The 139,279-nt window shown below is 53.6% G+C and overlaps 2 protein-coding genes across 25 annotated transcripts; both read left to right on the plus strand.

Moving 5' to 3' along the window:
• The first annotated feature begins 654 nt into the window (after positions 1–654).
• Positions 655–94,835, plus strand: OSBP2 (oxysterol binding protein 2). 6 transcript variants are annotated; one of them, XM_063416442.1, is made up of 15 exons: positions 655–1,009; positions 8,462–8,539; positions 26,468–26,676; positions 64,905–65,155; positions 79,004–79,202; positions 81,166–81,286; positions 82,158–82,224; positions 82,539–82,706; positions 85,792–86,037; positions 88,579–88,699; positions 89,423–89,526; positions 89,804–89,899; positions 90,218–90,402; positions 91,280–91,500; positions 91,915–94,835. In XM_063416442.1, exons 1-15 carry the CDS (start codon positions 744–746, stop codon positions 92,055–92,057), a joined length of 2,475 nt encoding a protein of 824 aa, XP_063272512.1. In that variant the 5' UTR covers positions 655–743; the 3' UTR covers positions 92,058–94,835. The 6 variants fall into 6 exon arrangements, with proteins under 6 accessions (XP_063272512.1, XP_063272513.1, XP_063272514.1 ...); XM_063416443.1 differs by having other exon boundaries at positions 81,169–81,286; XM_063416444.1 differs by lacking the exon at positions 8,462–8,539 and having other exon boundaries at positions 656–1,009.
• Positions 94,836–95,346: 511 nt separating this feature from the next.
• LOC134560112 (collagen alpha-2(I) chain-like) lies at positions 95,347–101,839 on the plus strand. Of its 19 annotated transcripts, none has more exons than XM_063415718.1 (13): positions 95,347–95,560; positions 95,988–96,049; positions 96,192–96,264; positions 96,945–97,664; positions 97,843–97,922; positions 98,200–98,300; positions 98,429–98,498; positions 98,689–98,787; positions 99,314–99,445; positions 99,825–100,000; positions 100,081–100,207; positions 100,376–100,472; positions 100,573–101,839. In XM_063415718.1, exons 1-13 carry the CDS (start codon positions 95,362–95,364, stop codon positions 101,001–101,003), a joined length of 2,367 nt encoding a protein of 788 aa, XP_063271788.1. In that variant the 5' UTR covers positions 95,347–95,361; the 3' UTR covers positions 101,004–101,839. The 19 variants fall into 19 exon arrangements, with proteins under 19 accessions (XP_063271788.1, XP_063271790.1, XP_063271789.1 ...); XM_063415720.1 differs by having other exon boundaries at positions 100,102–100,207; XM_063415719.1 differs by having other exon boundaries at positions 96,195–96,264.
• Positions 101,840–139,279: the final 37,440 nt, after the last annotated feature.

Genomic DNA, 139,279 nt, shown 5'->3' on the forward strand with positions numbered 1-139,279 from the left:
GTGATGGGTGAGGATAATGGGATCAGAAGGATCAGAGCGGATCAAGCAGATGAGTGAGACGTAATCTGTGATGAGGGGGGTGGGAATGAAGGAGAGAAGATAAAGGGGAAAGAAAAGGAAAGGGAAGAGAAAAAGGGAAGAGAAAATGAGGAAGGGGGAAAAAAAAAGGCTGGGAAGGGGAAAGGGAAGAACCCTCGGCAGACATGGGGACACCTGGCCGGGAAGCACCTGCCACAGGCCTCTACACTGCCCTGTGGACAGATACCTCCTCAGGCACAAAATCCAGGCCCGTGTGCTGCTGGAAGGAGCAGGTAAGCGGGACAGTCGGGTGGGGCTTCTCCTCCCAGCAGGGCAGGCAGCACTCAGGAGGATTTTTTGCGGGCAAATTTTCATAGAAGGATTTTCAACCTCCCCCGACCCCAGCCCCCCGGCACGAAATGGCGGCAGGGGGTCAAAATGGCGGGGGCGGGGTGAGGGCGGGGGCGGTGCGCGCTGTTCCCGCCCCGCCGCTGGGGGGCGCCTCCCCTCCCCTCCCCTCCCCTCCCCTCCCCTCCCCTCCCCTCCCCTCCCCTCCCCTCCCCTCCCCTCCCCTCCCCTCCCCTCCCCTCCCCTCCCCTCCCCTCCCCTCCCCTCCCCTCCCCTCCCCTCGGCGGTCACGTGGCGGCGGCGCCGCCCCCGGTCGGTGCGGACGGGCCGGGGCCGCCCCGGGAGCGGCGGAGCCTCGGCCGGGCCCCGCGGGGTCTATGGGGAAGGCGGCCGCGCTCTGCGGCGGCGGCACCCGCGGGCTGGTCTCGCTCCTCAGCGCCGTCCCCTGCCTGGCCTGCCACGAGCTGCCGGCCATGAGCGCCGAGCCGGGCGGCCGCGGCGGCGGGGGCCCGGCGGGGGGCCCGCCCGCCGCCCCCCCGGGCTCCGACACCTACAAGGGGTGGCTCTTCAAGTGGACCAACTACCTGAAGGGCTACCAGCGCCGCTGGTTCGTGCTCAGCAATGGGCTGCTCAGCTACTACAGGTACCGGGGCCGGGCAGCCGGGCAGGGGCCGGCGGGAGCGGGGGACGGACCGCGGGGGCTGCGCTGTTGCACAGCGAAAATCGCCTCGTGTTGCTTAGTTTGGGCTTTTTGTCCTCTTTTAAAGCCGGACTCGGGTTTTGATCCTGCAGAACCGTGGCGGGGTCCGGTGCGGGGCAGCGGGGCCCCGGGATGATGGAACGCCCTGGATCTCCCATCCTTGTCTCTCTCCATCCTCCGCTCCTGCCGCAGCAGCTCCGGCTGCCCAAATCAGAACCTTCCAGCCGAACACCCCAAACCCTCCTCCCTCAGCTGCGTAACCTGCTCCTGCTGTACCCTGCGGAGCCTTGGGAGTCCTTCCTCCGGTAGTGCCAGTGGCGGTGGAAGGACGGCCTGGGATGTTGTGCGGGGAATGTTGGGCTTGGGAAGTCAACCCAGGCTGGGGACGGAAGGGAGCTCCGGCAGTGATCCCGAGCCGTGCCTGGCTCTCTGCGCTGTCTGACGCGGTGGGTTTGTGCAGATGGGCTGTGGGCTCAGCGAGGAGCGTGTCAGACACCCCGAGGCTGAATCCAAAGCGGTGTCGTCTTTGTAGCTTCTCTTGTGCTGCTTGTCTCACTTGAGTGGTGAAAATACAAACCTGAACGTTGGTGTTTTTATTCTGCAGGAAGGTGACCCTGTCTGTGGCGGGGGGGGGGAGTGTGGAACGAGAGGAGCTTTAAATCTCTTCCCACCCAGACCATTCAGGGATTCCGTGATTGGTATCATGTTTATTCTTTTCACTTGGAACACAAGCGTTCTATCACCCTCAGTGTTGTGCAGCAGATGTTGGTTGTACTCCAGGACACGGAAGCAATCCTGAATATTAGACATGGTTGAACTTTATATAATAATAAGTGTTTAAAGTGCCAAACCCCCTGAGACAGGAATTCTTTGTAAAGGTTATGCCAAAGCTGTTTTTCCTCCCGACATAAAGTTCATCAGCTGATTTCCTCTCAGCTCCAGCTGTTGACACGTAGCCTGAAGCAGATCGCAGAGCTCTAACTCCCTGTCAGATGTGAATATAAACTCCTCCAACTCTAAAAGAGACCTGGGTCCTGGGATTGGACCACAGCAGGTAACAGTGCAGAAGGTAAACGATATGTTTATCTGATTGGAGTTGTTGAAAACCGTCAAAGAACTTAAGCCAAACAACCTCCCCCCCCCCCCAAAAAATGTAATTACCTCTCAGCAATTCAGCTAATTTACTGTAATCCTTTCTGGAATGCCTTAACTCTGCTCAAAAAGGCTGTTGGGTTTTAACACCCCACTTGTAACCATGTCAGAATATTATTTTTACGTGTTGATACCAAGTCTGTCATGAGCGAACAAGTGATTTTCTTCAGCAATTATTTTAGATGGGAACAACCAGGTTTATTTTAAGACCATTTGATCTGTTTTAGGCTGAAACAACAAACAGAAACACCCAAGAAAATTATTCTGAGCATCATGTGAAGGAGTTGAAACTTTGTGAAGCTTTCAGGCAGGGCAGACCTTCAGCAGCTGCTTGGGAAAAGGGATGCTGGAGGTTTTTGTGCTTCTTGTCATCACTGGGCTTGATGACGACTGAGTTAATTTGGTTGTGAGTCAGGAGTACAAAAATACAGTGCAGGACACGTGGTGAAATCTTTCTTAAGTGGAGAAAAGCCTCCATGATACTCTTCAAAACCAGCACTCTGAAACAGTGGCTGTGTCAGCTTGAATTGCTCATCTGGGAGCGCTCCTGGGAGACAGTCTGGGGTAAAACCTGGCAGTTCTGTTTTGATATGAATTCTAGCTCTATGACAGGAGCCAGGCAGGTGTCAGGCTGCTGCCTATTCACTGATAAAGAGCATATATCTATAGTTGTCTGTCTATATATATTCTATAGCGGTCTCTGGCATTCTGAGAGTCACGGGTCTTGCTTTCTGCTGGCTCTTTGTGCTCGTCCCAGCTCAGCAGGTCCACACCAGAAGTCTCCTTTCCTGCCCTTGGGGGTGAACTGCTGCGCTCTCCTTATGTTGTCACCTTTGTAGCTGCACAGCCTACCGGATGGAGCTGTGGCTGTTCAGGAGTAGTTTTGTAGAAACTTCATTTTGCTTGTCTGCTAAAATCATCTAAACTGGGAAAGCTGCCCCGTGGTGCCCAAGCCGCCTCCTTGCGTGGATTGATTTTGTTCCAGGTTGAAGCTTTTTGTTCCATTTGGATTTCCTGCCACTTGCTCTTTAGCTTTAAACCCCAGCCTGTCACGTTGCCTGGGAGGATTTTGGTTTGCAGAGTTGAGCTGCTGAAATCCCGGGTGTCCCCTTGGTGTCCCTGGTGTGCTGGTGCGTGGGTGGCTGCTGTGCCATCCTTTGGAGCTGTTCTGAGGGGTTTGCTCCAGCAGCCAAGTGCGACGCTTATTTGCTGCCCAGTTGGTTTCACAGGGACAGTTTGCTGAATTAAAGCTTCTAATTACAGCATTTTTTCCCAAATGGAGCATTTAAAGCCTCCTGTAGCTTTGCTACATCAATGAAGACATCAGGTCTTGCTGCCAGGGAAACTTCATGTGCCTTTGCTTTGTATTCCCTGCTCCGAACCTGTGAAAAATAACAACTGCTGAGGAATTCTTGAGGATTTCCTGTGCAGTACTGTCCCCTGGAGTGAGGTGTGTGGGTTTAGGAAGTTCCTAAATCCACAGAAATGTGGTTGAACCATTTTACTTGCCCTTGATTGTTTCTCTTAGGTTGTTTTTGACCAAGATTTTGGCTGATTCAGTGATGCTGGCGTGGGAAGGTGGTTTAGGGATGCAGGACTAGTCTGCTTGACTTGCTAATGATCCAAACTCTCTCTCTGAACTCCTCTTGCAGGCTGCCACTCAGATTTATCATAATCTATAATTAGCGGCTCTGTATGGAAGAATCTAATCACCTTGAACAGATAAGTGTTTTCAAGGAGATTAGAGAGGATCTTCAGGTGAGTATTAATTCATCGAAGATTGGCGTTGGCTCATGTGACCATGGATGCTCCAAGAGTGTTGTGTTCTCCCAGCAGCTCCTTGACCTTTCTAAGAGCTCTGGGATGTGTTGGCTCCTCCGTGGGATGGGCTGGAGCTGGGTACCTGTGGGTTGAGTGTCTGGAGAGCCTTCAGCAGTGCTTCGTGTGGGCACAGGGTGTAATGATGAAAGCAATGACAAATAGAGAGAGGAAAACCATGTCATTGTTGGGCAGGGAAGGGCTTCTCCATCAAGCAGCATTAACTCCCCTCCTAGAGCAGTGATGGGTGCCTGGGGCTCTTTAGCTATCTTGTCTGGGTCATCCTGCAGCTCATTACCCTGGAAAAGCCTTGTTTCACAGAGCAGCATTCTTTCCCAGCTCTGTTATCCAGCAGTTAACTCTTGGTTGCCACCATAAGGGCTTGAGCACAATCCAAAGTTTTTTTTCCTGTTTCTTGTGCTGAGACTCCACTGAAAGCTGAGGAGGGGAGTTCAGGAAGGAGCTTGAAAACCACTGCTGGTATTAGAGATGTGGGGGGATTGAGGGAGTCTGGGAGAGACCTCTGGGAGCCTCTGATCCAAGTGTTCCCTCAGCACTGCCAAGGCCACAACTGCCCCATGTCTCCAAGTGCCACATCCACATGACTGTTGAATCCCTGCAGGGATGGGCAGTTGTGCCACATGAGCACCCTTTCCATGGAGAAATGTTGCCAATATCCAACCTAAGCCTCCCCTGGCACAACTTGAGGCCATTCCCTCTCCTCCTGTCCCTGTTCCCTGGGAGCACAGCTGGACTCCCCGACTGTCCCCTCCTGTCAGGAGTTGTGCAGAGCCACAAGGTCCCTATTGAGCCCTTCCAGCTCCCTCAGCTGCTGCTCATCACACTTGTGCTCCAGCCTCTGAAATCTCCAAGGTGTGAGCTTGCAGAGCCCCTCTAGGCCCCCCTTCCAGTGTTAGACCACCCTTGGAGGGGAAAACTTTTCATTCCATATAGCTTGTACTTGATAGAATGAGGCAACATGCTCTCCTGAAATGATTTTTGTGACCATTGCTTTTTAGACAAGTCCTGGAGTGTTTGTCTCTTTTTGTGCTCTTGCTGGAGTGCACAGGTTTCCAGGCCAGCTCTGCAGCTCCTGGTGACTTTGAGCTACTTGTTTTTAAACAGTGATGAATAATTGGTGTTCCCAGTCAGCTTGTTTTCCCATGGCACTCTCTGGATCCATATGGTGCTTTGCTGTTCCTCCTTGTTATCTGCCTGTTCTGGAGGCAGCTCCTCGCTGTGCCTTGTCCCTGGATGCACAGTGCTGCCACAGCTCCGTGAATGTCTACATGACATTTGAGGAGTGCTGTGAGGGGTGAGCGATGGTCTTTGGGCTGCTGGTTCCTGGCTGCATTGCTCTGCTCCCAGTTTAGTGTTGTGGAGGAGGTCAGGCTCGCTTGAGTCCAAACAGCAACTGCTGCTGACTCTGCAGGAGGGCATGAGACACGGATCTTATCCTTAAGGATGATTCTATAATGGCTTGGTTATTAGTGCTGGGTAAGGGGATTTACAGCTGTTGCCTTGTTCTGTTTGCTGGTTGCAAACTGTAACAAGAGCCATGAACCATCTTTCTGCTTTATTTCTGTCCATATCATCTTTATTGTCATCCCTCATCCCATCCCTGCAAGTGTTCCAGGCCAAGTTGGACAGGGCTTGGAGCTGCCTGGTCTTGTGGAAGGTGTCCTTGTCCATGGAAGATGTCCTTGTCCATGGCAGGGGAGTGGAACCTTTAAGATCCCTTCCCACCCAAACCATTCCATGATTCTATACTGGTCAAATACTTAATTTGATGTAATGGTGAAAGAAAGAACTGGTTTGTTTTGTGCAGAACTAAACGTGGAGGGGCAGAGCACTCTGGATTTGTGTGGAAGCACAGCTGCCTGTGCTGCCATCTCGATGTTGGTCACGTGGGGGTCCCTCAGGTAGCTTTGCTCACATGGCAGTTTTCACTCCTGGAGCTGTTTGCAGGTATGGAAGGTGTTTATGGGCTCAGCTGCCCGGGTCCTTACCTGAGTGAGGTGCCTGTCACCCCTTTCTGGTGTCCCCTGGTCCAGCTTCCATTGCTGGAACACACACTGATGTAGTTCTGCTTTGCTGTCCCAGCCAAGGGCAGGGGGTCACTGCCCAGCCCTGCATCTCTCCACACGGTGCTGGAGCTCCCTCAGCTCTGCTGGAGTGGGGCAGCAGGAGCTGGGCTGATCTTTAGGGGCAGAGGTTGCTGTGGACTGGCTCCTGCTCCGGGACATCCACGGCTGTGCTCAGCCCCAGAAAACCCTTGCCAGCCCTTGGTCCGTTTGCTGTCACGTTGCTCCAGGAGCAGGATGGCCGTCCTTTGCCTGCAGAGGTGACTGGCATCACCTGCCTCTTCCTGCAGCTCTTTTGCCTGTCTTTTTCCAAGTAAATCTGTGTTCAGCTCTGACTTGGCTTGCTCCAATTACAGGTTTAAGTTGGTGCTTGTATGGCCTGTCATCCTCTGTACCCACAGTGAGTCACTGGGGAAGGAGCTGATCCTTCTTGGCAGGAGTATTGTGAGGAACCTGCTGTGCTTTTTCATGCAGTATCCCTTGTATCCTGCCTCTTTTTCCCCTGAAAAGGAGTTTCCAATCCATGCAATGTGCTCTGAAATCACCTCTAAACGACAAAGACATTCATTATCTGTAGGTTGAGTTATGCTGCAGCAGGTCAGACTACTGAGCCTCTCTGTATTTTGTGCTTGTGTATCTATTGTTGTAGCTGGGTAACTCAGGTAATTTTAGGTGCCTGAAGTGTTATCAGCGATATCAGAGCCCTCTGCTCCCTGTAGGTCTGTTCAGCTGATGGCCAACAGCTCAGGTTGTCACCCTGAAATGTGAGTTGTCCCAGCCTGCTGTCAGGAGCGCAGGCAGCATCCTGGAGATTTATCCCTAAATGAGATAGTGCTTCCAAACCTGAGCTAACTGGAGGTGTTAAATATCCCTTCGGGTCTTCATTGTACTGTTCAATTATTGTAGCAGTTCCTACAGCACCGTGTCAGGCATCTTTCTACACTTTGCATCAGCCTTTGTTTGGTTTCGATCAAAAAGCTTGTTTAATAATTAATGACATAATATTCTCTGCGGGCTGGGCAGGCAGAGCTGAAGCTGGAGGAAAACAGAGCTGGATGTGTGTGTGGTGCTGGGGCAGTGGCTGCTGACTCACAGCCGTGTGTGCAGAGCCTTGGGCTGCAAACGGATCAACGCTGCAATTAAACATGCAGATGGGAAGCGTGGGACCGCGTGTTAGTAGAGCTCTGCGATGAAAGCAGAACAAATGGGAGCAAATCTCCTCTTTGGTCCCCTTCCAGGCACTTGGGATTCACTTCCCCCTCTGCGAGCCAGGGCTCCTGGCAAGGCTGTTTTGTACCTGGCCTATGCTGTCCCCAGGTGATGCTGCTCCCCACTGTGAGCATTGCTGTGGGGCTGGAGCTGCTCACAGGTCACACGTTGTGACACTGATGGAGCTGGTGCTGTGTCAGCGCTGTTGACAGTGCCCAAACCCGTTGTCACCTCTGTTTTCCCTGCCCTTGCTTTCACACCAAGCTATGTTGGTACCCAGTTTCCTGGCTTTTTTTTTTTTTTTTTTTTTTTTTTTTTTTTTTTTTTTTTAATCTAACTCTTCAAGGCTATTTCTGCTTTAAATCACGACCGGATAGATGTATGTCCCTGCAGTGACTCAGGGGGAGGTGCTTCACTCCCTAAAAATAGTCTTAATTCTCCAAATCTTTCTGGATGAGAGCACTGTCTGGGCACGCGTGGCTGTTTAAAGCAGCTTCTGCAATGCATGTGGGGGAAAATATGGTGAAGTGGGAGTCAGTGCCTCTTTTCCTTCTTTAACACAAAGCAGTGATTCTTAATTTGTTATTAATAGCTAGAACAGGTTTCTTCTAGGAACTTTATAAGAAACAGAGCAAGAAAATGTTGTCCTTGGGGCCTGCTGGTTGTGTATTGCTGTTGTGAATGAGATCTTCTCACGTCAGGCTGGTTGGTTGACAGAGACACCTAAACACTGTGGCTGGGTGGGCTCTCAAAGAACGGTGAATTCTCCTTCCCATGGCACAGCCATGGATGTCACAGAAGGGCTGGGTAGCCTGGATGGGAGCAAAGCTCCCTTGGGGAGTCACTTGGCCTCCTGGTGCTGGTGATGTTCAGGTCCATGGCTTAGTTTCCTCAAGGATGCTCCCAGAGATGTGGGGTTGTGTGTGCTGTGTTCCAGCCGCTCCATGTTGCTGTTCCCAGCTGACTTGGTGCTTTGTGCCTGTCACTCACCCCAGCACAGAATTAGAGTATTTGTCACAGCAGCACATATCCATGGCAACTAATTCCCCAGCTCTGGAAATCTTCACGATTTTTGAAGTTTCTCTTTTGCTGTGAAATGCACAGGGGTGGTTCCACAAACTTTTTTTTTCAGGTCTTCTGCAACTGTCAGGAGTGGTGGCTCTTCTTGGAAGCGCTTGAAAAATACACCGGTCCCAGTTCGGAAGATGGGGTGAGTTTGGGTAGATTTGGCTGGAGCATGGACATGGGTGCTTGGGACGTGCTCGTGGCAGTGGGATACAGACATGCCTCCTCTCCAGGACTATGCAGGAGTGGAGACCACAAGATTAGGAAAGGTTCTTCCCCCAGAGGTGCTGGCACTGCCCAGGCTCCCCAGGGAATGGGCACGGCCCCGAGGCTGCCACAGCTCCAGGAGCCTTTGGACAGCGCTGCCAGGGATGCCCAGGGTGGGGTTGTTGGGGTGTCTGTGCAGGGCCAGGGGCTGGGCTGGATGATCTCTATGGGTCCCTTCCAGCTCAGGAGATTCTATGATTCTGTGTTAAGTTTCAGCCTTTGGTTTGAAGCCCTTTTTGGAGCGCTTGGGTGATGCTTGATGTCAGGGCTATTCTCCAGCAGCCCCATCTTTTGTTCTTGGAAGACTGAGACCTTCCATCTTCTCTGTTTCCAAGCGTGCACGTTCCTGTGACTGATGCTGGATATTGTTTATCCACTGTTTATTATTCCCAAGTTGCTGCTGTGGTGTTTCCCAGCAGGGCTTGTGGAGCAGAAAGCACTGCAGGTTTATAGTGTGTGGTCAGGTGGAACTACTCCATGGCTTTATTTTACCCCAGCTGAGTTTTCCATTCCTTGTCAGCTGGATCTCTGTGATCTGTGCTGGGGAGAGTCTGCTTTTGGTTCCCTGACTTTGCATCTCTGCTGGGGTGGAATTTTTATAAGCAGGAGGAAGAGAGTGCTCAAACTAAACAAAGGTGACAATCATCTTAATACTGCATAATTTACATTTGGCACACATGGCACGCTATCAGCTCCCACTTGGAATTGTACACAACATGCAGGACTCCCTTTGGGAGCTGGAGTGGTGCTCTGGTTAGCTGTATCCTCTCGGGCATTGATTAGGAGTACATTTAATTTGATTGGGTTTTGGTAGCTGTGATCACAGTTCATTAGTTGCAGTATTTGCTGTGTAATGTGCTTATTAACGGGTGAGTGCCCTCGCAGCCGGGCTGTGGATGATGCCAAGTGGAGCAGAGAGGTCACAAGTCTGGATTTCAGAGGGACCATGACAGGCTGGAGCAACAGGGTGGTGGGAGAGCCCTGTGATGTTCAGCAGAGGCAAAAAACCAGCCCTGCCCTGGTGTTGCTGCTTGAAGCAGCTTTGTAGAGGAGCCCCTGGGGACAAGAAGGTGACCAGGAGTGACCAGAGGTCAGTGGTGGCTTTGGCTGTGTTAGCAGAAGTGGTGAGGGAAGGGACTGTCCCCTGTGCTCAGCAGAGGAGTGCCCCGGGGTGAACTGTCTGGGCCATCAGTCTGCTTTGGGGCCCACCAGGATGAGGCTGGAGCAGAGGAGACCCACAGCTCCATGGTGGAGGGTGTGAGAGAGAGGACAGAGCCTGCCTCTGCTCACTGCAGGGTGAGGCACAGGGCTGGGAGAGCACGTGGGAAATCCTGCATGGACACATGGAAGCATGTGGACTTGGGAGTGAGGACTGAATACTGGGATAGGGGTCTGGAGGGGTGCAGGGAATTCCTGGCTATTCCAGCTGCAGACAGGCAGGGTCCTGAGCAGCCTTGTCTGGATGCAGATGCTCAGAGCAGGAGAATAGACCTGAGTCCTCCTGGGGTGCCTTCCAGACACATTTCATGGACCATTCTATGACTATTTCTAACACTTTCGGTGAGTTTGCCTTCAGCTCTCTGGATGCTAATGGGGAATGAGGAAAAGCCATGGCTTGTCCTGTCAGTGCCAGAGGAGACCTGGTGATTTCTGTGTCTGAACCCTTCAGGTTGTTTTACAGACCGTCCTCCACTTCCATGGCAGTCTGAATTGAGGGAAGAGCTGCCTGACACTGGGACAGCCTGAGGATTGGCAAGGCAAATTTATGGGATTAAGCTGTGCTTTATTCCTCTATCAGGCTTTTATCTGTTAAAGCTTATTATAAGAAAAGTGTTTTGCTGGAACACTTGGAGAGGCAAAGACCCAGTGGTGTTTCTGATCCTTTTACGAGTGGGATTGGCTTAGGATCTGACGGACGAGAGATTTTGTATTTTTTTGCCTGTGCAGTCTCTGGGATGTCCCAGCTGGGTGCTGCCTTGCAACTGTTTTCCCAGGAACCTGCATTTTTTTGTGAGTAAACAGTGAATATGCACTGGGTGAGGCATCTGCCTCTCCCTCTCTGTCCCCTTCCTTTTTACCACAAGGAAAGAAGTAAAAATTTCTGCTTCAAAGTGGAAAAACCGATGAATGCAAGCTTCTTGGAAATTTAGTTTTAAATTTGAAAGTTGACTTGTAGAGGTCTGGAAATTTGTGCTTTGTTGCTCTGTAAAAAGCCCATTTTCCCCTCTTTACAGCTGCAGACATCCAGCCCGCAGTTGTCACTTGTAAATGCCTTGGGAGGCTGCAGCTCTGTATCCCAGCACAGATAAGGTCTGCAGTTACTGGATTGGGTTGAGTTGTGCTGCAAAACTGCAGCCCTAAGGTGCCTTTGCAGTGCAGGAATGAAGCCTCTGGCTGCACATAGCTGATATTCCCCATTTTTGGAATGCTATAGGTTAATTTTAAGCACAAAGCACACGCCAGTGAGAACAGGATTGATCCTATCAGGATTTGTACAATTGATTTCCAATAGCTGAACAGGCTTAATGGTTGTGAGAGTCACGTTCTGCAGGCAGTGGAGACTGAGAGCCTTTCGGAGGAATCCCTGTGGATGCTGCAGGGAGGCAGTGACGCATTTGTAGGAAGCAGTGGGATCATGGCAAGGAGCTGCTCTCTGTCACGAGGCTGCGGTGCCAGGCCTGGGGTGTCACAGAGTCAGACTGGGGGGAACAAAATCACAGAATTATGGAATGACCTGGGGGGGAAGGGACCTTAAAACCCATCCAGCCCCACTCCCTGCTCTGGGCAGGGACATCTTCCCAGGCTGCTCCAAGCCCTGTCCAGCCTGGCCTTGGACACTGCCAGGGATCCAGGGGCAGCCACAGCTGCTTTGGGCACCCTGTGCCACCCTCCCAGGGAGCAATTCCTTCCCAGTATCCTATCTAACCCTGCCCTCTGGCAGTGGGAAGCCTTTCCCTATGTTCTGTTCCTCAAGGCCTGTATCCCAATTTCCTCTGCAGCTCTCTTGAAGTCCCTTTAAGCACTGGTAAGGGCTCTGAGGTGTTCTTGGAACCTTCTCTCCTCCAGGTGAACAATCCTAATTCTTTCAGCTTTAATGTAGTGAGGTTAATGTTGGCAGTTTGGTCCAAGTGTTTCCATGAAGATTTACGTTTTCTGTAGTTTTAGGAAGGACAAATTTGTAAAGTAGCTCAAACACCAATATTAAGTCAGGCATTATGCTGAAGTGAGGCATCCTCATGGGTACAGAGGGAATTAGAGTTTTGTTTGACATCCTTCAAATATTTCTGCAGTTTCCCATTTGCTTTGTAAAGGAAATAAGTAGTGAGCCTTCTGTCTCATGGGGCAGGTACATTATCTCCACTCTTAGCATTAGATGTCGCTTTAATTTCCAAGTTCAAAATATATCATTGCCATTCTACCATATAATAGACCATTATACCATTAGGTATAGTCTTAATTTACAAATTGGTTTATTTATAGAGCTGCTGGTTTGATGTAAACCCAGCAGAGGTGCTTGAAATCCCTGTGTGGGATTCAAGTGCAGTCCTGTGATGGGAGTTTATGGGGACACATCCTGCTGCTGCACCTTGATCCCTTAACACAACCTCATGAGAAGTGTTTGTGCCGTGCCAGATCTCTATAAAAAGAATCTGCTCCCTTGTGCAAGTGTTGGAGTCGGAACAGCTTAGCTTAAGTGAGCCTGGATGCGACGTGATCCTGCTCCCTCACTTGGGAAAAGGGCATTGTGCTGCTTTTCACTGCTCTGTGCTCCTTAATATCATAGAGCCATGGAATATCCTGAGTTGGAAGGGAGCCACAGGCATCATTGAAGTCCAGCTCCTGGAATATGTTTCTGTGGGAGAATTCCCTACAGTGGCCTGGCTTCTGTCCCCATTTTTTGAAATCTCTGATAACGTAAAAATAGATAAAAAAATGAAGGTTTAAACCTGTTTTTCTTCCTGCAGAAGACTGAAGAAATAAAAATTAGTAGAGAAGGTAAAAAAAAAGTTTTCAAGCAGTTTGGTGGATCCTGGGAGGAAAGGAGGAGGATGGTCACAGCTTTATTTGTCCCCTGCATGAAGTCCTGCTCGGGAAACCAGCTGAGCATGGGGCTCTGTTCCTCTGCTGCTCAGCTGGCCTCTTCCTTCTCTTTTGGGACACTTCCCGTGTCCTCCCTTGAGTGCTTTGGGCTGGCTCCTTTGCTGGAATCCTTCCAGCTGCTGAACCTGCAAGGGTGAGACCCCCAGGGCTGAGGGTCCTGCTGGAGAGACAGGCCATGAGCCACTTCCTGGAGCCATTCAAGGAGCACATGGATGTAGAGAGTGGCTTCGAGGCCAAGCCTGGCCTTCTGTCTGTTTAAAAATTTGTATGAATAGGTGTTCTTCACCACATGGGAGTTTAAAACTGGAGAGCAACATTCATCTCCTTGCTGTTGTCTGGAGAAGATGAAAAGCTCTGGAAGAGCTCCGGAGAGCTGGATTGCTTGTGGTGCTGGCTGCACTTCTGGTGTTTGTTTGTTGTCTCACACCTCACTGGGAGTGTGGATCACTGCACGGATCCTGCTGGGACACGTGGCAAATGTCTCTCTGCTTCTCCGGTTTTCCCTGTTTTCCTGCACTGGCAAAGCACCCAGCCTGTGTGTGGTATCTCTTTGCTTCCTTCCTCGGGTGGGATTTGTCCTGGAGAGCAGCCAGATCCCTGCATTCTGTCCCAGCAGTCTGCCTTTGCAGTTGTTGGAGAGGCAGGGGAGGCTCAGGTGTTCTGTGCAGGGGAGAATTGGATGCAGCTCCTACAGAAATGGAAGATGCTGAGGGCTAAAACTGAACAATTCCCAGCGCTTGTCCCTGTGATGGGAACTGCTGGACACAAGCTGTTGGGGATGGAGTCTTTTAATGTCCTCTATGAAGCACCAGGGCCTGGGCTGCAGTGGGTTTTGGGACCTCCTGGAACAATCCTGCTCCGTGTAAAACTGGGGTTTTTCTCATGAAAGAACAACAGCTGAAGGGGCTCCAAAAGAGCTGGAGAGGGAGTTCAGACAAGGACCTGCAGTGACAGGACAAGGGGGAATGGCTTAAAGCTGAAAGAGGGTAGATCTAGATTGGATAGTAAAAGGAAATTGTTCCCTGGGAGGGTGGGCAGGCCCTGGCACAGGGTGCCCAGAGCAGCTGTGGCTGCCCCTGGATCCCTGGCAGTGTCCAAGGCCAGGCTGGACAGGGCTTGGAGCAGCCTGGGACAGTGGGAGGTGTCCCTGCCCATGGCAGGGGGTGGGACTGGAAGAGCTTTAAGGTCCCTTCCCATCCAACCCATTCCACGGGGATTCTGTGGATTACTTGTTTGCCTTTGTGTGTAAAGCAGGCTGCTTTGGAAGCCCCTTGGCTTCCTAGAATGGCTGCTGGAATGGGAAGGAGTGACTTTGGATGAAGTGCTGGTGCTGCTTTTGTGGATGTGAACCTTTCCTGCGTGGAACAGAGGGGTGGGATGGCAGCTGGCTGTTGTGGGAGGTGTGAAGTGTCCTGTGCAGGGAGGAGATGGCCAGGCTTGGCTGCAGCCAGGGGAGCACAAAGGGGTGAGAGTGAAGGGCAGGACTCAGATTGTACTGAGACAACTAAAATGTTCCTGTATTAAAACCTCTGAGCAATTATTGCACCACACAAGTTGTCTTGCAGCACAATGCACTGAAATAACACAGAGAGTCTGGTCTGAGCAGTTGAGAAATTGGCTGAAAGCTGCAACTCATCTTTGTCTGCATGAGAGCTGTCCCTTGTGAAGGTCAATGACTTTCCCTTCCCTCTTGGCTGTTCCTGGTAACCCACAGTCAATATCTGTAGAGTTTTTGCAGGAAATGTGCAGCCCTGAACGCTGAAGCCAGAGCATGTGTTGGATTACAAATTTATGGAATGGTTTGGACTGGAAGGGAATTGAAGTAGCATTTTGTCGAACCCTGCTGTGGGGAGGAACACCTTCCACTATCCCAGCTTGCTCCAAGCCTTGTCCAGCCTGGCCTTGGACACTTCCAGGGATCCAGGGGCAGCCAGAGGTTCTCTGGGCATCCTGTGCCAGGGCCTGTCCACCCTCCCAGGGAACAATTCCTTTCCAGTATCCCATCTGTCTGTCTATCTATCTATCTGTCTATCTATCTGTCGATCCCTGTCCTCTGGCAGTGAGAAGCCCCCCTTGTGCTGGCACGGAGATTCAATACAGAAGGATGTTGTGCCTCACAGTGAAGCAGCTGGGAGGTGCCAGGCCTGTCCCCAAGTTGTTGGCCAAGGTCGCTTAGGCAGCTGCAGGATTTGATCCAAAAGCACCCTTAGTCGCAGTCATGGCCCAGTAAGTGGTTAATTCTTGATTTCTGTTTTAAACAAAACTCTTTGTATCTCCAGCATCTGGAATGGCAGCTGCCAACTTATTTTTTTTTTTTTTTAGGGGTGGTGTTGTAAGGGATGGGAAAGGTCTTGCACTGTGCCACACTGCCCCTTGCACTCACACTGCTGAAATGGTTTGCTGCTCTGCTTGCGTTTCCCTCTGTTTCCCCAGTTGTTACGGGAAACCTGCTCTTCCCAGGCTTGCTGACCTCCACACTCCGCAGGAGTGTGTCCTGCCAGGATCAGCTGATTGTTTCCTGGGCGGTGGAGGTCAGGGAGGCACCTCGTATGCAACACTCAAGGTCATGATCTCTCCTTCTGCTCTCGAGTAGTGATTTCCTGCCCACTGGAATCTGTTCTGGAAGCAGGCAGCTGCCTCCACTGACCACTGCCCCACGGGTGACTGCTCCAGAAGTAGGAGATGCTGATTGTAGAGCTGAGCATGCATTTGTCACAGAATAAAGTTCTGGGTGGTCACAGGAGGCTGCAGAAGTTGCTGCTGTTGGCTGATGTTGGGTGTTTTCCTTGAGCAGAGGCAGCTGTGTCCAGTTCAGGGAAAAGGTGGAACTGAGGGAACCTCTCTCCGTGTCTGCACACACCTGAAACCTGCCTGCACATAAACGTGTGGGAAAGCGGTTGTTGAACTGAGGATTTCATAGTCAAGGGCTGAGAAGCAACAATTCACCTTTTAAAGATGAAGTTTTATCTGTTTTCTCAAGCCTTAAAATATAGGAAAAAATATATTTATGTAACCATGTGGGCTTTGCATCCGGATATCTATCCTTAAGGAATATTTTATCTAGAATCTAGATATCTGTCCCTAAGAAATATCTCATCCACACAGAGATCCTGGGCTATAATTGAGCGTTGTTTGAAAGCTGGCAAGAAGTCAGGAGGGTGATGATTTTAGAGTGATATTTGAGGTCATGGACTGTAATTCCTCTGCTGTCTCTGAGGGAAATTTATTGGGTACTGAAAACATTAACATTGACGGTAACTTGCAGAAAGGAGAGAGGCTTGCAGCGTGAAAAAATTCTTGGAAGTGAGCTCTTCTACCCACCCTCAATCTCGGAAAGATGGGATCAGTCTTGTGCTTGAAGAAAATACATCCCTAAAGTCTGTAGTCTGGAAAATCAGGATTTTTAAACCAGTCTGAATATTGTAGATGAGATAGAAATTGATGAGATAGGAATAAAAATTGTGTTTAAATGTTGACTCTGTGTGCCCTGTGTGCTATTATGTCCTTGGCTGTGGTGGTGAGGAAAGATAAACACGAGTTGACTGTGGCTGATCTTTATGCTGATCATTTAACACAATTCACAAGAGCTGAAGCACCAGTAAAAACTTGAAAGCAGAGGCTGTAATGAGAAAAATGCCTGCTTGAGGCTCTCATCTGCTGCAGTGCAATTATTTCTTGCGCAGTAAAGAGCGTTTATCAAATGAACCTTGCGTGTGGTCACTCCTTGTTTGTACTTGTTTAGAAATGAGCCAACGAGCTCATGAGTCAGGCCTGGCCCAGGTCTCGGATTATCCTGCGAGCTGTGGAAGTGATGGGATCTGGACCAGACCTTCCATGTCTGTTGTGATGAACTCAGCAGTGGCTAAAAGACTTTGGTGTCTTTTGCCCTAAAGTCTTAGTGGGATTTTCCATCTCTGGATCTTTGGAATTTTAGTTTGGAAACTAAAGAAAACAACAAACTGGGGCGACTGAGGGGCTTTCTCTGGCATTTTTAGAACCGGCATGTGCACAGCCTGGCTCCTGCAGCCATTCCCAGCTCCCTGTGCACAGCCTGGCTCCCGCAGCCATTCCCAGCTCCCTGTGCACAGCCTGGCTCCTGCAGCCATTCCCAGCTCCCTGTGCACAGCCTGGCTCCCGCAGCCATTCCCAGCTCCCTGTGCACAGCCTGGCTCCTGCAGCCATTCCCAGCTCCATGTGCACACCCTGGCTCCCAGAGCCATTCCCAGCTCCCTGTGCACAGCCTGGCTCCTGCAGCCATTCCCAGCTCCCTGTGCACACCCTGGCTCCCAGAGCCATTCCCAGCTCCCTGTGCACAGCCTGGCTCCCAGAGCCATTCCCAGCTCCATGTGCACAGCCTGGCTCCCGCAGCCATTCCCAGCTCCCTGTGCACAGCCTGGCTCCTGCAGCCATTCCCAGCTCCATGTGCACACCCTGGCTCCCAGAGCCATTCCCAGCTCCCTGTGCACAGCCTGGCTCCTGCAGCCATTCCCAGCTCCCTGTGCACACCCTGGCTCCCAGAGCCATTCCCAGCTCCCTGTGCACAGCCTGGCTCCCAGAGCCATTCCCAGCTCCATGTGCACAGCCTGGCTCCTGCAGCCATTCCCAGCTCCATGTGCACAGCCTGGCTCCCGCAGCCATTCCCAGCTCCATGTGCACAGCCTGGCTCCTGCAGCCATTCCCAGCTCCCTGTGCACAGCCTGGCTCCCAGAGCCATTCCCAGCTCCATGTGCACAGCCTGGCTGCCAGAGCCATTCCCAGCTCCATGTGCACAGCCTGGCTCCCAGAGCCGTTCCCAGCTCCCTGTGCACAGCCTGGCTCCTGCAGCCATTCCCAGCTCCATGTGCACAGCCTGGCTCCCAGAGCCATTCCCAGCTCCCTGTGCACAGCCTGGCTCCCAGAGCCATTCCCAGCTCCCTGTGCACAGCCTGGCTGCCAGAGCCATTCCCAGCTCCCTGTGCACAGCCTGGCTCCCAGAGCCCTGCTCAGCGGATTTGCTGGGGCTGCTGAGCTGGTGGTTTGGTTTCTGGGCTGTGAGGGGCTCCTGTGTCCCTGTTCTGGGTCTGCTGCCGGCCAGCTGCCATCAGGGACATGCTCTTAGAGCGTTTCCTTCTGGTCACATACTGAGATACTTTCTTCATGACCAGTTCCCTTAATTCTGCTCTTGCAGGAAGGAAGGACTGAAAGCCATTTTTGGGGAGCTGCAGCAGTGCTGGGTGGGAGTGAGGCTGGGGTTGGTTTCACAGCAGCTCAGGGAGCTGCAGAGCTGGGGGATGGTGGAGCAGGTGAAACCAGTGCTTCCAGGAGCTTCTTGGGTGCTCATGTTTGCAGGGCTGATAGCCTTATCAGCCAGGGCCACACCGTCCTCTCCAGAGGTGCAGAGGAGATAGCACGACATGCTGGGAGGAGTGGGAGTGCTTGCTAGTAATTTTTTTAACATTTGGTGGTTTTTAAATTTTTTTTCTTTTTTCTTTTTTTCTTCTTTTTTCTTTTTTTCATAAAAACTCCAACACAAAGTCTCTTTGCCAACCATATCAGCTGATATCTGCGCTGTGGCTTAGTTTATCTCCTGGCCACTGCTGAGGTGTCGTGGCAGAAGACCTGCACCATGCACACAAGAGAGGCAGAAATGTGGTATAAAAGGCAATCCCAGGGGTGTGCAGCAGGATGGGCTCACTTCAGAGTATCTTTGTGCTTGGGGTGGGAGTCTGGTCAGTAGGAGCACTGCAGAAACAACATTGAGGAACTCGGGGAAGGGAAGTGTGCCTTTTGCTGTGATTCTGATTTTGACAGGGAAAGCATTTTGAGGTCTGAGTGCATTTTTGCAGGCTTTACACAGGTTTTCAGAGAACGAGCCCCTGTGCTTGGCACCCAGCTCAGATATGTTATATATTGGGAGGAGCTTGCTCTGTGCTCTTCAGCCACCCAGCAGCTCAACCTCGATTTTATTAAGGAAAAGAGGTGAGGGTAGCTTGGGTGTTGTTTTCAGAGCCTTTCAGCTTTGCAGTGTTGGTTTTCCTGTCCTGAGTACATCTTACAGCTATACACTTCCCCAGCAGGGAGTGTTCTGATGGAACTCTCACACCAGATATGCTTTCGAGCAGGAAACATTGGAAAAATGTCCCATCCTCTTGGGATGTTGCATGGAACCTTTCTGGCCAGGTCCTGCACTGTGACTCTGAGGGAATTTGTCTGACAAATTGCCTGTCCTGAGCTCCTCTGGAGGTTTTTTCCCTCTCTGAAGCACAGAGAGACAAGGGCTGTTTGGGAAGGATCTGGGGCAGAAGGCATCTTCCAGGTTTTTCCTTGTCCCTGGGCTGGCGTGGGTATTATAGCCAAATCAAAGCGAAAAGCACTGGAGAAAGGGGTGTGAATTCCAGACTGCTGTGCTTATTGCTTGCTTACAGAAAAGCTGTATGGCCAAATCTTTCTTAAATCCATGCTTGGGTGGTGTTGCTGAGGCTCTTTGGTGTTGGGTCACAGTGTGGGCAGGGATTTGTCTCGGAAAATGGCTTGGGAAGCTGCTGGATAGGTTGTGGGGGAATATTCCCGTGATCTGTGGAGGTGGTGAGTACTGAGCTGCAGACATGCCTCTGGCTGGTGAGGATTGCAGCCAGGATTGCAGCCTGGATTGCAGCCTGGATTGCATCCCTCAGGCTGACAGGGATTGCAGCCAGGATTGCATCCCTCAGGCTGGTGAGGATTGCAGCCAGGATTGCAGGCTTTCCCTGAACCCTGATCATTCCCAATCCGTGCCCATCCTGACTGCAGCTAGTTGCAGATTAGTTGGCCTTTAAATAGATCCAAATTGTGTGTTTTTACAGCAGTCTCAGCCCAACACTTGCCATGTGCTTGTTTGGGGTCGTTTTGTGCTTCCTTGGTTTTGGGGAAGGCAAAAAGAGGAAGCAAAGGGAGTATCCGAGCTGTTTGTCACATGGAGCTTGTGGTTTGTGAGAGCCCTGCTGAACCAGCTGTGGTGTGCTGAACTCACTGGGAAAATACCTCTGGAGCCACGCTCCTGCATCCCCTTGGGTATTTGAGTTCTGGGATTGAGCTGTCATAAACTCCCTTTTTCCTTGAACCCGGGGAGAGTAATAACCCCAAGAGGATTGGTTTCAATGTTCCATGCCCTCACTTCAGGCATGTGAGCTCAAATTCAAGAGCTTTTTGGCATTTCTCATGCCTAAAAGGGAAGCAGAGATTTCCCCTGGCTTTATACCCCCCAAAACTGAACAAAGGACATGGGAAATCTCAGTTTATTGGGAAATGTGCCTTGGAGCACTTGTGCAGGTGGGTTTGTTGTGTCTAATATTTCAGGTGTGGGGTGGGGGTGACAGGGAATTCAAACAGATATGGGCATGGATGTGGAGCTGAGCCATGAGGGAGCTGTTGTCTGACACGGGTGATGCTGGGAGGGGGTGGTGGCACAACAGCCTTTTGTTGGCAGTGAGCAATGGGGAGTGCAGCTCCTGTCCCTGCGTGCCGTGGGAATGCTGTGAGGAATGGGAGAGCTCAACCTAACCCAGTAGCTGTGGTAGACTCTGAATTCTGCATGGAAATCCTTGTGCTGCATCCTATGGGAGGAGAGAGCTGTGCTGCTTAGGCACGGCAGAGACTCAGGGCTGTGGCATCTCTTGTGCTGCCTCTCACTCTTGGAGCTAGTCCCCAGCTATTGAATTGTCCAATTCTGCCTGGTTTGTTCCCTGTCCTTCATTTCTCTCCTTCCCTCTGCCTGCAGCAGTCCTTGCGCATGACTCCAAAGGGCATTTCCCAGTTGGCCATAGGTATAAATATTCTTCTATGGCTGCAGAGCCCTTAATGTTACAATATTTTCCAGTATGATGAAGAAATGAATTTTGTAAACTGATTTCTACTTAATCCATATAAGAAACAGTAGAAAAAACAGGTCTTAATCTCTTGAGTCTGGAGAGTGGTGTAAGAAGCAGGAAGGGTGTCACAGAATTGTGGAATAGATTGGGTGGATGGGACTTTAAATATCATCCTGTTCCAACCCCTGCCATGGCAGGGACACCTTCCACTACCCCAGGCTGTTCCCAGCCCTGTCCAGCCTGGCCTTGGACACTGCCAGGGATCCAGGGGCAGCCACAGCTGCTCTGGGCACCCTGTGCCAGGGCCTTCACAGCCTCACAGGAGAGAATTTCTTTCCAATATCCCATCTAATCCAGTTCCCTGTCCATGGGAAACCATTCCCCTTTGTCCCTGTGAGCCCTTGTCTGAAGCTTCTCTCTGTTTTATGGAGCTGTTTGGTTTGTGCTTTAGGGGAGTGTGTTTGCTCCTGGCTGTGTTAGGTTGGGTTTTGGGTGTGATCTGCAGCAGTTTAGGAGCCTGGATTTGTAATTTTGTTGAGATCTGACAGCCAAAAAGTGTTTCTGAGCTCCTGATACAGTGTGGTGGTGGAGCTCACTGGGAAGGTCCCTCCGTGTGTCCCAGCTCCAGGGAGGAACCTGGCATTGGTGTCCAGCTCAATCCCACCTGTGTAGTGACAAACGTTGCTCTCTGTACCTCACAACCAGAGACTCAAAACCCTCCCCAAACCACAAACAATTTCACTCTCTTCCTGAAAAATTGTGCCTTTTCCTTTCCAAACTCTTCAGATGTTTCTTATTTTCTCCTTGAATCCTGCCTAAGGGAGGGGGAGCTGGGAGCATCCCTGCTGGCTCAGCCCCTGTGCTGTGTTGCCCATCCAGCTGGAGTGTGGGACCCGCAGGAACCTGTCTGATCGTGCAGGGGAGGCTGCTGCTGGATCTACACTCACCCCCCAAATTTGGACAGCAAAACTTCCTTGGGAAACAACTTTAATTATGTAAGGCAAGGAAAAATGCCCAAGATTGTGCAGCAACAGCAGATTTTTCTGTAAATGATGTTTAAATTAGGAAATACTTGCTGGATAAGCAGTGTCCAGGGAGCTGAATGGTGCTCTGTAAATGGTCTAGTGTGGCTGTGGTGTCTCCTGCTTGTTTCAGAGCTCCCAGCAGGTCTCTGTTGGAGCACTTGGTGCTGCTTTCCCAAGAGAAGACTGAGACAGAGGCTGCTCATGAGCTGTTCTGGCTCCTCCTGAGCTGTGCTGGCTCCTGGATAATGCTGGGGTGAAGTCCCTGGAGTGTGTGCTCTGAGCCTGGGGGTTCAGGTGCAGCCTCTGAACTCCTCAGTGTCCAGATTTCACTGGTTGTGGTGTGAAAGCCCAGGGTGAAGGAGACACTGGGGTAAGGAAGACAAGACCTCCTGAGTCTTTAGGAGTCTCTCCTGCTCATCCTGTGCTTCTCTGAGCCTGTCCTGGGGAGGTGGCTGAGTGTGAACCCTGCAGTGACCTGTGTTTACACCAGGAAACAGTGATGAGAATTCAGGGTTTGAGATCCTATGGACAGGCTGGGACAGCTGGGGGTGCTCACCTGGAGAGGAGAAGGCTCCAGGGACACCTCAGAGCCCTTCCAGTGCCTAAAGGGGCTCCAGGAGAGCTGGAGAGGGACTGGGGACAAGGGATGGAGGGACAGGACACAGGGAGTGGCTTCCCACTGCCAGAGGGCAGGGATGGATGGGAGATTGGGAAGGAATTGTTCCCTGGGAGGGCGGGAAGCCCTGGCACAGGGTGCCCAGAGCAGCTGTGGCTGCCCCTGGATCCCTGGCAGTGTCCAAGGCCAGGCTGGACAGGGCTTGGAGCAGCCTGGGACAGTGGGAGGTGTCCCTGCCCATGGCAGGGGTGGCACTGGATGATCTTTGAGGTTTCTTCCAACCCAAAGCATTCCATGATTCCGTGACGTAAAATCAGGTGTGCTGATTTCTGAGGTTGATAGCAAAGCAGTGGTTTTGAGGTAATCAGGGGAATCTGTCGGATGAGAGTGTGAATGTATTTCAGGATATAACTTAAACTGTGTTTGGATTTCCCTGTGGAGGTGCCTTACAGCACAGGTGGTACTGGAGACTGGCCTTGCCAGCTTTGGAGGGGACCCTCAGCTCCGTGTTTGTGCAGCTCCCTGCTGGGTTTCAGGTGGATAACCCTGTCCCTCACTACCCTAAGTGTTTCTGGCCCCCTCAGGGTGCCGGATGCTCTCAGCCAGGACTGAATGTCACAAGGTCCCTCCAGGTGTCACTCCTGCCCTGCTTGGCTGAGCTGGGGCAGCTGTTGAGCTGCCAGGATTGCAGGAATGCTCTGGTCCCTGGGTTGGGCTGCTGGGAGCTCCCTTGACCTCCTGTGGGTGCTCAGGCTGGAATTCTGCTGTGCCTGGGACATGGGGACAGTCTCAGTTCCCTGCTGGGTTCCTCTGCCTGTTGCTATTGGAGCTGTCAGACAAAAAGTGGAGTTTTAGGAGGGACAAGGCTACCCAGAAGGGTGGAGCCTTGCTGGTGGAAAGAAAATTCGTAGAGAAATTCATGGGCATCCCTTGTCCTTGTTAAGTGTTGGGAGCAGAGTGTGAGTTGGGCTTGTTCATTCCTTGCTGTGTCCTGTTAAATTCCAGCAGAGCCACACAGTTACAATTACAGATTCTGTGTAAGCAGCATCTTCCCAGCATCCAGAGCTCAATCTTTGGCTGTTGAGATATCACCAAAGCCACAGCTGTGGAGCTGGCAGGCAAAACCATTTTATTATCTCCTTTTTCACTTCTTCTCTTTGCTCTGTAGATAAACCTGTCCTGTGAGCCCTTACAGGGAGATGTGTTGTTTATATCCAGGGAGATTTGGTATAGTTGTTAAAAATGGGGAGCATCTTTCTCTGGCACAGCAGTGGCATGCTGAGCAGCCTCCTGGAGCTCAAGTGTCCCTTCAGAAATAGGAAGCAGGTCTTTAAATTATAATTTGCTGCTCTTTCATGGCACTGCAGTGTGTAGCTGCTCTGTCAGACTGTAGCATAGAAGTCACTGAAAATCAGACTCCAGGAGTTTTAGTCTGAAGCCCTTTTAAGGATCTGATGCTGTAAATTGTCTTGTCAAGCTCTCTGTGTTTAGATTTGTGGTGTTAAGGAGTTGAAGCAGCTTTATCAGTCAAAAAAAGGGGAGAAATGCTATAAATAATATTTTTGAAAGAAAACCTTTCAAGATTTTTGCAAAACCTGTCATTGTGAGTGGCTGGGATACAAGAGCTGTGCAGGGCTGGTGGGTAGGGTGGGTGATGGAGATGCCAAAATTTTCACCAGTCTGAAATTTCTATGATTCTGTTGAAATAAAAAAGGAAAATATATATTCAGAGCAGCAACATCTGCTGGCTTGGAAAAAATCCATGTGGGAATTGGGACCTGTGCATCCAGAAGAGGTTGGACAGCTGATATAGGGATCATGGCAAAAGACATCAATAGTTTTAGAACAAGGAATCTCCTCTCCGATGGTCTTAGCACATTCATAACTGCACTGGTCTTGCCACAAGCCTGATTTTGGGGATAAGCCATGGCATATGTCCGTGATTCCTGTCTTGCTGTCTGGAGCTTGGTGCCTGGGCTGGGCAGTGTTGCCTTGGGCCGATCACTCAATGCTTCCATGGAGCGTGTCCTGGTGTTTTGGGATCTTGCTGCTGGGAAAATTGATGTTGCTGTGATGATGTTTGTTGTCCCCTGGCTGGGTGGGTGGGTGCTTTAGGCCTTCCTGTGGTATTGTGGGGTATTTTTTCTCTCTGGTGTGTCCTGGCCGAGACTCTCTCCAAGGCTGTCATTCTCCCCCAGCCTCCCATGCACAGCTCTAATTCTGGCTCTCCAAGGGCGAATCCTGGCGGTTTTTGTTCCCTCGCAGAGCTGGAAAATCCCAGAGGCTCAGCTCCTCCACCTCTGTGTGCTCTGTGTCCATGTTTAACCTCCCTCAGGCAGGTGCTCTCCAGATGCTGCGCTCCCATTGCTGCGGGAAGGGGAGGGCCGGGAAATCTGCCGGGATCACGTTATGCAAGGGCTGAGTGCGGGCGGTGAATAAGCACATCCAGCTGACCACGAGGGCTCTGAAGGGCACCTCTGCTGCTCTCCCTGTGTGTGGACACTGGAGATTGCTGTTGGCTCCAGGCTGGGTCAGGTGCCTGCCTCGTGTGTGGGTGCTGATTGATAGGAATTGATTTCCCATGCAGATTGGCAGGGGAAAGGAGCCAGGAGAGCAACATCCCAGTTTCCTTGGGTGGGAGAGAGGGGCTGTTTGAACGGCTGCAGTTGATTTAGTGCAGTCACCTTGGAGACCTTTGCTTTGTGAAGAAGAGAAAATGATTTTAGCAGCTCTCTCAAGGTGGGAAGGGATCCCCTGGGAACACAGTATATACTGCAGTGTGAAGGGATGACTTGGGAATGAAAATTAGGGCTTGATTCCTTAGTGGCCAACTCACCCCCTGCAAAAAGTGCAACCACACTGTGCACTGGGTGTGAACTCACCCTATGGCGCTTAGAGACACGAACTGTAAATCTTTAGGAGGCACCAGGAGGATTTTGTGTCCTCATGTTGAGCTTGGATGTGGCTCTGGCATAAATCTGTCCCACAAAACAGTGTCAGGGCTGAGCAGGTGAGAGATGTCCTTGAGGTGTTTGGGGGGTTTGGGGATTTGAGTTCCTGGTCAGGCAGAGGGGCTTCCTTCTGTGTAACCAGCAGCCTCAGCAGTCAGGTTGGTAGTGGGTATCCCTGGGTTGCTGCCTGTTCTTCTCTGGGAGGGACCATATCTCCATCCTGTAGTGAGCTTGATCACCAGCACTTGCTGAGAGCAGCTCTAGGTTGTGCCTGTAAAACCTCCCTGCTCTGATGTTCTTGTGGAATTACAGAGTCATTGAGATTGGAAAAACCCTCTGAGACCATTGGGTCAACCATTAATTACCACTGGCAAGGCCACCACTGACCCATGTCCCCAAGTGCCACATCCACATGGCTGTTAAATCCCTCCAGGGATGGGGACTCCAGCACTGCCCTGGGCAGCTGTGCCAGAGCCTGACCACCCTTCCCATGGAGAAATGTTCCCAGTATCCACCCTGCCCCTCCCCTGGCCCAGCCTGAGCCCGTTCCCTCTCCTCCTGTCCCTGTTCCCTGGGAGCACAGCCCGACCCTCCCGGCTGTCCCCTCCTGTCAGGAGCTGTGCAGAGCCACAAGGTTCCCCCTGAGCCTCCTTTTCTCCAGGCTCAGCCCCTTTCCCAGCTCCCTCAGCCTCTCCTGGGGCTCCAGCCCCTTCCCAGCCCTGTTCCCTGCCCTGGACACGCTCCAGCCCCTGCAGGTGTCTCTTGCCAGGAGGGTCCCAGAGCTGTCCCAGCCCTAGAGCTGCCCCAGCAGTGCCAGCACAGGGGACAGGCACTGCCCTGCTCCTGCTGCCTCCCCAGGGCTGACACAGCCCAGGTCTAAGCCCACTTGGAGAAAAACAATGATGGAAGGGAGAGGGTATAAAGAGCCACAATATGGTGGATTCTGGAGGTGGGAGTGGGAGGGAGGAGAACAGCAGCAGTGGAAATGAGATAAGAAAGCCACTGTTGTGTAGCTGGTAACTTTGCAGCCAGAAGCAGTGGACACAGTGGGATGTAAATGGTAAGGAATTACTCCAGTGTGTAAGGAGTGATGGGGTGTTGCTCCTCCAAGGGAACAAGCTCCATCTAACCACCTCAGCCTGTCCTTGTTTTTCTGTTTGAGAACCTTTTCCAGCTTTAGTGGATTGTGTGTGAGTGCTGCCACCTCGGGATGTCTCCACAGATCTGTGCTGTGCAGGAGGGTGCAGAGGGGCACTGACACTTCCTTGTCCCTCTCTTCCCATGCAGGACGCAGGCGGAGATGGCCCACACGTGCCGGGGCACCATCAACCTGTCCACGGCGCACATCGACACGGAGGACTCGTGCAACATCGTGCTGTCCAACGGGGGCAGGACCTACCACCTGAAGGCCAACTCGGAGGTGGAGAGACAGCGCTGGGTCACGGCCCTGGAGCTGGCCAAGGCCAAGGCCATCCGCATGCGGAACAACCAGTCAGGTACGGCGCAGCCGGGGCAGCCGCAGCCTGCCGGCCCCTCCTGGCCCACCCAGCTCTCCTGTGCTGGTTCAGTGGTGCAGAGCCCACCCAGGGACGGTGTCACGCAGAGCTGGAAGCTCTGATGGTCTCCCAGGGACACAAAGGGTTGGACACAGCCCTGCTGCACCCGTCATCGTCTCAGCTGCCTGCGCAGCTCTGAGCGGGGCTTTAAAGCCGTGGCCATGGCTGTAGATTGTGGAGAGCCAGTAACAATGAGCTAATGATGCTGCTTCTGGAAGGCAGAATGAGGTGTCTTTCTCCTGGAGACTTTGTGCTGGGAATGCTGTAAATGCCATGGTCAGAGGCCTGGGTGGTGTTCCACAGCTTGGGGAGGTTTGGTAGATGACACAGATATTCAGTTGAGCTGTTTCTGTGTGCATCTCTCCTTCTGCCCCTGTGTTGTGGTGTTTGTTGGAGTAGGTTTGGGACAGCTACACTTTGTAAAGCTGTCAGAGCCCTGTGCTTGGTCCCCAGCTCCTCCCAAGGGTGTCATTGTTCTGCTCTGTAATGGGTCAGTCAGGCTTGACAAACAGAATATTTTAGAAATATTTAAATGATTCTGTGAGTCAGTATTTCAATGTTTATAACTCTTTTGTGATTAACACTGGGTTTTCTTCTACAAGCAAGCACAGCTTCAAGCTGCAGCAAACTAACTTCAGAAATGGAAAAGAGAAGGCTCCAGGGAGACCTTAGAGCACCTTCCAGTGCCCAAAGGAGCTCCAAGAGTGATGGAGAGGGACTTGGGGCAGGAGTGCCAGGACGCAGCGAGTGGCTTCGCACTGCCAGAGGGCAGGGATGGATGGGATATTGGGAAGGAATTGTTCCCTGGCAGGGTGGGCAGGCCCTGGCACAGGGTGCCCAGAGCAGCTGTGGCTGTCCCTGGATCCCTGGCAGTGCCCAAGGCCAGGCTGGACAGGGCTTGGAACAGCCTGGGGTAGTGGAAGGTGTCCCTGCCCATGGCATGGGGGTTGGACTACTTGATATTTGAAGTCCCAACCCAAACCATTCTGTGATTTTAAGTGCTGTGAACTTTCTGTCTGTTAAAATTCCAGCTGTGGAATATGCAAATACTGACAGAGAGCCCAGCTGATCCAGGAGAAGGGGGAGGTTTCTGGGCACACTTGTTTAGCCAGGCAGAGTGGAACACTGTGCTGGTCCTGGCTGCACTGAGGTGGCTGTGGGGGCTTTCAAGTCCTTCAGCTGGGTGGGTGTGTGGGAAGGATGTCCTGGAGAAGCCATGTGTGGGGAAGGACCTTGTAGACAATGGTGTATGGGGAAGAATGTCCTGGAGATGTGCTGTGTGCCTTTACCTTTGGGACCGTGGGGCTGTGGCAGTGCTGGGCCGGGCTGGAGCGGTCACAGGGGCTGTCAGCCACACTGCCTTCCCGAGTCAGGCACAGCTATTTTGGTTTGTGTCTGCCCATAAAAATAGAAAATGCAGAGCCTGGCTGTGCTGAGGCTGTGGCCCTGCCGAGCTCTGCTCTGGTCTCTCCAGGCTGAGGGCGGTGCTGTGGATGGGACTCTGCTGACTCAGCTCTGATCCAGGCCACAGAGCTGATGAGAGAGAAAATCCACACCAGAGCCCTGCTTTTCCAAGCTCTCCTGATCGGATCTGAGGGGATAAGACACTCTGTAAATGGTGCTGAGTGCTTGTGCTGTGGAGGTAGAGCTGAGCACATCAGTGAATTACTTTATGCCTTAATGTTCACCTGGCTGATGGTTCTGATGGTTTGTCCCAATTAGAGATCTTTTAATTATAGTGGAGAGTGACTGTGTGTTTGGCTTGAATCAAACTAGAATTTCTGATGTTGTGCCCCTATGAGCATTGGGGTGGATGTTTACAAGTAAAGGGGAGGGGTTCTGGATTTGCTGTAGAAGTCTGCTCACGTGCAGAATTGTCTGAGTTGCCTTCTCTTATCCTGAGGGATCCCCAAAACCTGGGTGTTCCCAAGGGCTGCTCTGCAGAGCCCAGGTCGGCTTCAGTGAGTGCAAAGGGTGCTGAGCAGCTGAAGGGATTTGTGCCCTCAAGGAGGAGCATCCATGGCTCTGGGTGGCCAGAAGGTGGGGAGAGGGTGGCAGAGGGGGCAGGTAAGGTAGGCAGAGGAGCAGGTTTGTGTTTGATGCTGTCTGTCCTTCTGGGAAAGGGCACAAAGAGAATTCTTGTGGCCATCTGTGCTCATGGGCGCTGTCTGCTGCCCGGGCTGCTTCAGAGGCCATGGCCTCCCCACCCTCACTGGAAGAATTTCTTTCCAAAAATCCCATCTCTCCCTGCCTCTGGGAGTGGAAGCCATTCCCTGTGTCCTGTCCCTCCTTCCCCTGTCCCAGTCCCTCTCCAGCTCTCCTGGAGCCCCTTTAGGCCCTGGAAGGGGCTCTGAGCTCTCCCTGGAGCCTTCTCCTCTCCAGGTGAGCTCTCCCAGCCTGGCTCCAGAGCAGAGGGGCCCCAGCCCTTGGAGCAGCTCTGTGGCCTCCTCTGGACTCTCTCCAGCAGCTTCAGGTCTCTCCTGTGCTGTGCCCAGGGCTGGGGCAGCTCTGCAGGTGGGGTCTCACCTGAGGGGGACAGAGGGGCAGAATCCCCCCCTGCCCTGCTGCCCAGGGCTGAGGGGGTTTCAGAGCCAGGGCATGGCCAGCCCTCCCCCACCAGCACCCCAAAGTCCTTGTCCCCAGGGCTGCTCTCAAGGAGTTCCTCTCCCAGTCTGTGCTCACGGCTGGGATTGCCCTGACCTGGTGCAGGACCTGGCACTTGGACTTGTTGAACCTTGAGAGGCTCCCCTGGGCCCTCTCCAGCTTTGCCCCCCCTGGATGTCCCCCTCCTTCTGTTTTGTTGATGGCACTGCTCAGCCTTGAATCACCCACAAACCTGCTGGAGCCTGAGCTGGGATTCCATTCACTGTTTCTGCAGGAATCAGTGACCCTCAGTGCTGTCAGGGTGTTTGAGATTTAATGGGAAGTTTGATGGGTAGAAGGACTGGCAAATTGCTGCCCTTGTCTTCACTTCTGGGCCACCATTTTGGGGTGGATGAAAAGGGTCTTCCCCCCAGGAAAGTTCTCCTGCACTGAACAGCTGTGGAAGTGTTTTTAACTTGGCTGCTGGCTGGAGCTGTGCACACACAGGGGCCATGTCACAGGACTGCTTTTCATGTCTGTTTTTAACAGCAAAACCTGTCCCCGAAGCAAGTATGGGATGGGAGACTTTGCTGTTCTGTGCATGGGGGAGCTCTGGTTTCCCCTCTGCCCACTGTGGACTCAGGAGGATTTTGGTAACGAGCTGTGACCTGGGACAGTGGTACTGGAGATGTGACCTGAGCTCCCTGGCCTCATCCTGCTCCCCAGGGAGAAACTGCCCAGGGATTCCGGGCGGATTAGCGGCAGAAAGTGAGAGCAGAGCTGAGCTGCTGGCTTAGCTCTCTCCTCAATTACCACAGCTGCTTAATTCCTCTAAAACACATGGGGAGTGTGACAGGAGGACAGGACAGTCCCAGGCCAAGCTCTGCTCAGCCAAACCTGGCATTCCTGTTTCTAGGTGGGATTGAAAAGTGTTGGTAAAACTGAAGTCAACTCAATTTGTCCTCATCCAGCTCCATCACCTGCTTTTATCAGTGATGGCTGTGGCCTTGTGCTGTTACCTGGCCTGAAAATCAGATTTCTATATTCACCCTCTGTTGTTGGTGACTGGGGGTGCTGGATTTTCTTTAAACAAATACAGAAACAGATATAAAACTATCCTTTCTTTTTAGACCAGTATTATGACATCCAGGAATTGTATGAGTGCTGAATATATGAGGATTGTTTTCTTGGTTCTGTAATGAGGGGGTCTTTCAAAAAATGTGCAAGGGAAAGGTGGAAATTTGTTCCTACTATTTTAAACACTAGGAAAAGTCCCCCAAATGGACTTGGGCTGCTTGGAGAGGGAGTTGGTGACTCCTTTTGGTTCCTTATTTGGGGATCCCTGGCAGGAGAGAGGGTGAGAGCTGTGTTGTGATTCCAGTGCTCACCTGATCCGGAGCAGATTCCAGGCTCACAGAAAGTGATTTTGGTGTTCATGGTGCTGAAATCCAGGAGTTCACTGGACAGGTCAGTGATGGTGTCTGTGCCAAGAGCAGCTCACCTGCCAACCACTCTCAAAGGCCTCTGGTTCCTTTGGCTGAGGCTGGAGTCAGTGCAGCAGGAAAATTGGGAATTGATAATCAGAGTGGAAAAGAAGAACTGCAGGATTCCTCTGTGTGCTGTGTTCTCTTCCCTGGAGAAGGCCTGTCTCTCCCCACAGTGGCTTGCAGGGCTTTCAGCAGAACTGGAAGAGAAAACCCAAACGACCAAACAGGCACATGGTTAACCAGAGAAATAAAATCTCCTCCAACAAGGGAAGGAGGATGATGGAGAGTAAATTTTTCATCTGGGAGAAGGACAGTTGAAGGTGCCACATGGATGATGGTCTGTGGTGCAGGAAATGTGCTGGAGCCCCAGGAGAGGCTGAGGGAGCTGGGAAAGGGGCTCAGCCTGGAGAAAAGGAGGCTCAGGGGGAACTTTGTGGCTCTGCACAGCTCCTGACAGGAGGGGACAGCCGGGAGGGTCGGGCTGTGCTCCCAGGGAACAGGGACAGGAGGAGAGGGAACGGCCTCAGGCTGGGCCAGGGGAGGGGCAGGCTGGATACTGGGAACATTTCTCCATGGGAAGGGTGGTCAGGCCCTGGCACAGCTGCCCAGGGCAGTGCTGGAGTCCCCATCCCTGGAGGGATTTAACAGCTGTGTGGATGTGGCACTTGGGGACATGGGTCAGCGGTGGCCTTGGCAGTGCTGGGTTAATGGTTAGACTTGATCTTAAAGGTCTTTTCCAACCTCAACAGTTCTGTGACTGAGTCTCAGAAAAGTTGGGGACAAGTGCTTATAAAGGAGGGAATTATCAGGTCATAAATGGAGCAGGAATAATTAATATTTTGTGCAACATCCAATTAAATGGTGGCACTTGCTGCCAGGAGCCAGAAAATCCAGGGAGACTCAACAGATTTGGGCACAATTTCATCCCTTGGGGTACAAGCTGTAAGTGGCTGTGTGTGGAATGTGACCTGGGGGCTCCTTGTGCAGCACAGCTCTGACAGTGAAGGATCAGTGCCCAGAGGAACCCTGGCCCAGGATCCTGTTTCCAAAATGCCAGTGGCAGTTTGCTTGCTGTGGAAGAGATGGAATTTCCTGGGGTTTTAAGTTGACCTTGTGTGACCGTTCTGGGGAGGATTCACTTGGAAACCAACACCCTGTGGTGTGGGTCAGTGATCTGGGATAATTGGGGGTTGATTACTTGGGGTACCTGGTTATTCCTCCTGCCTTAATCCATTGTTTTCTTCCTGAAAAACAGGGAGGGATCGCTTTTGGGGGCTTTCTGTGGACTGCAGGAGGGTGGGGGCTCCGAGCAGGGGGGAGGAAGAGGGTTGGTAGTGCTGGTGATGCCCTCTGCTCTGGTCCTGGGGTGAATTCCTGTTGCAGTAGAGTGGAAAGGGAAAATCCAGCTCTGGAGATGGACACTGGAGCCTTAGGGATCCCACTGCAGAGTTGGGGTGCATTTGGGTGGATGGAAGCCAAGGGGCAGCTCAAGCCAGCAAGGAGTTCCCCTTCACCATCCCAGATCCAGCCTTTATGGCAGCATTAAAAAATAGCCATAATTAATTATTCCTCAGCTTTCCCTGTAATCACTCCACTGATAATGTCACTTTTGTTGCTCTACTCATTTTGGCTGGTTTTTTGTCCTTTTTCCAAGGCAGGGGTTTGTCTGCAAAAGCCATTTTGAGTTGGGCCTGTGACACTGCGAAGCATCTGGCACCTTCCCTGTCCCATTCCATGAATTATCCCCTTGTTGCTCCCCTCACCCTCACAGAAGCTCCTGGCCAGGTGGCCTTGGCTTGTGGCTCTGCTGGGGTTGAGGCAGGACAGGACAATCCCTGTCATTGTTGTCCCAGCGCATCTCTGGCTGTAACAGTCCAGCTGTTCCCAGTTCTTCTGACAACAGCATTCCCTTTTCCCCTCCTCCTTGTGAGTTTCCCCATCACTGTGAGCTGCTTTCCAGTGCTGGAGGGCTCTTGCCTGGAGGCACTGCCTGCCACTGCTGTCACCTTGCTCTTCTAATTGTCTTTTTATCCTTGGAGTCTTGATTTTCCCAGGATAGGTGTTGTTAACCATGCCAGGAGCTGCTGCCGTGGGAAACAGAATTGACAGTGCTGCTGATGGAGTTGTTTGCCTGGATTTCCTGTTGCTGATGATTCCTGTCTCGGTACCTTCTCTCCCTTGTGTTCCTCCTGCAGCTGGCAGGATGCTCTGGCTCCCCAGTTTCCTGATGGATTGGGGTGGATTGGTGCACCTCAGGCACCCCCAGTGAGCTGCAGCCAACACTTCAGCTCCCCCTGCTGCAGCCACAGGGATGCTGGAGGGCAGGAAGGGTTTGCAGAGGGATCTGGACAGGCTGGATCCATGGGAACCTGTGCCACAGAGAGGGACTTTGGATAAAGGCCTGGAGTGACAGGTTAGATGGAATACTGGGAGGAAATTGTTCCCTGGGAGGGTGGGCAGGCCCTGGCACAGGGTGCCCAAAGAAGCTGTGGCTGCCCCTGGATCCCTGGCAGTGTCCAAGGCTGGGCTGGATGGGGCTTGGAGCATCCTGGGACAGTGGAAGGTGGTAGGAGTGGGACTGGATGAGCTTTAAGGTCCCTTGCCACCCCAAACCAATACAGGGTTCTCTTATCTACACAGCCTTCAACTGCTCCCTTCTCCTGGCTGCTGCCTGGTGGTGCAAACATGAGGAGGATGGGAGGAATCTTTGGATTTTTTCTATTTCCCAAGCCAGGAACCCTCCCCTCCCTCCCCCGCCTTGTTATTTTTCTAATCTGTTTTTAGTTCCCTTGCTGCTGTTTCCCACTCCACTTGCATGTGGGGATGGAGGAACCCCAGAAGTGAGCTTCCCTCCTCGCTGTGGTGCCTCTCTTCCTGTCACTCCCAGGTACCACCACGTTTGCTGTTGTTGTTTTGCAGATGTAATCCGTGATAATCATTCCCAGCCAAGGAACCCAGAAAACAGTACTTACATAACAGCACGAATTAAACATTCCAGCAGGAGCTCAGAGCAGCCAGCAGTATTTAGGCCATTCCTGCTGCTCCTGCCTCATTCTCCAGAGTGAGTGAAGGAGCTGTGGCTGCTCCTCAGCACTGGATGGTGTCTGTGGTCCAGTGGAATCTGTCCCTGCCCATGGCAGGGGTTGGAACAAGATGAGCTTTAAGGTCCTTTCCAACCTAAACTATTCCATGATTCTATGACAGGACACAGGGAATGGCTTCGCACTGCCAGAGGGCAGGGATGGATGGGATATGGGGCAGGAATTGTTCCCTGGGAGGGTGGGCAGGCCCTGGCACAGGGTGCCCAGAGCAGCTGTGGCTGTCCCTGGATCCCTGGCAGTGCCCAAGGCCAGGCTGGACAGGGTTTGGAGCAGCCTGGGACAGTGGAAGGTGTCCCTGGCCATGGCAGGAGTGGGACTGGAAGAGCTTTAAGGTTTCTTCCCACCCAGACCATTCTGGGATTCTGTGGTTCAGAAGTGGGATGGGAATTGATGTCAGGCTCTCGCTGCTGTCCAGTGCTGCTCTTACCCCTGCCCAAGGGCAGAGGCACATCCCCCCTGCCTCCCCTGCCCACTGCCACTTCCCTGAGAATTCTGGTGCTCCATTCTCTGGGCAGTCACCCTGTCCTTTCACCCTCTTGGCAACTTCCTGCAATGTTTCAGGGCCCCTGAAATCCCTCAGCAGGGCTGGCATTCAGCTGTGTGTAGCAAGCCAGGCCCTGTGGCAGTTTCTCCATGGAGCTTTTTGGGCTCCTGTGTTTTCAGCATTCCAGGTGAGGCTGCAGCAACAACCCCCTGGAAATAAACACAGGAACGTGACAGAGCAGAGGAGGGCTGGGGGTGAGGCTCTGGGAGGGGCTGGCACAGCAGGAGTGGAGCAGGGGTGGGCAGGAGGCTCCGTGCCCACGCTGGAGCTCGGGAAAACGCTCCTGCCAGAGGAGGGGGTGGGATGTGCAGCACGAGGATTCTGGGGGAGGTTCAGATTGGATATTGGGGAAAATTCCTTCATGGAGAGGGTGGTCAGGCTGTGGAACGGGCTGCCCACATGGTGGAGTCCCCATTCCTGGGGGGTTTAACAGCACTTGGGTGCGTGGGTGGCCTTGGCAGTGCTGGGGAACACTTGGGCTCCCTGATCTCAGTGGGCTTTTCCAACCCGAGTGATTCCATGATTCTCTGAACTCTGCTGGCACACCAGGCCCCTTCTTTCCTCAGCAGAGTGACCTGGGACAGATGTGGTGAAGGAAATGGCCCTCGTTTGGCTGAGCTGATGCAGAACGAGTTTGGTGCAGGGACACTGGGAAGAGAAATCCTTCTGGGTCCTTGCTCAGTCCTGCCTGCTGCTTGTGGGAGCTGGGAGGGTGGGCAAAACCCAGGGGCTAAAGTATCCTGCTGTACAAATAAGGCTCAGTTCACTCCGTGGCAAGCTGGAGAGCAGATTATTCTCCAGCAAAAACGGGAGGGAGGGGGATGAATTCCTATGGTGAGGATTGTGCTACTCCTGGAAATGATAAATAGCAGGGAAAAACTGTTTATAAATTGATAAAGTGATAAGTACCAGGGCAGAATGGTCTCTCTGCTGTGCCATGTTTGTGGGTACCACAAATCCATTTTTATTTCCAGAAATGCTGTGGATTGTGTTACTGGTTTGTGTTCCTCCTATGTCCATTTCCTGTGTTTCTTTAAATCTGTTTTTCCCCTCAGTTCATTATTTATGGCCCTTTCCCCCTGTGCCCTGGACAAACACTGTGAATGTGTGGCCTGAGTAAGGGGGTTTCCATCATTCCATGTTTTCCAGCTCTTCGTAGATCAGTGTTTGCTTTCTCTCATTCTCAGTACCTCTTTTTTTGTTGCTTCCACATGATCTCCTCCCTTCCACACATCTTTTTGACAAAAGAATTCCCCAAGGTCACTTGGCAAGGCTGCAAACCCCAAACCAGCAACCCCTGGGCAGCTGTGCCCACATTTCACCTTAACTCAGGGCTAATTATTTCCCTTGGGGAATTGCAAGTGGCACTTTGTGACTTCCAGCTGAAGGGGCTGGAACAGCCTTTGCAGGGTCATAGAATTGTGGAATGGTTTGGGTTGAAGGGACCTTAAAGCTCATCTTGTCGCACCCCCTGCCGTGGGCAGGGACACCTTTATCCCAGCAGGCAGAGCTTTCCCATTCCCAGTGCCCAGCTGCACCGAGTTCATCCCAGCTCAAGTGAAAAGTTCCCAAAATGACAAACCCAGTCAATATTAGTGAGTGCAGCAGGGAAGGAACAACAAGGATCATCCTTCCCACTTGTGCACCCACACAGGAAGGGAGAGTTTTAAGATCCCAGGGAATACACAGTGCTTGCCTGGCAGAGAACCAGGAGAGACTCACCCTTGGTGACAAGGTTTTGGTGTTTCAGCAAGAAAACACTTTCATATACTACAAACTTGTTATTTTTCACAACAGGCAAAAAAATGTGGTTTCCCTAAGTACCAGTGACATACCACGTTTAGCTCAGGAAGGCTTTCAAAAATATTTGTGCTAAAAATAATATCAAAACTTTCAAGCACTTCTAGTGCTGTCTAAAATGGGAGCATGAATTGTATTTATATGCTGGAAAATCTTATTCCCAAGCTAAGATTCACAGGTTTCTGGAAAAACAACACATGAAAGGGGACTGGACACACAGATGAAGCAAAACTTTATCCACTGGGAGAACCAAAGGGTGTGAGTACCTGAAGGTAGCCTACAAGAAAGATGGAAATAGACTTGGGACAAGGGATGGAGGGACAGGACACAGGGAATGGCTTCTGCTGCCAGAGGGCAGGGCTGGATGGGAGATTGGGAAGGAATTGTCCCCTGGGAGAGGGTGGGCAGGCCCTGGCACAGGGTGCCCAGAGCAGCTGTGGCTGTCCCTGGATCCCTGGCAGTGCCCAAGGCCAGGCTGGACAGGGCTGGGAGCAGCCTGGGACAGTGGGAGGTGTCCCTGCCCATGGGATGAACAATTCCAGCACAGGGGTTCCCGGCCTGGTGAGGGGTGTGGTGTCCTCATGGAGATGGGGCTGCAGGAAGGGGACAAAGCTGGGTCTCTGCTCAGCCTGGCTCTTGTGCCCTCAACTCTCTCTCAGTGCTGGGAACAGATTCTGATTATTGATTTTTAAGGCAAGTGTCACCTGTAAGTAGTTTTTATGCCACGTTCAGCAACACAACAGGGATTATCATACAATTGGGAGCACCAAGGGGGAGATTCCCAGCTCAGGAAATCAGTTCAGTATCTCACTGTTATTGTCAGTCATTTGGAATTCCCACAGGCTTTTTTCTTTACCTGGCACAGAAAAAGGCTGTTGGAGGTAAATCAAGTGTGAACTTTGGAAACAATAACAGTTCTTGCTAATTAGAAATGAGTCACTGAGTGAAAACTGATCCTTCAGTGGGTCTGAAGGCATCTCTGGAGGGTTGGGCTGGGGCAGAGGGGGAGGTGGCAGAGCTGTTGGACACTGAGGAATGAGGAACTGGCAGGAAACCTTGTGGTGTTTGTGTCTAATGAAGCCCAACAGCTCCTGCTCCTGGCCACAGAAGGGAAAATGGGATTTGGATTGGTGGTGGGATACAGCAGCTCTGTGCAACCCTGGCTGGGCACAGGGAGTCTCCCTGCACGTGAAGGAATTTGGTTGGATGTTCATTTGTTACTCAGGTGTCAGGGAAATGCTGGGACTCACAGCTTGAGGGAACAGAGCACCTGCAGAGCCATGTGTGGCTTCCATCCCCATGGGATCGCTGACATCGCTCTGGACATGGGATAGCTGAGCACACTGCAGTCACAGAATCCCAGAATTGTTTAGGCTGGGAAAGCCCTCAAAGATCACCCAAATCCCTCCATTCCCCAGCCCTGCCAAGGCCATCACTTGTCCATGGCCACCCATGTCCCCAAGTGCTACGTCCACACAGCTGTTAAATCCCTCCAGGGATGGGGACTCCAGCACTGCCCTGGGCAGCTGTGCCAGGGCTGGACAGCTCTTTCCATGGAGAAACATTCCCAATATCCACCCTGCCCCTCCCCTGGCCCAGCCTGAGGCCGTTCCCTCTCCTCCTGTCCCTGTTCCCTGGGAGCACAGCCCGACCCTCCCGGCTGTCCCCTCCTGTCAGGAGCTGTGCAGAGCCACAAGGTTCCCCCTGAGCCTCCTTTTCTCCAGGCTGAGCCCCTTTCCCAGCTCCCTCAGCCTCTCCTGGGGCTCCAGCCCCTTCCCAGCTCCCTGCCCTGCTCTGGACACGCTCCAGCCCCTGCAGGTGTCTCTTGCCAGGAGGGTCCCAGAGCTGTCCCAGCCCTGGAGGTGCCCCAGCAGTGGCAGCACAGGGGACAGGCACTGCCCTGCTCCTGCTGTCACCCCAGGGCTGGCACAGCCAAGGTGCCCTTGGTCTCTTGGCCCCCTGCGCACCCCTGGGCTCGTGTTCAGACACGGCCAGCAGCACCCCCAGGGCCTGTCCTGCTGGGCACTCTCCAGCCGTGTTGTTTGCTCCCTGCTCAGTCCCAGGATGAGCAGGAGCAGGTTGCCCTCTCCTGGCTCGCTGCCTCCGTGGGTTCCTGGCTGCCTGTGGAGCTCCGTGAGCTTTCGCAGCTCTTGCGTAAGCGCTGTCCCTGCGGAGAGCCCGGCCTTGGGGCGCCGGGATTAATTGCTGCCTGTGCTTCACTTTGCAACTGGCCTTTAATGGAGGTCTTGAGAAGAGGCATTTGCCAGGCAGGCCTGTTTGGACACTGCAGTAGGGCAGGAGAGTTGGCTTTTCCGTGGGGAAGAGCTGCTCCTCCTCTCCCGGCATTCCAGCCTCACTCCCAGCCCCAGACAGAGCCCTCAGGCTGCTCTCAGCATGTGGGGATCCCCAGATTCCCCCTGCACCCACACTCCGGGCTGGAAGAGGCTCATCCAGCTGGGCTGTGCTGGCACCTTGTGGTGCCAGTGCTCCTGCAGCGCCTCGGCTCCTCCCAGTGCTGCAATCCGATGCCAGCAGAGGCTCCTTTGGGGTATTTTCCCAGATCCACCTGGGAAATTTAGAGTTCTTGTGGAGTTTTAGGAGTCTTTAAGCTAAAATTGTCACTCTAGGGAGTGAAGATCAACTTGCAGAGGATATAATGGCACTTTTATTCTGCTCAGCTTTTTATTTTATTTGAGGAAAATCTCTCTTGTGTAATAACTTGGAGCCTTCTCCATTGGTGAGGGCTGGGATGGGATTCATGGAATGCTTCTGCTGGGAGGTCTGCTGGAGGTCTTGGCTCTGCTGAACTGAGGATATTTGTTGCCCTGGGTGGGCTCAGCAGCCTCTTGTGCAGGAGCCCTGTCCTGGGACAGGTGTGAGCAGGGATCTAGCTCCAGCTTCCTGCAGGAGGTCCTGCTGGTGGTGAAACATCAGCGTGGAGTGCAGAGCCACTTGTCCAAGGATGAGTGCAGCACCAGAGCCTGCCTTTTCCCCTGGAAAATGACTTCTTGTGGTGCTCTAATAACATCATGTTGGCAGGGATGCTGCTCCTGGAGACGGATAACCAGGGAGTTTTGACCTCAGTTATTAGATTTGTAGCTTCTACTAAAAATTTAGCTCTAAGGAGTGTTTCCAATTTAAAATTAGTTTCCTCTGGGAGCAGCACTCCCTCTGGCAGTAACTCATTCACCAGGAACTCAAATATTCATTTACAGTTAAAGCTGGGCAAGGGAAGGGAAAACAAAGAGGACTGGAAGACAATCCCAATTTGGGATTCTCCCTGAAATGTACTGGTAGGAGCTTAGACTACTGCCAGAGCCTCACTGAGGGGTGTGGTAGGTGTTGGATTTAGGAGCACAGTGGTGACAGTGGCACACTGGGTTATCCCTCAGCTCCTGACAGCATGGAGGGAGGAAGGGCTGAACCCTTGGATGCAGACAGCAGCAGCAAGAAGGATCTGATGTTGTAAGGTGCTGACAATGACTTGGGAGAGGATGGAGGGGTACAAAAGCTGTTAATCCTTTTTAAACAGGATTCTTGGTGCTGCAGGTGGACGTTTTCCAGCCATGGAGGTTGGTTTGTGAAGAGGAAGTTCAGGCTGGACATCATGAAAAATTTCCTTCATTGAAAGTGTTGTTAAACACCAGAAAGGGCTGCCCAGGGAGGTTTGGAGTCCCTGTCCCTGGAGTGTCTGAGGAGTGACTGGACGTGGCACTCAGTGCTCTAGGCTGGTGACAAGGTGGGCATTGGGCACATCGATGGCCTGGGAGGGCTTTTCCAGCCTCAGTGACCCTGGGATTGTGTGGTGGTGAGGATGTTGGTGCTCCCAGTGCTGCCAGGTTCAGAGTGTGAGCTGCAGCCAGCGTCACTGTTCCTTTCCCAGAAATGGTGCAGGGTGTGCTTGTTCCTGGCAGGGTTCCCTGCTCAGGAGTGCAGCTCATTCCCATGGGGAGCGAGGCAGGGCAGGCAGTGCTGCCATCCCAGGGCACTCGGTCACCTGGGTGCTGCGAGGGGAGCGTTGGAAGAGGGCTCCTGCCTGAATGTAATTCCTGCAGGCTGCAGGGAAGGATGCACTCTGTGGATCTCTGTCTCTGTCTGTGTGACTGGCTCTGGAATTCCCAGCTAAGCCACTTCTCTTCCTCCTTTTGTAGCTCTGTCGTTTTAAGGCAGCTCAAGTGCCACCCCCCCCCCCCCCCCCCCCCCACCCCGTTCCCTCTCTGCCCTGGGGAGCCTGACCCAGAGGAGCATTTTCCTGCTCCCTTTCCCTCCTTGGCATCTTGTCAGTAAGCAGTGCAGGAGAAATGTGCTGGAGGGTGAATGTCTGGCTTTAAACAAGGAAAAGAGTAAAAAACCTACGTGAAAAATTTCCCCCCAGGTTCTGCCTCTGCTCTCCAGCCCCTGGCTGCAGGATGGAGCTCCTGGATGAACCAAGTTTCTCCAGCAGTCTGGGAGCAGAACGGTTGGAGTGTGATGGAAAACTCACGTGTGAGCTCTTCCAACTGCCCATTTACACTAAAACAAGGATATTTGGGTTACTCCACTGATTTCCTTCTCGAGGGTAAATTGTGTAACTGAAGAATCCAAGATTTCCATTGCACACAAACCCACCGTGGGATTCAGTGTCACCAGGGTGGGGCAGGTGGGAGTTTCTTGCACTCCAGCAGCATTTTTGAGAGGAGTAAAATAAATGGAGTCAGGAGCAGGCTGGTAAAAAAAGCCAGTTGTTGGGCAAAGCTGTTGAAGAGCCTTAAGGGAGCTGTTCCTCTGGAGACAACTTTTGTGGTTGACCTGGACCATGCTGGAGTTTGGGCATCCCTGGGTTGAGATTTGCAGCCTGGAGATGGGGCTTAAATTTCTCCGGACCTGCAGTGGTATTTGCTGGTGATACCCAGGCACTGGAGTTCTCAGTCAGGAAAGAAAATTCCTCCCAGCACAACTGGTAGATTTTTTTCTTTTTACTATGTAAATAATTCTTTGGTTCTCACAGAGTGAGAGAGAAGATCCAGTGTTATCTCCTTGCCCAGAGAAGGTTTAAAGTGCTGAATGTGTTTCCTTTTGGAAGTCCTAAAAGTTTGTTGACAATGTAGGCATGGGGAGGCTGGCTTTTCCTTTGAGGGAGGAGAGGATCAGGAAGGGTTGCAGAAGAGGCCCTGGCACAGGCTGCCCAGAGAGTTTGTGGATTCCCCTGGATCCCTGGCAGTGCCCAAGGCCAGGCTGGACAGGGCTTGGAGCAGCCTGGGACAGTAGGAGGTGTCCCTGCCATGGCAGGGATGGGGCTGGATGGGCTTGAAGGTCCCTTCCCACTGAAACCATTCCATGATTCTGTGATATTTAAGACACGCTCACTTCACGCCTGTGTGTGTGAATTTATGTGGCGTGGGTTTTGGGTATCATACTTTAAACAGACAGAAGAAATTTAGGGAGTTGAGGGACACCTGCCCCTCTAGGAAACACCTAAAAAAGAATCAAATTTTATTAAAAGCTCTAAAAGCAGCAGAGGAGGAAGGTGTGTTGAGTGTTTTCCAAAACAATAAAGGTTTTTGCAGAGGTAAGTTCTCCTTTGTGTCTGCAGGGGGCAGAGACAATCCCTGCAGTTGGAGCAGGGAGATAATTTGACGGTTGGGAATAACTCTGCCTACAAAACACAACAATCCTAATGCAGGAATACCTGGAATCATCACAGGTGATTTATTTTGGAATATGTGGGTATTTGTGGAAGGCGTATTTCAAGGCAATATTGGAAAGAATATTTCAAGGCCATATTAGATTATATACAGTAAATAACTATATTTAATATCTTATATTTAGTGTATTATAAGGCATTTCAGTGCAGGCACAAGTCCCCAGAATTATTTTTGGGTGGTTTTATCACCATAAGATTTGAAGCAAGAACTTGAAATTGGGCAAGGAATGTCTGTGTTGCCCTTGATATGCAGCTCTCCCCGACGGGCTCCAGAGGAGACCCCAAAGGGGGGCTGGCTTTGGGCTTTTCCACTGGAAACTTGTAGAAGGTGGAATTTCCCAAGTTTCTGGTTTTTTCTGAGCCCGTTTTCCATGTGCTGGTGCAGCGCAGCTGCTGTGAGCGAGGAGAGGGAGAGGAGGAGGGAGAGGAAGAGGAGGAGGAGGAGGCACTGCCAGCCCTAAGCACGGGGATGAGAGCTGCGGAGAGGGGAAGGGAAGGAAGAAATGAGGATATGGAGCGTGCGGAGAGCGGCCCGGGGGAAGGCTGGCCCGGGGCCGGAGCCGTGCGGCGCTGATCCCACAGCCCCCGGCCCCGCCTGCCCTCCGGAGCGCCGCATGAGGAAGAGGTGCTGTGGGAAACGCAGTATGTACCTCCCTAAATCCAGCCTGGGGGAGGCAGGAGGGCGGCTGAGCGTTCTGGGGGCAGCATGTGGGGCCGGGCTCCTTTCGGGTGTGCAGTGGCTTTGGAAGTGTTTGGGAGAGCCCCTGGAGCGGGTCAGACACTTGAATTGATTATAAATGCATAAATTGAGGGGTGTTCCCATATGTGAGGGGTCTCCAGAGGGTCCTTGTGTGGGGTGGCCCTCCTCCCACCCTGCCCCATGCTCAGGCTGGATGGGGCTCAGAGCAGCCCCATGGGGCTGGGATTTAAGTCCCTTCCCACCCAACCCACTCCATGATTCTGCTTGGTGCAAGGAACCTCTGAACCAGGGAGAAGTTATTGTAACTGCTCCAAATAAAGCATTTCCAATCGATTTTAATGGATGAGCTGGAGTTTGAGGTGGTTTGGTCCCACTAATCCTGGCAGGGCTTTGTAACAATCGCCTGATGTTTTTATCAGTTGGTTCAGGAGGTGGATGTGGCAGAGCTGTAAAATGCTAGAAAATTAGGGATTATGGATCCTTTCAAGATTAACTGGATAGTGATAAAGGAGATGTGAAGCTGAAGAGTGCAGTGACTGCACCTGGGAGTGTTGTTGGGAGTGCTTGGGAATGGGAGAACAGGATTCTTGAAGTTCTCCAATTTGTTTTAGAATTTCATCTAACTTGGAAAAGTACTCAGACTAAACCCAAACTGCAGTCATCCTCTGACCTACCTGCCTTGTTTTCTTCCATGCAAAATATTTGGAAGGTAGAAGTTGCATTTTTAAATGGCTTTTTAAATTTGATACAGTTACTGGAAAGTGAATGGTCTGGTTGCTGGGAGATCCATGGTGTGGGAGTGTGTTGTGGGATGCTGTGTGTGCCATGAGGAGATGGATGGTCTCCTCCTGGTTCTCCTCATTCACTGTGTTTATCCCAGCCTTTCCCTGGCCCCTCATCCAGCCCTGGCTGTTCCACACCCTCACTCCTGTTCCCCCCTGAGTCACCCCCTGAGTTTCAGTTGCTCAGCAAGAAGTAACACCAGATTCCAGCATTTCCCATGGAAAGAAAGGAGAAAGCTCATCCTGACACAGCAGCAGCATAGGGAGCCTTTCCCAGGCAGCTTCTGCTCTTCCTGGAACCCAGGTAACTCTTGATTTGCAGCAGAACGAGCTAAATCCAGGGATATACCCGCAGTCTGTAGATAAACAGGGAACTTGAGGACTGATTTCCAAATATTCAGATGAGTGACTGGGGGTGTGACACTAATATTGGCAGGAGGAGGCTGGGGACAGCAGGCAGAAAAGGTGTGGAGCTGTGGCAGTTTGGGAACGTGATCCTTATGGAGAGGGTCTTAGGGTTTTTTCCATGATCCTGCCTTAATTTCCTGCAGCAGGAGTGGAACTGTGTCTCCTCCATCCATGCTGATTAGGGCTTGGGAATGAGGGTATAATACAGAATATAAATGTGTGTCTGTGTATGTATGGCCTATATAGTTATGAACTCTGGTCTCAGTGTCAAAACCCAGTGTCAAAACTGGGTTTAATACAAAATCCTTTAAAACCCAGTGTCAAAACCTGCCTGCAGCTGGTCCTTGGATCTGATATCAGAGCTGGAAATGCTTGTTTTGAGCTCAATCCCATCAGCACCTCCCTCTCCTTTCGAATTAAAAATCCAGTCTCTTGTGATGGTCATTTTTCCCCTTTAAGAACTGCTGATTCTTACCAAACCATCAATGAATGTGCCAATAATTAAATAAAATCTTTGTGTGTATGGGCACTGCCAGCATTAGTTTCCCTGGCTTGAATGCACAGAGTAATGCTAGTGTGATCTGGCTGAATTTCTCCTTTTTCCACCTGGAATTCCTGTACAGTCCCTGCCTCTGTATTTAAATGTGTCCACAGAAAGCGGTTCCTACTTAAAAGCTGGAATACAGACATTTCCTTCTTGCTGTAAAACCTTGTAATCCAGATGGAATGGGAAAAAAAAGATCAAATGCAAACTGTTAATCCTTGTGGGTCCTGGAGATTCCCAATTCCTGCTCCATGCTCTGGATCCCGCTGCACACATGCAGCAGGTCCTGGCTGCAGCTGCTGGGCCCTGAATTGGGATTTATGCTGCATTTTTCTTCAGGAATTACTCATTCCCTCGAGGCTGGAAAAATTAAAGCTGGGAAAATCCAATGGTTTTGGAATGGAGGGGCGAGAAAATGGATCTCAGGGAGGACAGGGCTGGAGGAGCCTCCGGGGTTTGTTATGGAGCTGTTGGGATGTGCGCTGTGGCCGAGCAACTAAAATGGATAATGGACTTTCTGATAAAAAAGAAAGGAATTCTGATCTTTATTTTAAGCCAATGTCCTAAAAATAACCTCCAGCAGCATTTAAAGGGACAAGCTTCCAAATCTCGCCCTCCCTCCCCAGAAAGCAGCATCGCTCCGGGTTTGGGGCTGGGTGTCCCTCAGCGCCGCTCCTGAGGGGGCTCCAGCCGAGCCTGCCGGGCGGGGGCTGCTGGCGCCGCTCCCGTCCCGTTTTCGGCGGGGTGAGGCGTTTCCCGGCAGGGATGGAGTTAAGGCTGCTCCGAGGTGCATGCTGGTACGAGGCCCGTGTGATGATGGAGCCGTAGTGCCCTGCTGCCGGCATGTGCCGGGAATGGATGATGGAAGTGTGGCTCTGGAATAAGGACATTTCCCTTGGCCGCGCTCTCTTCATTGCTGTGGGTGTTCCTCCATCCTAGAGCTCCCAGCCATGTAGGAGGCAGCCTCGGCGAGAGCGATCCCGCGGTGGGGATGAAGGGTAGGGGCTGCTGGGAGACAGGATCCCTCCGCTCCTTCTGCAACGCCGGCTGTCTGAATAAATTCCACAAGGGTCAGTGGCCTTCCCGGCACTCGGGATGGATCCCTGGGGCTCCCTGCTGTGCTGGGGAGCGATGGAGGGGCTGCTCTGCTGCGGTGTCTGCCCGGGTGGGGAGGGGGTGTTGGACCCCACAGCCGAGGAGTATCAGGAATGCACGTGTGCAATCTGCCCTGCAGGCATCGTGTGCTACAGCCCTGCTGGGTTTGGTTAGAGATGGACAAAGTGGGGGGCTCCTGCTTGATCAGGTGTTTAAAAAATACAGATTGACTCAGTTTTAATACAAAATCCTTTAAAATTTGCTGATAATTTGTTCTTTTTGAGCACCTCTAATTGCACAGGATATTGGTCTGTTTGTCATGCATAAATCAGTCCCTGTGTTGGTGTCAGGATGCATTTTTTTAGTTCTAAGCCAAATTCCTTTGGAGATGAGATGGAATGGGAGCGTTGCTGTGTCGGTCCTGTGCTGCTCCCTGCCCACGCTGTGGTGAGAGGCAGAGATGTTCTTCAGGAACACTGAGCTGTGATTTAAGGTGTGCATAAAAATGTCACATCCATTACTGCCCTCTGTGTTATTCCAGGTGTTTCCCAGTAGAGCTCAGTGCTGGGTGTGCAGCAGCACTGTCCTTTATGGGATAAAGGATGCTCTGCCCAAATCTGTGCTGGTTTGGGGCAGAAACCCCTGGTTTTGGTGTTTTTTTGTGAGTGGGATGAAGCAGGAAAAGGCTGGGTCCTGCCTTTCAGTTCAGCTTTCTTGTTGCTTTATGGCAGTACAATTCATGGAAGTGTTCCAGGCCAGGTTGGATGGGGCTTGGAGCACCCTGGGATAATGGAAGGTGTCCCTTCTCACGGCAGGAGGTGGCACTGGATGAGCTTTAAGATCATTCCCAACCTGACCCATTCCATTCCATCCTTCATCAGTGGAGGGGCTGAGCAAAATCCATTGTCTCACAGTGAGGGTTGATGGTGAGAAATGAGGATTTGCAGGATGTTTTTTGCTTTCCTTGCAGACCAGAGACAGCTCCCCTGATCTTGGGCACTGGCAACTCATCACATCCCATGTTTTATTTCTATCCCTGCTGTGTTCCAAGGGTTTGCCTGCAAGGACCTGGGAATACCCGGTGATTCACACCTGCTCTTGTCATGGTCAAATCCAAATGTTGCTTTTTTGATGTAGTTTGGGATAATGGCAGGACAAAGGGGAATGTCTTCCCACTGCCAGAGGGCAGGGATGGATGGGATATTGGGAAGGAATTGTTCCCTGGGAGGGTGGACAGGCCCTGGCACAGGGTGCCCAGAGCAGCTGTGGCTGCCTCTGGATCCCTGGCAGTGCCCAAGGCCAGGCTGGACAGGGCTTGGAGCAGCCTGGGACAGTGGGAGGTGTCCCTGCCCATGGCAGGAGTGGCACTGGATGGGCTTTAAGGTCCCTTCCACCCAAACCATTCCATGATCCCATGGTCCTTTGTCACTCCGCCCCCTCCCGTGGTCCTGTCCTGCTCTCAAGCATCACTTCACAATAAATTATTTTATCTAAATGCAATTTCCTACCCCCAGAAAAGGGCGAGGAAAGGAGGAATGCAAATAGGTCAAATCAAAATTCAAGCAATTGAGGATTTACAGCTGGCTTCAGATGACCAAAAAAAAAAAAAAAAAAATCTTCTTTTATCAAATCCAGATTGTCCCCTTCCCTTTGCTTTCCTTCTCGAGCTGTTTTTCCAGCTGGGTGACGTAAGGACATGCGTGTTCCAGGAGTTCTGCACAGAGCTTTACATAACGAGGCTTCAGTGGAGAATAAAATGCCCCAAACCAGAATTTTTCTCATCAAAAGCTGAAACCAGCCTTGTGTGAAAATTCGGGGGAAGGTGAGTGGTGAGCACTGGAGAAATGGGGAGTGGGCTTGGGAACAGCAGGGAAAAACCTGGGGAGATGTTTCTGAGGGTGTCTGAAGTGAGACTGGGGTATTTCCATGGCTGGCCTGGTCTTATTCTGCCCCCAAAAACGTCTTTCTCCCATTTTATGGTGGTATTTTGGCAAAGCTTTGCAGTGACGTAAAAAAATTCTCCTGCTCTGGTGGGGGAACATCCATTTCACACATGTGGAACAAATTTGACAAACCCAGAGGCTTTGTCCCTGGGACATGACAGACAAATATTTGTCATGTTTTAACAGCAAACTCAACCCCAAAGCTGGGAAAATGTTGGCTTTTAAAACCAATTTACTGTAAAAACTGTGATGTGCAAAATGTGTCGCTCTGGTAAGCACGTTCCCCTTGGAAATTCAATATTTTGGATGAGAAAATACATCCCAAGGAGACTTTGCTTTTCATTTGGGAATCCTCATGCTGTGATTTTTTTTTTCCCTACCAAAATTTTGTCCTTAAATCCACTTATCTACTCAAAAGGAGCTGTCTGAATTATGTTTAAAATGCTGATGACTTTTAATGAGCAGCCCAGGGAAAAGCTGGGCCTGGCTCTGCTCAGCAGGAGATTCCTTGGGAACAGAAGAGCTCAGCCTGGAGGCTTTGGGTGGCTTTAGGAGTTCCTTTTGTGCTTGTAAGATAAAACCAATTATTGTATCTTTGGGTTGAATGATTCAATATTCCAGAATGATTGGGTTGGAAAGGTCCTTAAAGCTTCTCCAGTGCTACCCCTGCCATGGGCAGGGACACCTCCCACTATCCCAGGATGCTCCAAGCCCTGTCCAACCTGGCCTTGGGCACTGCCAGGGATGGGGATGGCACAAACTGTGCCAGTGCTCTTTTTATTATACAGAGACAAAGGAAGGTGAAGATGGAATCAAGGAGATGCTTTGTGCTGTGTTTGTGTGTTAAGGGGCTGATCTGGTTCAGTCAGAGCCAATGGGATCTTGGGGTTTGGGTTCATGGCCAAATTAAGGAGGAAGGACTGAGGTGCTGAAGTCTTTGGAGAAAGAGGGATGCAGACACTTCACTTGCTGTGCACACAAAGATCGTGGGTAGCTTACAGATAAAGATAATTAGCTTATCATTAGTTAATTTTGAGGATCTCAAAGCTCTTGCCAGTAGAAGCAGTGCTGTTCCTGCTTTCAGAGGGCATTTCCATCAGGAATTTCCCTCTCCAGCTCCATGCTGTGTGTTTGGTGCTGGGTTTCTTACCGTGCCCAAATGCAGTCTGTCTTTAATATTTGGTAGTGACATGGACGACTCATAGGAATGTCAGATCCTGGGCTGCACCTGGCCCACAGCTTCAGCACACAGAGGGGACCATAAAATAGATGGAAAAATGCATTTCTCTCACTACAGACATGCAGAGTTTATTTATTTTATGGCCCAGCTAGGAACCATTTAAATTAGTGTTTAAAGTCTGCTCAGGAATAAACTGGATTAAATTTCTAGGAGGACCAAGCTCATGTGGCTGCTGGAGCGTTGATGATGGACAGGCTGTATCCTGCTCCCAAACAGATAATGTTCAGCCTTTCTCCAGATTTATTTAGAAATTTCTCGAGGTGGGGGGGCTCTTTCCTGAGAGCTGTGGCATGAGGAGGGGCTGAATCCATTGGTTACATCCTGGTTGTTCTGCTCCTGGGTTAAGAGTCTGGAGTTTGGGCTGGGGCTGTGCCTGGCTGGAGCTGCTGGGGAACTGAGGTGTTTTGTTGCAGCTTTAGCAGTTGTGCCTGCTGATTTATTTGTGAAAAGCACTTAAAATCTCTAAGCAGGGCTGGTGGATTCACCTCGTTTAAAATAAAGCCTGCATGCTCCATGGCTGAGTCATGGGTCACACAGGGTGCACTGACATGGGGCCCTGCCTGATTTCCTTTGCTGTGGATGGTTTTTCCAGGTGAAATAATGATGTAGGAATGTCCATGGAGATGTTTGGAGATGTTTCATGTTGTGGAATCCTTTCATTTCAAGAAGTGGGAGCTCAGGGAGCTTGGTGTGAGCCTGTCCAGGTCAGAGGTGGAAGGAAACCCTCCCCCCACGACTGCCCTTGAACCCAGGGCTGGGGGAGTGGATGTGGAGGTATCTGTGTGCACTGGGCTGGGCCAGGGCAGGCTCAGGCTGCAGAGCAGGAAAGGTTCTTCCCCCAGAGGTGCTGGCACTGCCCAGGCTCCCCAGGGAATGGGCACGGCCCCGAGGCTGCCACAGCTCCAGGAGCCTTTGGACAGCGCTGCCAGGGATGAACAGGGTGGGGTTATTGGGGGGTCTGTGCAGGGACAGCTGGGCTGGATGGTCCCTGTGGGTCAGCTCAGGATATTCCATGATTCTGTTCTGTGATTCTCACTGGGATGAGCTGGTAGGGCAGCGAGTGTCCATGGGGCCATCAGGGAATGTCGCAGTGCCCGGAGCTGGCCAAGCCCATCCTTCGCAGCAGGGAGCTCTCAACGCTTAGCAAAGCAGCAGATCATGTGCTGAGGGCAGGGAATGTTCATTTTCTTTCCAAATGATGCCCTCTCTGCCCTGTTCCCTTTCATTTTTAGCAATTGTGAAGGTGGATTTCTGCCCACGAGCACATGTGGCTTGGTTGGGAGAGGATGCATCCCAAGGATGTGCAGGTGCCATGGAAATGGTTCAAGGACATGGTTTAGGATTGGGCCTGGAGGTGTTGGAGGTTAATGGTTGGACTGGATGACCTTAAAGGGCTTTTCCAACCCAAATAATCCTGGGATTCCATGACATGGATGCACTGCCTGGGAGCTCCCGGTGCAGGCACAAGGCAGGAGCTGCTCTGCACCTCGAGCTGATCAGCAGCAATCACTAATAACAGGAGTTTATTAGCTGTATCTTAATTACAAAGCACAGTAATTAGGGAGGAAGTGGCCATCTTGACAGCCTGATGGTGTTAATTAGAGACCAGGAACGCTTTTACAGAATTGGAAGGGAGGTGAACTCCCAGCTCCATCAAACAGTTTTGCAAATAGAGGCCCTGGCTACAGCAGGAATAGATTTCTTTATTTCTTTTCTCTTTTTTTCCCTGATTTGTCTGCACTGACAGCCAGCACAGCGCTTTCTGGGGAGGCTGTGCAGCATGGAGTGTCCTTCTCCCTGTCTGTGCCAAGCTGCTGAGCGATTCCAGGGATGGATTGGTTGTTCCGAGGAGCTTTTGGCAGTAAATCATTGACAGGACCTGCTGTGCAGGGAGCAGAGCATGGCCTGGCCTCAGCCCTTGCTGCTCTGTGTCCTGCTGCTGGAGCAGCTGTCAGTGCAACCATTGCTGCTGTGCTGGTGCCTCCTGCAGGGATCAAACCTGGATTTATGTGTGCTCCCACCACAGGAACTGAGCCTGCTCAGGAGGGGGCTCGGGGTGGTCCTGGCTGTAAAGGAGGGGGTGCCAGGCATGGGTCCCATGTGGGATGGTCCATGGCTCACCACTGGAAGTGTAACTGTGACTTTGTGCTCTAACCTGGGACTGTGACAGTGTTCTGGCCATGGGGACAGGTCTGTTATCCTGTGACACCCATAAAACAACCAGTCCTTTCAGGCGAGGTGACCTGGGGACAGAGGGGCTGGAAACTGCTGGTGGGAAAAGCCCTGGAGCTGCTGGTGACAGTAGCTGGACACAGGCCCAGGTGTGCCCAGGTGGCCAAGAGGCCAAGGGCACCTGGGCTGTGCCAGCCCTGGGGTGGCAGCAGGAGCAGGGCAGTGCCTGTCCCCTGTGCTGGCACTGCTGGGGCACCTCCAGTGCTGGGGCAGCTCTGGGACCCTCCTGGCAGGAGAGACCTGCAGGGGCTGGAGCGTGTCCAGGGCAGGGCAGGGAGCTGGGAAGGGGCTGGAGCCCCAGGAGAGGCTGAGGGAGCTGAGAAAGGGGCTCAGCCTGGAGAAAAGGAGGCTCAGGGGGAACCTTGTGGCTCTGCACAGCTCCTGACAGGAGGGGACAGCCGGGGGGGTTGGGCTGTGCTCCCAGGGAACAGGGACAGGAGGAGAGGGAATGGCTGGGCCAGGGGAGGCTCAGGTTGGATACTGGGAAAATTCCTTCATGAGGTGGGCAGTCATGCATTGGCAGATGCTGCCCAGGGAGGTTTGGAGTGCCCATCCGTGGAGGTACCCAAGGCCTGGATGTGGCACTCAGTGCTCTGGGCTGGGGACAAGGTGGCACTGGGCACAGCTTGGACTTCATGGGCTTGGAGGCTTTCCCTGCCTGTGGGTTCTGAGTGAGCAGGGTTGAAATCCAAAGACAGAGGGGATGTAAGTTGGAAGCCTTTCTGGGGCTGCTGCTGCCCTGCTGCCATGCTCCCCAGGCCTGAGGCTCTGAGCAGAGCAGGGGGCTGGGAGACTCCCACGTGTGTGCTGTGCCTTTGGCATGTCCTGACCTTTGGGAATGGGAGGACGGTGGGTAACTGACACCCCTGGATCTTCTTACCCTGGGTAAGCTGAGCCCTGGCAGCACAGGGGGGTTTCAGTGCCCATCAGGACGTGTCTCCATCTCTGTGTCCGCACTGCAGCTCAGCCTGGATGCTTCTCCAAAGCCTGGGATGAGCTGAGCTTGGGGCCTGCAGGGATGTGCCGAGCCCTGATCCTGAGGCAAGGGACACGATAGCTGCTGGATTTGGGAGAAGGGAGGCTCGGGTGCTCTCTCTGGGCTGCTCTGGGTGGCACAGCAGCAGTTTAGGTTGGGATGCCCATGTCCCATCGCTGCTGCTGTCCTGGTGCTGCTGGGTTTTGCTGTTCGGTGTGATCGTGGGTGTGACAGGGACAGGGCCATCACAGCCCTGTCCCTTCCCTGCCTCCCTCTCCCTCTGCTCCCCCTCCCTGGGAGTGAGGGCCCTTGTCATCTCCTTCTTGTTCACAGGGTTAGTGAGCAAGGAGAGAGCTGACAGGAGTGTAGGAGTGTCCTTTGCACATCTCCCACTGCTTTCTGTGAGCGGGAGGGAGCCTGGGGCAGGATGTGTGTTCCCTGCTGATGGGAGACTTCCAGAAAAAAAAGAAGCTCCTGGTAAAAAAACATAAAATAAAAAGATCCTGGGCCAGATTCAGCGTGGTGAGCTGCTGGGAGTGGTCCTGGGTACACCAAGGATGATGTTATCCTCAGGGATGGGGGTTCCTGGGAGCTCTCATGGCCATTGGCTTTCCGAGTCTCCTTCCCTGGTGGATGTCAGGGGGAGAGGCCAGCCCATCTGTGAGCTCCCCTCCTCGCCCTCCTGACATTGGAGATGGAGCTGGGACTGGAAAATGTTTAAGCATCATAAAAAATGGATGTTCAGTGATGCAGGAGGAGACATCCAAGACCTGCAATGGTTTCGGTAGCAGCGTGTCAGGGTTTGCTGCTGTCTGTGGAAGAACAGGGTGTCACCCCACAGCTGTGCCAGTGCTGTGAGTTTCTGCTCTGAAAAAAAAATAGTTTCCTCCAAAATATTTGAATTTTAGTTATTTCTGCCCTTTTCTGGGATTGTTCCTGGCTAAGGAAGCTGCTTGTGCCTGGCCCAGTGTCCTGCTCCTGCCTGTCACCCCTTTAGGGACTCGGGGACTTCTTGTCCCCAAGCTCACAGTGCCACCAGACTGTGGCAGCTGCTCCATTTCAGTGTGGGGGAGTGATGCAAATCCGTAGTAATCACTGGATACTGAAGGATTCAGTGACTAAACGAACAGAAACAAGTAATTAACAACTTTTGTACATTTTCTGACGTGCTTTGGACAAGAACGGGTGACTGAATTATTTATGATGCCACTTATGTCCATGGGCTAAGCTTTCCCTTGGAGATGGTCCTGGAGCTGCAGGCAGGGCAAGTCCTCCCTGCTGGGATGTTTTGGATCTGGTGTGGGCTGTGAATTCAGAGGATACAGAGAAATAAGAGCAGGAGTGGTTTGGTGAGGGGCAAATGGGAGATGTTCCAGCTGGATGTGGATCTTTCAGAAGCTCAGAAAGGGACACAGAGGTCTGTGCCTCTGTCCTGCTGATACGGATCTATGCAGGGATGAGAAATGCTTTCACAGGCAGCTTTGGGAGGGGCTGGTGGGGAGGGTAACTGGATATCCAGGCTGACGGCAGGATTTTGGAGTGATGGGGCCTTGCCTCCTGCAAGGTCACCATAGCTCCCAGAGTTATGGAATTGTTTGGTGTGAAGGGACCTTAAAGCCCATCCAGTGCCACCCCTGCCATGGCAGGGACACCTCCCACTGTCCCAGGCTGCTCCCAGCCCTGTCCAGCCTGGCCTTGGACACTGCCAGGGATCCAAGGGCAGCCACAGCTGCTCTGGGCACCCTGTGCCAGGGCCTGCCCACCCTCCCAGGGAACAATTCCTGCCCAATATCCCATCCAGCCCTGCCCTCTGGCAGCGGAAGGCATTCCCTGTGTCCTGTCCCTCCATCCCTTGTCCCCAGTCCCTCCCCAGCTCTCCTGGAACCCCTTTGGGCCCTGGCAGGGCCTGTTGGGACCCCCGGACACTTCCTGGGCTTGCAGAGGGAATGAGGAGCTGAAGGTGATGCTGCAGGCACTGAGCCTGTGCTTGCCTCCTGCCAGTGGGGCCAGTCCTGGCTTCTCCCACAGGGATTCCTGGCAGGGAAGCATTTTCCAGGTGTGACAAGAGGCAGTCGCTGTACCTGGCCCCAGCTCTGCACCCAAGCTGCTCCTGGAGTTCAGCACTTTGTGTGTCGCTGCTGTTCCGAGCTGGAGAATGAAAAAGTTTCTATTTTTATCAAGCCATTATTTTAAACTTTTTTGATTTCCTTTCCTGGCAGTGAGCTGTGCTGCTGAGCCCCCAATTATCTGCTAATGAGCTGTTATTTTCCTGTAATCACACCTTCCCCTCCATGGTTTTGCTCAGTGCTATTCACAAGTGCCTGCGAGGGACAGGAGGGACATTTGGCCGTGTCCAGCAGGACTAGCTGTGACTCTCCAGTGCTCCCACAAAAGCATCAGCTGAGTTCATTTTATCTCCTCTCGTGTTCCCTGCCAGCTCAGCCCCTCAGTCTCTGAGATTCCTGTTCAGGAGGTTTCAGAGCTGGATCCATACTTTTCTGTAAGGATTCCCAGCTTCTTATCCTGTTGGAAATAGGGAACAGATTATTGTAGTCAAAAGGCAGAGCAAAAAAGCAATCACCAATCTTCCACCTCCTCCAAAAGCCAGCAAAGTGGCATCTTGCAAAGCTCTCTTGGCTCCTCCTGAGAAGAGTTTTGGAAAGATTATGAAGAAATCCAAGGGAAAGACTTGTGGAAGCAGCACTGATGCCTGCCTGTGTTTCAGCCCACATGCATATACATATACACACACATATATATATGTGTGTGTGCATTTATAGAATCACAGAATAGTTTTTAGGTTGGAAAAGCATCAAGTCCAGCCCTTCCCCAGCACTACCAAGGCCACCACTGCCCCATGTCTCCAAGTGCCACATCCACATGGCTTTTGCATCTCTCCAGGGAAGGGGACTCCAGCACTGCCCTGGGCAGCTGTGCCAGGGCTGGACAGCTCTTTCCATGGAGAAACATTCCCAATATCCACCCTGAGCCTCCCCTGGCCCAGCCTGAGGCCGTTCCCTCTCCTCCTGTCCCTGTTCCCTGGGAGCACAGCCCGACCCCCCTGGCTGTCCCCTCCTGTCAGGAGCTGTGCAGAGCCACAAGGTTCCCCCTGAGCCTCCTTTTCTCCAGGCTGAGCCCCTTTCTCAGCTCCCTCAGCCTCTCCTGGAGCTCCAGCCCCTTCCCAGCCCCGTTCCCTGCCCTGGACACGCTCCAGCCCCTGCAGGTCTCTCCTGCACTGAGGGACACAGGGACACTGCTCTCCACCCTCAGGGCTCTGTGTGGCACAGCTGTCCCTCTGTAGCTGTTCTGTTTTCCAGCTTTGCTTCCCAAGTATCTTGAGTTGTTCCTTGTGGATTGTCAAAATATCTCCAGTTGATTTCTCCCACTTGTGCTCAGCCCTGTCCTTCCACCACTGTCCCTTTGGGATGTGTTTCCCAGCCCCAGTGCCATCAAGGGTGACCTTTCCTGGGACACTCTGGGAGTGCAGGATCCCAAACTGGCCATGGGCTGGTGAGAGCTTACCAGAAATCACCTCATGTCTCAGATTTGCCTTCTCTGTTCCTATAACCCTGAATTCATCTGCCCTTTTAGCTTACTTTTAAGAGTTCCATTGGAATTGTTTGGATTTAGAAGTAGGCACGACCAGTGGCTTCCAGGGCTGCCTTGGGTTGGGTCTCTCCACAGCTGCCACGTGGAGTCTTGGATTGATCACATCCTGCATTTCATCTCCATTTCTTCTGTGTCCATCCTGTTTGTAGTTTAAACCCTGCCTTTTGGTGTGTTTTAAACTCAATCTGTATGACTCTGAATTTCAACTTAGTGGAGTTGTTCAGGTGTTTGGGTGTTGGGAGGATCCCATTTGTGCTGGGAGGTGCATGACTGCAGCCCAGACACAGTGCAGCCTGTGCTGCTCAGGGTTATTGACCGGGAACATCATCATTTTGTAAGTGCAGCAATAAAATGTTCAATAGCCAGGCTGGAGATGCTGCAGTGATGGGAATGGAGATGCTTTGTGCTTTAGCACTCCTGATTTTTGTATCCTGCTTATTTTCATAGAATCATGGAAAGGTTTGATGGGCTAAAAGCCCATTTCCTTCCACCCCTACCATGGGCAGGGACACCTCCCATTATCCCAGGCTGCTCCAAGCCCTGTCCAGCCTGGCCTTGGACACTGCCAGGGATCCAGGGGCAGCCACAGCTGCTCTGGGCACCCTGTGCCAGGGCCTGCCCACCCTGCCAGGGAACAATTCCTTCCCAATATCCCATCCATCCCTGCCCTCCGGCAGTGGGAAGCCATTCCCTGTGTCCTGTCCCTCCAGCCCTTGTCCCCAGTCCCTTTAGGCCCTGGCAGGGGCTCTGAGCTCTCCCTGGAGCCTTCTCTTCTCCAGGTGAGCACCCCTAGGAGCAGTGGCCTTTGATCTCTCCCTGTCGAGCCCCGTCACCAGGTGGGCCCTCCCCACCTACTCCCACTGAATGAGCCTTCAGGATATGTCCCAGCTTGTCACGAGCAGCCAATTCTCCCTATTTTTAGGCTCCCATTTGCCTGTGCTGCTTTCCCTTGGCATTAGCAGGGAGGAGCAACAGCCCTGCCAGGTTGGTGGTAATTGCTGAGCGATCACCCGGATTTGGAATGATTTATGAATGATTATTTTCCCTAGTATTTTGATGATTAATTCTCAATGTAATTCTTTCTAACCACCAAAATTCCGCCTGTTCCTGCATCTGCAGCTGCTATAAACCTCATCCATCTCCCTGGCAGCCAGGCCAGGCTATTAAATATAGATCCCTGCTCCATTTAATATTCATAGCGATTAAAAGTGATGAAAGCAGCTGTGTCTGCCAGAGCCAGGGTGGAAATTGCTGTGCTTCAGGAATGACGGGTGAGCAGCGTATCCCTGAGATCCGGATAATTCCACGCAGGAAGGGCTGGTGATTCTGAATCATACCCTTGCTTGGTGTTGGAATAAACGGGGAATCTGGAAAGGAGATGGGATTGAGTTCTGTGGATTTACTGGGAGGAGAGAGAGCTTGGAGTTTTGCCTGGGATGGCTGCAGGATTTGCTGCTGGCTGATCCTCGTGGACATCCTTCACTCTGTCTGTGGGTGGAGAAAAGGCTTTTCCCAGTCAGTGGGATACTTTTCATACTTTTAGATCCAAAACTCCCAGACAAGGGTGGGAAAAGGCAGGAGAAAGTGCACAAGAGGTGGAACTGGGAATGGAGGCATAATCCATGCTGTGCTGGTGGCTGGACCATCCGGGCACCTGAAGGGAGCTTGTTCCAGGGATTGGGAGCAGCCAGCATTGGGACTCCGATGCTTCCAAGCTCAGTTTCTGGCAGATGTGCAGGTCCTGCTGCCGATAAGAAATCAGCTGCTGAGATGCCCCATTGTCACTGCTGTGGTCTCTGCTGGCTTTGGGGCAGCCCAGGAATGCTGTTTGATTTAAAGTCATCAGTTCCTTCTATCCCATTAGAGCTTTCCCTGTGAGCAGCACTCAGGGATCTCTGTTCCGGCTTGACTTCACTCCTGCACTATTGATCCTGCACTTCCAACCCTCCATCAGCTCATTCCAGCTGCCTCCAGGACAAAGCTGGGGATTGGGGAGAGATTCAAGGTGATGTAGGAAGGACGAGGACTGTTGCTGAAAATGAGGATACTTGGGAAGGGAAAGTTTTCCACTCACAGGGAGAAGGGAGGTGAGAGATGGAGGAAGGTAAGGGATGTAGGGTGAGGAGAGCTGTGCTGGACCTGGAGAGGAGGATAAGCAGGGATGAACTGCCTGCCCCAGCCATGGTGTGGGGCTGAGGAGCTGTGGTCCTTTGGGCTGGAGACATCACAGCCAGACTCTGGATGCAGTTTGGGAATTTTGGAGTAAAAGGTCTAAAGCAGAACCCTTCAATCCCTTCTCCTCCTGGTTTATGCCTGAAAAGGCTCTTCCCAGCTCTGCTCGTCCATGGGCAGCACTGGAACAGCCCAGCTGTGAGCAGCAGCTCCCTGGGATTGCTCCCTGCTGGTTTTGGGGTGGGAGCTCAGCGTGGCAGTGCCTCCCGTGGGCCTCCTGTCCCTGGGATCCCCATGGACTGCACTGCAAAGCCCCAGTGTGTCCCCAGAGCATGGGAATGCTCTGGTGTTGTGCCTCCAGCCAGCAGCTTTCCCACCAGCTCTGCAGAAATTGCAGGCAATGGCAAACATTTATCTGAGGGAAGATTTCAAGGTGGAAAAAGGGGGTGGAAAGGGAGTTCTGCCTTGCTGGCTCTGGCAGGATGTTGCTCCAGGCACTGAGGTTTGTGTCCTCTGGGCTGAGAAACAAGCCCGAGGAGGCTTGTGGCCGATGGCTGCCGATCATTTTCCATAGATTAAATTGCATCACAGCTCCAAAAATAATCTCTCCAGCTTATGGTGAGGCAGCCTGTTCCTATAGCAACACTGCGTGCCTGTGCCCTACAAACCAAACCCAGCCCGGGTCCAAACAAACATGAGGGGCTCGGCTTGGGGAGCACTTGGGTTTGGGGGTGGAGGTGTAAAATACGAGCCTGGAGTGTTCCTGGAGAGGGGATTCATGAGAAGCTGCTGTGGTTTGTGTCTCTGGGATTTGAGCCTGTGCTTGCAGAGTTCCCGAGTGCATCGTGAGGAGAGCGGGAAGCAGCAGCTGCATTTGTGGAGCCTTCCTGGAGCGAGGGGGGGGAAGGAGGAGGAGGAGGAGGAGGAGGTGGGTGTTATGTGGGTTAGTGCAGTGCCTGGGGCAGCCCTGCTGTGCCACACTTGTGTCGTGGCACGGGGGAGAGGGATGGGGTTGGAGCTGGGTGGCGATGGCCGCTCACGCTCTGCTCGGCCTAAATCCACTGTTGTGGCCCAGGGTCCCGGAGGTGTTGGCACCCAACCCTGCACAAGGCCAGGGCAAAGCTCAGCTGCAGGATGGAGGGGGATGAATTCAAATCATGGATAGTCTCTCTGTGCCGCTGGTGAGCACAGGGTAATCTCCACAGCACACTGGGAATGCAGGAATCCTTAGGAGGATGCTGTGGAGGCTGGGCTGCCTCATCCACGGCACAGGAGCCAGAGGAGCCTGGCAATTTGTTGTCAAATTTTTCCTGCCAGCCTTTCATGTTTGTTTTCTTGAGGAGCTTTTGTTCCCTGGGGAAGAGCGACAGGAATTCCTGCTGAATGTCTGCCTTTCATTCTGAGCAGGAGGAGGAGCAGGGTGAGCCAGGGTGAAGCTCCTGAGCTAGGGATGTGCTGCTTCCGAAGGGGATCCAGGGCCACCTGCATCCCAGCATGGGACTGGGAGCCCCCTGCCACCCCCTGAGGGTTTGCTGCTCTAGGGAGGATCTTTATTCCATGGAGAGCAGATGGCAGAGCTGGAGCACCAGGGGGGATGAGGGTCGGCTGGGAGCACCACTGTTGTGCTGCATGGAAACAGGGGATCCATCTCTGAGCCCTTCCCTCTGCAGGGACAGGGTGTGCTGGGGGCTGGAAACCATGGATGAAAGCACTCTTTGTGTCCTTGGAGGATCTCCCTGTGTGGAGGAGCAGGGAGGCCCTCCTGGCTCCTGCAGGGCGTCCAGGCTTTTTGCTGGTCCCAGACACAGTCCCGGTCCACTTTGGCCCTGCCCAGCTGGGAGATGTTGGTTTGAGGTTTAATGAGATTTAGGAGCTGCTGAGAGCTGAGGATCTAAAAGGACCAAACCAGGGGAAAGGAGCGAGAGCAGCATCCAGGGACAGGGAGCACAGAGCATTAGAATAGAATCCCAGAATCATTAAGGTTGGAAAAGATCTCTGAGATCATTGAGTCCAACCATTCCCCAGCACTGCCAAGGCCACCACTGACCCATGTCCCCAAGTGCCACATCCACACAGCTGTTAAATCCCTCCAGATATTGGGGACTCCAGCACTGCCCTGGGCAGCTGTGCCAGGGCCTGACCACCCTTCCCATGAAGAAATGTTCCCAATATCCAACCTGATCCTCCCCTGGCCCAGCCTGAGGCCGTTCCCTCTCCTCCTGTCCCTGTTCCCTGGGAGCACAGCCCGACCCTCCCGGCTGTCCCCTCCTGTCAGGAGCTGTGCAGAGCCACAGGGTTCCCCCTGAGCCTCCTTTTCTCCAGGCTGAGCCCCTTTCCCAGCTCCCTCAGCCTCTCCTGGGGCTCCAGCTCCGTTCCTTTCCCTGGCCACGCTCCAGCCCCTGAGCATCCTCCACCTCAGCCAGCCCTCATCTCCCCTGTTCTGGTTCTTTCTCATTCCCTGCATGTTTGGAATTCCCTTCAAAGCCATCACTCCTTTCTGGGCTGTGCTGGAAAATGTTTCAGTTGGATTCCGCTGGGTGTCCCTCACCATGACCCTGTGGGAGTCATGTTTCCCCTCTCCCCCTCTCCCCCTCTTCCTTTTCCTACATCCTCCCAAGAATTTAGGAATCTGTGTTTTTGCAGCTTCCAAGAGGTCCTGTGGCCCTGAGTGGGTGCAGTTAGGAACCCCCAATTCGGGTTGAAGTCCCAGTGCTGTGATCTTGCTGGGCCTGCTGCACTTTGGCTTCTGCAAATCCCCTGTGGTCCATCCTTGAATGAGGAGCCCCGGATAAACTCTCTCTGTGGGTATTTCCTGACCTTCAGGGTGTTTTCCCAGCCTTAGCAAAGCCAAATCATTTTTTCCCTGTCTGAGCTGATACAAAAGCTGGAATAAGGGCAGGATCCTCAAAGCTGTGGTGTTTGGCTGGGCTCCAAGCAAAGACCTCCAGGCAGAGGCTTGCTGCTCTTCCACCTTTCTGGATGAGTGAATCCTTCCTCCTCAGCAGTAGGATAAATATTTCTGCTGCTCTCTCCTCCAGCCCTTCATGATAATCTTCAGCTGTACTACAGGAATTGGTGTTCATGGTCATGTGCAAAGGTTGGTCAAAGGTTGGACATGATGGTCTTGGAGGTCTTTTCCAGCTTAAATGATCCTGTGATTCAAAACAGCTTCCCTGAGAGCAGCCCTGATGGGGAATTAGGGGATGCCAGAGCCCCTGTCCTGTGCTGTGTCACAGCATTCCTGTGGCAGTTTGTCCTGCTGGTGCCAATAGCAGCTGGAGAGCTGGTGGGGATGGCCTGGTGGGAGCAGGGCTCCTGCTCTGGGATCTGGGGCTGCTCCAAAGCTGGTGCAGATCTGAGTGGCTGCTGCTTGCTGCAGGAAACAAAAGGATTCATGTTTCTGTGGATCTGGGCTTTGGCCAGCTTTCTCGGGAGCTCCCAGGAGAAAGATGGAAGCACCTTGAGAGCCAGTGTCAGAGCTCCATCTTGGGAGTGGCAGTGAGGAGGTTTGGGTGCTCTGTGTGATCATTTCTGCTTTCAACTCTGATTTATTTGACTGTAGCTGTGACATTGGATTTCCTTCTTCCATGCTTTAATTGCAACAAATCATATTGCTTGAGAGATTTGTATATATATATATAAATAAATATATAAATTTCTCTCTCTATATATTATTAATTGGATTCTGCTCTAGTGGAAGATGTCCCTGCCTATATCAAAAAGATGGAAGGAAGTGAGTGTTAAGGTCCCAACCCAAACCATTCCATGTTTCTATGAGTGCAGTTGCCCAGGCAGGGGGAGGAAGGTGGGATCCTGCTGCCCACCCTGCCAGCATCCCACAGCAGCAGCTTTGGGCCAGCAGGAGCTGGTGAGAGATGCTCAGCTCAGCTGGAATGAGCAGCATCACTGGGCTGACCCAGGTTCCTTCCCCCTTTTCCTGGGCTTTGAGGCGTTTATATAATTCTGCACAGCAATAAAAAATTGGGCCATGCTGTGTTCGTGCCTCAAGCTGAGCACTCGGGCAGGGATTGTTCCCACAGCCTCAATCAATGGGCAGGAAATAATGTCCTGGCAAAGTGCACAGCCTGTCCCTCTCCATGTTCTGCCCTCCCCGTGCTGGCACTGCCCAGGCTCCCCAGGGAATGGGCACGGCCCCGAGGCTGCCACAGCTCCAGGAGCCTTTGGACAGCGCTGCCAGGGATGCCCAGGGTGGGGTTGTTGGGGGGTCTGGGTGATCCCTGTGGGTCCTTCCCAACTCAGGGCATTCTGTGATTCTGTGAAAAATCCCCAGGCTGTGATCTGAGCTTGCACCTGGGCAAGGTGATCCAGGCTTTGCTCTGGAAATCCTGGAGCACTGGACAGCACGTGGGAGCCAGGACTTTGGGGCAGCATTTTGTGTAAGGCAGGATGGGGGAAGAATTAAAGGGAGGGATTTGGGGGTTAAAGGCTCCCTGGGGATAGGCAGAGAGGCACTTTCTCTTGCTTGGCACAATTTTTTGCAGCACTTGTAAGCAGATAAAATTGTCTTTGTGAATTATTTTTGGTGTCTGCAAACAGAAAATTGGGGAATTCAGGCTGTCCCTTGGAGTCCCTGAGAGGTGGGTTTTGCCACGTTCAGGCTCTTGTTGCAATGACAGCTGAGCCAGCAGGGTTGGCTTCTGCATCTGGAAGCTCGATAAAACATCAGACTTTATTATAAATTGGCTATTAAAGTCCAGCCTCGTTGGTGATCAGATCCTAGAGCTGTGGAGAAGGGTTCTGCCTTCTGTGCTCTGCTGGCACAGCCTGCAGAGGCTGCTGGGATGCTGGTGGGAAGAGCACAGTTCCTCACCTGGAGAGAGGAATGGTGAAGGAGGCCAGAGACTGCCCTGGAAAGGCCCAGGGACACAGCCCAGAGCAGCAGGAGCAGCCTGGTGTCCCTGTCCCAGAGAGTGTCCGGGGTATGGAATGCTCTGTCCTTGGAAGCACTGGCTCAGGACACGTGCAGAGACAATATCCAATCCCAGGGAATGTGCCCACACTGCTGGAGACCCTTTGTGAGCCCCAGTGTGGAAGGCACCCTGGGAATACTTGAAACTTCTGTATCAGAAAATGGACTTTGAGGAGGTTTTGGTTGTTTTCTCTACTGGTAGAAAAGTGGCCTCAATTTTCTTGCCAGGTCTTCTGGAGTTTGCCTGTGGTGTTGATGCCTTGGAAGGCTGCCTAGAACAGCGACTAAACAGAGTTAAAGGAATAAAATAGGAATTTATCAAAAAGGCCTTTAAAGGATACACCCTGGGCAATACAAGAGCCCAGCCATGGCTACACCCAGGATGGACCCAAGATGGACACCTGGTGATGAGTTTTTACACTTTTATAAGTTTTGGTCCATTTACACATTTAGTATTTAAATATTTAATATTACATATTAATTGTCCAATTACAGCTTTAGGTTATGCAGTCCCATCCTCCCAGATTGCTCTCCTCAGTTCGCTGCTGTTTGTACTTTTGGGGCTGGAAGCTGCAGTGGTGCCCTTGGTTCTCAGCCTGGAAAAGAACTGTTTTGTCTGACTAAACTGTGAGGAGAATTTGTTAACACTTTATTTGAAGTTCAGAGTTATATACTGATGCAGTACAGAATCTGGGAAATATGAAAGCTGAACCTTACGGCACCAGTGTGAGCCTGTGCCATCGCTGTGGTGCCTCTGTGCACCTCCTGCCTGTTCCTCTTCCCCTTCCCCTACCAGGGAGACTTCCCTGATTCCGGGTGTGTTTTCAAACCTCGGGTCCTGTCCCCTGCCCAGGCTCAGCAGCTCCCCAGCCTGTCTGTGGGAGCTGCCCAGCTCCCAAACGCCTCAGCTGGCAGCTCACCTTGCTTGGGAAGCTCTCAGCTGGTTTCCCCTGGGTGCTCTGTTTGTCCTTGGTGGCCAGTTCCTCTCCTGGCTCCAACAGCTGCTGCTTGTGTTTGTCAGCTGGGTTGCAGAGGGACCAAGTGGTGACATTGGGAGATGCTGTCCTGGTGCCTCATGTGCCATTTGGGGTTTGCTCCGTGCCCTGTTTCCCTTGGATTTTCTCCATTATTCTTGGGCAGTTAGGTTGGTCCTGCTGTGGAGGATCAGCATTGTCCCTGAGCTGTGCCTCCTGTCCCATCACATCCGTTCTGGGGAGGTTACCACGAGTCCTGGAGTGACTCTGTGCTCTGCTCCTGCTTCCACTCTGGGTTGTGATCCTGTCACGTGTATCTAGATCCTTGCCTTTGGGTCACAGTAATTGAAGGGTTCCTCTGTGGATTCAATCTGAGCAGCGCTTGAACACCTCTCCCAGTACCCACAGCATTTCCAGAGCTCCTATCACTGAGCCAGGAATAGCAGCCAAACACCCACCTGCCAGGGAATCACGGGTTTCCTTCTTTCCTCACAGCCCTGAGAGGGAATGTTCTGCTCCCCTGTTACACAGAGCCATCCCTGAGCTCGTGCCTGGATTGTTTGGAGAATGTTCTCACTCCCCCAACTCCCCCAGAGTTGGCAGAGAAGCTGCAACAGGGTTTTGCTGGTGCCCATCTCTCTGAAATCCAGAAAGAGAAGATTGAGGGAGGGGAGATAGAGGAGCAGCTCCCTCCTTTGGTGCCTCAATAGGTTTTGGGAACACTGAGAAAACCTTCAGCTAAACTTTGGAGCATAAAGATGGGGCACAGCCCCTGCTCAGGACCTGCTTCTCTCTCTGTATTTGCTTTGGGTGCTGGTGCCTCCTGGGGCCGGTCTCCTCCTTCCTGGGGGAGCAGAGGGGTGATCAGAAATGCTGTGTTACCCCCACCGAGTGGATTTGGGTTGGTGTCCTGGTTTTAAGCACTGAGTTGCAGGAATTTTTGCTGTCTCTGAGTTGCTGATTGTGGAGTTTTCTGCCCTATGAAGATCCGGTGGTTTTGGATAAAGTGTCACTTTCCCTGGTGTCTCTGTGACCTTTCCCTCAGGTGACACAGCTCACCCTGCCCCGAGCAGAGCTGGCAGAGCCCCCAGTGCAGGGTGGATGGAAGGGCAGTCCTGGGAAGAGCCCCTGGGAAGGGCAGGTTTGGTGTGTGGCACCCCCTGTGCCACCCCACCACCCAGCCCTGAGCCAGGTCTCGGTGGCAGCCCCGGGAGCGGCTGCTCAGGGCTCTGGGTGCCGCCCCCAGCACGCCGTGCTCCGGGGGGCCGCGACCCCCGGCCCTGCGCTGCGGAGGCGGGAGGTCCCCGGTCCCTGCCCGCGGGGGTAGCCATGGAAACGCTGTTCTCTCCCTCCCTCCCTGTGCAGATGACTCGGGTGATGAGGAGCCCGCCTCGCAGTCAGACAAGAGCGAGCTGCACGGCCCCCTGAAGACCCTGTCGAGTAAGCTGGAGGACCTGAGCACCTGCAATGAGCTGATCGCCAAGCACGGCGCGGCCCTGCAGCGCTCGCTCAGCGAGCTGGAGAGCCTGCGCCTGCCGGCCGACAGCGGAGAGAAGATCAAGGCTGTGAACGAGCGCGCCACGCTCTTCCGCATCACCTCCAATGCTATGATCAACGTGAGTGCTGCTCCTCCTGCCCCTCCTCCTCCTCCTCCCCTTCCTCCTCCATCCTCCTGCCCTCCCTGCTTGCTCCCCGTGGCTTGGCTCGTGTTACCGCGGGGCACGGCCGGGCTCGGCTCCGCGGTGAGGGCATGGGAAGTTGGGAAGATGCAGCTGGGAAGAGGGCATGGATATGGACCCCACTGAGACACAGGTCTGCCACATCCTTACAGCCCGCTCCATGTCATAGGTCGTTTTTGTCAAGCTGGGAAACGTGGATGTTGGGAATGCTGAGGGGCTTTCTCCTGCTCCCTGGGGGGAATTCTACCTGGCACAGCACTTCAGAGCCCATTGCCTGCTGCAGCCTGAGTCCCACATCCCTCACATCCTCATTGCTCCCATGAAGCTGCTGGTGTCCCCCCGGCTGTGGGATTTAACCCCCGTGGGGTCTCGTGCTGGCTCTGCTCTCCCAGCCGGGTTGTCGGAGGTCAGGAAGTGGTGCCGGCACTGCCGCTGCTCCTGCCCTGTGCAGCCTCACGGTGCTTTCCGGGTGTTTTTTGGGGACAGCTTGAGTTTGGAGTGTGGCTCTGCCTCCATTGCAGTGAGACAGCCCTTCCTGGGGAGCCTGGTTCACCCCGGGGAGCTCTGAGAGAGAGAGCAAAACTGAATAAAATATTTAAAGAAAATTAAAAAGAAAAAAAAGCGCCAAAGCTTCACCAGACTGGAATAATGTATGAAGGCAGAGCTCAGGGAATTGTGAGTGGAGCAGTGCTGTCACTGTGCTGTCCCAGCCCCGAGCAGAAGGAGGTTGGGTGGTGTTTGATGTGGGCTTTGAAAAATAACAACAATTCCCAGCAGGAGCTGGAGGGTACTCGGAGCCCCATGGTCGCAGCATCCTCCCGGTTCCCACTGCTAGGATTCTGTAGCCACAGGGGAAAGGGCTTCCTGAGCCTCTCTTTTGGTTTTCAGAGCAGTTTGGGGATATGACTGTGCAGTGCTCTCTCCATGGAGAGATTGTCCAAGTTTTGGGAATGGGGTTGGCAGTGTGGTGGGAGGTGCCAGCAGACCCTTGGTGCTGCCCCGGTTTGCTGTCAGGAGGCGGAACAGCAACAGGATGTGGGCAGGGAATCGCCAGGGAGAGGATTCTCCAGCAGCCTTTAGGAAGGGATGAGCAGAGCAGTATTCGCTGTGTCCAGCCCAGAGAGGAGGAGGAGGAGGTTGTGGTGTTTGCAATGTGATAAAAGCTCGAGCAAGGCTTTCTGGAGGGTGGGAAACTCCGCAAAAACCATTGTGCCGGGATAAACCAGCGGGAGCGTGGCTTGTCCAAAATCCCAGGCAGGTAAGAGGGGCGGGGGTGGCAGGGCACGTTCTCGCGTGGATTCTGTGGATCTGTTTCCAACAGCATCCTTTGGTGCTCTGGCTCTGGATGGGCATCCTGAGGAGGGAAAGGCTGTGCCCTGGAAGGAGCAGGGTGGGAGATGCCCGAGGGAAAGGCTGTGCCCTGGAAGGGGTAGGACTGGAAGGAGCAGGGTGGGAGCAGTGTAGCAGCTCATGGAGGAGGTTGTGGCTCTCCCAGATCCCTGCTGAGCCGGTTGTTTTGGAAGGAGGTAACAGAGCTGTGGGCAGGGGGACACTTTGGGGCTGGGTTAGAAAGGCAGGAGAGGGACAAGCAGTGAGAGTGGGACCAGGAGGGAGGGGACCAGCCTGATGCCCCTGTCACAGGGACTGGTGGCTCCCAGCCACACTGTCACCTTTTCCAGCATGGATCCCTTTCTGTGCCTTGATTTCTCCTTTTAGATGGGCTGATGCCTTCTGGAGCTGCCAGGAGCCTCTCGTGGGGGGAGCTCTGTTCAGTGCAAAGATTTTCTGTGTAGAACAAGAAGCATTGCTCCAGGGAAGCACGTGGAGCTCCCTGACAAAAATACACCGTGCTCGTGCCCACCTCCATCCCCGAGCACATATCCCATGGGAGCACAGGGTGCTTTTGCCAGGCTAGGAGTTCTTGCAGGAGAAATTAAAGTGTCCTTGCTCGCCAGGTTTTTCCTGGAGAGATCCCAGCTGGCAGCACAGGGCTGGTGCTGGCTGTGGATGCTCCGTGTCCAGGCTCTGCCCTGGCTGCAGCACCAAACCTCAGGGATCTGCTCCATGGAAGTGGATACGGATCTGTGAGCTTTGGTGCTGTGGCTGTGAGCGGAAGGGTGGGTGCTCTGGGGAGGGGTGGGTGCTCCAGGGAACGATTGAGTGTTCCAGGGAAGAAGGGATGAGTGCTTTGGGAAGGGAGGAGTGCCAGGGGAAGAAAGGATGGGTGCTCCAGTGAAGCAGAGAAGGAATAGGTTCTCCTGGGAAGAAGGGATGGGTGCTCTGGGGAAGGGGTGGATGCTCCAGGGAAGGAATGGGTGCTCCTGAGACGAAGGGGTGGGTGCTCTGGGGACGGGATGGATCCTTCAGTGAAGGAGTGGGTGCTTCTTGGAAGAAGGGATAGTTACTCTGGGGAAGGAAGGGGTGCTCCTGGGAGGAAGGGCTGGGAGCTCTGGGGCCGGCGCGTGCAGTTCCTGTGCAGCTGCCTCTGATCCGATTATGTAAATGGCCCCGGAGCTGCGGGGAGCGCAGCAAGCACGGGAAATAAATAAACAGAGATGGAAATGCAGGAGCTTTGCTGCGAAGGTGACCTTCCCTCTGTGCTCTGGGTGCTGCCCAGCACAGGGTGCTCCTCTCCCGAGGCTGGGAGCATCACTGGGCGGGTGGTGCTGGGAGTGATGGGGAAGGTCTGGGCAGAGGCAGAGCGGGATGTGCTGGGCTGTTGTGTTACAGGTGAAGATTTCAGACTGGCTGTTGCAGGGCTTAAACTGAAACCCAGAGCTCTGTGAGCCTCCTGTTGGCTCTGCTCCCTGTTGGAATCTCACCAGGCAGAGTCCAGGCTCGCTGGGATGGAGGAGCCTGGTGTCAGCAGGGCTGGGCAGCAGACATGGAAAGCCAAGGCACAATCTGCCACGGGGGAGGAGTGGGAGGTGTGTAAAAATAAGAAGCAACAAATTACCGGGATGAGAGGCCCAGAGGATCCGGAGCAGTGCGCTGAGTTGTGTAGACTCATCCAAGAGTGGGGAAAGCTCCATCTCATCATTCAGCAGGAGACAGCAGGCAGGAGGGATGTGTGGATGCACTGAGGAAGCCAGTTTGGGCGTCGGGAAGAGCTCAAAGGGCTGTGGGTGGTGATGGAAATAGGCTTTTAATGGGAAAGGGGGTGCTACGGCGAAGCTTTGTGCTTCCTCAAGGAATTGCAGTGTGCAGAGCAGCAGGGTTTGGGCTTGCCCGTGCCATTCCTGGGTTAGTTTGTGTTTTCCCTAGAGATTTTGGAGGAGCAGGGGTGCAGGAATGCTCTGTCAGGCCAATGCAGCCTGGACAAGGAGGGGTGAGAGGAGCAGGGGTGGGAGATGCTGCTCTATCAGGATTTGGTGAGAAGGGACCACCTGGGGCAGGCAGTCCCAGGAACGAAGGACTCACCTGCCCTTGAGAGGCACTGCTGGCCACCCCAGCCTGTCCTGCAGGGATGCCAGCACCTCCTTTGAGAAAGGCTGATTTCCCACCCAGCTTTTCCTTTCCAATGGGAATGAACCTGCCTGGAGCACTGAGACATCAGCACAGAGCACCCTCCATCCTTCAGGCCTGCCAGGAGGGCTTCCCAGAGCGTGAAACACAGAGCTGGAGCCAGAGTGAGGTGGACAACAGCATGTGCTGCCTCTCCTCCAGGAAAGGGCCTCAGGCTGTCAGTTTAAACCCCTCCAGGACACCCAGCAGCATCCCAGAGGCTGCTTCCTCCAGTCCCAGCAGGATTTCTCCCTGTGGATCCCTCCAGAGCTGTGCTCCAGCTCAGCAGCACTTTTGGGGTGGCCCTGTGCCATGTGCCAGTGACTCAAGGAACCTCTGGCCTCTCCCTGCAGCCACACTGGGCTCCTGGGGACTCTGAGTGGCATCTGCCTGGTGGAGCTGTTTTATTTGGAGCCCTTTGGGTGCCTGTGCTGTAATGAGCTGTCTGGGCACAAGATTCGCTTCCCCAGAGCTGCTCCTCTGCCTCCAGCTTCCCTGTGGAGCACTGAGCCCCCTGATCCCTATGGGAATGCTGCTGTGAGTGATCCATACTCCCCAAACTGTCTCCTTATTAACTCAGATGATGCTGAGCACCTGCTCTGAGCAGCTTCAGGTTGCCCAGCACAGCCTCCAGCCCGGTGTGTGGGTTCTGGGTTTATCCAGTGGTAGATGATGGATACACCCTGTGAGTGTGTCGGGATCTGCTTGGAAAACTGCTCAAAGCTGGGAGGCAACAGAGTCCCTGGGGTCACCTCCCTGCAGTGGGGCTGGGTGATGCTGTTGGTCCATACCTTGGGCATGTCCCTGTGCTGAACTGGTTCCTGGCGTGGATGGACATATGGTCTGTCCCTTGAGGTCCCCAAACCCATCGTGGCACAGGCAGGGTGATGGAGCTGACATCCTCCATCTGGGCAGCAGGGAGGGACCAGCAGCCTGCTGGGCTGCTCCTAATTCACCCCAGTACAGCCAGTGGGCTGGAGGAGCTCTCCCAGTGCATTCAGGGGTTAATTCCAGCACTGCAGTGAGAAAACTCCATCTTTAACCCCTGGATTTGCATCCTCAGGGCAGGGGTTCCCTCTGTGACCGCAGGCAGCTGCTCTGCTGCCCAAACCCCCAGCCAAACTCCACAGGGGCCAGGGCCGGTCCCTGTGCCCGGGTGATGGCGCAGGAACTCTCGCTGGCATGTGGCACAGGCTGTGTTAATTATCCGTGCTGCGCTAACGACGCGCACTAATCAGCGCCTCGCAAACCATGTCACCGACCCAGAAAAGCCCCGGCAGTGGGATTAAAACCCTAACCCAGCCCTAATCCCCCTCGGATGAGAGGGCTGCAGCGAGGGCTCCGGGTATGCTGCGTGTTCCCGCTGTGGAGGCGCTGCGCTGACCAGAAATAACTGGTGGGTGCTTTGCTCTTACTGGGGGGAGGGTGGGAGGCTGACAGTGGCACCCTGGGGACTGTCCCTGCCTCAGTGGGGCTGGGGGAGTGGAAATGGGGAGATGTGCAGATGTGGAGCTTGGCCCCTGCTCTCGGGGCTGTTGTGCCTTTCCTGGAGCATCCTGTGATGCTTTTAGATGTAGAGGTGTGAGGCTATCTCTGATCAGATCTGTTCAGACAGGCAGTGCCTTCCTCCCACTCCCTCCTCATCATCATTCCGAGTGCTTCCAACTGGATTTTATCAGGCATGTGGGTACTCAGCCCTTATGTGTGGCCGTGGGGCCTCTGTGCTGGCCGGGGCTTTCAGTGGCTGCTCTGCTCACCCTGCTGTGGGGGTTTTCACTTTTCTCCCCCCTCTTCTGTCGCCTCCTCCTCCTTCTGTCCATCTGACCCCCAGGAGGTTTCAGACTGTCCTGGGGCTCCCCTTAGAACCTCGTGCAAGAAGAGGAAGGATGAGTCCATCCCCAGCACCTGCAGGTGCCTCTTGCAGCTCTTCCCTGCTGGATGGTTTTGGCTGAGAAGGATGACTTTTCCACTGTGGAAAGCTGGGGGTGTTTGTGCCGTGCTGCTGGGTCAGCAGGGCTGTGTTGGTGGGCCCTGCATGTCCCTGCACCGTCAGCAGTGCCTGGGTTGAGCAGCAGCTCCGCTGAGCCGGGAGCCAGCCCAGCCAGGCATCACCTCTGCCATCGACCTGTGCCCAGGGATCCTCCTGGGATCCTCCTCCCTGCTTGGAGGCTGGGGCAGGATGGGGCTGTGGGGAGGGCAAATATCGAAGCATTGCTGGGAGAATCCCTTTGGGGTCACAAGGGTTGTGTTTGCCTCTTCCCTGGGCTGCTGCCCCAAGATGCCTCGCTCCAGCTCCTTCCTCCAGCATGTGTCGAAGGGAAAAGCACGGTAATGGCAGCTCTGCTCTCCCCTGGATTTACCCCGGAGGAAGTGGTGGCCCTGGGAGATGAGGGGATGGTGGGGGGCTGCTGCTGCTCCTGCAGCCCCTCTCATTCCGTGGGGAGGTTTGCCGAATGCGAGGGACAATCCGAGGCAGCTTCCTGCAGCTCCCGGGGTCGGAGCTGCCTGCAGGCAGTGCCAGCTGCTCCTGCCGCTGAGTGCTCGGACAGCTGCTCCTCCAGCCTGGAATCTGCTCCATCAGGGGATGAGGAAAGCAGCCAGCGAGAGCCTCAGCAAGTCTGTCATCCTGGGAGCCATCGGTGGGACAGAGCTCTCCGGGCACACCAGCACCGGGATCAGGCAGGGCCTGGAGTGGAGATTGGCTGCTCTCCTCGTGGTGGCTCTGCTGTGCAGACCCTGGGAGGGCCCCCCACTGCTGGGGTGGGTCTGGGGGCTTGGGCAAGCGAAGGAGAGTGAAGAATGTGCAGCAGCCACCTGGTTACCTCTCTGCAGGGAAAGAGCCAGTGCTGGGGGCTTCCCAGGGAGGGGATTTTTGGCACAGGTGGCAGTGGGGAGGCCCCACGGCTGTGCAGGCAGGTGAGAGCACCAGGACAAGCCTGGGACTTTCCATGGCTGGAGGAGAGCAGGGAAGCCCTGCAGGCACACAGGACTGCAGTGATCAAACTCCACTCTGCAGCAGGAGGTCCCAGCCCAGTCTCAGCTCCCAGAATCTTTTCTGTACTGGTCCCAGCATGTCCTTGGCATGGCTAGTGGAGGCTGCTGAATGCTGCTCAGTGAGGTTTCGGGTGGAAGAGTGGGCACCCTGGAGTATCCAGCAAATTCCTTAGTTGTTTTCCCACCAGAACCAGACCCAGCTCCTTCTGGTGGCACTGCTACAGGCTGTCATTGCCTTGGTCTGTGACCCGTGGGCAGTGTTGGCTCGTTCCCCTTCCAGGACCCCACTGAACACAGCCTTGTCCTTCTCTCCCGCCGGGTGCTGCTGGTTCCGGCCCGGGCTGTGACTCCTCCTCCGTGCGGGCTGTGTGGAGTGGGATTAGAAACTCTTAGCACAGCTGCCCGAGGATTTGCCACCATTCCCCACTAATCCCCTCTCCATGGCATGGGGTGCATTCCACGGCGCTGTGGGCGGGGCCTGGATGCTGTGCCAGCCCCGCTGCTTCGGGATGGGCTTGGGGTGAGCCTGGCTCTGAGGAACCCCTGGGCAGGGTAAGTGTGGTTGGAACACTGCTGTGTCCATGGCTTTAAGCAGGTGGCCCAAAATAACATAAGGTGGAAAAATTGCCAGATTCACAGTCAGGAGACAAGATTTGGCCCCATCACACTGTGGATGTCTCCATGTTGGACATACCTATCCTAGACTTCTCAGTCTTGGACTTCTCTATCTTGGACATCTCCATCATGGACATATCTGACTCCCAGGGAGTCCATGAACGGAGAGAAGCAGGCACTGCTGGGGCACAAGGTGCCACATGGAATGGGACTATCTGGGATTTTGGGAGCACCTTGTTCAAGCCTGGGGTCAGGCTGAGCTGCTGACAGTGGCATCAAGGGGTGGGCTGGAGCCTCCTCCAGTGTCTTCCCGCTTCCTATTGGGTCACTAAGGATCTTTTCCATGTCTGTGCTTTTTTGTAGCACCTATTTCCCCTGGATGCAGAGGGAGTGGGTGATTTTCTGTGCTGAACTCACAGGGTTTTATGAAATGTCACTTTGGTTTCTCAGGGTGTCATGACATGCTGAGGCTCAGCCCGGCTCTCCCCACCAGCCCTGCCCCAGGGAGGAGCAGTTCCCGGTGTTGCTAACCCCTGTTCATACAGCTGGGCTGCTGGCTGGGGGTCGCTCCAAGGATTTGGGACAGATTTGCTGTTATTTCAGCAGGCTGTGTTGATGTGGTGCTGAGCACAGCCTGGCCCTGGGCCCCGGCACAGCTGTGGGTGCCATCGCTGTCAAGCAGATGACAACACTCCAGACCATGTCTCGTGTCCATCTGACCGTGTGTGGGATGATTTGGGATTCAGGTTGGCTCTGTCCTTATATTTCCCCTTTGCTTGCTGCTGTCGGAGTGTTTTTTGGGGGAGGAAGGACAAATGAACCCTCTCTGGGTGCAGTGGCAGATTGTGACTCTGTATCTCTCAGCTCCGAACCCAAATGGCTTCAGCCCATCCCTGGAAGTGTTCAAGGTTGGACAGGGCTCGGAGCAGCCTGGTGGAAAGTCCCCCTGCCCACGGAGGGGGTGGAACGAGACGAACTCCAAGGTCCCTTCCCACCCCCTGATGCTGTGATTCTCTGGTTTCGTGCTGTGTTCAGAGCCAGCAGAGGCTCTGCAGTCGCCCTTCCCTCGGGGGGCTGTTCTGCAGCGAGCAGCAGCCAGCTGTGTCCCAGGGTTTTGATGACTCCAGGAAGGAAGGGAGCACTTATCTCGCAGGCACTCGGAACGGCAAGAGCTCTGTCCCCGCTGAGTGGAGTGAGGGCTCCTGCTCTGTAATGCACCCAAGAAAAAGAGATGATTGAGTGCATCTGGCACTTGCCTCCTCTCATGTCACTCGTGGGCCATGAAGTGTCCTTGTCCCATGCTTGAGGAGCAGGAGATGTTGGTCCCACAACAGCAGGCACTTCCCTGCTGGATTTTTCCTGCCCAGAGGTTGGATTTGTGTGGCTGTTCCTCTGGGTTGCTGGGACAGGTGGGATTGCAGGTGTGAGCGCGTCCCTCAGCATCCATCCGCGTTGTGCTGGAGACTGGGAGTGCTCAGCTGTGCTGGGGTTGCCCTCGAGGTTGTCGCCCTGTGGTGACCCAGGCAGAAATTGTTCCCTGGGAGGGTGGGCAGGCCCTGGCACAGAGTGCCCAGAGCAGCTGTGGCTGCCCCTGGATCCCTGGCAGTGTCCAAGGCCAGGTTGGACAGGGCTTGAAGCACCCTGGTATAGTGGAAGCTGTCTTGTCTCAGCCCATGGCAGGGGGATGAGACAAAATGAGCTTTAAGGTCCCTTGCACCCAAGCCATTCCATGATTCTATGAAGTCTGGCAGGCCTTGCTGTGATCATTTACCCTTTCAAGCTAATTAACCTCATCTCTTTGTTCCTTCCATCCGATTTTGACTGTTTGCTCCACTGATAAGCAGGGATCCCCGCGGGTGTGTGACACCACCACCTTGGCAGGACGTGGGTGACCTCGGGTGATTGTTTTCGGCTGCATGAATAATCCCAGGGCTGTTAACGACGTTCCCATTAGCCAGCAACAAGCTGTGAAATCGGGATATTTGCCGTGACAAATGTGTGAAAGGTGCTAAATGTGCCCTTGGCGAGGCAGCTGCTGGGCACAGGGAGGGACCACAGAGCTGATGGCACCAAGTCTTGCCTCCTGCTCCCCGGCAGGATCTCGATGACACTTCGCCTCTTCCTCCACGGGAACTTGCAGGAGCCTCGGTGGTATTTTCCCATTTCTTTTGGCCACCTTGGCTGTGCCTCCCTGTCTTGGCTGGGATTTACAGTTTCATTGGCCAGTGCCGGATTAGGACCTGCCACAACTTTTCCAGCCATGGAGAGGAGGAGAAACCACCTCTGTCCCTCCTGCCCAATGGTTGCAGGTAACACTGGGGTTGCCTGAGATCAGGGACTGCACACGGATGGAGCTTGCTTTTATCTCTGATCACTGGTGATCAGATCTGTCAGCCTGGCTGCTGCTCTCCCACCCCGTCTGTGCTGTGATGATGCTGAGGCAGAACAGCCTTGGGAACTTTAGGATTTGATCCAGCTCTAGCCCTGGGACAAAATCCAGGTCATGTTCTGTCACTGCTGTACCTGCTGCCCCTCTGTGAGTGGGAGGCAGCAGTTTGGATGCTGTGAAGGATAAACCCAGTCTCCTGATGGGGTGAGGAGCATGTGGGGACGGGCACAGCACCCTCTGCCCTTTCCTCTTCTCTGCTCTCCAGAGAGTGGATCCTGGGAGAGCTTTGAGAAGGGCTGTGCCTCCCAAGGCTGTACCTTCATGGCCTCAACTCCTCAGCCCTGCAGCTCACTGGGGAATCACTTTTCCTGCACTTTCATCCTTCAGCCTGGGCTCTGTGCTCTCCTTTGGGTGCATTCCTCAAGGAGCCTCTTCTGCTGTCCTGTGTCCCTGTGCCAGCCTCGCGTGGATTTCTGGCTGAGTCTTGCTTACATCCCTGAGCAGGTTCAGCTGGAACTAAATTTAGCCACCTCTCCATGAGAATTTTATAAGCTGGATATCAAGTTGTTGCTCCTGCTCAGTGGCTGGGATTGTTTGTACCTTGGAAACACCAAGGCAGGGGATTAATGCTGGGAATGAGTGATGAGCTGGGATATTTGTGTCTGAGCTCCTCACCCCAGTGTCCTGCAGCCCTTGTTCCATCCAGGGATGAGTTCTGGCTCAGGACTGAGCTCAGTCGACAGAGACTTTGAAAAAATATCCCCCGATCCCTGTTTAGTTCTGCTCCCACTTCCAGTGAGCATCCCTGTGGAGCTTGGCACTGTCTGGCTGTAGGGGATGTAAACCCAAATTAATCACTTTAATTTGCTTGGCTGCTGGTGGCAGCAGTGGGGGCTGAGTTTGGCAGATCCCTCTTGCAGGATAATCTCCCCTCTCCACCCCTGGCATAAGTTCTCTCCCAAGGAGCAAACACGATGCTTGTTTGGGTTGATCTGGATCCTTTGATCCGGGTTTGGATCAAGCCATTGTCTGAATTACAGAGGAAAAGGCTGCAGAGAGGGCCCCCTACAGCCTTTCAAAACCAGAGAATAATCCCTGTACGTATCCCAGCTCCTAAATCCACATGGACACCATTGTGGGATGCAGCGTGGGGTGCATTGTCCTGACCTGCTCCACGGAAGTTCCACAGCCCATGGTGGGATCTGTGGCCTCCTGAGGACCATCCTGCTCATCTTTCTCAAACCTCCCCATGCTCTGCAACGCTGAGAATCGTTCTGCATCACTTAGATTTTTTTTATATGGCTGCAAATGAAGCCCAGTGGTGCAGATTTCCCTTTGGGATACAGCACAGAATCCTCCTTGAAGCGTTGGGATGGGAGATTCCGAGGTGTCACCTGCTGTTTTTATTAGGATGTTGATTCCCATCAGCTGCTGGAGAAAGTTCTCCTGCCAGCTCCCAGCCCTGCCTCCCCGTGGCTCCTCAGTAATTACCTCCTTTCCCCCTAATTCCCTGTTACACCTTCCAGCCCGTGGTTAATTGTAGTAGGATAATTACAGGTGATCTCGTTTTAAAGTGCTCAGCCCCTGAGCTGGGAGCAGCCAGCAATTCCCACCCTTGGTGCCAAGCTGGGCATTTCTGTGCCTGCTGCCTCTGGAGCCGGACCTTTGGAGCTGATAATGAGCTTTGCTGGGATGGGAAGGTCGTGGCCATATCCCATTACTTGCCCTGCTTTCATCCTCTTAGCCCAGTGCATCCGTGGGACACACGGAGCCAGCGGCTGGCCCAGGATGGTGTCACTGGGAAGGGCCAGGACAGGGTCCCCGTGGGCTTTGGGCCGTGGGTGGCTCCCAGAAGGATTTTGAGATGGGGAGGAGCTGAGTTGTTTCCAGAGGAGGAGGTGAAAACACGACCCCGAGAAAGTGGAGTTTGGTCTGGCCCTCTGAGAGCATCGAGTCCAACCATTCCCCAACACTGCCAAGGCCACCTTGACCAGTGTCCCCAAGTGCCACGTCCACATGGCTGTTAAATCTCTGCAGGTACTGGGGACTCCAGCACTGCCCTGGGCAGCTGTGCCAGGGTCTGACCACCCTTTCTATGGAGAAATTTTCCTTAATATCCAATCCAAAACAGCTGTGGTGCAACACGAGGCCATTTCCACTCATCCTGTCCCTGTTCCCTGGGAGCACAGCCCGACCCCCCCGGCTGTCCCCTCCTGTCAGGAGCTGTGCAGAGCCACAAGGTTCCCCCTGAGCCTCCTTTTCTCCAGGCTGAGCCCCTTTCCCAGCTCCCTCAGCCTCTCCTGGGGCTCCAGCCCCTTCCCAGCTCCCTTCCCTGTCCTGGACACGCTCCAGCCCCTGCAGGTCTCTCTTGTCAGGAGGGTCCCAGAGCTGATCCTAGCTTTGAACACATGTAAGAATGGAAGCACAGTCAGGAATCAGGGGGGACAGGACCCTGAGCCCTCCCTGCCTTCAGTGGGAAAAGCATCAAAGGGGTGATGGGGAGGACACATGTAGGGTCTGGTCCCTCTGTGCTGCAGGTGTATGTGAAGCAAAACCTTAAAGGAAAAACTTCTTTCCCTGGATGAGTCTAAAATCCTGCTCCTGTCCAAAGGAAGGTTTTGATGAAGAACGGATGAATTGGAGCTTTTCTTGGACAAGTCCTGGTAAAGCCAGAGCAAGTCATGGAAGCTGAAACCCTGATCATCTCCGTGACCAGGAGTTACCTCAGTCCTCAGGTGCCACCTGCAGCCAAAATGCTGACTAACTAAGCCAAGAGCTGGATGAATCATCTGTCGAATCCAAATAGGTGGAAACAGAAAATAATCAAGTCCTGGGAATGCTGAAAGTCTGTCAGACATCCAGAACTCTGGTTTTAGTATTTTGAATAGGCTTGAGTTTTTCAGCCAGCATTTATCCATTGGACTTCCTTGGTATGACAAGGAATTGCATAAGCACAGTTAATTTCCCTTCATGCTGCCAGCTCCTGGAGAATTTCCATGAAAATCCTCTTTTCCCACTTTGAAACATAAGAAGAAGTTCAGTGTGTTGCATCTGGCAGAGATTTGGGGAGGGAGGAGCAGCCCTGCCTCTGTGCTCAGCTGCACGTGGGGCTGATGGCAAAGGAAGCGGCGAGGACATGGGAACTCAGGGTTTCATCCAAGATGGAAAATAACCTAAAAATAGAGCTGTGAGGGCTGGGCTGTCCTGTGAGGCCATTGTCTGGGATGAGGCAGTGTGGGACAGCCGGCAGTGTCCCCGTGTCCCGGCCTGGGCGGATGTCCTGCTCCCGGAAATCTCCTGCTGGTGGTCTGGCGCAGCTGGGGCTGGGTGATGCCAGTCCTGGGGGGCTTTGGGAGGGGGGTTGATGCCAAGGGGTTCTCCTGCCAGCCTGGATTGTGTTGTCCCAGCTGTCCCCTGCCTGGTGACACAGGATGGAGATGCTGTGTGTACTGGAGGGCTTCCCTTGGAGCACTCCCTGAGCCCCACCTCCCTGTGCCCAGCATGTCTGCAGGGACCCCACGGCTGGGGGGTCCCCCAGGCTCTCTGGGGAGGGGAAGGGGGAGTTCTGGCCATGGTGGATGTGTTGCAGGGGCCAGGCCATGTCCTGGGCTGTGTCCTGGGCTGTGTCCTGGGCTGTGCAGCTCCAGGGAGAAGCTGGGCATCCTTCCTCTCTGCCTCCCTGGAGCACAGGGATTGCTGGCTCCTGGCTTGAGTAGCTCAGAGAAACTGTGGCTGCCCCTGGATCTCTGGAATTGTCCAAATCCAGGTTGGACAGGGCTTGGAGCATCCTGGGCTAGCGGAAGGTGTCCCTGCCCATGGAACTGGATGGTCTTTAGGCCTCTTCCTACCCAAACCATTCCATGATTCTATGATCCTCTCCTGTCTGTGGCTGTCACCCCAGGGACCACTGTCCCATCCAGCTTCTTATTTGCTGAATTTGGGCATGAAGGTGCCACTCGACCTCTGGGCTTGGCTGAGGGCTGTGAGAGCCCAGCCTGGGCTCCTGAGGGCCACAGTGGTGTCAGGGATGGGGACGGGGACAGGCTGTGGGCAGGCTCTGGCCAGCCAGGCTGCCATGGACAGATGTCCGTGTTGCAGCCGCCTCCTTGGAGGTGGTTCAGCTTTGGATGGCCAGAGCTGGGCTGTGGCTGTGGGCAGGGAGCAAAGCTCTGGGAGTTGGTAAAGCCTCGCTCCTGGGAGAGGAGCAGGAGGGGGTGCTGGGGAGCCAGCCCCGGGGTGACCGTGTGCCGTGACACCTCCTGAGCTGTCTCCTCCTGCCGCAGGCCTGCCGCGATTTCCTGGACTTAGCCGAGAGCCACAGCCGGAAATGGCAGCGGCTGCTGCAGCATGAGCGGGAGCAGCGGATCCGCCTGGAGGAGACCATCGAGCAGCTAGCCAAGCAGCACAACAGCTTGGAGCGAGCCTGCCGTGGGGCGCCCGGCCTGGCCTCGGGCACCGCCAGCATCTCCAGCACCGCCAAGGGTGAGCGCCAGGCTGGGGCTGCGTGGGGTCCCCGGGATGGGACAGGGCTGCACGGGGTCCCCAGGATAGGACAGGGCTGCTCAGAGATTCCAGGATGGGACAGGGATGCTCAGGATCCCAGGGATGGGACACAGCTGCTTTGGGATCCTCAGGATGGGACGGGGCTGGTCAGGATCCCCGGGATGGGACAGGGCTGCTTGGGATTCTGGGGACAGGGCTGCATGGGGATCCTCAGGATGAGACGGGGCTGCTCAGGATCCCCAGGATGGGACAGGGCTGCTCGGGATCCCTGGGATGGGACAGGGCTGCTCGGGATCCCTGGGATGGGACAGGGCTACTTGGGGATCCTCAGGATGGGACAGGGCTGCTCAGGATCCTGGGGATGGGGCTGCTCAGGATCCTGGTGATGGGACAGGGCTGTTCAGGCACCTCTGGGTCAGGGTACTCTGCCTGGCTGTTCCCAGTGAGCTGCCAGCAATGGGAAGGATGCCCAAGGCAATGCCCTGCATCCCCATGGTATTTTTTTAATGGATCCCATTACGCCATAATTATTCCTAATTGGTCTTGCTCAGGGACTTGGATGTCCCCAAGATTGAGATGTGAGAGAGGGCTGTGTCCCTAGCTGGCTGATGCTATTCCAGGCTATTTTGGAAGCTTTAACCCTTGCTGGTGGGCACATCTCCGTGTGCTGGAGGGCAGCCATGGCACTGGGAACAGGCTCAGGGTCCCCTGGCACTGCTGTCTTGGCTGCTTGGGGTGGCAGTGGAAAAGCCAGGGCTCGTTTGCAATAAGATCCAACAGCTTTGCAAATTCCTGCCAAATGTCCTTCCCCCAGGGAAACATTAGTTACAGCCACAAAAACTGCTAATAGTGCCGGCTCTTACTTCTAAAGGAAATGCAGACCCAAGGGAGAGAGCGGCTGCTGGAATGGGGGTGTTGTTGGTGCCAGGCACTGCCCTTGTTCCTCTGTGGCCGCAGGGGAGGTTTAGTTTGGATCCTGGGGAATATTCCTTCATGGAAAGGGTTGTCCAGCCGTGTCCCCATCGCTGGAGGGATTTAACAGCTGTATGGATGTGGCACCAGGGGACACGGCGTGGTGGTGGCCTGGGCAGTGCTGGAGGAATGGCTGGGCCTGATGTCCTCAGAGGGCTTTTCCAGCCTGAAGCGATTCTGAGGTGCAGCTGGGGAGGGCAGGGTGGAAATCGCTGCAGGGACAGGCACAAATCTGCCTGAGGTGGTCACCCTGCTCTTCCGGAGAGCGGGAGCGAGGCAGGGAATGGGATCGGCTGGGGCGGGGAAGGAGCGGGGAAGCTGCACCGGGACTCTGCAGGCAGCGCCATTGATCCCTCCTCCCGAAGCGGAGGAATGTTTGGAAATGCAGGGCTGGGAAACCTCTCCGAGCATCACCTGAAACACGTGATGGTTTTTTCCTGCTTTAATCCAGAGCGGATTTCCCGGCGGGCGGGGCGGTGCTGGAGCGGAGCCGCATCAGCCGCGGGCTGGGCACGCCCGTGTCACCCTCAGGCAGCCCGGGGGCATTTTCGGGGGCGCTCCCGGCATGGCAGGGTCTCCCTGCGTGCCTGGGTTGGGGAGCAGGACACATTCTTGCTTTTAGGAGCTGGAAATCGGTGCGGCATCCTCGGGGTGTGGGGTGGCATGCAGAGGAGGGGTCAGGCTGTGGAGGGGACACAGTGGGGGCTGTGGGGACAGGTCCTGCGCAGGGGACACAGGGGGGGCTGTGGGGACAGGTCCTGCGCAGGGGACACAGGGGGGGCTGTGGGGACAGGTCCTGTGCAGGGAACACAGGGGGGGCTGTGGGGACAGGTCCTGTGCAGGGGACACAGGGGGGGCTGTGGGGACAGGTCCTGTGCAGGGGACACAGGGGGGGCTGTGGGGACAGGTCCTGCACAGGGGGCCCTGGGGGGCACCAGCAGCCCGGGATGTCTCACAGGCTCTGTTCCAGCAGGGAGTGTGCAGTCTGCCAAAGGAGAGGCCAGTGATGAAGATGAGGAGACGGAGTACTTCGATGCCATGGAGGACGCACCAGCTTTTATCACTGTAACTGCAGACCCCAAGCACCACAGGTACCAGCCCCAGCCTGCCTGCGAATGCGGGAAGGGCTGGGAAGAGCCGGCTTTCCTGCAGCAGCCCCTCCCACGGGGTCACTCCATGGGGGCATGTCCTCCAGAACTTTCCCAGCCTCTGTCCGGGGCTCCATCCTGTGTCCAGCTGCTCCTGCATTCCTGGAGCAAGGCTGAGGATGGCCCCAGCTGTAGTGAAGCAGGTGAGGAGGGGCAGTGTCAGCTGGTGCTGTGGGAAAGCTGAGTCCTCTGCCCCACAGCTGGTGGGAGCAGGGACTTGGAGGGAAATCCCTCGGAGTGTTGGACAGAGGTAGGGAGCACCGTGCCTTGACAGAATCATGGAATCGTGGGAGGGGTAGGGCTGGAAGGCCCTTAAAGCTCCTCTCATTCCACGCCCTGCCATGGACAGGGACACCTCCCACTGTCCCAGGCTGCTCCCAGCCCGGCCCAACCTGGCCTTGGACACTGCCAGGGATGGGGCAGTCGCAGCTTCTGTGGGCACCCTGTGCCAGGGCCTGCCCACCCTGCCAGGGAACAATTCCTGCCCAATATCCCATCCAGCCCTGCCCTCTGCTGTCACTTGCTCTTACTCCCCCATGGGGGCTGGAGGAACCTGTGGTCTGACCCGTGGTCACATCACTGGGCTTGGTGACAAAAGCAGAATCTCTGTGCCCCCAGGGCTGGGCTGAGAATCCCTTCCTGAGCATTCAGGATTTAAAATCCCCTCCTAACAGCTGTGCACAGCCTCTGTCACTGCCCACCTTCCCGGCAGTCCCCTGGGGTGGTGCTGTGGGTGATGCTGCACCAGCCCTGGCTGTTCTCCTCCCTGCTCTGCCCTGCCCCGTGCTCACCAGCCGCTGTTTCCTTCCCGCAGGCGTTCGGGCAGCAACCTGAGCGGGGCCAGCGAGGGCCACCCCGAGGACTGGAACCTGGAGGACAGCGTGAGCTGGCCGGGCACAGTGGGAGGGAGGGTGCTGGTGGGTGGAACCAGGGCACGGTGGTGAAGGGGCCCTCCAGCTGGGTGCAGATGCTCTGTGGTGGTTCCTGTGAGTCACGGGTGGGGGACAGATGTCAGCAGTCATCAGCATCCTAAACATTCTCCTGAGGGATGCAGGAAGGTGTTGGGGGACAATTGTATTTTTCCCTGGCTTCCAGCAATGCTCAGGTGTCTCCTGAGCTGTGGTTGCTGTTCGTGGGAGCTGCTGGGTCTGGTTAGGTCCAACTTAAACCTGAGTTCCTTCTGTTGCCTCCACAGGTGTTTGAGAGCTCAAATCAAAGCAGCTACAATGAGTCCACGGGCAAAGATCTCCTGCCGAGGAAAAGGAGACGGACCCGCATTCCCGACAAACCAAACTACAGCCTTAACCTCTGGAGCATCATGAAGAACTGCATTGGCAAGGAGCTCTCCAAGATCCCCATGCCTGTGAGTCCCGGAGTCCCTGGCAGGCAGGGCTTGCTCTTGGCTGTGCAGAGGGGTTGGGTTACAGCTCTGGATGGTCCTGCTGGGACAGGAGATTGTCCCCAGGGACTGGACTTTATGCTGGCAGAGCCCTCTGCAACTGCTGCATGCTTATCATGGAATCATGGAATGGTTTGAGTGGGAAGAGACCTTAAAGCCCATCCAGTCCCACACTCTGCCATGGGCAGGGACACCTCCCACTGTCCCAGGCTGCTCCAAGCCCTGTCCAGCCTGGCCTTGGACACTGCCAGGGATCCAAGGGCAGCCACAGCTGCTCTGGGCACCCTGTGCCAGGGCCTGCCCACCCTCCCAGGGAACAATTCCTGCCCAATATCCCATCCATCGCTGCCCTCTGGCAGTGGGAAGCCATTCCCTGTGTCCTGTCCCTCCATCCCTTGTCCCCAGTCCCTCTCCAGCTCTCCTGGAGCCCCTTTAGGGCCTGGCAGGGGCTCTGAGCTCTCCCTGGAGCCTTCTGTTCTCCAGGTGAGCACCCCCAGCTCTCCCAGCCTGGCTCCAGTCCTCAAAGCATCTCTGTGGCCTCCTCTGGACTTGCTCCAGCACATCCTTGTTCCAGGGCAAGCTGGAGCAGAGGGGACATTGCCCGAGTGTCCTCTGCAAGTCCAGCTGTTGCAGAGGCATGGAAGGAAGCAGGACACTGGGAATCCCTGAGGATTCATGAAGAGGGATCCTTGTAGCTGGTGGTGTTTTCCTCAGTGTGATCCAGGATGGGACACTCAGGGCTCAGCCCCACCTGCACCAACCATGGCAGAGCTGGGTTCCACCCCAGGGGCTCAGAGAACCTCATTTTCCTTACAGAGAGCAGGTTTTTTTGGTGAAGGAGGTGCTGGGGTCAGATTTTGGGTGCTGCTGGTTCAGCCCTGGGGGCAAAGGCTCCCTGTGATGGCCAGAGAGGGTTTGCTGGGGGCCTGTGGGGAACAGCCCCTCCCATGGGCTGCACAGAGCTGCATTCATGGCCCATCCTCTGTTGGGTAAAGAGCAAGGAGCACATTCCAGAGGCTGGGATGCTGAATTGGTTGTGTTTTGTCTCTTCAAACAGAGCCTGAGTAAGAGCTCAGAGCTCTGGCTGATAGTGATGAGCTGTCACTTCCTTGTGCTATTTCCAGCTGGGATGGACAGCCCAGCACCATCCAGTTCTGCAGCAGCAGCAGATCAGGGCTTGATGGGCACAGGAATAAGCTCAGGATGTGAAATCCCAACAGCTGCTGGTGCCTGGAGAGAGAAATTTCTCCTATCAATCAAATCATCCTGGGAGCTGCTGGAGTCCAAACCTGAGGACAGTGTGGAAGAGAGGAGGTTTAGATTAAATGTAAGAAGTTGTTCCCCACGAGGGTCTGAGGCCCTGGCACAGGGTGCCCAGAGCAGCTGTGGCTGCCCCTGGATCTCTGGCAGTGCCCAAGCCCAGGCTGGATGGGGTTTGGAGCATCCTGGGACAGTGGGAGGTGTCCCTGACCATGGCAGGAGTGGTACTGGATGATCTCTTATGTCCCTTCCAGCCCAAACCATTCTGGGATTCTGTGAAATCTTGAAGGATCCCACAGTCACTAGGAAATAAGAAGGACGCTCCAGAGATGCACCAGGATCCACCCCACAAGCTCAGCTGCATGTGGACATCTTTTAGGGAGATTTGTGATGAATTAAGAGCATTTCTGAGATTCTCTGAGGTCTTCTGAGATCAATCCCCTTGCTGGGGATGTGATGGGCTGCCCAACCTCTTGTGCAAACAGCTCCTTGATTTTCCCTCTGAATGAACAAACCTGCAGCACTGAAAAGGTGGAAAAGAGTTGTAGGAATTTGGATTTGGGGTGGATTCATCTTCTTCCCCCATGAAAGAAGATCTTCCTGTCGCCTGAGCAGTGCTGAGGATGCAGCTGCTGCCTTTGTTCTCTGCATCTCTCCTAAGAATTATCCCAAGTGATTTGGTCTTTATGTGGATTTGATGCTGCTCTTTCTCCCCAGCTCTCTCTTTCTCTGATGCTGTAACATCCCTGCCACTTACAGGCTAAATCCATGAGTGGAGACTCTAAAAAAAGCTAAATCCTGGAATCTGGAGTTTGTTTTTTCTACTATGAAATATTTAACTTGGCTTACAGAAGTGGTTCTTCAGCCATCTGCTCCTCTTAAAATATATTTCTTTGTTTTGAACTGAAGCTAAAAAGGCAGAAGACCATTTGTGGCTCTGTCTTGCTTTCAATTATTTTTTAATTTCAGTATTTTCAGAATGAAAATGTCATGGGACTGGAGTCCCAGGAGCAGGGAGACCACAGAATGGGGCTTTTCCAGGTTTTCTGGGCAGCTGGGTCACCTGGCACAGGGGTGGCCTTCCCAGAGGAGGTGATGAGGGCAGGCTGGGGAGCAGCACAGCCCTGTCCTGTTGCTGGTGGGATGCTGGCTGGGAGGCAGCAGGGGGCTGATCTCGTTGTTGAGGCTCATTTTGGGGTCAGGATGATAACCTGGAGTCATCTCTGATTATCCCCCAGGGCTGTTGGCTCCCCCACACCCCGAGCCTTGGTGCTGCCTGGCACAGATCAGGGAGCAGAACACATAGTCCCCTTCCTTTGGGCTTGGTGGTGCCTCCTGGGGATCTCTCCTGTTTTCTTAACTGCAGGGGGAATTGGACAGCTGAAGAATAGAACCGATATGATTTCAACAGAAGCTGTTTATTGTTTACAATACAATCCCAATTACAGATTATAAAATCTACAGCCCATGTGGGCACACTTCTCTCGGTTGGCCAAGTCGCTTGCTCAAGAGGCAGGTTCATCTCCTTCAGTACATCTAATTGGTCAAGTGTCCATTCTCATGCTGCACCTCCTGTATCTAGGCTTTTCATTCTTTGTAGACAGTTCCTCAGGCTCTCTGTTTTTATTTTCATCCTGTTGTTTTCCCAGTAACCTTGATGAATTCCTGAGAGCTCTGCAAAACAAGGCTGCAGGTGTCTTGTTATGTGCAATGATTTTGGCTGGTACGCAGAATGGCCTAAGTTGTGTGAATGCATTGCTACCCTTAGCCCTGCCTTGTTCCCCTGCAGGTGAACTTCAACGAGCCCCTGTCCATGCTGCAGCGGCTCACGGAGGACCTGGAGTACCACGAGCTGCTGGACAAGGCGGTGAAGTGCGAGAGCTCCACGGAGCAGATGTGCTTTGTGGCCGCCTTCTCCGTGTCCTCCTACTCCACCACTGTCCACCGCACCGCAAAGCCATTCAACCCCCTCCTGGGGGAGACCTACGAGCTGGACCGCCTGGAGGAGCTGGGATTCCGCTCCCTCTGCGAGCAGGTGAGGCCGGGGCTCCCCGGGCTCATCCCGGTGCTCCTGTCCTGCTGGGGGGCAGCCAGCACCTCCCGGAGCCTTCCGCAGGCTCTTCTCCCAGAAATGGTGTGAGGACGATGGTGGTGGAGTCCCCACCCGTGGAGGTGTCCAGGGAAGGACTGGATGTGGCACTCAGTGCTCTGGGCTGGGTGACAGAGTGGGGTGGGGCACAGCTTTGGCTTGGCCCTTTGTCCCCAGGTTTGGAGCAGGTGCTGCAGTGGTGCCAGGCTCTGCCACCAGCTCCTTGCAGGACACCCAGGAGTAGGCAAAGCCCTCCCTGGCAGTGGGTACCCAAACTTGTCAGACACCTGTGGAGCGCTGGCTTGAGGCAGGACGGCACCTCCTGTCAAATCCCATCCCATCCCATCCCATCCCATCCCATCCCATCCCATCCCATCCCATCCCATCCCATCCCATCCCATCCCATCCCATCCCATCCCATCCCATCCCATCCCATCCCATCCCATCCCATCCCATCCCATCCCATCCCATCCCATCCCATCCCATCCCATCCCATCCCTTGAGGCTGTGCTGCCCTGGGCAGTGACAGGGAACAGGCTGTGTGGGGTCTCCTGGCCGTGTGACCCAAGGAAGGTCCTGCAGTAGATAATCCCCCAAATTCCTGGCTCTGCTGTCACTCCACACCCCTCAGTGCAGTGTGCCCAGTGTCACCCAGCTCTGCATGTCCCCACATGGTCCATCCCAGCCTGGGAGCTGTCCCAGTGCCTGTGGCTGCAGTGAGGTGGGACACTGCCAGCCTGAGCCCTGGTGCAGCCCTCCTGCCTGCCCTGCCTGCCAGGCTCAGAGGTGGCCTCAGCCCTCAGCCACCTCCCTGTGGCTGTCACAGAGCTCAGCAGTGTCACACCTTCACCTCCCCTTGCCTGGCAGCAATTCCTGGGCTGCCACCTGGTTTAGCCTGGACGTGGATGATTCCTGGCCAGGATCCATCCCTTAGCCAGCTGCCACCCTCGCCTTCCTGGGGTGCAGTTGGAACTCCTGGGTGGATTTATCAGCCTCATCCCAGCTGTGGTGCCCAGCCCAGGGCTGCCTGTCCCCCTGGACACTTCTGACCACATCTCTCCCAGTCCTGCCTGTGCAGTACTGCTGGACACCCCTGAGTGCATCATTCCCAAGCATTGTCATCCTTGTTTGTGGGAGCTGACAGTGGTCAGATTTTAGGCTTCAGGCACTTGCTAAAAAGACAAGTGAGTGACTCTCTCATTCTGGCCTGAAAAATCCTAAGAAGGAATCCAAATCATCCTTGGGAGGTGAAAAACAGTTAGCAGGTGGTGTTTTTCTAACTGGTTTATTGGCAAAGATGTTTACAAAGAGGTGCAGGCTCTAAATGACCAATCATATTCATTGCACCCAAGTGCTGTATAAAAAGAGGGTTGTGAAGAATAAAGATCACTCTCACTTGCTGTAATAAGCTGGGAGTCATGTCATTATATCAAGCTGTCCTTAAAACAATAATGACACCTGTTCTCATTCTTTCACCTCCCTTTTCTCCCCACTCCTTCCTCCATCCCTGTTCCCTCCCAAATAAATAACCTGCCTGGAATTACCTTCTCCAGTTGGTCCCAGTTTTCCTCTATTTGTACCCAGATTTGATATTCCTCACCAATTCCAGACTCCTTTCCCAATGCTCCGAATTTTCCTTGGATGCTGCGTGTGCTGCTCAGCCTGCCAACGTGCCCAGCCAAGCAGTGATAATCCAGTGCCTGAAATCCAGTTATCCAAATAGGATTTCCTGCTGCTGGTGACTGGGATTTAATGGCGAGGCCTTGGCCCTGCCTGTGTGTGTAATCCAGAGCTCAGGGTGCTCAGCCTGTAATTACAGCAGGGAAATCATCCCGGAGCTCCAGGGATCGGTGGGTGCCGGTGCTGGGTGCCTGTGCCAGGCTGTGCCACCAGCTGAGAGCCTGCCTGGTGACAGATCCCTCTGCCTGGGATAGTCCTGCTCCTCCCTTTGTTTTGGGCAGCATTTTTTCCAGGGCAGGGCGATGTGAGCACTGTCCTCTAACAAGTCACTCTCAGGATTTAGGATGCTGTGTCCACTTTTCCAGCCTGGTGTGTATGTGAGGGAAAGGCCAAAGTCTTGCTGTGTGTTTTGGACAACTTGTGGGCCTGTGTCCTCTGGGATTTCCCAGGTGCTGTTCCACTGGGATTACTGGGGTGCCAGTACATCCATATTTCTCCACCAGGATCCCAGAAAAGCAGGGCTGTGTCCTGGGATCAGGATAGGGTCTCACTGTGATGGTTGTTCAGGTGGAGAGTTCATGGATCATGCTTTGAAATGAGCCTTGGCAGATCTTGGCAGGCTCCTGGTGTGTCTCCCTTTGCTGCCAGGGCACCGCATGGGGTCCCCCCGATGCCCAGGAGGACACTGGGGTGTGCAGAGCCTGGAGTGTCCTCAGTGCTGAGCTGGCGTGGAGCTGTCAGCTCTCCCTGCACTCAGCCGGGCTCTGTCGTGGCCGTGTCCTCACGGGCTGTGTCTCCTGTCCCCAGGTGAGCCACCACCCCCCGGCAGCCGCCCACCACGTGTACTCCAGGCGAGGGTGGACACTGTGGCAGGAGATCACCATCGCCAGCAAGTTCAGGGGCAAATACCTCTCCATCATGCCACTGGGTAGGTGATGGATTCCGGAATTACCTGGGATTGATGGGCCTTGCTCTGCTCATGCAAAACCCAGCACTTAAAGAAGCTGCTTCCTTAGCCTGTAGGAATTCCTTGGCATCACCTGGGGCTCAGAGAATCCCCTGGACTCATCTGGGATTCTGGGAATTCCTTGGGCTCACCTGGGGCTCAGAGAATTCCACCCCAAGCAATTAAGGAGCCCAGACTCGTACTCCTGATCCAATGATCCAACAATAACATGTCTGCTCTGGAAGTGGAAATGATGCCAGCTGCAAAGGCTCCTTTGCTTTCTGGAAGTATCCTGCTTGCCCAGGAATTGATTTCTCCTTCCATGATATTTAAAGTTAACTTGCTGTTTTAACCCTCTCCCTGCCAGTCAAGTGCAATAAGCTGCCTCCTTCCAGCATTTTATTTTCCTTTTGCCTGTCCCTGGGCTGGGCAGCATTCCCAGAGTGTTGCCACTGCCTGAATCAACCAGGCAGCACATTTCTGACCTGCTTTTAACATGACTGCTTCTGGCAGAGGGCAGAGGGCCTGGCAGGAGTTGGAACGTCCCTTCCTGGAGCAGACTGAGGCAGGGATGAATCCAGAGCCAGACCTGGCTGGGGGATGCAGGGAGGGCAGTGGCCCTGAGGATGAGCACAGTGCTGGGATGGTGGTGGGCTCTGGGAAACATCTGTCCCTGCTGAGCTCAGATCATTCCTCTCTCCACAGGCGCCATCCACCTGGAGTTCCACTCCAGTGGGAATCACTATGTCTGGAGAAAAGTCACCTCCACTGTGCACAACATCATCGTGGGCAAGCTCTGGATCGACCAGGTGGGTGAAGGGGCAGGTCCTGCCTGGCTCTGGGGGGCTGGAGGAGCACTGCCCTCCTCGGGCACGTGCTCCTGCCCCGATGGGAAGCTGTGCTTTCCTGCAGGGGTGGGAAAGGCTTCCTGGAGCCTCCCTGGCTCTCCCCGAGGCCAGCAGGTGGTGGGGGTGGCTGGTGTGGGGGGCAGCCACTGGTGCTGCTCTGCCCAGTGGTGATTGGTGCCTGCACTATAACTAACAGCTCCTCTGTCTCTCCCTGTGTGGTTCTGTGTCTTTTATCCAGTCTGGTGAAATAGAGATTGTTAACCATAAGTCCAAAGATAAATGCCAGCTGAAATTTACCCCCTACAGCTACTTCTCCAGGGATGTCCCCCGCAAGGTGAGTATCCAGCAGGGACTCTGCTCCTTCAGGGGTCAGACCTGGCTCTTGCAGTACCACTGGGATGAGCCCCAGCAGGGGCTGAGGGGCTGGTCAGGCACCTCTAACGTGGTCACCAGGGAGGGCTGGGTGCCACCTCTGTGTTCTGTGGTTTGGTATGTGCTGGAGCTGCAGCACTGAGACCTGGGAGGCTTTGGTGGGTTGGACACCCACCTGCAAGGTCCCAGGAGACACAACTCCACATCCAGCTGGGCACCTGGAGGCTGTGGTGTCCTTCTGGTGTCCCCAAACGCCACCAGAGCCGTGTCCCCCTGCCAGGTGACGGGGGTGGTGAGCGACGCCGACGGCAAAGCTCACTACGTCATGTCGGGCACGTGGGATGAGAAGATGGAGTGCTCCAAGATCGTCCACAGCAGCCACGGCAGCACCAGCACCGAGGGCAAGCAGAAAACTGTCTACCAGACACTGTCCCCAAAGGTCCTGTGGAGGAAGTACCCGCTCCCGTGAGTGCCTGGGGGTGGGGCAGCAGGATTGGGGTGGGGATGGGATTTCCCAGGGCTTATGGAATGGGAGGCTCATACGCCCAGGCCTGAGGGACTTGGGGGGCTCAGTGGCTTTTTCTGAGGTGGGAGAAGAGGTCCCTGCAAGGGGAGGGTGGCTTTGGGGACTCCTGTGGGTGGGTTTGGGGCACTTGAGGGGGCTGGTTGGGTTTTTGGGGCAGTGGGCTCTGGCAGGGAGGGCTGTTGGCTGCTTTGCCTTGCTGGTCATCGTGTCCCTGGCCCGCATGTCCCACCAGTCACGTTGTCCCCATGGAGACCAGTCCTCCCTTGGCCCTTGTGACCACAGCAGGACTGGGCTCAAATCAGTCTCTGAGCCCTGGGAGCACCAGCAGACACTCCCTGCTTTGGGGATATTCTCCTGGGGTGGGGACTGCTCCCTGGGCAGCCTGTTCTGATGCCTGACCACCCTTTCCAGGAAGGAATTTCCTTAATATCCAATCCAAAATGGCTGTCGTGCAACTTGAGGCCATTTCCACTCATCCCATCCCTTGTTCCCTGGGAGCACAGCCCGACCCCCTGGCTGTCCCCTCCTGTCAGGAGTTGTGCAGAGCCACAAGGTTCCCCCTGAGCCTCCTTTTCTCCAGGCTCAGCCCCTTTCCCAGCTCCCTCAGCCTCTCCTGGGGCTCCAGCCCCTTCCCAGCTCCGTTCCCTGCCCTGGACACGCTCCAGCCCCTGCAGGTCTCTCCTGCCAGGAGGGTCCCAGAGCTGCCCCAGCACTGGAGGTGCCCCAGCAGTGCCAGCACAGCAGGAGTGGCTCAGGGGCAGGGGGCTGTCCCTGAGGTACCCCAGCCCCCGTCCTGAGCAGGCTCTCTGCCCTCAGGGAGAACGCAGAGAACATGTATTTCTTCTCGGAGCTGGCACTGACGCTGAACGAGCCCGAGGAGCGCGTGGCGCCCACGGACAGCCGGCTGCGCCCCGACCAGCGGCTCATGGAGAGCGGCCGCTGGGACGAGGCCAACGTGGAGAAGCAGAGGCTGGAGGAGAAGCAGAGAGCCGTGCGCCGGCGCAGGGAGGCCGAGGCCGTGGAGGCCCTGGAGGAAGGTGAGGCGCTGCAGGATGGTTCAGGATGCAGGGACTGCGCTGCCCCTGCTGTGGGATGGTTGGGGGGACAGACCCTGCAAGGGGCGAGCAGCTCTGGGGGACCCTTGTGGGTGGGATTGGGGCACTTGTGGGGGCTGGTTGGGTTTTTGGGGCAGTGGGCTCTGGCAGGGAGGGCTGTTGGCTGCTTTGCCTTGCTGGTTATTGTGTCCCTGGCCAGCATGTCCCGCCAGTCACTTTGTCCCCTGGAGGCCAGTCCTCCCTTGGTCCTTGTGACCACAGCAGGGCTGGGTTTCAATCAGTCTGAGCTCTGGGAGCACCAGCAGACAGTCCTGGCTCTTGGGGCAGCTGTGGGAGCTGTGGGGTTGCAGGGTTCCGGGTGGAGAAGCCCTCCTGACCCCCGTTCTGCCCGGCCAGGGAAGGACTACGAGGGGTACATCCCGCTGTGGTTCGAGCGCAAGGTGGACGCCGTCACCGGGGAGCTGATCTGCGTCTACAAGGGCGGCTACTGGGAGGCCAAGGACAAGCAGGACTGGAGCGTGTGCCCCGACATCTTCTGAGCCCGCCGTGCTCCGGTGCCAGCCCGGGACATGGGCACGGCCCGAGGGACAGTGAGGACACGCCGGCAGCGTCCCGCAGGGCCGACAGAGCCAATACTGCAGAGATCCGAACAGGGATTCCAAACCTATTTTTTTATGCACTAATAAATAGCATCCTTTTTTTTTTTTTTTTTTTTTTTAAATGATGGCTTTTCCAGCGACTGCTTAGGAGTGAGGACACGTGGAGCTGGGTTGGGTTTAGGATGTTCATTGCTGTCAGGAGTTGCTGCCTATATCCTCCAGCGCCTCGGCTCCGGCGGCCGAGACGTCGACTTCCAAAGATGCCTGGGGTGTGGGAATGCCGTGCTTGTGTGAGCTCTTCTCTTTGCCATGTTTTTGTTTTTGGGACCCCATTTCTGTGTGGACCTTGTGGAATTATTTTTTTAAAAAAACAAATCCTGCTCCTGGTTCAGGTTTCCTTCACAGATGGACACGAACAACTCTGCTTGGGAAGCTGTGCCCAGGAGCCGTGGCGCTAGATCCCGGAGGCTCCTGGTGGTTCCACAGTCATCCCAGTAACACCAAGTAGGATATTTGAGCTGGTGACTTTGGGGTCTTTGACCTGGATTTTGTTTTTCTCGAGAGTATTGGAGGTGCTTCCCCACAGTCTGATGTGTTCAGGCAAAGCCTTGGCCTGTCTTTATTGTGTGGGAGTGGTTTGAGTGAGGTTTGCTTTGGTTTTCCTGCAACCACATCGAAGGGTGAAGTGGCCTCAGCGAGGCTGGGAATGCCAGGCCCGTGCAGTGAGGGGTTTTTATCCCAGTGCTGTCCCTGGCTCCGTGTCCCTGCTCCATATCCCTGCACATGGGGGCTGGGTCTGGATGCCGGCTTTTCCATTGCTGTCTCCCTGCTGAGCTGTGCCTGATGCTGGCTGGGAGAGGAGGGAAGAGGTGCCATGGGGAGAGGAGGGGAGAGATGCCGTGGTGCTGCTGGGATGGAGCCTTGGTCCTGCATCTCCCACCCCGTTCAGCCCAACAGGCCTGGCCACAGGCTGAGGCTGGCGGGTCCCTGCATCCCAGCACCTGCTCCTGGCTCCTGTCCCTCCTCCCTCATCCTGGGCTCTCCCTGCAGCAGCTCCAGTTGGACAGGGCAGGGAACCCCTCACCCCTCCTGGTGTCCCCCTGCCTGGCCCTGGATGCACGGGGAGAAGTGGAGCAAGCACTGCTGGTGACAGGTGAGGACCAGGGGTACCGAGGGGAAGCAGGAGGTGGCAGCATCCCAAAGATGGGATCTGCTGGGCCAGGGAGTAGCAGGAACACATGGAGACCTGCACTGGCCCTGCTGGATCCCATTTTTGCTGTCTCCTCTGGCTCTCCATCACATCACACTGACCCTGCCTCCCGGGCTGCCGAGCCGGGCCCGTCACACCCATGTGGAAGTTAATTAGCAATAACGAACCTTGAGGCAATGGTAACTGGAATATCCAGGCTGCACACGGGACACTTATGCAATCAGGTTCCTCATCCATCAGTCTCCTCCTGACCAGCTTCCAGCACTTCCACCCCTGTGATCCCCACACTGTACAGTCCCCACGGCCCTGGACGGCGTCACAGTGGTGCAGGGCAGCCCCCACTGCTCTCAGTGCACCTTTAATCTTATTTATTTGCTTCTAATTTATACATATATATATATAAATATATAAAATTATTTTGCTTAAATTTCTATGGTACACAATAGATGAAAAATGATGAAGACAGAAGTGTCTGTCTGAGTTTTTACAGCATGAGTACGATTCCCCTCAGCTCGTCCCCGAGCTCGGGTGATAGTGATGGAACGATTCCCATTGCAGGGAAGCAACGGTTTGCTCCAAAGCTGGATCCCGTGGCGTGGAAAAGGTGTTCCAGAGACATTCCCATCTGGAAACGATGTGTTTGGGGTTTGAGGAGCGGCACGAGGGATTCCTGGGAGTGGGGTGCTCCAAGCTGCTTCCCAGTGTCCCGAGAGTTGCAGCAGCTGCTCCGGAATGTTCACTCCTTCCTGGAGCTTTGCCCTGCCTCGGGAAAGCTGATCTCAAGTGATCCAGCCTGGGATTCAGCCTGTGGAGAGCTGCCCGTGTCCCAGCCCTGGGTGTCCTGCCTGGGAGGGGGAGGACACTCCCCACCGATCCCTGATGCCGCTGCCTTGGGCTGTGGCAGCACCAAAGTGTCCCGGGGGATTTGTCCCACGCGGGGCCCGAGCCAGGTCTGTAAAAGGGGCTGAAATGGAGCTCTTCAGAATGCCTTATTTTCCTTTTTGCTGTGTCAATGCAAGTGTCACCCGGGAGCCTGGAGCAGGGAGAAGCTCCAGCACAGGCTGTTCCCAGGCTGGACTGGGGTGTTCCCGGGCGGAGCAGAGCGGGAGTGGGATGCTGCTCCCCGAGTGCCGGCACCGAGGGTCCTGCTGGGCTCTGGGGTCCAGGGGGTGCCCTCTGCTGTGCCCCCATGGCCTCACCCGTCTGGGAACCCCCCTCACAGACCCTGCACAGCTCTGTGGAGTGCGGGGGAGCGTGAGGACCACCCCAACCCAGAAATCCCCCGGATTTTAGGCTAATGGAAAAAACTGCTCCATCTTCCAGAAATCATCTTATCAGCAGCACTTAACCAGAGCACCATCTCCTGGTCCTTCTGTTCCTCCTCGAGGATTTTAATGTCATTCCACTGTAAATGCTGTTGAATGTATTTTCTTTTTGAACAATAATATATTGTGAGTGATCCCTCTTCTCCTACACGGAAATAAAACTTGGATTCGGGAGTTTTAAAAGCCGTGGTGCTCAGGTGTCACTGGCTGCCCCGGGCTGCAGGTCCTGGAGGAGCTCTGGGTGTGAGGGGGGACAGGGACACGGGCTGGAGCATGGGGACGGATCCTGGAGGGTGCCACAGGAAGGAGAAGATCCAGGGAATGTTGCTCAGAGGAGGACGTTGCCCAAAGGACAGGGAAGTCCAGGGGAGCGGTGGTTCGGGGAAGGAGAAGGATTCGGGGGGAATTGCCAAGGGGAGGAGATGGTCCAGGCAGGGTGGCTGCAGGGGCAGGAGGGGAGGTGATCCAGAGGAGTTATCCAAGACAGGAGGTCCAGGGAAGCGGGAGCATGGAAGGAGATTATCTGGGAGCAACGGTTTGAAGGAGGAGAACCAGGGCAGGGTTTGCTCTGGGAGGGAGATGGGCCCGGAGAGGAGATCATGGCAGTGGAGATGTCCCAGGGGAAGATGGTAGCCCATGGGAGAACAGGAAATATGGGACAGCAAATGGGGCTTAGGAGAAGGTACCCAGGCACGGAGATTCCCCGGGGATGGTGGGGACGAGCTGCCCGGGGGACGCGGTGTGGGGCAGGAGCTGGCCCGGGGGAGCTGGGGGAGGGTCCGGGCAGGGGCTGCGGAGGCGGGTGGGGAATCCGGGCAGGCTGAGACCGGTCCCCGCGGGATGTTGCCAGGAGACAGGGACACACAGCCCTGCCCGTCCCGCTCCTGCCTCCTCGCTGCCGGCCCCAGGTGAGTCGGGGCTGCGGTGGGGGGACCCCGGCACTGCGCCCCTCGCGGTGCGCCCGGGGGGCTCCGGGCGCTGCGCACGGCGGTGGCCGCGGGCACCTGCAGCTCCCGAGCGCAGCTCCAGCCGGTGCCCTGGGATAAGGAAAAACAACCCCCGGCCCCATCACCCGCTGGCATCGCAGCTCCGGAGGGGGTCGGGCCAGGCCGGGCTGTGTCGGTCTCAGCACCTTCACCGAGCCCTGGAGCAGCGCGCCTGGAGCAGCGCACCTCTGCTCCGGCACGGGCTTGCCCCATCCCTTCCAGCGTGCAGCGGTTTGGGAGCACAGGGTGGTCCTGCCCTCCCTGGCCCCACTGGAGAAACCCCCTGGGGATTTCTGGCCCACCCCCAAGCGCTTTGAGACCCTCAGCACTTCTTTCCCCCTCTCTGCAGCCCTGGGCCCCGGGGTTTTCAGGATCCTGGATCTGGACTCTGCTGATGCCCGGCAAATCCAGGTATGGGCTGTGGGAAGGGGGTCTCCTTTGCGGGGCTCCTTTGCGGGGTTGCAAACGCAGCACCAGCACTGGGATGCTCCTGCCTTGTCCCCCCCGGTGAACACATCTGGCAGTGCCCCATTCCCTGTTCCACTCCCTGCAGCAGCCAGGTGTGGCTGTGCCGAGCACTGGTGGCAGTGGGGACCATCCTCCCCTGCAGTGTCCTGGGATGGCCGGTGAGTGGGGACGGGGCACTTCAGCCCTTCTTAGCCCTGCTCAGCCCCCAGCCCCCTCTGCCAGTTGTCCTGCAGAGCAAAGCCTGGCTGGGAATGATGATGGAGCAGAGGTTCAGGGAGCTGGGAAGGGGCTGGAGCCCCAGGAGAGGCTGAGGGAGCTGGAAAAGGGGCTGAGCCTGGAGAAAAGGAGGCTCAGGGGGAACCTTGTGGCTCTGCACAGCTCCTGACAGGAGGGGACAGCCGGGGGGGTCGGGCTGTGCTCCCAGGGAACAGGGACAGAACAAGGGGAATTGGCCTCAAGTTATGCTGGGAAGATTTTGATTGGACATTAGAGAAAATTTCTTCCTGGGAAGAGGTGACAGCATCCCTGCCCCATCCTGGATGCTGCCAGCCCCTTCCTGGCACTGCCCTCCTGCCAAGCTGTGCCCTGGCAGCATCAATGTCAAAAATTACCCTGGTTTAAAATGAAAACAAGGATGATATTGTGGCTTTTCCTACTGGAAGCAGTGGAGGATCTCGCAGGAGAGGGTGGGATGTGTTCAGTGTCGGGACTTTGGTGCACCCTAAGTGCTCCTTGCTAAGAACAGGAGTTGCCAGCCCCTGCAAGGTGGTTCAAGTCCAGCAGGATGGGATGGCTCCTTCCCATTGGGGTTGGCTCATAGCTCTGCTGTCCCCCACAGAGCCGGCAGGACGTGGTGCCGGGTGTGCCCAGGGTGACAGCCCTGTGCCATGGGAAGAGGAGCACTCCTGGCCTCAGCTCCTGGGCTCCCGGCCCAGCCCGGGCCACTGCAGCAGCTCCAGCTCCGTCTGCACCGAGGACTTTGCTGCCAGATTTTGGGAGGGAATGGTGGAGACCCTGCTGGGCCAGCAGGAGCCTGCTGGGGCTGTCCCTGGGGAAGGAGCTCACCCTGGGCAGGATGAGTCCGTGTTCCCCACAGGGAGGAGCCTGCACATGCGGCCACAGCCAGCCACGGAGCTGGGCAGAGCCCCCCGGCAGGACAGGCCTCCATCCCGGAGCAGGAGGGAGAGCCTGGAGTCCCTGGGAGCGAGGATCTCCCACCTGAGCCGGAGCCATGGGGGGGTGGCCTGGGGGGCCCCCTGGCCATCCCCCCCTGCCCAGCCAGCCCTGGGCCACAGGGACTCTCCCCGTGGGGACCTGCTGGCCGTGGCCTTGCCTGGGCATTCCTGGAGAACTCCAGGGCTCTCTGCTGGCAGGAGCAGGGCTGGGGCAAGGACAGGCTCTCCTGGGAGCAGTTTTCCTAGGGCCAGCAGTGCCAGGACCAGGGGACATCCCAACCTGGGCATGAGGCGACAGGAGCCACCAGCTCTCTGGGGACATGGAGGGAATGTCACCTTCACTGTGGATGGCATGGACAGGGAAGGAGCAGACAGCAGCAGGCGTGAGTCCAGGCTGGCCATGGGGCACTGGGAGGCGCTGGAGGGGGGTGCAGGGCTGGGACAAGCAGGGGAAGGGACATGGCAGGGCCACGGACACGGTGGCAGGGATCAGCCCCTGTTGCCTGCGGGGTTTCTGTGGGTGTGTGGGGCCCCCTCTCCTAAATGCTGTTTTCCCTGCAGGTGCTGGCACAGCCGTGGCAGCCCCTGGGCAATGGAGGTCACCTGTGTCCCCAGGGCTGCGTGGGGGGCTGCCCTGCAAGGTACAGGTCTGGGGTCTGGGGTCTGGGGTTTGGGGTCTGGGGTTTGGGCTCTGCCATGGGCACAGCCCTGGCTGGGGCAGGATGTATTGGTGGGGCAGGGATGGATGCAGGGATGCTCCTGGCTCTGCTTCCTGCTGGGATCTGCAGAGCAGCGGGATGTGGCCAGGACACCCAGCTTGGCCCTGGTGCTTGTGTGCCACGTGGTGGCCATGGAAATGCACGAGGAAATGCCATGGAAAAGGGGCAGATGGGTTTGTGACCCCGATCCCCATGCCAGGGGCAGGCGGTGCCACTGCACTGGTCCCTGCGAAGGAGCCAGGGGGACACACGGGAGCTGGGAGCTGGTGCCAAGCCTTGGAGCCAAGGGGACACAGCCAGGTACGGGACTCCAGGGATGGCTCCTGCCCCAGAGCAGAGGGTGGCACTGGAAGCCCAAGAGGGGTTGGGCACCCTGAGGGCAGAGCTGGGCTGTGGCGTGACTGGGGATGGGGGTGTCCCTGGCACAGGGCTGGCCTGGCACTGCTGGGACACACCTGGGACACCCCTCACCGGTGCCACACGGACCTGCAGAGGATGGTGAGGTGACCTCGAGATGGCCCAAGCAGGGGCTGGCCTGGCACTGCTGCAGGTGGCAGGGACAGGCTGGGGGGCCTGTGCTGGCCACAGCCATGGCTCTGCTTTGCTTCTCCTGGGTGTGGTGGGAGGGCCAGAGCCGACTCCTGGAAGAGGCAAAGATGCGGGAATGGGAAAAGAGGGGATTTTCCAGTCTTGGCAGGGACAGGGAGCCTGCGTGGAGCAGGAGCAGCTGGACAAGGAGAAAAGGCAAACAGCAACTTCACAAGAAGAGAAACTGGAGCTGCTGGAGGTCAGCGCACTCCCGGTTTTCCAGAGGGGCCAAGATCGCACCGGAGGGGCCATGGGAAGGAGCACACTCACCACACCCCTGTCAGCAGCCCAGCCCCTTTTCCAGCCACGCACATCCCATGGGAAACGTTCCGTGCTGCCCAAATCCCTGGAGAGCCAAACTGGATTCATCCGCGGGGAGGTTTCCTTGAGGGACTGAGGCTCTTAGGAGAAGAATTTGTTGGGAAAACCTCCCCTGTGGCTGTAGGCAGACTGGGGTGAGTCTGCAGGTCAGCAGAGCCCTGGAGAGCCCGGCAGAGGCAGGGAGAGCTGGAATTTTGGGCAGGGCAGAGAAGCGGGCAGGGCTTGAGGCCGGGGTGAGAATTCCTGGCACTGACCCACCCCACCTCAGCTGGTTTCCAATGGGCATCGAGGCTATGGCAGTGCCACCCCGGCCTGGGCATCCTGCCTGGACACTGCCCTCGGGAAGAGCCCTCCCGGGGCTGGAGGGGCCCGGGGCAGCCAAGGCTGACCCGGTTCTGCTGCAGAGGCTGCGGGAGCTGCAGCGGGACAGCCGCTCCCTCCTGCAGCAGCGGCTGCGGGTGCTGCACCGGCTGCACGGGCTGCTCCAGAGGGACAAGGAGGAGACGCTGCGGCAGCTCCGGGAGGCCCTGGAGCAGGTCAGGGAAGGGCGGAGGGAAGGCGGGGATGTGGGCAGGACACACCCGCAGCTGTGGCCCCCGCAGGGAGGGGTCAGCCAGGGGGGCACCGCAGCCCAGATGTGCTGCTCCTCGGAGGCCTCTGAGGTTTTGTCCCCGCCGGGAGGGGGCACACTGATGTCGGGGGCCTGGACTGCGCTGGGGGTGGCTCGGGGCACAGAGGAGCCCCCCCCGGGTGTTTCTGTTTTTGTTCTGCTCCCGCCAAACCTCTGCTCAGCCCCGGGGCTCCTGGTGTGCCCGGGAAGCTCCGACCTGGCTCCAGAGCTTTGCCGGGAGAGGCTGAGCGGGCTCGGGGGGCAGAGCTGGCGCTGCCCTGATCCCGCTCTCCCCGCTCCTCCAGGATCGGCCCGGCACGAGCGTCCTGCGGGAGCATCTCCCGAGCCGCCCGCGGGGCCCGGCGGGGCCGGGGCGGGCTGGGGGCTCCCCGCCCGTGGGGACCCCCCCGCTGGCCCCGTGGGGACACGGCCCCCGCCCCGGCAGTGCCGCGGGAGCGGGGCCCTCTCCGGCAGCGCTCGGGTGGGTGGCAGGAGCTGCCCAGGGACACAGGGGGGTCCCACTCGTGCCACCCTCCCTGCCTCCCTCCCTGTCCCCTCCAGCTCATCCCTGCCCTCCCCCAGCCGCGCTCTCCACGTCCTGCGGGGGCTCCGGCAGCAGATCCAGCGGCGCCTCGGGCAATGGCAGAGGGTGCAGGGAGCCCTGGGAGCCGCCGGACAGAGCCAGGAGGTGATTTGGGGTTGGGAGGAAGGACAGGGGGCCCGTGACAGCATCAGCCCTTGGGGGAGCCCACGCTCCTCCTCGGAGCGCTCACTTGGGAGCGCAGGGCTGTCCGCCCGTCCCCAGCCCCGCGGGGCGGCGGGGAGCGGTGCCAGCCGCGTTTCTGTGCCCCCGCAGGAGGGGCAGCAGCCAGAGAAGGCTCCAGGAGCCCCCAGGGCGCCTCCGATGCGGGTGAATGCCCCAGGTCCTGCTCCGAGGCTGCGCTGGGGTTCAGGTGGGTTGGGGGGGTCTCAGGGGGTCTCAGAGAGCCTCGGGGACCCCCAGATCACCTGCAGGGGCTCCGTGTCAGCACAGTGTGGTGAAATGCCCATCAGGTGACACGGATGTGTGTCTGCACCTGGAGCCCAGAGGAGCCAGGAATGTGCGCAGGATGCTCCTGGAGCTCCCAAACCTGGCTGACCGGACCTTTCTCTCTCTTGTGCAGGACACAGGGAAGGTCCCCCCGCGCCCCCTCCCTGCCCCTGAGCTCCATCCCGCGCCCCGGTCAGGAGCTGCGGCTGGGGAGGGCACGGAGCCCGCCTGCCCTGGGGGCACCGCCGGGCTCCGGGGGGACCCAGCAGGGCCGGGGGCAGCCTGGCGAGGGGACCTCCCCTCTGCCACAGCCCCGGCGCTGAGCCAGCGAAGGGAGAGGGACAGAGCTCCACCACGGAGCACAATTCCTGGTGGGAACAGCCCTGCAGTGGGGCTGGTGACCTCAGGCAGCTCCCAGCACCATCAACCGTGCCACGGCACCAGTGACCCCTGAGGGAATCGGGTGGGATGGCCACGGAATCCCGGGAATCCTCTCCAGAGCCTGCCTGAGTCAGGCACGGGGCTCCCACATCTCCTTCCCATCCTGCAGCTCCTCCTCTGCTCAGTCTCCATCTCCCACCCTGGGATGGAACCAGGGGCAGGTTGGAGGTGACAATTCCTTTTCTGCTCCACCATGAGGACACCGGTTGGATATCTGGGAAAAAATCCAAGCTGAAAAGGCAATTAAACACCGGCACAGGCTGCCTGGGGCAGTGGTGGAATCACCATCCCTGGAAGTGTCCAAAAATGGGTCCATGAGGTGCCTTGGGATGGGGTTTAGTGGGATTTGGTCAAAGGTTGGACTTGGTGATCTTGGAGCTCTTTTCCAACCTTAATGATTCCATGATTCTGAGTTTTCTCCCTGGACACCGAGGTCCCAGTTCTGGAATTACAATAGGTGGAACAAATCTCCTGCAAGTTCCTTAAGAAGCACCATGAGGTTGTGACAGATCCTGGAACCCTTGGACAAGTGGGATCTGCCCTTGGAGCCAAGCTGAGATTGCTGACCCTGAGACAGAGAGGTTTAATGGAAAAAACCCAAGGGAATTGTTCTGTCTGGATGCTTTAATTTAATTTGGACAAGGAAAAACCCATTCTTCCCTCTCGGCACATCTCCTTGGGAAGTGCTGGTTTAATCTGCAGAACATCCAAGGAAAGTTTCTTCACGTGAAAAGGGGAAAATTTCTTGCAGGATTTTATTGCTGTGCCTTGTTCCAGGGGGAGGGAAGGGATGAGGATTGAAATATCTGTGTGCTCTCTTTCCAATGAAAATAAAAGTGGGTTTTATTATGTTTCTCTGCAATGTGAGATCAGGGAAAATCTGGAATCCCTCAGGAGGGATTCCAGTCCCTGGCTGAAGTTCAGGATTTATGATTTTCCTTTTAACTTTCACAACCAGAACAGTGCCACAAACACATTTTCATACAGAGCTTTTAATCAAACCCCAAATGTTTGCAAGGCTCTGGGGATGTCTCTGCCAGCCTCAGGGTTCCTGGACATGTGGGTGACACCAAGGGGCATAAAACTGATCCTTCCTCAGAAGACTGGTAGAGAAATGTCTCCCAAATCCCTAAATGGTCGCAGCCAGGACTTCATCCTGGGGGATTTCCCGCCTTGTCCGAGCCCCAGGTGTTCCCTGTGATGTCCCAGAGCCAGGGAATGCTGGGGGCACCACTGGGGGTGCAGTCTGGGGTGGTGGGGTAGTGACCCAGAGCTGGGGTGCAGGGCCCCAAACACTGCAGGGCCCCACTGTTGGGGTGCAGGGTCCCAGAGAGTGCAGGCATCCAGTCTGGGGGGCAGAGACCCAGTTTGGGCCTGTAGGGTCCCAGTGTAGGGATACAGGGTTCCAGGGTTGGGGTGCAGGGTTCCAGGCAGGGGTGGGTGTCCAATTTTAGGGTGCAGAGTCCCAGTGCTGGTGCCATGTGCAGGGTCCTGGATCCTTTGGAGCCTTCCCACTGTCACAAGAACCTGAAATTATTCCCCAGGGAAAAAAAAAAACCCAACCAAAAAAAACCCCAAAAAACAAACCACAAAAACCAAAACAAACAGAAAGAACAGAAAGGATGTTATTTAATGGAGGTCTTTGGTTTGGTTCGATTCTGGAGTGGGATGTGTCCTTTCCAACGGGAAGTGGGCTGGGAATGGTCTTGGGATGGAGTTTTACAGCCCTGAGGTTCTGTTGGGATTTTGGAATCAATGGAACACTCTCCTGGGAGGAACCTCTAGAGGAGCTGTGAGGCAGCAGATGGAGTCAGACTTCTAAAAATATCCATGAATTCACCTTTCCCCCCAGTTTTTGACCTTTTTTCCTATCCTGGGGTGCAGCTGGAATGTGCTGAGCACAGACACCTGCAGCCACTGCCTTGCTCTGGAGCCATCCAGAGGATCCCAGGGGTTGCTTTGCTCCCTGGCCAAGGGAAATGTTGCTGATGCTGTTAAAGGTTCTGAAGTGCAGAACTGGGAACTCCTCACCCTCTGCTCTGGAGCCAGGCTGGCAGAGCTGGGGGTGCTCAACTGGAGAACAGAAGGCTCCAGGGAGAGCTCAGAGCCCCTGCCAGGCCCTAAAGGGGCTCCAGGAGAGCTGGAGAGGGACTGGGGACAAGGGATGGAGGGACAGGACACAGGGAGTGGCTTCCACTGCCAGAGGGCAGGGCTGGATGGGAGATTGGGAAGGAATTGTTCCCTGGGAGGGTGGGCAGGCCCTGGCACAGGGTGCCCAGAGCAGCTGTGGCTGCCCCTGGATCCCTGGCAGTGCCCAAGGCCAGGTTGGACATTGGGGATTGGAGCAGCCTCATAAGGCTCAAATGAAAATGAACCTCCCTAATTCCCACTTTTCCCGGGCAATCCTGGACAATCACCTCCATTCCTTGGATGGTGATGATGAACTCCAGCCATGCCAGAGGGAGCAGGGTGGGTTTAGGGAGGACCACCTGCTGCTTAATTCCTGCCATTCCAAGGCAGTATCAGCCTGGAAAAGATGTTTTTATTCTCCTGGTTAATTATTGCCCACAGTAATGAGGGTGCAGCAGTGCTGAACTAAAGGTACATTTGCTGTCCTCCTAATTCCAGCAATTCCTGTAGGATGCTGCTCCAGCAGACCATTTATTCCCATTTTAAGGCATTTGGTAACTAAACCCCTCTGAAAGCCACAAGAGGCAGTGCGTGTTTTGCTTCACAGGGTAGCTCTGCTTGGAAGGGGATTTTGGTGGTCCCTCAGCAAAAATTCCCACCCAGCCTGGAGAATTCCGCTCCTTGCACTCCTCAGGCTGCCCATCCCCAGGGAGCTCTGCTCCATCAGGGCTGTGTTTTGTTGGAATCCCATCATTTCCATGGAATGGCTGGGAATGCCGCTCAGTCCTCGTCCATTATTGCCCATTAAGCAGGGCCAATTCATTCTCATAATTTGGTGTAATAAATTTATTAGATGCATTTTGCATCAAACATCCCCTGTGATCATTTATGGCCCTGGCAGCCAGGTGTTGGGGTTTTCCTCTCATTCCCACTCTCTGTGGATACTCCCAGCTAACTGTGCCTGTGGGGAGAAATTCCCAACTTTCCTGGGAAACTTGGAGCTGTGAGGGTGGAAATTTGCCTGAAATTTGGCTGATTCTGGAAGTGCTGCCCATCCCTGGAAGTGCCCAAGGCCAGCTTGGATTTGGCTTGGAGCAGCCTGGGACAGTGGAAGGGGGGAGAATGGGATGGGATTGAGGGCCTCTCCTCAGGATTGTTCTTTCACCCCTTGTGAAAAGAGAATAAGAGAAAAAACCCAAAGCAAACCCACCCACTCAAGCAGGAGCAAAGAAAATATTTTTCTGCTTGGGCGGTGTGAGAAACTGGATGGAAAATTGGATGGAAAAAGGGAATAAAAATGAAAGGAAACCACTGAAATCACACAGAAGAAGATGGAAAATGATGGGAAAGAAATGAGAAAAACGAAAAGCAATATCTGCCACCATTTTGTCAGGGGATAAATGATAAGAAAGGAGATGAAAATTTTGCTGCCCTGCTGGGATTGAGGATTTTGATAGTCAGGGAGCAGCAGAGCAGGGAAATGGCCCCACTTCCCAATCCCAGAGGGAAGGAATAGGGGAAAAATCCCTTCTCTTTTCCCACAGGAAAAAGTAAAGGGAAAAAAAAAAAAAGGTAAAATCTGGTGAAAGAAACTTTTCCACACTTTACTGAAAAAAGGGGGAAAGTCTGAAGAAGATGAGGGGGAAAAAAAGGAGAATCAATTAAAACAACTGGAAATAAGAGAAAATTCATTTCATGGAACTTGGAGAGCAAGGTCTCCCTTACAGCAACACTGACACAAACCCAGGAAACACGGCTGGGTTTGAGCAGGACTGGGAGAAATCCGGGAGTGAGCAATGGAAAAGCCAAGCAGGGAGGGGCTGGGAGAGTGGGAGGTGCTTGGAGCCAACAAATGGAGCAGTTTGGGAGGTCCTGGTGCCTCTCCCTTCTCAAAGCAGGGCCTTACACACGGATTGCAATGAGCTGATCCACCTTCATCTCCCTTCCATGGAAAGGGATTTCGGATTCTGTAGGATCCTGAGCTGTTCTGTGGTGTTGGAATGTCTACCAGTGCCTCAGTTTGCACGTCCCAAGCCCCTGAGCTGGTTTGAACTGGGAATGTTGGCACATGGAGCTGGTTCCTGGCACAAGGAATGGCCTGAGGGGAAATGGTTTAATTCTACTCAAGGATTGAACTTTTCTAATTTATTTATTCCTGTTTCTTCCCTTTTTTCTTTTTCCTCCTGCTCACCTGGAAAACAGAAGGCTCCAGGGAGAGCTCAGAGCCCCCTCCAGGGCCTAAAGGGGTTCCAGGAGAGCTGGAGAGGGACTGGGGACAAGGGATGGAGGGACAGGACACACGGAACGGCTTCCACTGCCAGAGGGCAGGGCTGGATGGGATATTGGGCAGGAATTGTTCCCTGTGAGGGTGGGCAGGCCCTGGCACAGGGTGCCCAGAGCAGCTGTGGCTGCCCCTGGATCCCTGGCAGTGCCCAAGGCCAGGCTGGGGTGGGACTGGATGGGATTTAAGGTCCCTTCCCACCCAAACCATTCCATGAAATCCTGGAGAATTCCTGGTGCTCCCTGGACAAAGGTCAGCAAATTGTAGCATCTGCCAAATCTTTTCAAGATGTGGGATGCTCACAGAAGGCAGAGCTGTGGAATTGACATCAGGAATCACAGCCTGAGCACCTTTGGGCGTTTTGGGGAGAATTTGGGGGTGTTTGGGGAGGGGTCTCACTCTAAGGCTCAGGGCAGCACCTTTTGTGTGCTGTTGATTTGTAGGAGCTCCCATTTGTGGGAAAAAAATGGTTTATTACTTTTTTTTTTTTTTTAATCCAATTCCCTGCAGGAGCTGCATCCAATGGGTGTTGGAATTACTCAGAGCTCCTGTTTAAATTAGAACCCTGGAAAATATGGCAATTAGGGAAGGAGTCAGAACAGCTCTGCAGTCACTGAACACTGCACTGGAGCTGCAGCTGCAGCCTCAGAGCCCAAACCGAGTCCCAGACAGGCAGAAAATTCCCATAACAGCATCCTGTGGCTTTTTCTTTCCCATGGCCACACACAGAGGATCCATCCTGCCTAAAATTAGTGGGATCGGGGCTAAAAGCAAGGTCGGCATGGGGCTGGGCATTAAATCTCTGCACAGTTTGCAGGTGAGAGTGGTGGTACCTTGTGCTCATCCCAGGGGTGAAGGGGAAGCTTTTCCCTGGCGGTATTCCCGAGGAGCAGGGAGCAGCCCCAGCTCTGCAGGGATGCTCGGCCCCGCTAGATGGCAACTGCGCCCTGCACAACGCGGCTCGGCCCGAGCGCTCGGGAAACGCGAACGGAGTAAAACCGCAGCGGCTCCCGCAGCCCTGGACACTCGGAGGGTTCCCTCCTCCGAAAGCTGCGGGTACAGATGTGCAGGGCGGCGGCACCTCTGGGTGCGGCGGAGCGGCTTTGAGCAGGGATGGAGCGTTCCCTGCTGGGAGCTCCCAAAGGTGCCGGCCTCCTTTCCCTGTGGAGGCTGCGCTTCCCAAGCGCTGCCTGGGGCATTTCTGTCAGCCTGAGCCAGGGGTCTCTGTAAGAGCGTGGAGTGGAGGAATGGCCCTTCCGTGTCTGAGATCCAGGCCTTGGATGAAACACCCTAAAGCCAAAGCCTTGCCTGGGGCTTGTCGTAGAATCATGGAATATTCTGAGCTGGAAAAGACCCCCAGGGATCATCCAGCCCCTGGCCCTGCCCAGACCCCCAACAACCCCACCCTGGGCATCCCTGGCAACGCTGTCCAAAGGCTCCTGGAGCTGTGGCAGCCTCGGGGCCGTGCCCATTCCCTGGGGAGCCTGGGCAGTGCTGGACATCCGTGACCCACAAAGGAGGGATAAGGAACAGTTTTCCCTTTTTCCTGGTGTTTCCCTGGGCAGGTCTCTCCCCATTCACCGCTTCCAACAGAGCAGCTTTGCCCCACTCTCAGGTGGGTTTGAGCAGAGCAGATCTATCCCAGAGCAAATTCTCCATCCCAGGGAAACTCCACATGGATTTTCCCCACACAGCCAAAGCAATGTGAGGAAAAAGTCTCCTTCATAATCCAGGAGGTTTCCGTGTCCAGCCTCACTGGGAGTTTTAGAGCAGGACACATTCCTGTCCTTCATGTTCATCCTTGTTGGCACCTCTTGGATCACTGCTGCTGGACAGAGGCTGCTTTAACCCAGCCCAGCCCTGCTTGGAGTCAAAGGCAGCAGCAGGAAGAGGGAATTGCACCCGATCCTCTATGACTGTCATTCCTACAACACAGGGAAGCGTTTCCCTGGGATGTTTCCTCTTCCAGAGGCACAGGGCATTGCTGGCTCCTGTGCACCTGGAAAAAGGGAAAAATGGGGCTGGAAAAGAGTTAAACACTCCAGGTATGAATCCTGACCCTCACTGGCACTCGGGGGTTGGCCACTCACGGAGCCCAAGGAGAAACCTGAGGCTGCTCCAGAGCAGGGGGAGGGAGCACCAAAGGAGCAGTGGCACCTTCAGTGACGGTGACACAGTGACCGGAATGTTAATGCTGCCAGAGCTCCCTCTCCCAGCTAGGAAGTGCTTCTAACAGCACGGCAAATCCAATTCCTGCTGGGTACAAACTCCAGCAAACAGCCAAAGCCTCGCTGAAATGCTCAACAAGGCTGGAATTGAATTCGAGCTGTGGGAGACAGGGAGCAGCTCCGAGCTGGGAGGGGCTGGAGGAATGTAAGCTTGGGACAGGGGCAGGGGGATTTGGGGAGCACAACTGAGGCTCCTGGAGGAGGAGAAAGGGATGGAGGAGAATATGGATCTGCCTGGGGGAGAGCACGGGGATGTGGGGGAAACTGAAGCTGGGTCTGCCTCATCCCTGGAAGTGGCCAAGGCCAGGGATCATTTGGCCATTTGGCCACTGCTGCCTCCTGCCTCCAGCCTTGTCTGGTGAGAAGCACACGGAATTATAGAAACATGGAATGGTTTGGGTGGAAAGGGACCCTAAAACCCCTCCAGTGTCACCCCTGCCATGGTCAGGGACACCTTCCACTGTCCCAGGCTGCTCCCAGCCCTGTCCAGCCTGGTCTTGGACACTGCCAGGGATCCAGGGGCAGCCACAGCTGCTCTGGGCACCCTCACAGGGCCTCACCATCCTCACAGGGAACAATTCCTTCCCAATATCCCATCTAAATCTCTCCTCTTTTGGTTTAAAACTTATCTATCACTCTCTGCTCATATAAAAAATTACTCCTTCATGAAGATTTGGCGGCTGCTCCTGAAGGATCTGGGTTACCCTGGTGTTTATCCTGGGGAAAGGGAGGCAGCAGTGGAAGGAGGACTGGATCAAAATTATTTCAAGTCCTGGATCTTCCATGAGGATCATCCTCCACACCATCCATAGGCCCTTGCATCCCTCCAGTGCCCACTGGAAGTTCAGGCATTGCCTTCCAGGGGTATTTCTTTCCCAAACACACCTGAGCAGGAAGCTGGAATAATCCAAAGCATGGAATGAAGAGGATCAAACTGCAGCAGAGAACCAACCGTAGGTTTCCAGGAAAAAAGAGTTTCCAGGAATCCTCAGTCTGGAAACCTTGATGGGGGAAATGTGGCTCAAAGTGATGTCCTGGTGGGGAAAGTTATAAAACAACCTGACAAAATAAACGGTAACACTCAGGTGGTGCCGGCTGGTTCTCATTCCAGAGCTCCAAAGGAATTCAAGGATGAAATAGCTGAGCTATTAACAACATTAACTCTGCTGTGAAAGCTCTCACTTAACACTTCCTCACCATCAGAGGGAAAGAAAGCAGCGAGACCTTGATTGGAAAAAATGCTCCTGAGCAGCTCCAGAAACGGCAGGTTATTAAAAGTGATGTTCAAATGAGGTAGAACTGCACTAAGGAGGGGAATTTGGGAGCACGGGAGACCGTTCCTGGGAAATTCAGCCAGGCTTTTGTCCTGGAGTTTCTGAGGGAGGCAGCAAGGGAGGAGATCGAGTGGTCCAGAGATCCAATGGGCAGGATCTACTTGACTCTCCTAAAGATTTTTACCAAGTTCTCTAATCAAAGGACCTGTAATAACTTCAAAGGCACATTGTCAGAGGAGCATGGAGTGACCAGGACAAGGGGGATGGATTAAAGGTGAAGGAAGGAAGGTTTAGACTGAATATTGGGAATAAATCCCTTTCTGTGAGGGTGGGCAGGCCCTGGCACAGGGTGCCCAGAGCAGCTGTGGCTGCCCCTGGATCCCTGGCAGTGCCCAAGGCCAGGCTGGACAGGGCTTGGAGCAGCCTGGGACAGTGGAAGGTGTCCCTGCCCATGGCAGGGTGGCACTGGATGAGCTTTAAGGTCCTTTCCAATCCAAACCATTCTGGGCTTCTGTGAAATCTTGTAGAATCCCAAAGTCCCTATGAAATGAGAAGGAAAGCCCTGCCAGAGGTGATCAGGACAAAGACTGGGAAGCAGAGGAGAAGGAGCTCAGGCTCCACAGGGATGAGCTCCACAGGACTTGACCTTCACAACGTTTGAAGGTCTGAGCTCCAGGCTGAGCCCACAGCTGAGACATGAGCGGAGGTGAAAACAGAGCCCGGCTGTGCCACGATTGGACAGAAGACACAATTAATTCTGACTGGTGCCTGTGAGGAGGCACCTGAGTGTTGCTGGGTGCTCTGGGGCTCTGGGTGCCGCTCACCTGAGTGGCGCCACAGAGCAGGACAGCCTCAGACAGCCATGAAGATGAGACACCAGGGCCAAGCCTGGAATGAGAGCTCGGGACCTGGGTCCATGTGCTGGTTCTTCCGTGATCTCTGCACTCCTCTGGATTGTCCCAAACAGTCCTGCCCTGGATCTCTTTTCCTGAAGCAGCAATAACCACAGTGGTCAGAGGTCAGGGCAGCCTTGGAGAGCAGCACCAGCCTGCAGAGATGAGAATTCCTTGGCTCCAGCTGCCTGTGCCTTTGGGATTCCCTTTGGCCTCTCTTTAATTGCTCTGCACCCAATAATGTCTGGTTTTCCTTCCTTCTTGCTCCTCTTAGTAAATCCTCTGCCCTGTGCCTCTGGAAGTTGGGATGGGGACAGGGAAGACTCCCAATTTCCTGCTTGCAGCTGAACCTCTGTGTTTTACCAGGATGGTTCCTTTTCATTCCCTGCCTGTCCCCATCATTCAATTTTCCCATTTTTCTGACCCCTGCAAAGAGCTGTGCTGACATTTCCTCGGAAATGTCCCTCATAACTCCAGCCCTCCTTCCTGAGTGGGGATTTTTCAGAGCCCATTATGGTCCATTTGGAGTCATTTGGTTTTCCCTATGTGCATCCATTTCCATTTGTCTCCACTGAATTCCAGCTGCCATTCTGTCACCCTCTCACTCACCATTACGAGCTCCTCCTGGAATTCTCTGCAGGCAGCCCCTGCCTTTTCCACCTTCAGTAACTCAGCCCTGCAAATCTGGGTATGATTCCATCCCTTCCTTCACAGACCATGGAGAATGTCCTGCCTTCAGCACAGGTCCCCTCACAATCCACCTCCTTGCACTCCAGGAACCAAGAACTTATTCCTGTCCTTTACTTCCTGCTTCTTTGGGCTTTTTTTTAGAGTTTTAAAATTTTTTTAGCCATTTTAGACATTTAGCTATAAGGACCTTCTCTTATCATCTCAGATCATCTCCAAGGCTTCGGGGAGACCACATTCCTGATCCAGCAGCAGATTCCTGAGCTTGATGAGGTGTTCAGCACCCCTTGGTGCATCTTTCCCCAAATCCTCTCCCACTTCTCCCATGGGCCCACACAGGATTTCAGCACTTGCAGTTTCCCTTGGCAAGGAGCTCAGCAAATCCAATTCCTATTGCATGAAGAAAGAGGGTTTTTGTTTGTTTTGACCTTGATTCCTGCTTTTCCCCCTCTTCTTTATGCAGGAAGAGACTCAAAAGCTGAGTCCTTGATGTCTTCTCATGATTTTGTTGACTTCTTCCACAGCAAATCCCTTTTCTCTGCTGGAGAATCTCATCCTCCAGTTTTCCTCACACAAAACCATTCCAGACCTTTGACCACCTCCTCATGCCCCGGTTTTCCTGGCTCTGCTGTATCATTGAATGGGATAGAAGGGATCCTAAAAACCATCTTGTTCCATGTGCCTGAGGTGACGAGGTGACAACAGCACAGGAGGCCAAGGACATGGCCTGGCCATGGATTTACATGGAAGTGCATTTCCATGGATCAGATAATTTCCCATAGACAGATCATTTCCATGGATCAGATAATTTTCTGTGGATCAGATCACTTCCATGGATCAAATAATTTCCCATAGATGAGATCCCTTCCATGGATCAGATAATTTCCCAGAGATGAGATCTCTTCCATGGATCAGATCATTTCCCAGAGATCAGATCACTCCCATGGATCAGCTCATTTCCCAGACATCATCACCATTCCCTCCAAGGTTTTCCAGGATCTGGTTGTGTTTCCATCCCTGCAGACTGATCTGGTGCTGGAGATGCTCCCTGACAAGGATGTCCCTCCTCCCTCGGGGGGTTCCGGGCTCCTCTCCCAGCTCTGCCCCGAGATTCCATCCTGTGATTTACAGGGCTCCTTGTTCCCCTCCCTGCCCAGGGCTCTGCTCTGACTCCCTCTCCTTCTCTCATCATTTCACAGCTTTTGGGCTCTCATTTCTCTTCCCAGACCGATCTGTAGCATTGTCCACTGGGCTGCTTTGCTCCCTGCTGGGGAAAGCATCGATTTCATTACGAATTTTGGCACTTTTTAAAAAGGGATGTGAAGCTCTAAATCACATCCCAGGCACAAGAGCACAGCGACACCCACAAGTTGTGTTCTGGCTCAGGTCATCTTTCAGGGGACACTCAAGGCTGCACTATTTGGTGCCTGATGGGGTTCCACAGCCTCTTTATAACACCTCAGTGGTCATTTGCTGCAGAAAATGGTCATTTGCTGCAGGAAATGGTCCCTCACTGGAGGCTGGAGGAGATTTGTGTCGGGCACTTGGCTCTGAGGAGGAGCAAGGAGATGTAGTCAGGGATGAAGCTCTAACACCTGATGTTACAAGAGATAAAAGAATATCTGGGCTGTTTGGGCTGAGCTGCCACCCTTTACAAACTGGATGCAAACCTCTGTTTCCATCCTCAAGGTGGTTTTTTTTCCCCTGTTGAGCTGGTAATGGCTCCTTTGGAACCTTTGGAATGGAGGTTTCTTTACCAAGTGACCCGTGAAAAATTTCACTGAAAGCTCCTCCCAGAGTCAGAGAATTGATTTTCAGATGTCTCAGCAATTCCTCCAAGACAGCAGCTCTCCAGGAGTCCTTGTTTTTGAGATATTCCAACACGGAGACAACGAGGGAAGGCACCTTGCCCGTGGAGCTGGAGCCTGGCTGACAATCTCCTGATGATCTCGTTCCCTCAGGACCAGGATTGCTCCCTGCTGACCCCCTTTGTGCCACCCCTCAGGGGACAGGAGCACAGCAGGCAGGGAGGGGACCCTTCAGACCATTTATGTATCAATTTCCTGGTCCATCAGGAAGAAATATTTGAAAAAACTCATGGAACAGAATGTGGACGCTGTTCAAAGCACTTCTGTAGGAGATGAATTGTTGATATGTACAAAATCTCTGTGGGGAACAGAGACCCAGAGGATCCTGAAGGCCCAGAACCCAGGGCTTCATTTATGGAAATGATTTTTTTTAATGGGTGCAGCCTCTTGCTTTTCAAAGTCAAGGATGCTCCCAAATCAAGCCCCGTGGCTCTGAGCTGCCTGCAGAGTGTTTGATTTATGGAGCCACGTGTGAAATGCTGACAGGGAACCCCTTTAGCTGATCACATGGAGCCTTTCCTGAGATGTGATCAAAAATTCACGTTTGAACCTGTGCACTCACCCATCCCCTCATTAACGACGGCAGCAGGCAGAGCCTTGATGCTGACTTTGGGCTGAGGTTTTTCTCCTTGCACCTCAAGTGTCTGAACTGCTCAGAGCTGCAGTTTGTTCTTGTCTTTGCCCCTCACAAGGTCTCACTCAAGGAGAGGTTGGGGTTTGACCACAGCACATGTGCAGCAGTTCGTGTTCCAGCTCATCCCACCCACTCAGGGTTGGTGTTTTGTGGGAATACTCAGAGGAAACTCCTCTGGCTCTGGCCCATGAGAGCTGTCCTGGCTCCCCTGGGCCTTTCCCTTGGGCAAAGTCCTCTGTGAGAGCCCCAGAATTATGGAAAATCTTCTCCCAGTGCTGGAGCTCCTGCTGAACTCTTCACGGGGCTGTTCTGCATCAGTCCCCGGGGCTTTTCCTACCGGGAGTGAAGGCAGTGCTGCTCCTCATGGAGTCATGGAATCACAGAGCTCTTTGGCTTGGAAAAGCCCTCTGAGATCACCAATCCAACCATGAACTAAGCACCACAGTGTTCCCCACTGCCCCTCGTCCCCAAGTGCCACATCCACGTGGCTTTGAAATCCCTCTGGAGATGGGGACTCCAGCACTGCCCTGGGCAATTTATTCCAGTGCCTGATCACTTCCAGTGAAGGAATTTTCCCAATATCCAGCCTGACCCCCCCCGGCTGTCCCCTCCTGTCAGGAGCTGTGCAGAGCCACAAGGTTCCCCCTGAGCCTCCTTTTCTCCAGGCTCAGCCCCTTTCCCAGCTCCCTCAGCCTCTCCTGGGGCTCCAGCCCCTTCCCAGCTCCGTTCCCTGCCCTGGACACGCTCCAGCCCCTGCAGGTGTCTCTTGCCAGGAGGGTCCCAGAGCTGCCCCAGCCCTGGAGCTGCCCCAGCAGTGGCAGCACAGGGGACAGGCACTGCCCTGCTCCTGCTGCCTCCCCAGGGCTGGAGCTGTCCCTCTGCAGAGCACAGGGCCACCACAGGCAGCATTAGGGACCAGCATCACTTTGCAAGTTAAATTAGGGAGACACTTCCAATGTTTTTGAAGGGTCTGTAGAGCTCCTTCTCTTTTAAACAATGTAAATCTTTGTACTGGAAGCTTAAGTCCAACTAATGGGGTAGAGATGGTGTCAAAACATATGGAATTTACTCATTTTTGGAAAAAATTATAACTTTGAGAAGTTCTAGACTTGGAAATGTTATGGGAAAAAATGTATTCAAGCACAAAAACACAAAACACAACCAAGAATATCTCAGAGTTTGCCCTGTACCTGCTCTGTGAGGTTCAGCTCTGAAGGAAGCTCTGGACGTGCCCCTGCCCTGCCTAGGCTGGCAGTGCCCTGCCCATGCTCCTGCACCCCTGGGATCCTGGGGATCCACACCATGGGGCTCTTGTCCCACCTCGAGGAGGGATTCTCCAGGAGCCAGAGCTGAGCCTGGCTGGGCCCTTCCCGCAGCTGCATTTTCGGTGAACACCTCCTGATTTGCAGCTCTTTGTGACTCCCTCGAGGTGTGCAGTGGCTCTGGCTGGGTATCCCACCAAATTCCAGCACCCTGGCTGCCCCTTTGGCTGGAGCCAGGAGCTGAGGTTTTCCTGCTGCTCAGCCCAACTCTGGAGCAGGCAGCTGAGCCTTTTTTGGGGGTCTGATTTTGGAAGGTGGCATCTTCCCCGCGCCTTGGGATGACCCCTGGCACTGATTTGGGCTGGGATGATCCCAGCCCCGGGTGTTTGCCCCCTGTTTATTGGGATGGCACCTGTGCCCTGGCCACCTCTGCACTTCCCAGCAAGATCCTGCTTCTCCCTACTCTCTCCTCTCTTCCCAGGTTTATGGAATCCCCGCAGCACCCTGAGCTGGATCATCCCAGACTGGCATGGTTTTGGGACACAGCAGCTTTCAGTGAGGCAGGGCCAGAATTCTGGGATGATTCAGGTGCTCAGGTTACCTAAACCTTTCCCTTCCTCTGTCCCTCAGCTCCCTCCCTCCCACTGCCTCTCCAGTGCTGAGGATGTGCTTCCAGAGGCAATTCCTTCACGCAGGAGGGATGTCACCAGTCCTGAGTGTGTCCCACCACTCTGTGACCTTGGGGGCAGCTGTTTCTCCCTCCCTGGCACAGGGAACTGTGGGGGGACAACTCTGTTTTCCCTGTTTTTCTGCCAAGGGTTAATTCCCCCTTCAGTGCCAGACACAGGAGAAGTTTCCAGGAGCAGCACCCATGCCATATGCCCAGGATTTAGGTTTATAATCATCCTGGCTTTAGCAGCAAAGCTGGAAAGAGAAGCATTTTTGTGTTTATTAGACATAAGAAGATCTTGGTGGTTAAGAATCCACAGGGCTGAAAATGGGAAAAGAAGAAGGGAAAAAAAAAAGCAACAAACTCTTTGATAAGCCTGAGAGATTTAAGAGATGAATCTGCATCTGTGTTGCCCAAAATATCTTGGATAAAGCTGCTGGGATGGGGGGAGCTGTGTGAGTTGTGCACCCCACTGGTCCTGCCCAGGAGCACCAATCCCTTCATCCTGCCAGGATCACTTTCAAGTGGGATCTAAGCCCAGGCTGTTTGTTTTCACTCAGTGTTTTCCTTCCTAAATGAATCCCGATTTTCCTCAGGGAGAATCCCCAGCAGGTTGAGAGCATGCAGGAGTCTCTTCCTTCTCTGTGTCGAGGAAATGAATTTTGTGGTTGAGTTTTATTATTCCCAAACCCACACATCCGTAGGAAACAGCACAGAGTGGGTGTCCCCTCTCCTATCCCACCCCCAAACCAGGAACCACAGAATCATGGAATGATTTGGCTTTGAAGGGATCTTAAAACCTTTCCAGTCCCACCCCCTGCTGTGGGCAGGGACACTTTTCACCATCCCAGGCTGCTCCAAGCCCTGTCCAGCCTGGCCTGAGACACTGCCAGGGATCCAGGGGCAGCCACAGCTGCTCTGGGACACCCAGGGATGTTGCTGCTCCATCAGCCTGAGGTGCTGTTTGCTGTTTCCCCCTGCTGGGAACCCAGGGATCCCAGAGTGTGTTTATCCAAAGGGGTGTCATTGAAACAAAGGGGCTACAAACGACAATAAACTCCTCAAACACTGACGGCATTTTCATAGCTGTGCTTGAAGAATTGTCCCACTTGTCCACGGAATCCTCCTGCTTGCTTCAGCACATCCCTGGGTGCTGGCACGGAGTGACCTGGCAGCTTCTGCAAGCAAATATCCAGAAAAAATTGGAAAAACCCCACACTTCATTGTAGGCTTTGTGTAAATGCCTTCTGACGTGACCTGGCTCCAGCAATGGCCTCATTTTTCGTTTCCACACTCTCTCCTCTGCTGCTCTGCCAGAAGATTTGTCTTTTAAAGGTTCATCCGGGCTCAGATGTGGCCTCAGGCCAAGGCTGGTGCAAGTTTTAGGTGTTCTGGCTGCTTTAAAAACTCAAACTGTGCCAAAGCTCAAGGGTAAGGCCTCGGTGCTTCCTGGGGATCAGCTCCCTCTGGAACTGGCCGCCCCCAAATCAGCAATATGTAGAATTAAACAGCAATAACCAGAGCTTTGGGTTGCTTCTCTGGATTGTGGTGAAGGAGAAACCAAGGAGGAGAAAGTGGCCCTTTAGCCTTGTGTCCATTCCCTTCAGGGTTTCACACTTCCAGAGCTCCCTTTTCACACATGGGATTATTTTAGGCCAGTTCCTCCCAGTTTTTGCTGTCCTGTCACTGTCACCATGCTCTGGGACATGGGTGGTGAAAGCAACAGAGAGCTGGGAGTTATTTTTCCAGGTGATGAGGTTTGATGTCACGATTTGTAGACTGTCTTAAAAATATTAATAAGCATTTCAAGCCCTTAGACGATGTTTTTGTGGAAAGTCACACACTTAACCTTTGGAAACCCCTCTGAAGCACATTCCCAGTGGTTCCCAGGAGAACCTGGCTGTGCCAAAAGTCCCTGAAGCCACCCAAGCCTTTGGTCACCTGTGCCAGGTGCTCCCCAGCAGCCCCAGTCCCTCCCAGCACTGAGGGAATGGGGCAGGGAGCTGATGGAGACAGGCCCTGGATGTGCTGGTTACATTTCAGGAATATTGAGTTAAAATAAATCTTTAATGCATATTCTATGCCAACATCCAATTAAATTTGGGAATCTTCCTGTAAAAATTTTCAGCCTTCTCCCCTCAGTTAAGACATAGGAAAGCTTAAAATGTTTACTGATTGTAGCTTCCTTTCATTTTTTCCCACTGTCCTCAACAAAGCCATGGACTTGGAGTTAGAGTTTTCCTATCTTTTATATTTAAATGGAAGAAATCTTTTCCCATGGTTCCACCCAAGCTGTGTTCTCCCCTCTGAGCCAAGTTTCCCACTCCATCATCCCGTTTCTCCATCCCTGGGAAGGCAGTGGGGCTTTGCTCGAGGGTAGTCCATGACTTTGGGGTGAAAATACCCACTGTGGATGCTTTTCCTGCAGTCCCATCCCTATCCATGCCCCTGCTCGTCCCTGCTGCACATCCCACTTGTAGCTGGGAGATGACAAAGTGCAAACAAAGGATCCTGGTGTGGGAAAAATGCTTGGGAAACTCCCCCCACCTGCCTGGGATTGCAGGATCTCTTTTCTTCACTCCCAAATCCCACAGTGCCCAGACTGAAGGAGGCTGATTCCAGAGTGGAATTCAGTAAAGTTTATCTGGACAAAGGCTGGGCATCTGTGTTTTGTTCTAAAGCAAAACTCCTGAACCAAAAAATTAATTCTTTCCATATCACATTTATTATCTCCTCCTTTATTTTTACATAAATTCCATGTTATGGTCAAGCCTGGATTCTCCACATTGGTTGTATTGTCTCACTCTCCATTTATCACTTGACTGTACAAGATAAATTTTAAGTGGCATTGCTTCAGAATATTTATTCCTGGGAGTTTCACGGGGGGTGGCTTCTCCCCCATTTTTGGGTCCCTCACTCTCTCTGGGCAGAAGCGACAGGAACAATTTCCATAGTGAGGTTGGGTAAGCCTTTCCCAAATAGAGCCTCTCTCTCTTTTCTGCTTGATTTGATCTACAGTCTTTGGCCATCTCTGATTCCCCTCCCTGGAATAGTTTGCAGGGGATAGAATGTCCCCAAAAGGCCATCAAGTCGTGCCAAGTTGCCACAAGTTCCTGGGAGGCTGCTGGGAAAGTCTTAATCCTCCCAAATGACCCCGAGCCAGGTGTGCCTTTAAATCATGCCATGGAATTTGCAGGTGACACAAACTGGTGCTCAGGGCCAAGGAGGTTTTTACAGAAATTGGAATTATGTGACAGAAGGGGTGAACATGGATTTTAATCTTGGTGAATGCAGGTAAAGCCTTTAGGATTTTTAGAGGATGAAGTTTATCCTTGGGAAGGGGGGGCTGTGCCCTGTGGAGAAAAAAGCTGGGAGGGGTCTGAGGATGCTGAGGCCCAAAAAATGTGCAGTGCAGGGACTGCAGAGCTGACCTGGCCATAAAAATGCAGGTGCAGGTGGTGATCAGCAATGAGAGAGAAAGGATGGGAAAAGGCACAGGGAAAAATAGTGATGGTCTTGTACAGAAAATGTTACAGCTATTTTCCTTTATTGTTGGCAGAAGATGGGTGCCCTCAACCCACAAATAGAAATAAATTGATGAAAAGTGGAAGAGCATGAAATCACAGAATTACAGAATGGTTTGGGTTGGAAGGGACCTTAAATCTCCTCTCATTCCACCCCTGCCATGGGCAGGGACACCTCCCACTGTCCCAGGCTGCTCCCAGCCCTGTCCAGCCTGGCCTTGGACACTGCCAGGGTCTTTCCACTCGCACAGGAGTGCTGAGGTGAGGGGCAGGCAGGGCTTTGCTGACACACAAGCAGAGGAGACCCCGTCAGGAAAGCACTCCTGCAACCTTAGCCCCAGAATTTGTTTCCCAGAGCAGCTGTGGCTGCCCCTGGATCCCTGGAATGTCCAAGGCCTGGCTGGACAGGGCTGGAGCAACCTGGGACAGTGGGAGGTGTCCCTGCCCATGGCAGGAGTGGCACTGGATGGACTTTAAGGTTCCTCCCACCCAAACCATTCCATGATTCTGACTGGTGACTGAAACAGGGAAAAATGAAAATCCTGGGTAAAACAGAACATTTCCCGCCCCGTTATGGACAGGGCAGTGAGTGCAGAGCTGCAGTAACAGCAGTGAACAGCACGGGCCCGGCCCGGCGCTGGGCAGGGACACCCGGCCCTGGGCAGGGACACCCGGCCCCGCTCAGGGACACCCGGCCCTGGGCAGGGACACCCGGCCCCGCTCAGGGACACCCGGCCCTGGGCAGGGACACCCGGCCCTGGGCAGTGACACCCGGCCCCGCTCAGGGACACCCGGCCCTGGGCAGGGACACCCGGCCCTGGGCAGGGACACCCAGCCCTGGGCAGTGACACCCGGCGCTGGGCAGGGACACCCGGCCCTGGGCAGTGACACCCGGCCCTGGGCAGTGACACCCGGCCCTGGGCAGGGACACCCGGCCCTGGGCAGGGACACCCGGCTCTGGGCAGGGACACCCGGCGCTGGGCAGTGACACCCGGCCCTGGGCAGGGACACCCGGCTCTGGGCAGGGACACCCGGCTCTGGGCAGGGACACCCGGCCCTGGGCAGGGACAGCCGGCCCCGCTCAGGGACACCCGGCCCTGGGCAGGGACACCCGGCCCCGCTCAGGGACACCCGGCCCTGGGCAGGGACACCCGGCGCTGGCAGGCCCGGCTGGCCCGGGGCTGCTGCAGCCCCCTGGGCCCCACAGGAACACCCAGCAGACTCAGCCCAGAGCTGCCTGCTCTCGGTCTCTGACCCTCCCTGCTGCTGCCTTCTCCCCCTCCCGCCACATCCCGGGCCTGGCCCTGCCCGGCCCTGCCCACAGAGCCGCTCCGTGTCCATTTCCCACCGACCGCGCTCTGCAGGCAGGAGGGGGCGGGAGGTTCGTGTGGGGAAAAATAGTGTCAGATTTGCACATCAAAAGGAGGCCACGTCTGCTATCAGAAAAATGAATAAGAATTAAGATCCTTTCAAGAGCTGTGCAGCCCAGTTTTTGAAATGGAACCAATTAAAAAATTCTGGAGCTGGGGATGCTCTTGTGGGCTCGGTCCAGGGTGAACAGGCCTTTCATTGCTGAAAGGAGCGCTTCCCCCACCTCAGACAGCCAGGAAAACACCCAAACACCCCTTTTTAGGGAAGAATAGACTAGGAAGAACAGTCTCTGCCTGGGAGCTGCAGAGAATCGTCTGCTAAGAAAATAATGAGGAGACAATTGCAGGCACCAGCATGCGACAAATGAAGAAAACAATTTGTTTATAGGGTGAAAGAACAGGAAGACGATCCTTTGTGATAGGGCTCGGAGTAGGGAAAAAAGGGAATATCTGTCAGTCTGTGAGAACAGAGACTTGGCTTGAAACAAGAATATTCTGGAAAATGCTCCACTCTGGTTTTTCATTATTACTATTATTATTATTATTATTAATAATAATATTTTAGAGAATCTGAGCTGGTTGCTAAAGCTGCATTCCAAGATCTCTGTTTTTTTTTCTGGGAGGGGCAGGAATGTATGGAAGCAGTGGGATGGATGTGGAAAGAACTTGGTGAGGAAGGAAGGCGCAGAGTCCTGGAGCAGCACTGACATTTCTGGGTTCTTGTTCTTCCCTCAGCTGGCCTTAGCTCAGTGGTTGGCTGCTGCACATCCTTAACTTGGGATTTGGATCCATGGGTATGGAATTCTGGTATCTGTTTTAGAGGTGTCTCTGTCTGAGCAGACCCTTCTGGGACTCCTCACAGGCAGTGGCACCCTGGGACTGCACCTGGGGGAGTTTGACTCACCTGAGATGGGGAGGGATGTGCTGGGCTGGCTGCACTGCCCGACCTCTCCATCTCCGTAAGGAACCAGGTGCTGGGCACGGATTTGTCCACATTGGAGACACCTTCAGCCACTGGAGAGACTCTGCTGGATTGGGGCTCCCATGAGGAACTTTGCTGCACCAAAGGCAGCAGTACAGCACCAGACCTCAGAATCTGGGGTGTAGATCTCACCAGCCTTCCCATCTCCCTTTCCCTTTCCCTTTCCCTTTCCCTTTCCCTTTCCCTTTCCCTTTCCCTTTCCCTTTCCCTTTCCCTTTCCCTTTCCCTTTCCCTTTCCCTTTCCCTTTCCCTTTCCCTTTCCCTTTCCCTTTCCCTTTCCCTTTCCCTTTCCCTTTCCCTTTCCCTTTCCCCTTTCCCTTTCCCCTTTCCCCTTTCCCCTTTCCCCTTTCCCCTTTCCCCTTTCCCATTTCCCTTTCCTGTGCTCTTCCCTCCATTTCCTCTCACTGCCCTCAGACCTTTCTCCGATTCGGATTTTTCCCCTTGCTTTGGGCTGTTCCTCGTGCTCTCCTCACTGCCTCACATCTCCAGAGCGTGCTCCTGGTCCATGCAGAGGGGACACTTCCCACAGGGTGCTCAGGTGGCCTTACCCTGTCTCCGTGTGGCTCCACTCCCACTGGGGGGTTGGGGTGCCCCAGTTTGCACCAGCATCTCCATTCTCAGCCCTGCAGAGCTGAGACCTGCAGCTTTGTCCCAGGAAAGGACAAAGGATACCAGGGAAGGCACAGAGGAGGAATTTCCCCCTTTCCCCACTGCTGTTCCTTTGTGTGTGGGACCAAAGCTGGGTCCTCTTAGGAGCGTTTGCTGAGTCCTGGTTCCCTCCTTCCCTGCCAGGACCTGCTGCCTGTGTCACCTTCAGCCCTGCTGCTCCCCAAATCGTTCCATCCAGTCTCCAGAGGGGATGAGCCGCCAGGGCCCCCATGGGTGCTGCACGCTGCTCTGTTTGTGTGGTGCCAGCTCTGTGGTGTCACCGCTGTGACTTTGCTGTCCCTCCCTCAGGGACAGTCCTCAATCTGCCAACCCAGTGCTGGGCTCAGAGGACTGCCATGACCTGTGACAAGGGACCTTTGCAGCCACTGCTCCCTGCCAGAGGCTCCCAAAGCTCTGCCAGCCCCTGTCACAGCTCTCCAGAGCAGCCAGAGCAGTTTTGTACCTCTGGAGCCCAAGGGCCCATTTTGGGAATGATGTTTTGGGAGCAGCCCAGCTGGGAGCGTGGCTGTGACCCGATTCCTGTGCAAGGAACAATTCCTGCCTGCAGAGGCTGCTCACTGTGCTGGGCTTCCACCACACCCCTGTCCCACACTGTCCCCCACATTCCAACAGGGATTTGTCCTTGTGGAATTACAGAATTCCAGATTGGTCTGGGTTGGAAGGGACATTAAAGTTCCAGTTCCCCTGCCCTGGGCAGGGACACCTTCCACTATCCCAGGCTGCTCCAATCCCCAATGTCCAACCTGGCCTTGGACACTGCCAGGGATCCAGGGACAGCCACAGCTGGTCTGGGCACCCTGTGCCAGGGCCTGCCCACCCTCCCAGGGAACAATTCTTTCCCAATATTTCCTCTAAATTACTCCTCTTTGAATTTAAAGTCCTTGCTGCTTGTCCTGTTGCTGTCTGCCCCTGTACAAAGTCACTCTCCTCTATTTTAAAAGACATCTCCAAGTGCTGAAAGGCCACAACAAGGCCTCCCTGAGCCTTCTCCAGGCTCGCTCAGCTCTCTCAGTCTTTGCAGAAGAGCTGCTCCAGTCCTCTCCTCATTTTGCATCCCTCCTCTCACAGAATCATGGAATATCCTGGGTTGGAAGAGACCCACAGGTATCACTGATCCAGCCCCTGTTCCTGCCCAGACTCCCCAACAACCCCACCCTGGGCATCCCTGGCAGTGCTGTCCAAAGGCTCCTGGAGCTGTGGCAGCCTCGGGGCTGTGCCCATTCCCTGGGGAGCCTGGGCAGTGCCAGCACCTCTGGGGGAAGAACCTTTCCTGCTCTGCAGCCTGAGCCTGCCCTGGCCCAGCTCCAGCCCTTCCCTGAGTGCTGTCCCTGTCCCAGGGCAGAGATTGGAGCTGCCCTTGGGAGGAACTGGAAACTGCTGTGAGATCTCCTGTCAGACTCCTCTGATCCCTCTGGGCCTTATCCAGAGCTTCCCCCTTGGCTGGGATGTGCTGCAGCACCAGCTCCCTGTCCCTGTGGGCTGTGCTGTGTCTCAGGGATGGCTGCTGAATGATGCTGCTGACCTTGGGGGGGAAAAGGAATTTTTTTCCTGGCTATTTCCTATTCTGCAGTGCAGGAAAGACCAGCCGAATAACGGGGACACAACTTTGGGGGAAAATCAGCCCCAAATAGGAATGAATGTGGAATAGGAGGGAACAGAACAGAAAAGGATCCATTGGTTCCTCTCCTGATGTGCAGCTGTAAACACAGCATAGGACCCCCAGGAAAGGGAAAAGGGGCTGGCAAAGGAACCTGCTGGTGCCTCACCCTCTCAGCACAGGGGACAGTCCCCATCTGGTCACTCTGGTCCCTCAGAGGACACAAAAATGTCACAGTTGTCCCTCAGAGCATTGCCTTGGGGTTGGATAAAATTCCTATCTCATTTTAAAGAGGCAGCAGAGTGGGAGCTGGGATGGGCTGTGGCACCAGTGGTCCCATTCCTTGTGGAAGTGCCCATGGATCAGGAAGCACAGGGAGTTTTAATGAAGTGTCCACACAGAGCTGTTGTCCCAGGAAGAAAATGCTTCCCAGGAGCTATAGAAGACACATCATCTCTCAGTGACATTTTGGGACAATCCAGGGTAAAATTCAATTAAATGCAAAATCTAAAAGAAGCCTGACAGAGCTTCAGGTGCTTTTCAATTTGTCACTTTTCAATATTTCTGGAAATTCCCCAGGAGCAAATATCCAGAGGTCATTGCAGAAGCTGCTGTGAAGAATGAGCCAGAGGAGTTTTCCTGGGGGACCCACGCTCGCCTTGTGATGGAAAACTCTCTCCATGAGCAGGAAATTTGGGAGCAGACAAATGTTTTGTTGTGTCATTACACCCGTCTGGATCTTCCCTGTGCATTTTGATTTGCCTGGAGCTGGTGCTGGATTGGAACCCACATCTTTCCTGGGGGCTTATTCTGGGTTTGCTGCCATCCTCTTCTCCTGGAATTTTGGGGTGCTAAGCCTTCTGCACCCAGGGAAAACCTTCACGCCTTGGGGTGACAATTCCAATTCTTATATTTACATGCCAATGAAACCATTTGCATTTGTGTTTGGAACACCAAATAGTGGGAAAATTCTTCTTTCCACCCGGGTAAAGCCCTAAACTCATCCCAGGGAGAATTAACTCTACATTTTACATTTCAGTGTTTTTCAGGGAAGGGCTGCTTGTTCCACAGACTATCCCATGATGTATTCCAGCACCAATAAACTCCATGCTGCCAATCCCAATCCCTATCACAGCTTCTGAACCCCTGTGTTGGCTGCAGTATTGATCACCTACAGCAGTAATTGCTTCAATTTACCGAAGAAACATTTACGGGAAACAAGGGCACGTTGTTAAAATGTTGTAAATCTGCAACTCCGTGAAGAGGAAGCAATGGACAAGGGCAGATCCAACCCCCAATTCCACACTTTTTAATGTGTAACTTTGGTATCAAAGCAGCACAAAGTTGTGGAGCTGGGAAAAAGCAGCTGAATAAGTTTGCCAAGGAGTAGAGGACAGGAACTCCATCGAAATTCAGCCCCAGAAAGATTGGGAGGCTGATCCTGAAAATCATCTTCCTTAAAACCACCTCCTGACTGTTTCAGGATCATCTCTCCCTTGGTTCTGCTGATCCAAGGAGGCGGCTGGTCTCTTCTGTACCATCCTGAGGCTCACTTCTCTTCTAAAAGAAAACAAGCAAACAAAGAGCTCTCGGAAGACAAACATTTACATTTAATTCATCTGCGACCTCCCCCATCCTCTCCCTGAGCACAGGAATTTGTGGGAAAGCTCCCTGCAATCTGTGGGCTCATATCCATTGGAATGACTTCCTGATTTCCACAGCTTTGACCCCAGGAATTTCAGTAGAAAGGAGATTTCATCACTCCTGGGGAAGGAGCATCCCTCCCTTCTTCGTTCCCCTCATCCCTCCTGACCTGCTCAGACTTGATCAGGGAAAGGAATCCACCACCTGAGCACAAATCAATCAATCAGTCAATCAATCAACCAATCAATCAATCACACCATCCATCCGATGGGATCCACGGAGTTCAGGGCATCTCTGCCCATGGCAGGGGGTGGAATGAGGTGATCTTCAAGGTCCTTTCCAACCCAAACCATTTCACATTTCTGAGCTTGGAGATGCAGAGAAGCTGCCACTGCCTTGGTCTAACCAAATCCTGATCTATGTTTATCTTTGGGAAAAATCACCTTTCCTGATGCAGATGTGGCATCACTTCACTTCCAGTTGCTCACTGGGAACTTATTTCGAAATCCTTCTCTGCTGATTAACACCTGGCAATACTGGGGACACAACCACCCTCTGAGCCATGTCCTTAACTCAGCTGGTTTGTTTTCACTGGGCTGAGCACCCTTCGTTACTGGGCAGTTGGGAATGTGTTTGTCTCCTCCCTCCCTCTCTCCCTTCCTTTGCAGACACCGGGGCAGGGGAGGAGGGCATTTGGGAGCAGGTGAATTATTGCACACATCCACTTTTCCTGCAAAACTTGCATGCTGGGCATTGGATTTTGGTGTTCTAGGATGCTCAGTGAGGCAGCTTTAGTTGTCCAAAGCCCATGGATGTGTCTGGGTTAGATAAAGCCCACAAAGCTCAGAGCAGCTGGAGCTGCTGGACTCTGCTGTCATAGCTCCTCTGAGTATCTCCAGCTCTTTAAAAGCAGTAACTGGACCCATTTTGCTCTTCTTAGCAGAAGCCCTGAGGAATTCCTGAGCATGAGAAGTCCTAAAGCTCTTGATCTGTGATCTGTGCCTCTGAACACAGATCTGTGAACTCCAGAGCCTCCAGGTGCCTCCAGGCCCTTGGCCAAGGGCTTGTGTGAAAGGAGGGTGTGGTGGGTGGGCTCAGAGTTGGGGTTTGGTGGTGCCTGGATCAAATGTAAATCAAAATTCTGCTGCTGCTGTCCCCTCAGTGGAAGGACTTGGAGCAGCAGGGATGTAAAAGCACCCTGAGGGAGCAAACTCCCAGGCAAGGGCTCCATCCTTTCCTTTCCATCCCTTCTAATACTGACCCCGTCACTGCTGGCCCAGGTTTGCAGAATCTCCAATTCTTTAAGGCTGGAAAAACCTCCAAGATCAAGTCCAATCTTGGACCAGTCACTCCCATCCCCACTAAACCATCCCATGGAGAGCCGTGTCCGGTTGTTCTTTGGACACTTCCAGGGAAATCTCATCCAAAGGTGACAAATTCAGCCCAGCCTTTTCCACCTGTTGGGGACCTGCCCCACTAGGTCCCCAGCCTGTGGCAATCCTGGAGATGCTCTCAAGCCCCTGTCAGCCCCTGCACACAGCAGGACTGTGGCTTTCCTGGGCCAAGAGGTGGCTCTGGGGACATCTAAATTCCAGTCCTACCCTGGAGCGTTGTACCAGAGCAGGAGGGCCAATCCATCCTGGCTGGGACAGGTTAATCTGATTTATCAAGTCTCAGCTTGCAGGCTGGGGAATAATCCCTTCTCCCTGGAGCTGTGGGGGAGTGGTGTGCTTGGATATCCAGGCAGGGTCCCACGTTATCACTGAAGGAGCCATTGGACAACAGAGCAGCCGGGCTGGGATCCGTGGGGTGAGGGTACTGGCGGTGCTCCCTGGCTTCAGGAGAGGCTTTGGAGCAGGGTGAAAACCCCAGCCCAGGGATACTCAAAGCACAAATTTCCTTTCCCCCGTGCCCCTCCAGCTTCTCCAAGGCAGGGCTTAGGTGACTCCCCAAGGGGGACTCCCAAGGGCAAAGGGGGCTTTGCAAGAGCCTAGACTGGAGAGAAAATCCTATTTTTGAGAGTCACGTGCAGGAGCTGAGTTTTCCAAAGGCATCATCCTCTGACAGACTTTAATCTTAGCCTGAGAGCAGCAGGAGGCATAATTTTGACATGAGGGGTGCCAGTTAATTTGAGTTTTGGTTTAGTGGATGAATCCAGCCCTGCCCCTGCACCAGAGCGTGCCCAGCTCCAGTTTTCACCTTGGCCAGTGAGCTGACCCTGCTTGTGGATCTGGAAGAGGAGCAGAATTCCAGGGATGCACTTCTACTGCAAACAACAGCCCAGGAGTTTATTCTTTAACACAACTCCCTAAAATGAATCCATGCTCCACAAGTGACACAATTTGAAGAGCTGCAGGTGTTCATTCCCAGAGCTGCTGGGCTGGCAGGCTTGAATTTAGTGCTCCAGGATCCCCCTGGGGATTCCCAAGGGGAATTTTGGAGCTGTGTTATGGCTACAGGCCAGCAGAGCTGCCAAGGGGGCTGAGCACCTCCAGAGTGAAGGAATATTTTCCCTGCTTACATCTACAGGGGGATGGATGGAAAGACCCCAGATGTCAGCAGGGCACTCTGAAGGGATTTGGTTTCCCAGAGAGTGCCATGGACAGGGACACCTTCCTCTATCCCAGATTGCTCCAAGAATATTGGAGAGAAAGAGCTGAGAGAAATGGGGGATAATTCATTGCCACAACACCTTTCCAAAAGCTGTTTTTTGTTCACTGAGATTATCCATTTTTCACTTTAGCCTTTGTTCTTCTCCTAAAAGAACTAATTTTGCTACAGATAGGAGACTGGAAGAGGGATAAACACAGATAACACCCTGGAAAAGTGTTTATAGGTGATCACGGTGGTTGTTCTTATCTTTCTAGCTGTGAGGTTTCTTTTCCTGTGTGGAAATGTGGGTGGGAAATGAAAGAATTAATTTTTTTTTCTGTCAGTATTTTAAAGTCCAGTTCTGAAGCAGAAATTTGATCAGATCTAAAGGAGGTGAAAGTGTGAAATCCTCATTTGCAAATGTTATTCTGAGTGATTAATGGGGTCACTGAGGGGACTTTATCTTACAAGGGTTATCGGGTGGCTGAAGAGAAAGGGGAACACATTTATTTGCAAATGACTTGTCTAAGACAACTGATAAGAGGAACTGGGCTGAAAAGGTTTCTCTCAGCTGCTTTTATGGATTTGTTCCCAGCACAAAAGGAGCAGCCAGCACTGGGAATCAGCCAGGGAATCACTGCCCCTGAGCATCCCAGGACACTGGAGACAGATCACACACAAATAATTGTGTTTGGGACAGTCACTGGGAGGTTCACGCCTCTCCAAACAACCTTTGCACTGTCCCTGGTGGAAACAAATCTGGATGCCACTCCAGGGTGGCAACACAGTCGTAAAACACAACCCACACTGAGGAAGTGTTCAGAGAATCCCGGAATATCCTGAGCTGGAAGGCACCCACAGGGATCACCCAGTCCAGCTCCTGGCCCTGCTCAGACACCCCAACAACCCCACCCTGTGCCTGGGTGCTGTCAGAAGCTCCTGGAGGCCCTTGTGGGTTGGCAGAGGGTGTTGGAACATCAGCACTGCCACTTCCCAGCAGCTTCAAGTAGTTTTAAGCAGTTTAATACTGTGTAAAGGTTGCCACAACTCCTGGAAAGAGTATTTTCCTTGGGCAGTTTGCTGAGAGCTTCCTAAAGCACGGGGAGAGTCTTAACTGGCTGTTTTCAGAGCAAACAGAGAGCAGCAGCTCAGGCTCAAGGGACACTGCCACATTCAAAGCCAGCAGGGGCAGATCACATTGTAGACACAGGAAAGGCCAATTTTCCTCACTGCAGAGAAATAATTGGGATGGTGCTGGGGGTGCTGGGGGTGTCAGAGGGCCCAGTTTGGATAAATATCAAAGATGGGCTTATGGGATTTCATGGAAGGGTCTTTAATATAGGAATTCTTTCTGTGAGGACACACTGGGGACATTAAACCCCCCTCACATTCCAGCTGGGACACCCCGTGAGTTGGATGCTCCTGAGTGCACCACCCACAGCCAGGAATTGCTCATGGAGTGGGAGAAAATATAAACAAGGTTCAGTGCAGCTACTCAGAGCTTATCTCCTCATAGCCAAGATAACTCCGCCCTGTATTTGGAATTTGGCAAAACAAATATTCCTTTGGGCTTTTCCTTGGGAGCAATTTGAGATCGGGTTTCTTCGTGGGATCCCTGCAGTGATCTCTAAAGGAGTGACCTAGGAGAGGGCAGCACTCCTGGCTCCCCAAATCTCTCCTCCAGGTACTTCTCTGCCCAAGCAGGGCAGGTGTCAGACAAGTGGCAAGTGAGACACTGGGATGGGCCACTGGTCCCTGGAGTCAAGGAATGGGGGTGTTTTGAGATGGGCACTTCTGAACTGCCCCAAACCTTCAATATTCCCACCTAAGAGAAGGAGGGCTAGGAGGACTGTTAACAGTGGATCTGCTGAGATTATCCATGGAATTTTGGGGATCAGCTTCCCAGCAGCACAGGAAGGGGTGTCCTGACCTGATGTGACATCAGCACCTCTGCAGCAGAAATATTCCTGTTCCTGCAAAAGCCTGGGGACAGGGGAAGGCCTGGCAGGAAAACAGGAGGTGATGGCTCAGAGGGAAAGGTGGAGGAGAAAGGAGACTGCTGTGGGACTGGGGAGCCCTGGAAGCACAAGTCTGGCACAAAGGGACAGAGGGTGGGAAGCCGGCCTGGAGCGATGTGCAGACAGCACTGATCCCTCTGCCAGCTGAGCCAGGACAAACCAGGTGACTGAGGTGCACAAAAGCCAATCCTACCCCAGCAGCATTGTTTTATCCTCTGTGCTGCTCCTCCAGCCTTGCCCAGGTTACTGGGGGGGTTGTGATGGAATGGGCTCTGCCAGCTGTGTGAAGAACCACGACAGATAATGCATTACACTGCCAGGCCACAGCATAACTTTTTCCACAATAATTACTTTCGATTTCCTCCCAATAAATACACTGCTCCTCTTCCCTCTGCAGTAATTGAGGGTATTTATTCCTCAGGAAGATTAACTGTCCTTTGGAGCCCAAAATGGATGGGGGGGCCTGGGGAGATCAATGTGAGTGCTCATAACCGCTGTCTCTTAGGGAAGGCTTGAGGACCTTCCAGCTGCCCTCAGATGATCCCTTCTCCCTTCTTCTCCCTTCTCCTCCCTTCTTCCCCCTGAGCACCCTGGCCCAGTGGGAGTTGTCCATGCCCAAGGTGGGCTTGAAGGTTCCTTCCTACCCAAACCCTTCCATGATTCCATGATTATTTTGATGGCCTCCTGTCACAGCCTGTGGGATAGCTCTGTTTAGGCTAAGCCTTGTGGGTGATGTCCTGCTGATGTCACCCCTGGGATAAAGCAGAGATTTAGGTTCACCTGTCATTTATTACTCTGTTATTTCTCCTGATTTTCTAAGCTGTCCTCTTATCTCTTTCTCCCTGAGTTTTGTGGCCAGTGTCCCATGGAAAGGAAGGATTTCCCCATGTGAAGGGGTGTCTTCTCCCTGAGGGATGTGTATAAAAATAGGCAGTGAGGGGATGGCTCCAAGATGGAATTCTGGAGAGCAGGGGGAGAACTCATCCCCAGGAATGTCCAACAATGCAGCTGATTGTCCTAAATCCTCACAGTTCTCTTGAACTCCACAGGAGAAAATGAGAGAACACAGCTTGGCAAAGAGGCAAATCCCTGCCTTTGTTCCTGGGATAGCTCTGGTTCCTGTAGGGAGTTCAGCCATGGCTGTCTGGTAGGATTTTGTCACATTAGAATTACTTGAAAATAATTAAATGAAAATAAAAATAAAAGTAAAAATAAAAACATTTTAAAAATGAAAATGAATAAAAATAAAACATAACCCCCTGCCTGTGCATCTCTGGAGTTGCTCTGCTTTCCCACGGCAGCTAGGACCAAGCACCTCTTTACAGACTTGGAAGGAATGGTTAAAAGGGATGTGGAGGTGAAAATCCCAAGGAAAACCAGCTTGAGCTCAGGCCTAAGTCAAAAGTCTAGACTTAAAACCAGTGAGATCAAGGCCTGAGCTGTGCATCTTTCAGGATTTCCTGCTCCTATTGGAATGACATCCACTGGGAAATGTGATCCTTCCACAGCTCAGATTTCCCCTTGGTGACAGGGATGTGCTGATAACATGGCAGAGGGTAAGGAAGGCAGCAATCCTGTGGAATATTGCACTGTGTACTGGTTTGAAAGCAAAGTGATACTTCAAGTCAGAAATACAACTTCATAGAGAAAGAAACAAACAACAAAAAAAGGTAAAAAATAAAATAAAATAAAAATAAATGCAATAGTACAAAAGAACAACTGACAGAGTCAGAATGCAAACCTGGCACCCTGTTGCTCAGGGTGCTGGAAGCAGCCCGCAGTGAGTCCTCCCACAGTGACAGATGTGGCTCCGTTGGAGTAGAGATGATCCTCAAGAAAGGGTCCAGTCATCCTCTGGGAATCCAGTGGGAACAGCTCCCTTGGTGTTTGGGATTGCTGTTTTATCCCGGTGGAAAGGCTTTGTCTCCTCCCGCTGGGTGGAGCATCTCCCAATGGGATGAGGTGATGTTATCAGTCCTGTGAGAGCCTTCAATGGCCCATTCACAGGGGATGTCCCTCGGGGGAGGATGGGTGGAGGAGGAGATAAGGAGGCCCTGCCTTATCTGGTGTTATCAGGTGTCCCATTAACAGAAGGCATCCGCCCTCTTCCCACCCCTAGAGTTACAAGAGATAAAGAACAATATCTCCCAATGGACTTCAACAGATGAAAATAGAATCCACATTTTTGGTTACATTTCTCAACCCAAGACACACTGCCAGGAAAATGACACCTCCACGGAGCCACTAGAGCTCATTTTTCCTTCAAGATGGATAAATGTGCCCTTTCCTTCTCCAAAGTGCTCCATGTCCGGCCTTTTGGTGGGAATTGTTGGTGCCTCAAAGATCACGGAGTGATGTCTGTGCTTCCCATCTCCTTCTGCACAGGGGGAGGATCTCAGCCTGCTCAGAAAACTCAGGAATCGTGAGGTGGAAGATCTTTGGTCCACAAAAATCAGATTCAAGACCTTGTAGGGTTGGCTGAGCCAGACTGACTGGGATTGGCCTCAACTTCTCCACCTGCTGAATCCAGGGAATATCCAGCAGGAGGAAGGCAGAGCTGGCAGAGTTTCCCAGGGATGCAAAGACCAATTTTTGAACATTTTTTGATCTGTGCCAGGTGAATTTTTAATAGAGCTTTAAAAAATGATAAAATATGGGAAAGAAGTCCTGGCACCCCAGGAATGACAGCAGCAAGGGGTGAGAGGGACCCACACCTCTGAAAACTCAGAAAATAAAAAAAATCTCCTTGAACTTTTGCCCAACAACCTCCCGGAGGCTCCACAATTTCCACTGTGCTCAGGCAGTATTTTTAGGACCCTTATTAAATATTAGCTGTAAAATCATCACAAGAGGATTCCTTCCACTGTAGATATTCTTAACTACCTTCTTTTGAGTTAATTACATTAAAAAGTTTCCAGGTTTCTGGGTCTTTAGTAGAAGTCCTTCCTCTTAAAGGAAAATTTGATCTCCTCATTTTCTTTGCCCCATTTTCTTTCTGTTTTTGCCCAGGGGTTTTGTCCCATCCCTGGAAATGTCCAAGGCCATGTTGGATGGGGCTTGGAGGAACCTGGGATAGTGGAAGTTGTCCATTTGGGGTGGAAGGAGATGTTCCAGTGCAGTGCTTGGTGGGAGCAGCAGACAAATTCCACAGTCCCTGGTTCCTCTCCTTTTGGGGCCATCTGTAGCTGTTGTTAATGAAAGTGAAATAAAATAAATGCATTTTTCATTTACATGTGGAGGCGTTGTGGTGATGGTTGGACTCGATGTCCTTAAAGGGCTTTTCCAACTGTAATGATTCCATAATTCCATGATTTCCTCTGCATTTCACCAGAGCACTGCCAAGGTCAGCTGAGCCCTCCTCCGAGAAACCCCTTAATTTCGAAATTTGCTGAACTCCAGGAGGGCACCAGAGGGGTCTCTGTGATGATCCAGTGGCAGGAATTTTGTCTCGTGTGTCAGAGGATTCTGGGAACATCCCAGATATCCCTGACCTCAGCACTGAGGTCAGGACAGACTTGGAATGATTCTCATTGGGATTCAGTCCCACAGCTCCCAAAAACTTTGTGTTTCCTCTCACTTTCCTGACTCCTCCAAGGAAAGCTCAATGATTCCATTCCAGCCATTAGCAGGCATTTGGTAATTGCTGGCCAGCATAAATTTTAATAATTATTATTATAATTCCTAATGCAATCATTAATCAATTTCTTATTATTGAGATAGCAATTACAGAAAGATTAATAACTCCAGCTAATACTTTTTAATTAATTTAATTTGGGGAGGTGAGGGAGTGAAATGGAAACACTGCACTGCAGGCACTTCTCAGGGGGACCTTTTCTTCAGGGCTTTTTGCACAATTCCTGTGTTTTCCCCCACATTGCTGGACTTTTCCTACACTTACAAATGTTTGTAGGGTTTTTCTGGGATACACCAGCATGGTTATGGAGCTTTTAGTCCTCTGGAGAGGAAGAGTTTTCCTCCAAATCTTTCCAAACACCTCCCTTATCCTACACAGAGGTTCTGCTTCCCAAAACAGAGCAATAAGGATAAGAGATAGGTTTCCTACAGTTGTTTTCCAGGTCTTGATATTCCCAGCTGCCAGGTCTCTTGGAATCTACCCTGTCCTTGCCATTTTAACCCTCTCCTGTACCCAACGTGACAGGAAGAGGGACCTTCCTGGCTAAAAGCCTTCAGTGTGATCATGGCTTTCAGGGAAAATTGTATCAATGCCTGGGAAACGCTGCAGTGAACGGGATGAGCATTTATCCCAGGATAGAAGAAGTCTTTTCCCTGATTCCTGCTCTGCTGTGAAAGACTTTCCCAAAGACCATGGAGAAACTCCCAAATCCCAGCTTGTTTTGGTTGGGATTTCTCTGGAAATGGTGCTGTTTTCCATGAAAGAAAGTAAGAAGCAGGAGCTGTGAAAACACAGAGCTGGTCCTGTCCCCATCCTCTCTCCATGGAGGGTGCAGGGCCAGCCTGGCCTGTGGCCTCTCTTCAGCCCTGAGCTGACCTTCACTATTCTGGAATTTAAACATCTGGAGGTGACTCCTGCAATTCCGGGTTGGAATGGTAGAACCACAGACTGGATTGGGATGAAAAGGATCTTCCAGCTCATCCAGTGCCACCCCTGCCATGGGCAGGGACACCTCCCACTGTCCCAGGCTGCTCCAAGCCCTGTCCAGCCTGGCCTTGGACACTGCCAGGGATCCAGGGGCAGCCACAGCTGCTGTGGGCACCCTGTGCCAGGGCCTGCCCACCCTCCCAGGGAACAATTCCTTCCCAATATCCCATCCATCCCTGCCTCTGGCAGCTCAGACTCTTTTACAACGATTAAATTTCACACAGAATCCCAGAATATTCGAGTTGGAAGGGGCCCAAACGATCATCAAGTCCAGCTCTAAAGTGAATGGCTCATACAGGGACCAAATCCATGATTGTGGTGGTATCAGTGCCCTGCTCTGCTCACTGAGCCAGCTCCAGGTGGTTTTGTATCCCAACACATCCTCCCACAAAGGGGTGATTCCCTCTCCAGAAAACACAGGAGTATTTAAAGACAACCTGTGGCATGCTCTGGGATCCATCCATGGGGTAAACATCCAACTTCAAGGGCGGAGAATCCCTCCAGCCTCTCCAGCTGTGCATTCATGGAGTCAATCAAGGCTGGAAAACACCTCCAAGATCAGCAAGTCCAACCTTTTATTGGTGGATTTAGTTTGTTCTCCTTCCCTTCATGGCTTCTCCTTGTTTTTTCTCACTCTGTAATCTCATGGATATTTCTGGTGATATTTCCTCTGTGGGGAGAGGCTGCTCAGCCTGTCCCAGCTGGGTTCAAATCTAACATCCCACATCTCCTTTTGTCTCCTAATTTTGGGTCATAGAACCCTCTTGGGACTCCTGAGCTGTTTAAAACCCCTCTGTGCTGAAAACAACCATAATTCCCTGGCTTTTTTTTTTTTTTTTAATTGACTTCCTCATTTAGTATTTGCACAGAGTAACTCCGGGGTTGAGTTTCAAAGAAAATCCCTGAATTTTTATCTGTTTGTGCTCTCCCTGTGCAGTGATAATTGCACAGAGGCTGACTTTTAATTAGCTCCGGAGCTGTGTGATATCTTTGGGAGTCAATACAGTCCTTTATTTGCAGAAAACACATGGAAAATGTGCTGAATAAGCTGTAGAGTTTCCCTCCAGAAAGCAGGGAAAGAACTAATCCAGTTTTATGTAAGTTCACTCCGAGTTTGTTTTTGGAAGTTTAAAAAAAGATGGAAAAAGGAAAACAAAAAGAAAGGAAGAAAAAGAAGCATTTATTACACTTTAATGAGGGAAGAGTGAGCCTACACAGCAATGGGGGAGCTGACAATAATATATGACTTTAATTAGCAATCAGGATTTGAGGAACAGCTTATTATGTTAATGGGTTCAAAGCTTCCCAGGAAAAAAAAAAGTGCCTATGGAAAGAGTTGGTAATGACAAGGAGATCTCCATTTTGTAACAGAATCCTGGCATGTTCCAGACAATAATTTCACATTTCTTTGCTTGCTTGTGATGAAACTCTGGATTTCAGATGTGCTGGGTAATCCCGGTGGACTGAGGCAAATTATAATGACCCCAAACTTTTATCCCTAAAGGCAGAGAACGAGTGATTTTGCTCTCCAAAAGAAACTCTGCCACACCATGGGTTTGAGTTGAAGGAGTTGGAATCTGAGCTGAATTAATTGGAAAGGCAGCGATTTAAATAAATTTGCTTTAAATAAGGCAATTAACCTGCTGGAGTCTGTCCAGGTTGGAGGCTGTGGTCAGATCTGTGGTTCCGAGGCTGAGCAGTGGCTGCTGGAGAGGACACACTAATGAGGTGCTGGGTAATTAAACTCCCAGCCGCAGGATTCCCAAGGGAATGGGGTCCTCAGCAAGGATTTGGGAATTCAGAATAAATATTCTTAGGGACATCAGGATTTATCCAGGAAGGACTGATGGGTGCTCAGGTGAGATGAGCAGGGGAGGAACTTCTCACAGGAGGTTGGTGGGGAGAGGGTGGAGGCACCGTGGTGCTTTCACGCCCAGCTTCCCTTTGGATCCGTTCCTTCCCAAAGGATCATCAGGAAAGTCGTGTTAAGCCTTTTGCATTGTTTTTTTGGAAGATGCCTTCCAACCCCGGCCTGGAAGCTGCTGGCAAACAGGAGGCTTGAGAGCTCCTCATGCTCAGGTCTCCGTCCTCATCAGGATCTCCTTCCAGATCCTCCCTTGGGACAGCAAAAACAATTCCAGATTTCTGTCTTGTCCCCACTCCAGTTCACTGGAGCTCCTCACCCCTGCACAGGGACCAGGGCAGGGGGACCTTTAGGAGCATCCTCTGCTGAACCTCTGCAGGTCAGAAGGTCCCACCTTTGGGTGACTCTTCACTTTGTGTTTGGCATGGGTTTGCAGACACACAAAAGTGCATTTGGTGCACCCTTAAACGAGGTATTCCCATTTTCTGTGTTGGGATTGTCCCAAGAACAATATGGACATAGAAAATTCCTAAGAAAAGGAACTACACCTGGGACAGTGACCTCAAAGCAGAGTCCATGGCCTCACAGGAACCCTGGGGGATGAAGGAAGAGCAGCCAATGTGGATTTCTCCTGAGGCATGGAAAATCCACTGAGTGAAATCAGGTGGAAAATCCACTGAGTGAAACCAGCAGGGGCCCTCTGGAGAAGGTGTGGGAAGAGAGGAGGTGAGAGTTTCAGAGAGAAGAGAGGAGAGGTTCAGAGAGGTTCGGAGAAGAGAAGAGAAGAGAAGAGAAGAGAAGAGAAGAGAAGAGAAGAGAAGAGAAGAGAAGAGAAGAGAAGAGAAGAGAAGAGAAGAGAAGAGAAGAGAAGAGAAGAGAAGAGAAGAGAAGAGAAGAGAAGAGAAGAGAAGAGAAGAGAAGAGAAGAGAAGAGAAGAGAAGAGAAGAGAAGAGAAGAGAAGAGAAGAGAAGAGAAGAGAAGAGAAGAGAAGAGAAGAGAAGAGACCTATTTTTCTTGGAACCTTTATGCTGGTGAATTTAACATTTCCACCTCCCTGCATTTGCCAGGTCAGGTCCATTAGATAAGCAGTCCACATGTGCATTAATTCAGGAAGTGTGACATGTGATTTGATGGAATGAATTAGAATTATGTGGATCTATAGACTGAGGTGTCTGAAGTATGTGAGGAGCTGTTCCATTTTCTACTGTAAAAAATGCATAAAATAAAATAGAAATAATAAATAGTGAATTTTTAAGCACTTTCTCCACTTTGGAGGTTGTATTGCTGTACTAATTCACCCAATTCCTTTCAATTAAGCAATTAATTGTAATATTCCAGGTTATTATACAGCTTCTTTAAGTTGCTCAATGTTATTGCTCTCCTTGTGCTGGGAATTTCCTTGCATTCTTCAACATGACAAAAATTTATGGAAAACAGTAAAATCCAGGAGTTTTTTAACATGTTTTAGGTTTCATCCATCCATTCTTTTTTATATCCAATATTTTTCAGCCAATGTTCCTGAAGATGGACACAGAACAGAAGTTAAAGTACAAGACAGATGAGCCATGTATAGAAAAATGCATTTCTGAGTCATAAGATTAATAAATACACTGAGTTTGGGGCTTGGAGTCTGGGAGTTAATTAGGAAAATTGTTCTCCAGAACTTTTAATTTTCTGCTGTGTTTTTTTCCCCCTAGTATGAGTAAACTCAGCCTCATCTCCTTCCCTTAGTTCAGCTGGAAGGAGAAATCCAATCTGCTGAGCAAAATGGGCTCTTCCCGGGTCATTCCCCCCTTGGAGGGGGAGATGGCAGCTGATGGCAAAGAGCTGCTGCAGGAGCTGGGGCTGCTCCATGATCCAGTCAGGAAATTCTGAGGAAATGCAACAATTGCCAAGCAAACCCAGCCACTTCCCAAGGTGTGCCCTGGGGTGGCTGCTCCTGCTCAGGAGGGAGATCCCGGAGCAACCCCAGGGTTCCTGTGCGCACCGGGGCTCGGTGGTGCCACAGATTCTTTAGGGGATGGATGAAGGGATGGAGAGGACTCCAGGTGTTTCTCTCCTCCAGGGTGCACTCCTGATCCTTGTGCTGGAAAAGCAGGAACAGGTTGGAAAAGAGAAATTTGAGCAGAGAAAGGCAAGAAGTGGGACAGAGACCTGGAATGGCCCCCAGGATGGTCAAGGGAGGCTGGGACAGAGCTACAGGAGCAACTCCTAAATGCCAAATGGAGTGGGAATGGGAATACCTGAGACTGTCCAGTGAAAATGGGCAGCCAGTGAACAGGATTATGTGAGAGCAGACATAGCCCAGACCCAATGGAATGGTTTGGGTTTTTTCATTCAAAATTTCATTTCATTTGGTGGTTTTTTTTTCCCCTCAAAATAAGGCTGAATTGCACAACTCTTGTCCTTGGTGTCTGGAAGGATCAGGGAATTCCATCTGTGCCTAAAGAAACACCTGGAGAAAGGACAAGCAGTGTTACTGAGCACAAAAATGCACCTGAAGCCCTCAGAGGATTCTTTCTCTTTGTTTCCTTTTTTTCTTCTTCTTTTTTTTACTGGTAAAAACAAACTTGAAGCCCTCAGACTGAGTCTTGAGCTGTGGTCACCAGGAGATGCTCTAAGTACAGGGGTAAAATTTCTTTTCCTTCCCTCTGTTCTCACGTGGACATCAGGGAATGGGAAGATGGGCCTTAGTGTTGACAGAGTGTTTTGATTCCATCAGGTCCTGGTGGGGTTGTTGGGGGGTCTGTGCAGGGCTGGGAGCTGGATTTGATGTTCCTGGGGGTCCTTCCCAGGGAACAATTCCTTCCCAATCTCCCATCCCTCCCTGCCCTCCGGCAGTGGAAGCCATTCCCTGTGTCCTGGCCCTCCATCCCTTGTCCCCAGTCCCTCTCCGGCTCTCTTGGGTCCCTCCCAGCTCAGGATTTTCCACGATTCTGTGATTCCAGCTCTCAGCGACAGACGTGAGCTGCAATCCCAGGGGGAGGAGCTGCCTCTGGAGTGTTGGCCACGGGTGTAACCCAGGGGCTGCCCCCTCCTCTGCTTTGGGCCAGCACCACTTTCACAGGGGTCTGCATTAGACCCAACAAACCCCATGTGACCAGGGCTCCTTCCACTCCTAAAGCCTCCAGGATTTCCCTCTGCCTCCTGCTGTCTTGGCTCTCCAAGTGGAGGATTTTTGATCTCTGCAGGATATTGCAATGGAAACTTTCCCCATTTTCTTTTCCAACTGTTGCCTGCCAGACTGCAGAGACCAATATGTTTATAATATAATATATTGTAATTGATTATCCAATTTCAGAATCAAAATCCCACTGCACCGTGTCCAAATTAAATCCTTTCATTGGCTGCTTGGAATTTCCCCCTCAAGAATTACCCAGGAAGAAAATATCAATGTTTGGTTTCACATTCCTTTTGGGACTAGATTTGAAAATCTCTAAAATTCTTTGTGCTAAAACCCAATTTTTCTCTTCTGCTCTGG

The sequence above is a fragment of the Prinia subflava genome, chromosome 19 (genome assembly GCF_021018805.1).
Source record: "Prinia subflava isolate CZ2003 ecotype Zambia chromosome 19, Cam_Psub_1.2, whole genome shotgun sequence".
Taxonomy (NCBI): Eukaryota; Metazoa; Chordata; class Aves; order Passeriformes; family Cisticolidae; genus Prinia; species Prinia subflava.

Bases quoted from the DNA above. Each gene is read 5' to 3' on its own strand.
- LOC134560112 (XM_063415718.1), top strand. From the start codon at position 95,362: ATGGTGGGGACGAGCTGCCCGGGGGACGCGGTGTGGGGCAGGAGCTGG. The intron at 95,561-95,987 runs GTGAGTCGGGGC...CCCTCTCTGCAG, and splicing joins CTCCTCGCTGCCGGCCCCAG to CCCTGGGCCCCGGGGTTTTC. The intron at 98,788-99,313 runs GTCAGCGCACTC...GTTCTGCTGCAG, and splicing joins AGAAACTGGAGCTGCTGGAG to AGGCTGCGGGAGCTGCAGCG.
- OSBP2 (XM_063416442.1), top strand. From the start codon at position 744: ATGGGGAAGGCGGCCGCGCTCTGCGGCGGCGGCACCCGCGGGCTGGTC. The intron at 26,677-64,904 runs GTACGGCGCAGC...CTCCCTGTGCAG, and splicing joins CATGCGGAACAACCAGTCAG to ATGACTCGGGTGATGAGGAG. The intron at 89,900-90,217 runs GTGAGTATCCAG...TCCCCCTGCCAG, and splicing joins CCAGGGATGTCCCCCGCAAG to GTGACGGGGGTGGTGAGCGA.